The 134,355-nt window shown below is 36.0% G+C and overlaps 14 protein-coding genes across 24 annotated transcripts; 7 read left to right on the top strand and 7 right to left on the bottom strand.

The window, feature by feature from the left end:
• Nucleotides 1–3,748: 3,748 nt before the first annotated feature.
• On the bottom strand, nt 3,749–4,926 carry LOC306866414 (cocaine- and amphetamine-regulated transcript protein-like). Its single transcript, XM_079411615.1, has 3 exons — nt 4,655–4,926; nt 4,396–4,479; nt 3,749–4,089 (listed from the first exon to the last, which is right to left on the bottom strand). Exons 1-3 carry the CDS (start codon nt 4,823–4,825, stop codon nt 3,982–3,984), a joined length of 363 nt encoding a protein of 120 aa, XP_079267741.1. The 5' UTR covers nt 4,826–4,926; the 3' UTR covers nt 3,749–3,981.
• An 8,442-nt stretch (nt 4,927–13,368) lies between these two features.
• On the bottom strand, nt 13,369–15,605 carry LOC306866955 (UPF0235 protein C15orf40 homolog). Its single transcript, XM_079412413.1, has 4 exons — nt 15,337–15,605; nt 14,995–15,112; nt 14,786–14,913; nt 13,369–14,692 (listed from the first exon to the last, which is right to left on the bottom strand). The coding sequence occupies exons 1-4, from the start codon at nt 15,490–15,492 to the stop codon at nt 14,600–14,602; spliced, it is 495 nt and encodes a 164-aa protein (XP_079268539.1). The 5' UTR covers nt 15,493–15,605; the 3' UTR covers nt 13,369–14,599.
• Nucleotides 15,606–16,972: 1,367 nt separating this feature from the next.
• On the top strand, nt 16,973–30,473 carry LOC306866392 (glutaminase liver isoform, mitochondrial-like). Its single transcript, XM_079411579.1, has 21 exons — nt 16,973–17,159; nt 17,600–17,700; nt 20,027–20,154; nt 21,914–22,007; nt 23,291–23,420; nt 23,518–23,584; nt 24,457–24,569; nt 24,672–24,801; nt 24,966–25,033; nt 25,660–25,823; nt 25,944–26,002; nt 26,071–26,115; nt 26,200–26,258; nt 26,341–26,407; nt 26,503–26,553; nt 26,628–26,804; nt 27,234–27,365; nt 27,707–27,799; nt 28,111–28,172; nt 29,026–29,166; nt 29,263–30,473. The coding sequence occupies exons 1-21, from the start codon at nt 17,113–17,115 to the stop codon at nt 29,357–29,359; spliced, it is 2,025 nt and encodes a 674-aa protein (XP_079267705.1). The 5' UTR covers nt 16,973–17,112; the 3' UTR covers nt 29,360–30,473.
• Nucleotides 30,474–30,697: 224 nt separating this feature from the next.
• On the top strand, nt 30,698–36,268 carry LOC306867097 (endophilin-A3-like). Of its 3 annotated transcripts, none has more exons than XM_079412613.1 (11): nt 30,794–30,960; nt 32,577–32,645; nt 32,757–32,829; nt 32,955–33,098; nt 33,180–33,313; nt 33,988–34,146; nt 34,242–34,345; nt 34,432–34,532; nt 34,630–34,662; nt 34,767–34,841; nt 34,932–36,268. In XM_079412613.1, exons 1-11 carry the CDS (start codon nt 30,916–30,918, stop codon nt 35,138–35,140), a joined length of 1,146 nt encoding a protein of 381 aa, XP_079268739.1. In that variant the 5' UTR covers nt 30,794–30,915; the 3' UTR covers nt 35,141–36,268. The 3 variants fall into 3 exon arrangements, with proteins under 3 accessions (XP_079268740.1, XP_079268739.1, XP_079268741.1); XM_079412615.1 differs by having other exon boundaries at nt 30,830–30,960; nt 32,809–32,829; XM_079412614.1 differs by lacking the exon at nt 34,630–34,662 and having other exon boundaries at nt 30,698–30,960.
• On the top strand, nt 35,149–44,070 carry LOC306867096 (protein NEDD1-like). 4 transcript variants are annotated; one of them, XM_079412612.1, is made up of 17 exons: nt 35,149–35,219; nt 36,825–36,968; nt 37,932–38,026; nt 38,109–38,225; nt 38,390–38,530; nt 38,818–39,047; nt 39,140–39,341; nt 40,125–40,278; nt 40,414–40,545; nt 40,665–40,709; nt 40,830–40,934; nt 41,592–41,636; nt 41,736–41,890; nt 41,979–42,162; nt 42,241–42,349; nt 43,171–43,237; nt 43,331–44,070. In XM_079412612.1, the coding sequence occupies exons 2-17, from the start codon at nt 36,833–36,835 to the stop codon at nt 43,433–43,435; spliced, it is 2,022 nt and encodes a 673-aa protein (XP_079268738.1). In that variant the 5' UTR covers nt 35,149–35,219; nt 36,825–36,832; the 3' UTR covers nt 43,436–44,070. The 4 variants fall into 4 exon arrangements, with proteins under 4 accessions (XP_079268738.1, XP_079268735.1, XP_079268736.1 ...); XM_079412609.1 differs by lacking the exon at nt 35,149–35,219 and adding an exon at nt 36,143–36,344; XM_079412610.1 differs by lacking the exon at nt 35,149–35,219 and adding an exon at nt 36,153–36,344 and having other exon boundaries at nt 36,771–36,968.
• A 176-nt stretch (nt 44,071–44,246) lies between these two features.
• LOC306866455 (LYR motif-containing protein 5B) lies at nt 44,247–45,239 on the top strand (the record flags this gene model as incomplete). The annotated part of the gene is made up of 3 exons (XM_079411678.1): nt 44,247–44,304; nt 44,373–44,515; nt 45,030–45,239. The coding sequence occupies exons 2-3, from the start codon at nt 44,471–44,473 to the stop codon at nt 45,237–45,239; spliced, it is 255 nt and encodes an 84-aa protein (XP_079267804.1). The 5' UTR covers nt 44,247–44,304; nt 44,373–44,470.
• A 154-nt stretch (nt 45,240–45,393) lies between these two features.
• LOC306866453 (uncharacterized protein) lies at nt 45,394–52,373 on the bottom strand. The gene is made up of 11 exons (XM_079411677.1): nt 52,260–52,373; nt 51,656–51,896; nt 51,502–51,556; nt 50,082–50,589; nt 49,430–49,581; nt 49,272–49,352; nt 49,046–49,169; nt 46,185–46,294; nt 45,973–46,094; nt 45,801–45,900; nt 45,394–45,727 (listed from the first exon to the last, which is right to left on the bottom strand). Exons 2-11 carry the CDS (start codon nt 51,829–51,831, stop codon nt 45,668–45,670), a joined length of 1,488 nt encoding a protein of 495 aa, XP_079267803.1. The 5' UTR covers nt 51,832–51,896; nt 52,260–52,373; the 3' UTR covers nt 45,394–45,667.
• Nucleotides 52,374–52,962: 589 nt separating this feature from the next.
• LOC306866742 (synaptonemal complex protein 3-like) lies at nt 52,963–55,401 on the bottom strand. Of its 5 annotated transcripts, none has more exons than XM_079412062.1 (10): nt 55,323–55,401; nt 55,179–55,220; nt 54,791–54,955; nt 54,485–54,563; nt 54,366–54,400; nt 54,128–54,245; nt 53,949–54,048; nt 53,646–53,744; nt 53,454–53,558; nt 52,963–53,227 (listed from the first exon to the last, which is right to left on the bottom strand). In XM_079412062.1, exons 3-10 carry the CDS (start codon nt 54,918–54,920, stop codon nt 53,174–53,176), a joined length of 720 nt encoding a protein of 239 aa, XP_079268188.1. In that variant the 5' UTR covers nt 54,921–54,955; nt 55,179–55,220; nt 55,323–55,401; the 3' UTR covers nt 52,963–53,173. The 5 variants fall into 5 exon arrangements, with proteins under 5 accessions (XP_079268188.1, XP_079268190.1, XP_079268189.1 ...); XM_079412064.1 differs by having other exon boundaries at nt 54,791–54,924; nt 55,323–55,392; XM_079412063.1 differs by having other exon boundaries at nt 54,791–54,947; nt 55,323–55,376.
• Nucleotides 55,402–55,570: 169 nt separating this feature from the next.
• Nucleotides 55,571–58,436, bottom strand: LOC306866741 (actin-related protein 6). Its single transcript, XM_079412061.1, has 11 exons — nt 58,217–58,436; nt 57,990–58,107; nt 57,838–57,906; nt 57,627–57,750; nt 57,415–57,550; nt 57,292–57,348; nt 57,107–57,205; nt 56,529–56,607; nt 56,213–56,384; nt 55,988–56,126; nt 55,571–55,906 (listed from the first exon to the last, which is right to left on the bottom strand). Exons 1-11 carry the CDS (start codon nt 58,282–58,284, stop codon nt 55,777–55,779), a joined length of 1,191 nt encoding a protein of 396 aa, XP_079268187.1. The 5' UTR covers nt 58,285–58,436; the 3' UTR covers nt 55,571–55,776.
• Nucleotides 58,437–58,526: 90 nt separating this feature from the next.
• Nucleotides 58,527–64,925, bottom strand: LOC306866740 (G2 and S phase-expressed protein 1-like). 2 transcript variants are annotated; one of them, XM_079412059.1, is made up of 12 exons: nt 64,787–64,912; nt 64,481–64,538; nt 64,151–64,208; nt 63,148–63,784; nt 62,905–63,066; nt 62,228–62,360; nt 61,459–61,857; nt 60,675–60,744; nt 60,388–60,600; nt 59,993–60,278; nt 59,802–59,918; nt 58,527–58,870 (listed from the first exon to the last, which is right to left on the bottom strand). In XM_079412059.1, the coding sequence occupies exons 2-12, from the start codon at nt 64,500–64,502 to the stop codon at nt 58,775–58,777; spliced, it is 2,193 nt and encodes a 730-aa protein (XP_079268185.1). In that variant the 5' UTR covers nt 64,503–64,538; nt 64,787–64,912; the 3' UTR covers nt 58,527–58,774. The 2 variants fall into 2 exon arrangements, with proteins under 2 accessions (XP_079268185.1, XP_079268186.1); XM_079412060.1 differs by having other exon boundaries at nt 58,528–58,870; nt 64,481–64,535; nt 64,787–64,925.
• A 193-nt stretch (nt 64,926–65,118) lies between these two features.
• Nucleotides 65,119–86,114, bottom strand: LOC306866533 (plasma membrane calcium-transporting ATPase 1-like). The gene is made up of 21 exons (XM_079411790.1): nt 85,858–86,114; nt 84,420–84,837; nt 81,443–81,640; nt 80,364–80,621; nt 78,921–79,046; nt 78,556–78,795; nt 78,273–78,308; nt 76,773–76,919; nt 76,431–76,645; nt 76,096–76,338; nt 74,697–74,938; nt 73,978–74,215; nt 73,636–73,815; nt 73,470–73,557; nt 73,276–73,382; nt 71,682–71,873; nt 71,380–71,593; nt 70,831–71,042; nt 70,643–70,750; nt 70,367–70,555; nt 65,119–66,711 (listed from the first exon to the last, which is right to left on the bottom strand). Exons 2-21 carry the CDS (start codon nt 84,607–84,609, stop codon nt 66,376–66,378), a joined length of 3,759 nt encoding a protein of 1,252 aa, XP_079267916.1. The 5' UTR covers nt 84,610–84,837; nt 85,858–86,114; the 3' UTR covers nt 65,119–66,375.
• An 11,729-nt stretch (nt 86,115–97,843) lies between these two features.
• On the top strand, nt 97,844–99,598 carry LOC306866621 (uncharacterized protein). The gene is made up of 4 exons (XM_079411886.1): nt 97,844–98,141; nt 98,221–98,314; nt 98,397–98,484; nt 98,573–99,598. The coding sequence occupies exons 1-4, from the start codon at nt 98,102–98,104 to the stop codon at nt 99,263–99,265; spliced, it is 915 nt and encodes a 304-aa protein (XP_079268012.1). The 5' UTR covers nt 97,844–98,101; the 3' UTR covers nt 99,266–99,598.
• Nucleotides 99,599–100,484: 886 nt separating this feature from the next.
• LOC306866536 (uncharacterized protein) lies at nt 100,485–104,475 on the top strand. The gene is made up of 4 exons (XM_079411793.1): nt 100,485–100,654; nt 100,956–101,049; nt 103,259–103,352; nt 103,519–104,475. Exons 1-4 carry the CDS (start codon nt 100,633–100,635, stop codon nt 104,224–104,226), a joined length of 918 nt encoding a protein of 305 aa, XP_079267919.1. The 5' UTR covers nt 100,485–100,632; the 3' UTR covers nt 104,227–104,475.
• An 8,007-nt stretch (nt 104,476–112,482) lies between these two features.
• Nucleotides 112,483–128,308, top strand: LOC306867003 (interferon-induced GTP-binding protein Mx-like; the record flags this gene model as incomplete). The annotated part of the gene is made up of 9 exons (XM_079412473.1): nt 112,483–112,672; nt 114,483–114,620; nt 118,313–118,467; nt 118,548–118,686; nt 118,777–118,975; nt 119,227–119,305; nt 119,455–119,577; nt 127,788–127,997; nt 128,087–128,308. The coding sequence occupies 9 exons, from the start codon at nt 112,483–112,485 to the stop codon at nt 128,306–128,308; spliced, it is 1,455 nt and encodes a 484-aa protein (XP_079268599.1).
• Nucleotides 128,309–134,355: the final 6,047 nt, after the last annotated feature.

Raw genomic sequence — 134,355 nt, 5'->3', positions numbered from 1 at the left:
ATAGTCATGAGAAAGGCTCACCCAGAATGCAAGAAAAAAGAATTAGCAAGGTCAGTCATGTGAAGGTTGTGCTTGAGGTTAAAACTTGAATCTCGACATCAGTAAAATATAAAGAATAATTGTATTTCTGTCATATTTATTTTCATATAATGATTAAGTTTAAATAGCTGCAAGCTGCCATATTGGATCGTCAATAGAAAGCCTCAACCGATGCAAGCAGAAGGAATTTAGAAAGGTACATCAGAACTCGAATCTCAACATCAGTGAATTATTAAATATATATATATATATATATTTACATAATACATTTTAATACATTATTTATATCTTTTAAACAGTCATTTTACATATTTAATTTATGTTGTTTTACTTTTTATCATATTTATTGATATATTGTACTTATCTATTATATCAAGTTATCAAGCTATATTATATTATCAGTCACTAGAAAGGCTCACACAGAATACAAGCAGAAAGAAATGAGCAAAGTCTGAAGGTTGTGTTTTAGGGCCAAAGCAAAAAAAAGTTGCTAAGAATTCATAAAAATATGGGTAATAATGTGTCACCCAAAACACAGTAGCTGTTGCTGAATTTTTATTTTATTTTATTTTTAATAAACAGTGTTTTAAATGTATTTTATATTGTATTTTCTACTTTATTTTTTAAAATTAAACATTTCAATAATTGTAATTATTTTTATATTATATTTATTATATTCTAAATTAAATATAAAATGTATAATTTCATATGTGTGTGTGTGTGTGTATATATGTTTAATTGCTTGGTAACACAAATTGCTAATCAGTCAATCACATGTCAGCAACTCACTGTATTTAGGCATCTAGACGTGGTGAAGATGACTTGCTGAAGTTCAAACCGAGCATCAGAATGGAGAAGAAAGGAGAATTAAGTGACTTTGAACGTGGAATGGTTGTTGGTGCCAGACGGGCTGGTCTGAGTATTTCAAAAACTGCTGATCTACTGGGATTTTCATGCACAACCATCTCTAGGGTTTACAGAGAATGGTCCGAAAAAGAGAAAATATCCAGTGAGCGGCAGTTGTGTGGACGAAAATGCCTTGTTGATGTCAGAGGTCAGAGGAGAATGGGCAGACTGGTTAGAGATGATAGAAAGGCAACAGTAACTCAAATAACCACTCGTTATAACCAAGGTATGCAGAATACCATCTCTGAACGCGCAACACGTCGAACCCTGAAGCAGATGGGCTATAGCAGCAGAAGACCACACCGGGTGCCGCTCCTGTCAGCTACGAACAGGAAACGGAGGCTACAATTCACACAGGTTCACCAAAATTGGACAATAGAAGATTGGAAAAATGTTGCCTGGTCTGATGAGTCTCGATTTCTGCTGCAACATTCAGATGGTAGGGTCAGAATTTGGTGTAAAGAACATGAAAGCATGGATCCATCCTGCCTTGTCTCAACGGTTCAGGCTGGTGGTGGTGGTGTAATGGTGTGGGAGATATTTTCTTGGCACACTTTGGGCCCCTTAGTACCAGTTGAGCATTGTTTAAACACCACAGCCTACCTGAGTATTGTTGCTGACCATGTCCATCCCTTTTTGACTACAGTGTACCCATCTTCTGATGGCTACTTCCAGCAGGATAATGCACCGTGTCACAAAGCTCAAATCATCTCAGACTGGTTTCTTGAACATGACAATGAGTTCACTTTACTCAAATGGCCTCCACAGTCACCAGATCCCAATCCAATAGAGCATCTTTGGGATGTGGTGGAACGGGAGATTCGCATCATGGATGTGCAGTCGACAAATCTGCAGCAACTGCGTGATGCTATCGTGTCAATATGGACCAAAATCTCTGAGGAATGTTTCCAACACCTTGTTGAATCTATGCCATTAAGAATTAAGGCAGTTCTGAAGGCAAAAGGGGGTCCAACCCGGAACTAACAAGGTGTACCTAATAAAGTGGCCAGTGAGTGTACATACTTATCCAAATTTATTTTTAAATATAAACATCTAAACAATTTTAAATATATTTTTGAATATATTTTACATATATTTATGTTAATTTCTTACTGTATGTTAGGTATTACTGAACTTTCTCAGAGCTATCAAACCATATTTGATCTCATTCTTTCTGAAGCAGAACCTTATTAGTACTTAGCAAATAATTGAGCTCTGCCAATGTCAGTTTAACTCAAGAGGCATCATCTCCTACCAGTTACTGACCTGATTAAGTGGCCATTCAATCAACCTCACAATCACCAAGTGATTACAGCTATGAGCATTTTCAATCCTCCACAATGACAGCAGCAGAAATCCATTCATGGTCCAAGTAATTCAGCACTGCCGGCCTTCAGCTTTTCACAGCCATATAAAGCCTGGCTCTACTTTACTTTTAAGTCTCTAGGGGGCAACATCACACTCCTTTTTCGTTCAAAAAATGATGAAATATTGATCTGCAAAAGAGGTTTTGGGGGCAGCATACATATGTGGCATCAGTGACAAAGCCGACCAATAAGTCTAAAGGCACACATAAGCACCTTAAGGAAGGTAAGGACAGATGTAGCCAGTGTCAACACCAAATTGTCTGTCTGAAACAGTTCCTGTTGGCTGAGCCAAAGAAAGACGCTTCAAAGATAGATTTACAGCTTTTTTTTCCTGAAAAGCCATCAATTCATCTTATGTTAATTGTCATCACTGGCGTATTATCTGTACGAGAGGCAATTTTGGCATCATTTGACCAGTCAGAGGGAATATCAAATTCAGAAGTTGAGCTTTTTTGCTCTTTTTAACAAACTTATGTTCCCCTTTTTGCTTCATATTTTGGATTCACTTTGAAGGCTCTGATCAGAACAATCTGATTCTGACTCTTATGGCTAAGAGCTCGCTACGCAAAAGCAAAGTAACAGAGTGACGTCTCAACATATGCCACATTTGTCAGAACCTTGTTTAGCTTTGGTTTGGTACAAGTGGCAAGTAATTGATTCCAAAAAGAGAAAGAGGAGATCAATAAAGCACTTACAGGCAAAGGATAGATAAGTATTTTCAGGGCTCTACAGATTGAATTGAATGTTATTCACTTTTTTCTTTTTACCACAAAGTTTTGTGTTTCTACAGTGGACCTGCAGCATTTTGTGTTGTTTAATTATGGTAAATATGATGAATAAGTAAATAGTAATATAATATATAAATACTAATATAATGTAATATAATATAATATAATACAATTATAAATACTGTAGAAAAGGTGAGGAAATAATTGTTTTCACAATGCAATTCACAGTTATTGGCCAGTTTATTTAGGGGACTGACAGTGACTAATGAGGGATGGGCTGTTATTTTTTTAGTTTATTAGTTTATTTATTTATTTTACAGAATATGAACATGCAACGTCATTAAAACGTCATTAATGTTCTGCAGGCAAATCCAGCTATGAAGGGGCGATGAACTGTCTTATTCTGGACATTTTTATCCAGCTGTTCAGAAGTTTAACAATGCAAAATTTCATGATTTAACTAATTATACAGAGCGCATGGATCACATTCAATGACAGGCTGTGAGTTTATTTATTTATTAGCTTTACTTTCATGGAAACTTTCCAACTAATTTGAATCATCCTTAATCAGTATTTTTATATTTTAAAATTTTATAGCAAAGAAAAAAGGTCTTTAAAATAATTGTTATTGTACTTTTGATCAAAAACACAATTCTATTATTCGTATTATGCTAAAAATATAAAAATAACTGATACACAGACAACTTTACAAAACAAGTTATATTGCACTTTAATGCACAAAACAGCAGATTAACATGAAATATGACAGTGTCACATGTTTACATCACGCAAATATTTGAAGAACAATTTCTTTACAACTTTGCTTCAGTGTCTTCAGTCTCTTCACTTAAAAAAATATTAATATAAATAAAACTGTAGTTATTTATGATATATAATGCATATGGACTCAATCCCATTACAGTCAGGATTGTGTGTTTCCATCACAAACACTTTAACAAGAAAAAGTTGCAGAAAGCCCCGCGCGGACAGTCGCACATCTTTCCGATTCGAGAGCCTTTTCTGATCGCGCACTGCTCCCCCAAATCACACTGGCAAGAGAAAACAGTATAGATCGTGTTACTTTTGCCATTGCAGCATTTGCGTAAAAGCGCACTTGTTTAAGGCTAATGGTTGGAGACACGTAATGAATCATTACACAAATAAGAATTTACATCTAATAAATACTATTTGTTGATAAATAAATAAATTAGGAGATATTTCACTATTACATGTAAATGATAAGCAGACATAAAAGAGCCAAGACACATATCCATGCAATTGCTCAATGTCATTATCGCCAGCACAAGCAACGCGAACATATACGCAAAGTTAAAATGTATAATATAAATATATACCATGGGAACTTGACCAAATTTCTTCTCCCACGGTGGAATTCGTTTCGTCTGCAGCTTTTCCAGAACTTCTTGCAGAGCTCCGAGCTGGTTTGACAAGACATTTGGAAAGATGTTTCCTTTCAAACTCTTTTTCAAACCAAATCATTCCAAAATAAGGCAATAGAACGATTCACACAAAAATCAAGCAAAAACTTTTAAAGTTCTGGGACTTTTGTGTATAGCCTAATGTCTACTGCGCAGCAAAAGATGCATTACTCACAAGCTGTTTTTCACTTGTCAGGTTTGGGTCTTTGGGGTAGAAGTCTCTGATGGCTCTTGTGTCCAGATCCACCTCTATCTCCGGCTCTGACTCGTTCGCTTTGGCTCCGGTCAACAAGCAGAGCAGCAGCGCGCACACAGCCATGCGCGTCTTCAGACTGGAGCTTTCCATGGTCCTGAATTTAGGGAGCTTTGGCACTTGAGCGCGCAACGCCGTTATACGTCTCTATGCAAAGTTTTGACGCAAATAATCATCTCGACAGGCTTGCACCCTTTTATGTGCTCCAAACTGCATGCATTTATGTGATCTGGTGTCGCCCCGCCTTTAACATTGATTTCGTTCGCACGTAAGCGCGATCATTCGTTGCGTAAATGCGCTGGAGACAAGTCATCAAATGCGTTAATGTTGCCCCCGGAATGTTATGTTTTTTAACTTCACTAAGGACACATAGTGTCCGTCTATGTGTTTTGATTCAGTTGTGAGGAGCAAATACTGCAGGCTCTGTTGATTGTATAAGAGAAGCGTTTGAACATTTTGGAGCACTTTGGAAAACATGCATGGCTGCTTAAATCTGATTGCATAAGACTTAAATAAATATATGTCTACTAAAATATATGTAATCTATCTATCTATCTATCTATCTATCTATCTATCTATCTATCTATCTATCTATCTATCTATCTATCTATCTATCTATCTATCTATCTATCTATCTTATCTATCTGTCTGTCTGTCTGTCTGTCTGTCTATCTGTATTGTGTATGCTATATACAGTGTTCAGCAATAATTTTAGTACACCAGAACATAAACACAGATCCTTGACTCTAAATATGCTTCACATACACAGCAGGGACATAATAGAAAGGGGCTCCTTTCCAGACTTATCGGACTATATTTGAACCACATGCATAAAATGTGGGGGAAATTATATGGTTGCATAAATTAAATGTCTATTATTTGATTTATTTTGCATTTCAAACTTTAAAGTTCCTAGAAACATCAAACGAGCACTTGAACTTTCTAATATTTTAAGAGTGGTAATGTGAAGAGGAAGTTTTCTTATTAGAGATTTTGGGAAATGCTTAATAATTTTCTCATTTATGTGTTTAATTGCAAGGGGCCAAGAGCCACCTGCACTCTGAAAATGTAGACACCTCACCACTTAAGGACGTCTAGACTCATCTAAGCCTCACTGGAATGTGAAAAGGGATTTTTTTTATTTAAAATAAAAAACGTTTTCCAATAGAAGACTTATTTTTTTCTTGGGTAGATGTAATAGGCTAATATTTTTGCCCGTCTGTGATGTCATATGTAGAGGAAATAATTTTGAGGTTGAATTAGATAAGCTATTTGTGTATCAGCAGATGAATTTGGAGAATATGTCTCACAGTTAGGGTGTTGTGGAAATAAAATAAGTTCCCTGTCTGCTATATGCCAGAGATTAACTTGCACAAGAGTTCTATCCAAAGGTGATGTTTTTTAATTTCCCAACAGGACCCTTTAACAATGGGCATGAGGCATATGACTCACTCTCTTTAGTCCATATCTGTATCAAAACCTAACCGATCAATGGCAAACACACCAATTGTTTTTAGAAAAATTCAGGCCAATCTCCTGTGCCCATACAACTCTGACAAAGCTTAAAAAACACAGACTGGGGTGTGTTAACAGGGAAAAAATGTTCACTTCCATATTTTATTTGTTGCACAATTCCCATTCACAGAATGACAGTAGATGGCACCAAATAATACGCTGTGGGAATAAACTAACTGGAAAGATGTGGCCCATAACCCCTGTCAATGAGTTCATAAATCAAACAGTGTGGTGAGCAAACTCGTTCTTCTTTCCAAACAGGACTGGATCGGAAATAGAGGTTATGGGTGAGTGGAAACCATTTTCGTGTGTAAATCTTCCTGAACCCCCATTAAAAAATATATCCACCAGACAATCTTAGATTGAAGAATCAGAGATTTGAATGTACAAAATGATTCTCTGCGGCTGATATAAAACATTTTTGGATGCTTTACTAAATACACTCATTCTCTTGGCTAGGCCGGCAAGCATTTAACTGGGTTTAAGTAGCAACTGTCCAGTTCACTGGTACAAGACAAAATTTTGTCTTTCACAAATCACAGCTGAAAACCACTGCTAAATGCGCCAGTTTATTATCATAATGATGGTCGTCATCCATCAACCAGCTATTCAGATTAAAATCACACAAATCAAAATCTGCCAGTGACATTTGCCTGAGGCCTTGGAAACAGAGTGTTTTCACAGCAAGTGCAATGCACAATCCTTCAGCTATTTTTAGCGCTGCAGTGAGTGTTGAGTTAAGGGGTTTAAAATCTTACCCTTGTTCCACTGCCATATTCGGTCTTCGCTATGGGGCATGATATGATTCCCATTTGTCTCCTTGGGATCCGCTTATGTCTGCCCACGTCTGCATATCTTCCAAAAACCTCATGTGCCTCCTCAACCTCCCAAACTTCATCCCCAGTCCCATAACCCCTGCAGTGTTTTACATACCATGCTTTTCCCCATAATTAACCTATCAGTCTCTCTGTAGCCTACACTTCATGCACTGAGAAAAGTAGCCTACAAGACAGCTAAATTCATGGTTACAGCCTATTATGTTCAACAGGTGACACACAAAATGATTTAAACGATTGGTTGTTTAGAATATTGTTCAAGCATCAACACTTAAAGGATAAAATTAGTTTTTTTTTCTCACCTAAATGGTTAAGCCGTAGACCTTTGTCAGGTTAGACGCCATATTGATTTCAACCGAATGATATTAACGCGGATAAAAACGACAGTAGTACTCACTGTATAAAGATAGACGTAACTCACAACTTCCAAAACTGTTATGGAGAAAAAAATGTTATGGAGTTTTGACTGCTTATTATTTGATTTAATTTTGTGTTTTTTTTTGGGGGGGGGGGGGGGGGGGGGCGTTTGGTTAGCTTAACTTTCGATATGTTGTTACACAATACGATCCATTGAACGCCGTCCAATTCTCTATCACATGCTCGTTTTCATACCTGTCAAAAAAATACAAAAATGGAGCTACCCTGACCAGGTCTATATCTGTATCACACTGTCCATTTGTAAGTATTCCATTTTGCATATTCTCGGTGTATCACTGAGGATATTACGCATTCCGTTTAAATAACAACTTGTCTTACTCTTACGCATCAGTTGTGCATATTGCATAGGCTATTCCTGTAGCTGTCACGAATCCGGTTCATGGTCTTCCGTACACTCACCATCAGAGGTCGTCCTTCCATCATATTATTGACTCTTGCTCCACACTACTGTTGCTCTTCACCCACAGACTACAATTCCCATCATCCATTGCACTGACGACACACAGCTGTCACCAATCTCACATTGCTCTGATCACACAGCTGATTGCACTGATTACACAGGCTTAAGCCTTGAACTTCCTCTCTGTCTTTGCCAAGTATTGTTTTGCATATAACACTTTCCTAGTGTTAGCTGCCTTACCGAGCCTTCTGTGTGTATGTCTAGCTCTGAGTCTGGTTCTGCGTATACCACTCTCCTAGTGCTAGCTGCCTTACCGAGCCTTCTGTGTGTATGTCTAGCTCTGAGTCTGGTTCTGCGTATACCACTCTCCTAGTGCTAGCTGCCTTACCGAGCCTTCTGTGTGTATGTCTAGCTCTGAGTCTGGTTCTGCGTATACCACTCTCCTAGTGCTAGCTGCCTTACCGACCCATTCTGCAGGAAAGTGGCCTGGGTTTGCCCATCAGTTTGTTCATACAGAAGTTCAACGAAGCAAGTTAAATATTTCACAGCTATTAATTCGTTAGTGCATCATATCCACTGTTGCAGAAAGGGAGATCAGAACTATTTCTTAATCCAGGCACTGAATATGCACAGATTGGTCTTTGTGTCCATTTTAAACACGAACTTCAGGCATTCCACTTCCACTGTTTCGTTTATCAAAGTGACAGTCAAAATTAAGCCTTGTGGAAAAAATCTGTCCATTGATCTGCTCATTGATCAGAAGGAAACACCACAAAACAACTTGCCTCTGAAATGAGTCAGACAAGGTATTTATCAGATGGAGCACACTCTGATAGTGTTAAACATAATTACATCCTGCTTGAAAGAATCAAATTAACTTCTCAGAGGTCACTAACCTCAAATTGGTCTTTTCCAAACTTTCAGCTTCCTGTATCAACATGCTTGGACTCCAATTTCTAACAGTCAGTGATAGCAAACATTAGGTGACTATCTGCAAGTTTGATATTGCTTGCATTAAACATTTTTTTTTTAAATGTTAACATGAGTAAATTACATTTTAGATACAATTGCCAGTTATTTTGTCTATTTTTGTTCTTCAATTGAAAATAGTTCCAAACAAAGACAGAAGAACATTGTGTGAATGAATCAGTGTTTTGAATAAATCGTTGAGTGAATGATTTAATGACACCCTCATTAAAAACAGTCCCTGCCATGGGTCCAAATGCCAGTGAAGCAATTGAAGTCCTGTGACATGACAACATGTTTCATTCACACATTCATATATAATGTAAATGTGAACATTTGCAAATCTTTTATTCAAATGTAGTACCTACTCAGTATGCGAGCAGCCTTTGCGCAGGTGTCTGTTGTCTGTTGCAAACTTACAGTCTTCAGTAATTTGTTGATTTTGTTGCTCCGTCTCTTTAGTTTCGTTTTTTACCATGAAACTATAGCCCGTGCCAGTGGTGCCACCTTGTGGAACAACTGATTAGTACAAAAGAAATTCAATGCACATGTGTGACCTGAGCTTAGGAAGTATATGCACAGTTGCAAAAATCTGGTGGTGCGCATACAGTAAAGGTCGACTCTTCTGACGGTTTTTACACACACGTGAGGGTCCGCGTACAGTGCAAGTGAGGCACATTTCGTCACCAGAATACTATGTGCGTACTGAAAGTGCACCATCTGATTTTTGTATGGGTCGCACATGCGCATTGACTTGGTTTTGCATCAGTTGTTCCACAAGGTGGTAACATTATCCTGGGCCAAAAATCTAAAGAGAGTAGCAAACAAAATAGCAAAGACTGCAACAACAACAGTCGGCCGCATTGACAAGTGCTTGTGTCAGAAGGTTATGAGAGAGCAACTTTAGTTTAAAAGAGTACATAGACATCTTTAGCGGTCATAATGTCTGGATATAAATACAGCAGATGCTGAACAAAGATAAAGCTTTCTAGAGCACATGTCAAACGATGCTATCAAACTAAGTATACATTGAAAGGCTGCGCATTCAACTGCATGCATACACTAGCTTACACGTAAAAAAACTGAAGCATACTTTGGGATTAAGGTAATGTGTAGCTGTAATGCTAGCCTAAGGGCCCATTCACATGTTGCATCTGAAAACAACCACGTCGCTCTCTATTTGTGTGCGCTTGCCGTGTGTCTATATTTGAAATAAACTTGAGTGCACAAAAGACGCAATATGTGAAAGGACTCTTCCATAAAGATGGTCACTTGTCTCCAACTACTGGCGCAACAATGTAACTTGCAGAAAATATCAAATCAAAATACTTGTGTATTATATTATATTATAAACTAAACTATTATAATTTTTTTGTAGCTGTATATCTGAAGTGTTACACAGCCAAACTCATTAACACAAATGTCAATGGAATTGCTAGATTGCAGATGTAATCAGTCAGGACAAATGACGCAAGGCAACACTCATAAGGTTCCCGGATTCCCTTGCTAGCCAGCAGCAGTTGTGTGTATTTACTGGCCACCACAGAGCTGTTTTTCATGTCTCAGGCCTGAGGAGACAGGACGGCAGAACAGCCTTTGCTGCTTACAGGCCCCTGAATTTAAAGGCCATGTCACTTTCAGCTGTCTCCTACATCTGCCCAATTCCTCATTCTGACAGGCAGATCAGCCCCAATGCAAGCGGCCAGTAGCAAATTAGATTTTATATGTGCCCCAGGAGTTAACCTGTCATCTTGTTTGCGTTACTTTTCATGTCAGTAGAATGTTTGCACGCATCACTTTAGCTGAAGTTTTTCTCATAAGCTGCTTTGTCATACATTAATAAATGGCGCTCATTTAGTTTGGCAGGAATTTGTGTTTGGAGGATTGCCATGATTAAAGAAGCGAATAACGAGAAATAACACGAGATCATAGAGAAGCTCTTCAAAGGCCATGTTTTAATGATTTCTGAGCTTCCTGTGCTGGTCTTGGACGCCATGTGACATCATCAGCCTCTGCAAAGCTGGCAAAATACTGCAGATATTATGAGTAATAAACTAGTGCACTTTTTCTTTATTTAAACCATCGGCTTTTGACTTGTGAAGGGGTTTGAGTGGGAATGTGTGCTCAAAATCTGTTTGTTATTTCCGTTTAAGCTTAATTTAATACTTATGGGTGTGCATCCAGGCAAGAAAGTGTTTAATTACAAGGGCCCAAATAACTATGCAAGGATATGAGTTTGTGTGTTTGAAAATGAGAGCACATACCCATTCTTTGAAGATGAATCCCTGTAGAGGTCTATCTTTTCCTGTGTGGGAGAGACCAGGCCTCATTATCTCCTCTTGATTCATTCCCTACTCCCATATCACCAGTGAATAATGTCACGTGATCTGGATGTACATGTTCAGATGGGCCGTATACAGCTGCTGGTTGGTATCTTCTGTGTGGGTGTGTGAAGAAAATACCCAATACTCAATTAAATGGCATCTGTAGGGAGGGGAATCTGCTCTAATACAGGACAACAGAGCAACCATGGAAAACCGCTTGATTGGGGTTGAAATTTGAGAATATTTCCTGTACTTCTCTGTTTACAAAATAAGGTATCCCCAAATTGTTCATGTTCAAATTTTAAGTATATTTATGTTTAAGTGCATTAACCTTGTGTGTTTTTAACCACCATTCATGTTAACATCACAAATTATGCATTTTCATTCATTAAGTTTGAAATATTAAGTATTTTTATTTTTTATTTTATTTTGAAATTTGTGACATATTTGCATATTTGTGTTTATGTATACTTAATTTCTAGAAATTAAGTATTCAAAGTATTAAGTATTAATTATTAAGTTAAATGTTATCCTATTTTGTTTCTAAATACTAAATGTCACATAATATTATGATTATATTTAAATATTTGGTGTTACAAGGAGTATTACAAACAATATGGCGTTATAAATACTGCATTTTGTCTTAAAAATGGTATAAAATAGATAAATAAACCCACAATCCTATACATAGGACATGTGGTTTGGAAAATAAAATAAAATAAAATAAACCTGCGACACTATAGGACAAACGGTTTGGAAAATGGATTGATAAAAAAAATAATAAAAAAAATTGCCCTACTGTCTGTAGGGTTTATTTATGTATTTAAATAGAACAAGTGGTTTGAAAAACGAAAATAAATAACCAAACAATAGAACAACTTGGGATGGATGAAAAATAAAATTGTAAAAAAATAAAAATGAAAGAATGATCCTGAATCAAAATATTCATTCTGTAAACTTTTTCTTTAAAATGCAACTTAGCAGATCATACCTTTTACTGCATGCAGAGACCTCTTGGATTCACTTCATATCCAAGTAGTGTCATTATTAGTAATAAAAGCATGTAGCCTCGACCCTGAAGGGAGATGTGATGTCACTGCGGGGACTATTGGGGTAATTAAAAATGCATCATTATTAAACTGATCTTCTAGATATACAATGGTCTCGGTTCAATACATCAGTGAGTTGGTCTTAAGTGCTTGAGGGGTTTCATGTGCTAGACTGATCTGAAATACATTATAGGCTACTGTAAACATAATGCTAGCGGGAGAGATGGATCTGGCGGAGCATAAGTAATAAGTCACCAGTTTTGATATCTGCAAAGAAAGATTAAAGTAATATTCATGGTAAACACTGAGACTTTGATTTATATGTAAATCTTATTCATAGATTTATGCAGTACAGTGTAGCTGCTAGCGATAGATTGTGTTGTTTAGCTAAGGTGTTTATTTAAGACCAGCATATTTGAATATATTTCCTGCACTTCCAGCAGAGGGCCGCATTTGAAGTCAAGGATGAGAGCTTGTCTGATCAATAGCATTTAAAAATGTGATATCAATTCGTAATTTCCATGACTCACACAGATTTACATGAAAAAGCCACAGCTAATAGCTGAGGGAAGCTGTTAAATGAAGTAATCCTGCAATTAACATATGTCACAATGACTTTAATAGATACTCATCCCATTAACAGAACAGTGTTTAAATCATGACACATTGTGTGGCTCTATGGCTTTCAGAAAGGCAGCTTTGTGAAATATGACTTCAGTAGAGGAAGGGCCAGCATGTCTTCTCCTCCCACTCATCTTCATTTAGCTCTAAAAGAGACGTTTCTCCTCAATTACTGGTAGGATTTTACCATCCACAGGGCATAAATCATCTGCACAGTCCCGTAATAACAAGATATGTCTTCATGATTGCGCTAATGACAACATAAATTGGTTTAATCAAGCTTATAGTTGTACAAGAAAAAATCCTTGAGTCACTTGTAGGAGTAAATCTAAAAATCTAAATCGAAACAACCTGTGGAGTTCAACCAGTTAATAAGATTATATAATATATATTAATATGTATATGGATAGTAGCTGATGAGGAGAATTTGATCATTCAGGTCTCAGTAACCCTCTCTGGTAATTCACAAAAGTTCCAAATTCATTTTAAAATAAGACCTTTTTCATGTTGTTTTATTGTTTAAGGTATTGTAAAATTGGAATTTCTCTGACAACTAATTTTTAATTCAACAAGTCGATACATTTTTAGATGAAAATAATTTGTTTTCATTTCATAAGGCCTATGCAATATCAGTTTATTACAGAATGAGCTCTGGAAACAGGCAAATAACCAGAGGTTTCCATTTATGGAAAGGTTATATTGCAAGAATAATGAATGTAGGAGGATGCAGAGCTACGGCTGCGTGATTAAATGCAAACACGTGTCAGTCCTCGTGGCTTTTCCTCTCCTAATGGCAGGGGTGCCTCAAAATGTCACTTAAGGAAAAGAAAAAAAATAGTATTTGCATCTTTACTTTGTAATGTACTTAAGTAAATAATCAAAAACAAAAGAAGTTTCATTTCTAACCCTTTCTAATTTTACAATTACCTTTAAATACTTTCTTTGCTTGCTTTTCATGCATGGAGTGAAAATCACAGCTAATATAAATGCACAAAGAGTCTGATTTGCACTAATATGCATGTGTGATTGTAAAATGCTTTTGTGTGATATAAATAATTCATGGTTCAAAAATGACTAGGGATACATTCTTGATGTCCCAGTGATACCAAGATTTTAAACTGAATACAAATGCTGATATTGAGACTAAAAATCTTTAATATTCATTGATAGGTTCTTAGCTAAATAGAGAATGTCTGATAACCATACTTAGGTTCTCCTAATGAACACATTTGTCACTGAATCTTAGGCACTTCTTTAAAAAAATGATTATCTTGAACTTCAGTGCCTTCACAAATAAATAAATATATGATAACTTTAAACAATAAACATTTAAAATATGTATGTATTGACAATTCTTGTATGTAGTCAAAAATAAAATGTGAATAAAATGGTGCATGGGCAATGTTGGCAAGGCATGTAAAATCTGAACTAATGGAAAAAAATCCTTGAGCCATATTGTTATACATTTAAAAGATCAGAATTTCCTCATCCTTACAAAAATGTTTGAACTGCATTCAACATCCCCCTCACAAAATAATTAAAAACTGGTAATACATAAAAATAAAAATGGCTTTTTATTTGACAAAATCTAAATATAATATTGCATGGTAAGATGCAAACTGTGACATGTAGATTGATTAATTTGAATTGAATGGTTGATTTTTTTCCGCCTTTTTAACCTGGAACATGTGACTTAAAACAAACAATCCACTTCAGTATCAACCACTAGCTTCTGTCCTCAGTTTCTTCAAGATTTCTTCCTGGCTGACAGCTGCAGTCACCCTGATAACCTTTTCTCTGGATTTGGAGCCCTATGAAGCAATTGAAACCATATTATTTATTATATCATTATAGTGGGCAGAAAACATTTAAATACATCATAGCTGGCGTTTATGGCTGCTGACCTTATCTAACGATACTTCACTCTTCCTCAGCTCCAGGACTTTGGATAAGTATCGCAGCAGCTCGGCGTTGGCCTCTCCGTCTGTCGGCGGTGCAGCAATGGCGACCCCCACCGCCTCCTCAGACACATCTGTCACAAAACAGCGCTTATGGTGCACGGACTCATAGATAAAAGCCAAGTTTGTTTCTTCATATATTTATAATACTCAACCAGTGATTGCGTTTTGTTTGGCCCCAGGTTTAGCATGGATTGCTATTGCAATTGTCCCGTCCTTAACTTTAGTAACCGGACCGGGCGGTGTCTCGGGTGGTTTTGGGTTGCCTTTGCTCTAAGAGAATGGAGTTTTACCTTGTTACAGGTTAATGCCATTAAATGACCCTCAGAACATCAGTGTAACGTTACCAGAATTAAAGCTAACACTTGACCCATATTTAGGTGCTATGGCTTACTGCTATCATTATTGAACAGATTAGGATTCATATAGGCTACATACATGAATAAATATCAATATTAATAAAACATTCATTCATTGTAATATGTAATGAGCCCTACCGTCTTGTCCTTTTTAGGCATATTGTTGTATTGTGAGTGAACACTATTAGAGACGGAGCTGTAAAGTGGGATTTTCCGCGACCGACTGCACAATGCTGAGGGACGCACGAGTGGAAATAAAGATAATCGTACAAAACTGTGAATTTGGGAATGCATTAGCTAGAAGACATATGCATTATTCAAGTATCTTTTGTGAGCAGCATGAGTTACTTGTGACAACAGTTTACACCGGACACGCGCATGACAACAAATGTAAATACGTTAAGAGCGTCAAATATGCGTGCTGAATGCGCAGAACAGAAACCGCGTGGGGAAAATACGTTTGAATAAGGCTAATGTAGATTTTTTTTTCAATGCTTGGCTAAAGAGATGTGTCTTTAATCTAGATTTAAACAGAGAGAGTGTGTCTGAACAAGTTGTGGCTTTATAGATCCCATCTGGTAAAAAATTGTAAAAGAAATTGTAAAAAATTTAATTTTGAAACCTTGCCAACAGAATGAAAGCCTATTAACAAAAATTGCATCATTTTACAGTTAAACGGCACTGCGATTAAAAATAGTAGTTTTAATGGGTTTCAATGGGGACATTTTTGTCCAAAAGGTGTTGAGTGGTTCACTTTTTTGTACCTAGTGTAAAATAGATTTATTAAGGGATATGAGGGTGGAATATTAAAATTCCAATAAAAATACACACCTGAGCCAAAATTTATGCAGTTAGCATTAACACAGGCAAAATTATATATATATTAAAAAAAAGCTAAAATGGACAAAAATGTCCATAAGGTTGCACAAGGGTTAAATACTAACTTAAGTGACCTAATAATAAAAATAAACCATTGTTATTAGTCGTATTATAAGAATTATTATAACAATATAATTAAATAAATAAAAATTATTATTAGTAGGATTTTAGTTAGGATTTTAAGTAAATTATTAGTTTAATGTGTATATATAAATATATGCATTTAAATTATTAATATTATAAAAAATAAATAAAGAACTAGTAATGCTGGTGGTGATTTTAGTTGTACTTTTAGTTGTTGTAATAATAATTAGTTATAATAATTATTATATACTACAATGCATAATATTATAAATAATATGCTGTACTACATGTAATATATACAATTATTATTAAAAAAACACATGAATGAATGAATGAATGAATAAATAAATAAATAACTTAGTAGTAGTGATTTTAGTTGTATTATACCATTTAATAATAATAATAATAATACCACATTAATAATAATTAATGTGGGTGAATTTAATTGTATTGATATTTTTGTAACTGTAGTAGTAGTAGCCTAATAAGAAAAAGAAGAAAAGTATTAGTAATTTTAGTTGCATTGCAAATTAAATTGTTATTATTTACTAAAATAATTGTTTTAAAGATATTTTTAAATATGATTATTATTAGCTATAGTGATTGTATTATTATTATCGTCATTATTATTAATATTATTATTATTAACACCAGTAGTAGCAGTAGTTCTCTAGTAGTACTAGTATTTTCTTGCCTATATGGTTTTCCTTTTATTTACAAGGTATTCCTTTCCAGAATAGAGATCCCTCCTCCAAGATGCAGTTAAGTTCCTCCTATTTTCAACTAGCTAAAAACTGGTTGTTCACACTGAGACCGGCTCAAACACTTTGTCTCACTGTGTGCACAGCTGCCAAAAAAAGATTTTTTTTTTATCTCCAGATGCTAGACAAGCACACCATTTGGATTTGTTAAAACGCCTTTGACTACCAAAGTATAAAGGGAAGTTTCATCATGGAGAACAGCTTAAGCCAAGAAGCAGAGGAAAATCCCTATCTGTGGTAAGAACCGTATTAACTCTCCAGTTTTAAATACATAAAGTCTGAACCTTGAATCAGTCTTGTCTGATAGTTTAGCCCTGCACAGTGCTCTCTTTAACTAATTAAACTAAAACAAAATGCAGAATCATCAAGCACTTGGGCACAGCTTTGAGTTGAGCTAACAATTGATAGCCGTGTCAGAACTCACACAGATGTTTCTCACAGTTGAACTGCTTTTCATGATTAGACTTGTCTTTACACAGACACACTTGCTTTGATCCCAAGGTCTCATTTCAGTGGATACACAAAATCCTCTGAGAATTATATTTTAATATAGTTTACTGGTGTCTATTATGGCAAAAGGCAAGCTGTCAAAAAACCTTGCACTTCTTTCTCTTGTTAATGCATATTTGAAATGAAACGTATACATGCTTTCTCAAAAAAAAAAAAAGTTTTTCTAGTTTTCAGAGAACACCGTCTCTCAGACGTAAATGGAGAAAGCGCTATGGAGGTCTAGACGGTAATAAACTGCTGGAGCCAAATAAGGAGGATGACACAAGAGGTACAAAAACAAAACACTGCAAGAGTGTCGTAGATGTGTGGCTGTGAACTCGGTGTTTCCACTGACAGTGACCCCATCTGTGAGTGTCACATTAGCTGTGGGAAAGTGTATTCTGATCATTGATCATGCACTGTAAAAAAAAAAAAAGAAAAGTTTAGCCAACTTCACATTTTTAAGCAACCAGCTTTTTGCAGATTTTTGAGTTCTCTCAATTTATTTTTGTAGGAGATTCTCAACTTTTTGTTTTATAAACTTAAAACAACAAGTTGAGAACTCAAAAATCTGCTGAAGTTTGTTGCCTTAAAATTTTAAGTTGGCTCAACTTTTTTTTTTTTTTTTTACAGTGTGGGTCACCGCTCAAATCACAAATTCCCATCAGATTTATAGGAAAACTCCCAAGATCAGTATGAGAGTGCTGTGTAAACTAAGCCCAATGAATGGGACAGTTCTGTAGACGCTCTCATTTAAGCATGCCTGTGGTCAACATCTGGGCCATAAAAATGTGCAAAGGCAGTGGGTGTGTTCTGGGGAGGAGTGATGTGGCATATATTGGTTTTAGTGTGGCTGAAAAACACATGTAATGCTATATAAAGCTTTAGAATTTTTGTTATAGCTTCCTCTTTCACTGACATAAATGTAAATTTGATACAACCATTTTGCAAACATTTGAATTTTTTTTTTTTACAAATGTACAAATATAGAGATTTATTTTGAAATTAGTTAGATATGTATTTTAGTTTACAAATGACGATTGCAGCAGCAGTTTAAAAGCATAGTTTACTCAAATAAGAAAATTTGCTGAAAATGTACTCACCCTCAGCCCATCCAAGATGTAAATGAGTTTGTTTCTTTATGGGAACAGATTTGGAGAAATGTAGCATTCACTTGCTCACCAATGGATCATCTACAGTGAATGGGTGCCATCAGACAGTTTATAAACATCTTATAAAAACCACAATAATCCACACAACTCCAGTACATCAATTAAAGTGAAAAGTTGTGTTTGTAATAAACAAATTCATAAAGGCGCTTTAACTTTTAATCATCTCTTCTGGCCAAAATGAGTCCATAATCCATAATAATGTATTTATATATGACTCTGGACCACAGAACCAGTCATAAGTCGCACAGGTATATTTATAGCAATAGCCACCAATACATTATATGAGTCAAAATTTTCGATTTTTCTTTAATGCCAAAAAACATTAGGGTATTAAGTGAAGATATTTTGTAAATTTCCTACCGTAAATATATCAAAACTTAATTTTTGATTAGTAATATGCATGCATTTGGACAACTTAAAAAGTGATTCAATATTTAGATTTTTTGCACCCTCAGATTCCAGATTTTCACACACACACACACACACACATATTCATTGATGGGATGTTAATTGATGTACTGGAGATGTGTGGATTAATTGTGGATTATTGTGATGTTTTTATCATCTGTTTGGACTCTCATTCTGACGGCACCCATCCACTGCAGAGGATCCATTGGTGAGCAAGTGATGTAATTCTAAATTTCTCCAAATCTGTTCACATGAAGAAAAACTCAAATATATCTTGGATGTCTTGTGGATGAGTACATTTTCAGCAAATTGTCTTTTTTGGGAGAACTATTCCCCAAGTGAGCAACCCAAAGACTTGTGGCATAGAGTAAAACTGCTTAGACTGTTATAAACCACATTCACATTGTATTGTAAACCATATTTATGTTATGTGGGTTTTCTTTAAAAGAAACATAATTAACTTTCTTTCAAGTTTCACCCCAAGGGATAGAAATGCAGGCTGCATAACTTCGTCTGGCATGTACCACCATATCTGGGCACAAAATCAACTTCCTGAGATGAGGATGTTCAACTAAAAATGAAAATAATTCACCCTTGTGTAGTTCCAAACATGTATGAATTTTTCTTCTATGGAACACAAAATAAGCTGTTTTTGTCCATACGATGAAACTGAATTGGGTCCAAAACAACACTGGACGCCATGGACTTTCACTGTATTAAAGAGACATTTTCTAAATATCTTTTTTGTGTTTGTCCTGTGGAATAAAAGTCATACAGGTTTGGGATTACATGATTTTCATTTTGGTTAACTACTGTATGCCTTTAAGATTTATTGTTCTTTTGGATGGAAGATGAAGAGTAAAAATAGAGAGATTACATTCCGTCCCCCTGTCCACAGCAGCATGGTTTCATATGTTTTAGCTTTCAGAAAATGTTATTGTGTGGGATTTGCTGAGGTTTTGGACCTTCGAAAATCCTTTTTAAATCTTGCACTCACAAATAAGCACTAATCTTAATCTTTAAACCTCTCCCAAGATTCAGCAAAGGAGGATTTTTCTCATCCTGGGTTTTATTCTATACCCCCCACTCATTCAGAGAATGGAGAGATGACAGATGCCCTCACTAACAGGAACGCAGACCCTGTGAAGTTTACTGCGTCTAAGGTACATGCTGAGTCCTGCATAACCACACCCACGCATAAAATATAAAACAAACCTGGAGGCGTAAAACTATTACCAGTATTATTAAAAAGACTGAGGTGAGGGTCATTTCAATACCCCTGTGCTAATGTGTCTAAAATGAGACTCGACCATTCAGCTGACATTTGCAAAAGAGATGTTGTGATTTAAAAGATTATTCCAGGTTCAATACAAGTTCAATGGTAAACTGTTTATTACCACAAAAAATAATGTGACTCATCTCTTTTTTCTAATTTTCTTTAAAAAAGACAGTGAGACACTTACGGTGTAATTTTTGGCCAAGGTTTTTAAAGCATTTTTTATAAACACACTATACTTTTAATTCATTTGAACTTTTAGTTAGTTAGCTGAATTAGGTGCTTTTTTACCCACTGAAGTAGGATATAAATACATCTTTATAAGTAATTTCACTATGTGTTTGAAATATGGTTAATTGAGAAGCATTTATGGTAAACTAATGTTATTTCTATAGAAAAATGTATGTAAAGTAAAGTAAAAAAAAGTAAAGTCGTGACGTATTGTCAAGTATGGTGACCCATACTCGAAATTGGTGCTCTGCGTTTAACCCATCCAAGTGCACACACACAGCAGTGAGTAGTGAACAAATGCACACACACACACACACACACACACCCGGAGCAGTGGGCAGCCATGCTGCAGCGCCCGGGGAGCAGTTGGGGGTTCGGTGCCTTGCTCAAGGGCACCTCAGTCGTGGTATTGAGGGTGAAGAGAGCGCTGTACATTCACTCCCCCCACCTACAATCCCTGCCGGCCGGGGACTCGAACCCGCAACCTTGCGATTACGAGTCCGACTCTCTAACCATTAGGCCACGACTCCCCCCCATGTCGTGTATTAAAATAAATTTGTAATTACACATTTGTAATGATGGAGTTGCAGTTTAGAATCAAATAACACTCTACAGTTAAAATTATAATTGAGTACTTTACATATGCATTATTATGTTAGTCAATCAAAATAAGTGTGCTTCAAAGCATAACCAAAATTATTGAAATATGATTTAAAATGTACTTTAATAAAAACGTTTAATTTGATATTATTACAAAGTGCACTATTCATGAAGGCGCAAGTGGCCTTTTATTTCATTAATATCATATTATATGCAAGAAAATATTTAAAAAATATATACACTCTTAAGGTTTGAAGTACACCCAAATACAAAAGGGTTACAAATCGGCCCCATTCAGTTCCATTACCCTGCTGTTCTGCTTTAAAATAAATAAAACCCTGAATACATTAAAGACATTGGACATTAAAGACATTGTCTCTGCTGCTTAGTGTAGCATGTCTGTACAAAGTCAATAAGTTAGCATGTGCTTCACCTGTAATAAAATTCCAGCCTTGCAGACGTTGTTACTGCTGGAGGCTAACATTTGTTAGCTCACATGCTGACATGAGAGAGTAATATGTCTCAATATGTTTCCCCGCAGCCCTAAACACCTGCAATTAGCTTCAAAGACGTGTCTGGCACCAGCATTATGTTGTATGTTGTATTTCATCAGGCTTCAAAAGGTGTAAAACACTTAGATAAGCTAATTCAGGCATAGAATGCATCATTATGTCTAAGTCTGCATAAAAGCTAGTTCTCTCGAAAAATAATGCGCAGACTGTTTGCTCGATGATATATATAATTAAAATGTAATAGTCTATATATAGTTCATTTTGCACAGCCAAGCTCTCAATACATGTTTTTAATGTTACTAGGAAACAAAAGCAGCAGGGAACATTCCACAACCTGTGCCAAGAAATACCTTTCCATCCCAGAGGCCAGTCAATTACATCTCTCCAGGCTCTACAGGTAAAAGAGCAAAATAAAACTATATGTGCACTTATATGTGCACATGTTTGTACCTCCTGTTAATTCTTTTTATGTAGCTTTGTATTCTTGCTTCCTTTTGTTCGCATTATTACGGCTCTCGCAAGGCAGCAGGCCTATATTAATATTCCTCAAACATTCTGGTTGATGTTTGTTCTACACCTCTAACCTTAAGTACTAACTGTCTGCAAATAATTGGGCTTGGTGTATGAACTCTATTCAAATGTTATTTGCAGATAATTTCAGCTTCGTTTTTCTCTCTGAAAATCTCTCATTCACTTTTTAATTGACTTTGGAATACTATGTGGGATTCTACAGCAAAGTATTGTGATCGATCTACTTTTATACATCTGCATAATAAATTGTGATTGATCTTGTCTGCCTTACATATATTTAAGCATTTAATTGCTACCTTAACACTGTACAGTGTGTATGTGTTGATTTTGTGTGTGTAGCTCTTAATCATGAAAATATGTCAATGTACCTTAAATTATATATCACATATGCCATTATATTACATGAGCATATCTACTTAAATATTATAAAGACATATATAAAATATACATTTATAAAATATTAAATGATATTTATTATATAATCATATATTATATAATTTAATCCCTACTTTTTTAATAGAATCTTTTATGTACACTACTGTTCAAATTTTGGGGTCAGTGCATTTTTTACAGAAATTAAAACAATTTTGCTCAGCAAGAAAGCATTCACTTGGTCAAAAGTGACAGTAAAGATGTTTACTTTATTACAAACTATTTCTATTTCAAACAGATGCTGTTCTGTGGACTCTCTTTTTATCAAAGGATATTAAAAAGAAATCTATCATGGCTTCCACAAAAATATTAAGCAGTTCTCAACACTGATAATAATAATGTTTCTTGAGCACAAAGTTAACATATTAAAATGATTTCTGAAGGATCATGTGACACTGAAGACTGGAGTAATGATGTTGAAAATTCAGCTTTGCATCACAGGAATAAATTACATTTTAAAAATATAAAAAAATAAAACAGTTATTTTAAATTGTAATAACATTTCACAATATTACTGTTTTACTGATCACATAATCGCATAAACACATGTGAGAATAAGAGACTTCTTTCAAAAACAGACTCCAGACATTTGAATGGTAGTGTATAAAATTTAGTTGTCTAGTAAAAACTTTCTAAGAACTTTTTTTTTTTCACTTCAGGAAATGCTAGTCTAGTTTTCATTTTCTGCTCTAATGAAATTCCTATTCTTTCCCCTAGGCATGCCATCTTTTATAAGCAATGGAGGCACAAAACAGACAGTACCAGAGCAAGACAAACTTCATGCCAGCCAAGCATGGCAACACTTGGGCCGACCAGAGACGAATCAAGGTCATTTTAAGAAAAAAGTGTGAGTCTCAAATGCACAAGGCAGCATTCGCTTAACTTGCTTCAAGAGCTACCAGCTATGCATACTGACATACACTACACATTGTTTTTTTTAAAAGGGCTGCTGATGTGCTCTTTGATAGTTTTGCCTCTGGGGGAAGAGTCAACTGCAATCAGTTTTTTGAGGTACTAGAAAGCATCCTTAAAGAAATAATTCACCTGAAAATTCAAATTTGCCAAACATTTACTCACCCTCAGGCCATCTGAGATGTAGATGAGTTTGTTTCTTCATCGGAACAGATTTGGAGAAATGTAGCATTACATCACTTGCTCACCAATGGATTGCAGTGGATGGGTGCCGTCAGAATGAGATTCCAAACAGCTGATAAAAACATCACAATAATCCACATGACTCCAGTACATCAGTTAACGTCTTGTGAAGTGACAAGCTGTGTGTCCATCTGAGAGGTGTTTTAACTTTAAACTGCTCTCGGCCAAAATATGAGTCCATAATCCATAACAACACTTCCTCCAGCTTTAAAAGTGCCTCTGTTGACCTCTCACATCAAAAATGACATTTGTTTAGAACTGTTTTGGACTATTTTTCCTTGTAAATGGTGATTGATCTGTGCATATTTCTCTCCTGATCCAAACGAGATTACTTTTTCACTGGAGAAAGCAATATTATGGATAGATAGTATTTTAGCCGGAAGCAAAATGTCTTGATTGTCTTGATGTTTATTATAAACATTCAGCTTTTCGCTTCACAAGACGTTAATTGATGGACTGTGGAGTCATGTGGAATACTTGTGGATTATTATGAAGTCTTTATCAGATGTTTGGACTTTCATTCTGACGGCACCCATTCACTACAGAAGTGATGTAATACTAAATTTCTCTAAATATGTTTTGGTGAAGAAACAAAATCATCTACATCTTGATGATTGGCCTGAGGGTGAGTACATTTTCAGCAATTTTTCATTTTTGGGTGAACTACTGCTTTAATATTGGCTAATATTCAATAGTGCAGGATGTCATATCTGTCTGTATTTTGGCAGGCCCTGTGGAGCTCAGGAATCATCCGAACAGACCCACGGATTAAAGACTGCTACAGCCTGATGCGGAAATTACAGGAAGCAGATGGAACTGTTGACAGGAGCACTTTTCACAGGCCAGACAGAATCTTGATACCAAAAGTCGAATTTAAAAATAAATTCTAAGCACCCCTAATCTATTATGCTTCTAATATGCTTAATTTGTGAACATCTTGCAGGTGCGTGACTGGCTTTGTGTCTTTCATCCTAAAGGCATTGCAGGGAAGATTTGTCATTCCAGATTTCTCTACATTCACAGAGGAAACACAAAAGCTGTTTCTTAAATGCAAACAACTCTCCTCTGTGAAGGCACGTCAAATCCGTTTCCGCTGCTGTTGTTGTTGTTCTTTTTATATAACAGTCTAGTGAAAAAGACGTGCAAAGAAGCCTTAAAGTAGAACAGGTTATTTTCTAATTGATTGTTTCATGAAAAATATCACAATGTGACTCATATCCTGTGCATTTCTGAACAGAAGAAAGAAGATGTAAGAGAGAGCGCCACAAAATGGGGCATTTCAGTGTGTACCGTGGATGGACAGAGGTACCACACAACAGTCCAATTCAATTGATTTGATAAGAGGTCTTCAACAGGGGGTCTTTGCATCCCTTAGGGGGTCCACAGTGGCACTGCAGGGTGTCTGGCAATTATTGTTTAATCTCAAATCTCTTTTTTAGTAAAAACATGACGATATATGTTAAGCAAAAATATATATAAGGAAAATATAACAATAAAAATAGAAGAAAAATGTATATATATTTGTCTTATTTCCTCTTAATTTTAAGAAATGTTTTTTGAGCACTAAAGCAGCATATTAGAATGATAATTCAGTTTTGCCATCACAGGAATAAATGACATTTTTAAATGCTAAATAGTTCTTTTAAAATTGTAATAATATTTCACAATATTTCTGTTTTTACTGTAATTGAGATCTTAATTTGGTTGAATTTGTCTTAAAGCTATAATTAAAAGTGAATGTTAAGCTACAATTGATTGTTATTATATTAATAACATTATATTATATTATATACACAATTTTAAAAAGGTGCTACAATTACAACTGTAATTCTTTCTTTTTTTTTAATACTCAAATTTAATATTATTTCCAAATTATCAATTCAGTTTGCCTGTTGAATTTTAATGAGATGCTGTTGTTTTTTGGACTTTAGACTTTCCTTAGGAGACTGGGCTGAACCTTGCATTCTGGGAGAGATTTCTTGGCCTCTCATATACGGTCTAGCGGTGGACCAGCAAGGATCCGACTATGTGCACAGATTTGTAGGGATGGAGGAATATTCCAAATACGAGTCTCCATTTACCCTGACCAAGCAAGGTAAGTTCAGTCAGTTCATTCCACATGTTCCATTTCTTTGATTTATGTTCAGTTTTGCACTCAAGAACAGCCAGAGATTTTTGGCTTAGCAATGCTTAAAAACAGCAAACTTGTTTGCAGGTGTGCCTCATAGTCCGCTGGTTGAGACAGGGGCCATTATATGCACTTCTTTATTACAGGTAACAATGTTGCTTGTTTAAAAATGAACAAAAATGCACTTTTATTGACTGTTTTTGTCCTAAAACAGCTGGCAACTAGACCAGTCACTGATGAGGAAGAAAAGTATGAGTCTGTAAGCTTAAATTTTACATAACCAGCTACATTTAAAGAAAAATAAGGCATAGAAATAATCTTAAAGCAAACCATTCTCACACAGGTTTTGAATATCATCAGAAGACTGTGCAACAAGGAGCATGCAAACCTAAACTGCACCAGGTATTTTCATGAGAAATTAATTCTGTGCTATTCAGTGTTTATTTGTTAGTGTTAATTGTAACTGTCGTCACTGCCGTTGCAGTTATCAAAACCTGCGAAAAGACATCATCCATCTCCATGCGCTTTCATTTTACTTACAAGAGAAGAAAGTAAGTCCAGGATAATTCCCTAAAAGATCAATTTTGTTTCCACATCACAAAGGGTCTTTTAAACTTATCTGTTTTTGATAACTAAATCATTCCAGTGCTTTCCAGAAGGTGTGGGAATCAATTCTACACTGGATTTACTGTTACAGGTATTCAGCTTTATGTGTTATATTGTTGATAAGAAAGAATGCATGATTGAATTTTCATTTTGCATACGTCTCAGTGTTTATCGACAGAAGTCACCTGCGAGTCTGGCGCTGCACTGGCTGCGACCCTAGCTAACGGGGGACTGTGCCCCCTGTCTGGTGACCAAGTGATGTCACCCCACGCCGTCCGCAGCACGCTTTCCGTGATGCAGGTGGCTGGAATGAATGATTATTCCAGAATGTTTCATTTCAAGGTGAGTTTGTGACTAAGCTGGTAAATAATGAATAATATTTGTGTGATATATTGCAGGTTTGACATCAGTTGTGTTTAAGTTCCGCAGATCTTCAGTTTAAATTCCCTCCCACATCTCTAACAGGATTTTTGAAGCAATTAAATTTGCTCCTGCTTTCATGTAACTAATTAAAATAGCAAAGTTAATTCGCAATAATGGTAACAATCGTCAGTAATGAATAGCAGTGGATGTGTCCATGAATTAACAATGTCTGAAAGAATTATGTATTCCCCTACTGCCCTCTAATGGACACAGTCCAGAATCCTTTATTGTCTCTTTAATTCCTGGATAATAATGCAGATGTACCCATTTTAAATGTGCACGAGGATTTAAAGCAGAATAATTTAGGCTGGATAATATAATTGTTTTCAATATCATTCTACAATGCAGACATCTGTTCCTGCTAAGTCCAGTCAGTCTGGTGTCGTGCTGATCGTGGTTCCTGGAGTTCTGGGACTCATGTGCTGGTCTCCTGGACTGGACTGCAATGGAAATTCATGGAGGGGTGTCCATTTCTGTGAGGTATGGAAATGGATCAGTATACTTAAGTACGAAATCAAAATTGGAGTTTTGTGGCTTTTAGTCCATGTCCCTTAGGTTAGATTATCTAAATGCTAGTGCACTCTTTAATTTAGATAAAAATGAACTTTTAGAATACATACACATTTAAAATTTGCATTGTCAGACCAAAAAGATTAATGACTTATCCAGTATTATAAGTTTATGTCCAATCATGTACTCTCTAGTATAAGAATGCCTCTCCCCCTGGTACCACCTGCTTCTGGCTAGCAATCTAACAAACCTAAAGCCTATTGCCTATAAAAAAAAGTTATATTATGTAATAATTGTCTGTTTTGTCAAAGGAGCTGATTTCAACATTCCATCTGCACGGTTTTGACATTAGGACTCCATTCAGACAGGTGCTGTGTTACAGACAGTGGAAAGTGGAGTCAGAGGTCTGGTTAATATTTTTAAATATATATATATGAAGAGTTCAGATGCAAAAGCCTCTAAATGGCATCTGAAATTTTCTTCTAATATTCATATTTTTAAAAGGCTCCTGTGTTTGTTCAGTTATTTCACTTTAATGGCAATGAAAAGAACCTATTAATTGCCATTAAAGTGAATTTACTGAACCTACACACAGGAGCCTGATATAAATTGTATATATATATATATATATTAATATGTATATATTAAATGCGTATACAATTCTTGATGCTTTCGAGATATGGAGGTAAATAAATATTTCTTTCTTGAATTACAGGGATACCAAATTATGAATGTACTTTTGGTTGCTTACAGAGGGGACATAGTATCTCTGCGCAGGTAGGATGCCCATAATAACATATAGACCTCAGACACAATAATTTTATTTGAAAAAATATTATATTCCAAAATAAAAAAATATATATAAATTAACATAATACAATTTGAAATATTATATGCAAATATTATATTAAAAATGATGTATTAACATAATTAAAAATAAATCGTATTAATTTAAGTAATATAAGAATATATATTCTTATATATTATAAGAATATACTTCTCTGGGAAGTCGTGGCCTAATGGTTAGAGAGTCGGACTCGCAATCCAAAGGTTGCGGGTTCGAGTCTCGGGCCGGCAGGGATTGTAGGTGTGGGGAGTGAATGTCCAGCGCTCTCTCCACCCTCAATACCACGACTGAGGTGCCCTTGAGCAAGGCACCGAACCCCCAACTGCTCCCCGGGCGCCGCGGCGTAAATGGCTGCCCACTGCTCCGGGTGTGTGTTCACGGTGTGTGTGTGTTCACTGCTGTGTGTGTGCACGTGTTCACTGCACGTTGGATGGGTTAAATGCAGAGCACGAATTCCGAGTATGGGTCACCATACTTGGCAGTATGTCACTTCATATATATATATAGAGAGAGAGAATTATAATTGGTATTAAATAATATATTGAATTATATTGAAATTGTAAAGTATTTAGATATTATGGTAATATTTCTTGCTCTGCCTTTGTTTAATTTTTAAATTTACAAAAGAAAACAATTATGCAATATATAATTGATTTTGATTGCCAAAATGTCACCATAGCATTTGAATTAAGTTTGTTTTCCATCTGTCTATAAATGACCTCTAAACCTGCATGGTGAATTATACTGAAAACAGTGAAACCAGAGATAATTCCTCTTTTATAGGTACCTTCTGTCAGGAGCAGATGTGAATGCTGTGGATTATGATGGACGGTCAGCGCTGCACGTCGCAGCCTCTGAGGGCCATCTGGATGTCATCAAGTTCCTGGTGGAGAACGCAGGTGCAAACTGCACACTCAAGGACAGGTGACTTTATCAAAGTCATGTATGACATGACTATTACTACACAGGTTACAGTATATACCAGCCAACAGGACTAATGTGCCATGTTGATGTTCGCAGGTGGGGAAGCACACCCTTACAGGAGGCCATAAGATGCAATCAAGACGCTGTCATCCAGTTTCTGAAGAAATACACTGATTATGAAGAGAGTTTATGATCAAATACTAATAACTCATTGGTGTATTAATTTAGATTTGATATTTACATTCAAGATACAAGTAGATATGGATTATATTTAGAATGAAGAGGAGGTTATAAACAGCAGCAATGACTTCTCTTGGAAAACATTGGTTGTATTCTGCTGGCAACAGTCCCAGACAACCACTCACTGCTTACTGAGAATTACTGAAAGAGACTGAAACCTTGTTTTCTCAATAAATACTTCAACAGCATGTGTTTACTGATTCAACACTCAAACATTATGAATGAATCTGCTCAAATCCAATGCTATCTTATTTTTTTATTATTATTGTTGGGTAAACAACTGAATGGAATTGAATTGTGTTTTCAGGACAAGGATATTTTCATAAATGTCAGAGTGGTCATGCAAGTAGTCACATGTTTTATCGATGTTGAAAAGAACAGCATTGAAATAGAAATCTTTTGTAACATTATAAAGGCCTTTACTGTCACGTTTGCACAATTGAATGCATCCTTGCTGATGGCTGCTTAAAATTCAGCTTTGCCATTACAGGAATAAATTACATTTTAAAATATATTTGAAGAGAAAATATTTATTTTAAACTGTAAATTTCACAATATTGCTGTTTCAGCTGTTGGTTTTTTATTATTATTAAATAAATGCAACCTTGGTGAGCGTAAGAGACTTCTTTGAAAAATATGTAAAAATGTTTAATGACTTGCACTGTAAAAAAAAAAAGATTTTTTAAGGCAACCAGCTTCAGCAGTTTTGTGAGTTCTCTCAACTTATTTTTGTAGGAGATTCTCAACTTTTTGTTGTATAAAATTAAAACAAGTTCAGAAAACTCAAAAATCTGCTGAAGCTGGTTGCCTTAAAATTTTAAGTTGGCTCAACTTTTTTTTTTTTACAGTGTATGATATACATTTAATAATTACAATATTTTTAGATGAAAACCGTTTTCATTTATTTGTGCTGTTTAAATATCGTTTTGTTTCACAATTTTTACAGCTTAAATTTAGCTGAAAATGCCATTATGTGATGTTTAATGCCAATTGTGACAACTTACCCCATACTTTGTGACAACATGCCCCACTCATTTTGTATTCAATAAACTTTATCTTTCATGTACAGAAGCTAATTTGTATTCAAGACTTTAACATATGTGCCTATACAGGAACTGACTTTCAAAAAACATCCAGAGAAAAAAAAATCCTGGAGTAGAAAACGTGATAACTTCCTATAGGCTAGTTATTTATGGAAACTTTCAGAATATAAGTCTGTATGTAGGCTAAAGCTGCCCTACATCTTCTAACCCTGTCCTCTGTATCACCCTCTGGTGAAACTGTTGCAGTAGACACACGCCTGCACCGATGAGTGACCTCTAGGACCGTCATAGCAGCAGGATCTCAGCACAGCCCCACCAATCAAATCTGGGCAATGTCCCAAGGTGCAAAATAACAGTATTTGCGACGGACGGAAGAGGGTGGAGAGCAATGAGGAGATAGTACACAGACTCAACCATCCCGACACGATTGTTCATGTGAAAGCTTTGAGGAGTAACGCGGATAAGGATGTCAGTGGCCGGACTGAAGAAACAGTTTCACAAAGCAAGTCAGGTAATAAGACGCTTGATTTTGTGCGACAATGCAAACAAGATTTATTTCAAGTGATCGAGTAATTTCTCTAAAATGATAGCCTACTAACAGCACATAAACATAACTGCGCTTTAAATCGCCCCTTTAAAGAGTTGTGTTACTTTTGTGACATACTACGTTTGTTGGCTGCTTGGATGTTGTAATGGCAATGTGCGTATTCGGGAATGAACTGTTCTTTTGAGTCGAATCTTTTCAGTGAATCAGTTGAACCAAATGGTGAATCAGTCTGGGTGGTTCTCAAGAGAACAACTCATCGATTCATTGAACCAAGAACTGTATCGAGAAGATACATGTACAACATATTTTTGTTTACTACTTGACACACACGAAACAGCTGGTTTTAAGGAGGTGCATTTTATTAAAAAATACAAAACTTTTCAGAGATGTAAAGTTTAGTATTGTATAAACTATAACGTAAATTATAGTTCCGTTGTAAATTAACTAAACTGAATTGCAGAAACAAACTGGGGCATATTTTAAATTGCAACACCCTTAAAATTAAATCGTTCAAATGTGATGAACCACGCGATGACGCAATTACCTCACGACGTAAAGAATTGCCGAATCTGTTTATTTGATCCGATTCTTTGAAACGATATGTTCAAAAGAACCGATTCTCGGGCATCAATCAGACTTTTCCTCACTTCATTGCAATCTTTCTCTGTTTGCCAGATCTAGAGCAACAGCAGCCAACCGTGTGTGACCTGATATGGTGCCAAGCTAAACGTTATAGGGCATTAGATTGTGTAAATTGTTTTGTTCCTGTTTAAAAAGTAAAGGTTTAAGTGCTGTAGATCCACACTAGAACCGTGCTTCTCCGCACCCAAATGATGTAATCAGACATGACAAGTGTTGAGTTACTGCAGAGGTATGAAGGTTGGTTGTGCTAAAATGAAAACTATGTGAGACACATGAACATGGGAAACATGGGAGTTGCCTGTTTCTTGGATCCAAAGTCCACTTACTATCTGCTATTGTTTTTCTTCATATCTAGTTTATTGTGGATAATAAAATCTCTTGGAATTTATAATAAAGCTTGGTCATTGACTCCTGGAGGTTTTGTATTAGTGAAAGTTTTTAGGTCCCCAAGCCACCAAATTATGTTTATTAAAAAGTTTCCAAGGTCACATTCTTTCGATTCATTCATGGCGGTCTGAATCCTCCTAGTGTTTTGGACACATTGGCCAAACGACTGACCTTCATAAACAGTTTGGCTTATGAACCACAGGAAACAGATGCTCAGTCATCACAATGTGTTAAAAATAGCAAGGCTTGTGGATTTCCGGGTTTTGTTTGGAAATGTTGTAGACATTGGATTGTGTTGTGATCAGATCAGCCACTCATTATCATATCATTGTGTAAGATTTCAATTAAACAGTTAAAGTAGTTATGATCAGTTTGTGTATTGCCCTTAATATTGTATATCTTATGAAGAATAGAATTTGTGAAAATAGTCAAATGATCATCTGAACTGTTTATTGAATCAGATCAACTTATTGCATAAACTTTTTTTTTTTTCGTCAAGCCCACTCAACAATAAGTGATATTATTTTTTTCCTCTTTGATTATCCTTGCAGTTGCTAAAGGAAAAGATCAGTGGAGTTGAGGGAACAAAACTGGATGATGAATTCCTCAACATGGAGAGGGTATAAATATCAATCTCAGCCAAATAAAGAAAAAAGATTAGACATTTTAAAGATCTCAATGCATCAAAAAGTCTTTTTTGTTTTTCTTTTTTATTGAACGTTTTATTGTAGAAAACTGATATTACCCGCAAACTGATTCTCGACCTTGTTCCAAAAACTATAGGATATCTTCAGCCAAACCCAGGTATTATATTGAATAATATTTACTTATTATAAGATTTACAATATATGCTATTTATTATAATTGTGTATTATAATATTTGTTACAATATTTAATTTGTTGTTGTTATATTTCATTTCTTCTTCAAGCATACAGAGCAAAGCTCAGCATGCTCAGTACAGTGTCTAAAATCCGTGGGCAGGTGAAGTCTGTGGGATATCCTCAGACAGAGGGCATTCTGGGAGATTGCATGCTGCGCTATGGCAATGAGCTTGGAGCTGAGTCAGGTTTTGGTATGTTTAAGACAAATTAGTATTTTTTTTACTGCTTTAAAAATGCCAAAATACCAGTTTTGAGTTTTGCGACAATTGTAGGTTTTGCTCTGCTTGAAATGGGAGAGGCGTTGAAACAAGTAGCCCAGGCAAAAGACTGCATGGATGTCAGAGTGAAACGAACCTTCATTGATCCTCTGCAGTCCCTGCAGCACAAAGAGCTGAAGGAAATTGCGGTCAGTCTATATGGAGTAAACGGGCTTGATATACACTGCCGTTCAAAAGTCTGGGATCAGTAAGATTTTTAATGGAGTCTCTTATGTTCATCAATGCTGTATTCATTTGATCGAAAATACAGTAAAAAAAACTGTAATATTGTGAAATATTATTGCAATTCCTAATATTGGTTTTCTATTTTAATATACTTAAAAATATAATTTATTTCTGTGATGCAGTGCTGAATTTTCATCAGCCATTACTCCAGTCTTCAGTGTCACATGATCCTTCAGAAATCATTATAATATGCTAAATATCAGTGTTGAAACTGTTGTGCTGCTTAATATTGTTTTTGGAACCTGTGATAATTTTTCTTTGATGAATAAAAAGTCAAAAAGACAGAAATTGAATACAGCAATTTCAGAAATTGATACAGCCTTGATGAGCATAAGAAACTTTTTTTTTTTTTTTAAACATGAAAAATCTTACTGATCCCAAACTTGTGAATCGCAGTGTAATTTTGATGATAAAATCAGATTTTACTAATGTTCAGATTATCTGTCATTTTGTAGATGCATTTAATGTTGTGATTGAAGGATTTTGTATGTATTCCGAGCATTTAAAGTGAAAATAGCATGCATTTTGTTGTGAATGAAGACATAAACATAGCTTTTCTTCTTTTTCTGGTTATCAGTATCATCTGAGAAAACTTGAAGGTCGTCGTCTAGATTTTCATTACAAGAAAAGACGTAAAGGAAAGATTGCAGACTCCGAAATTAAGAAAGCATTCGAAAAGTTTGAAGAATCCAAAGACCTGGCTGAGAGAAGCATGTTTAATCTTTTAGAGAGAGATGTAAGTTAGTGTGCATTTTCATATATTAGTTTACAGTTTTTAACATTTTTCCAGACATAAATAAATTGTTTGATTGTTTGACGTTTTTGTTTTAGGTACAACGGATGCAACAGCTCTCAGGGCTTTTAGAAGCAGTAATGGACTACCACCACCAGTCACACCAGATTCTAGAAAATCTCAGGAGTAGTTTGCAGAGCAGGTTAGAATCATGATTCCAGCTGTACTTATTTTCTATACTTACCTTGGTTTCATTTAATGTGCCTGCTTATTTTTCATTCTATTCAGGATAACAGACGCAAGCAATCAACACAAAAGGGAATTTGCATCTAAATCAGTTGCGAGCACAGTGTACACGGATATTTATGGATTTCCCACATGCTCATCAGGTGTGATATTAAGTCATTTGATTACATTAAACAGAAACTGAGAGACAAAGAGTTTCTGAATTCTCTGCTAGCTGAAATGCTGTATTATGCACTACAGATACTGAGGTTACTGAAGCTTTGAGTGAAAAATGTAAGTCATTTTAAATGTGATGCACAAACTCAGCTATTTTATAAGGTAGCTGGAAGTACCCCAGCTTGCTTTACTACTGAAGTCTTTCAATCTTTCTTTACTAGATGCACCGGTTGTGGTTCACCCTCCTGACAAAGTCACCATTAAAGCTCAAACAACAGACAAGCCAACCAGCAACAGTACGTTTTTATTTAATTTTTTTGTAAAAGTGGCCTTAACCTTGGAAAAAAGCTGTATAAATAAAATGTATTTTTCTTCTTGTGTGCTAGATGACAGCAGCCCCCCCTTGGACCAGCCTTGCTGTCAGGCACTTTACAGTTTCCAGACAGAAAACCAGGGAGAGCTGGGATTTAAGGAGGGCGACATCATCATTCTGACCAGCCAGATCGATGAGAACTGGTGTGAGGGTATGATCAGAGGGGAGGCTGGCTTATTTCCCATGAACTACGTCAAAGTCCTTGTACCTCTGCCACAGTGACGGCGGGAAGGCCCTGCAGCTGGACCGCATGAACTGTGCCAGTTTTTGCAGATTCAGAAACTTTGATAATTTCATAAAGGTTAATATGTGAAGCACTTCTGAGCCCTTGCTATATATTTATCCATATTATCACTATGCAAAATCATGTATCCTGCCTAGTATTCCTTATCTGATTATTTTTTTATTAATCTTATAATGTTGAATAAATATGCTGCTATATTAAAGTCTTAAGCATCCTTTATGTTATATGTGCACTGTGAATGTACATGTGACCCTGGACCACAAAACCAGTCGTAAGTAGCACAGGAATATTTGTAGCAATAGCCAACAATACATTGTGTGGGTCAAAATGATCGATTTTTCTTTTCTGCCAAAAATCATTAGGATATTAAGTAAAGATCATGTTCCATGAAGATATTTTGTACATTTCTTACCGTAAATATATCAAAACTTCATTTTTGATTAGTGATATGCATTGAGAACTTAATTTGGACAACTTTAAAGGCGTTTTTCTCAATATTTAGATTTTTTTGCACCCTCAGATTTTCAAATAGTTGTATCTCAGCCAAATATCGTCATATCCTAACAAACCATACATCAATGAAAAGCTGATTTATTCAGCTTTCAGATTATGTATAAATATAAATTTTTAAAAATTGCCCCTTATGACTGGCTTTGTGGGCCAGGGTCACATGATAATTTTAATATAATATGGTCATACACTGATTAGTTATTTTTCTTTTTTTAATGGCATTCAAATACATTAAATAACTTCTCAGGAGTGATTTTGTTTTTTCTTTGTCTTTCCTTAAATCCGAGCGTGCACTACATTAACATCTTCTAGCCAGTGTTCTGTTGGTCTTATTGCAAAATACCTTTTATTTACTTATATTTAACAGCACTAAAAACGCATCTGAACGCATATTCCTTATCAGGCGTGTTTATTAATGCAAACTTTGACACACAAACGCAATGACTTGTATTTGCCCTGCCCTCACTGGCGTTGCTTCCTGTTTTTGAGCCCAGCGGCGCGCCGTAGTGGCTGTTCCTTACTGGAGCCACGGATGCTCAAACTTTATTGACATGACAAAGTTTTACTTTCAAATAAAAGGACTCATTTATTCAACCAGCGTGGATATATTGTGAACTTTTTATTACCAGCATATCCTTCCGTTTTCCCGCACTTTTATAGTCAAAACCAAGGGTAAGTAGCTAGCTGTTGCTAATCAGCTGATGAATGCAGAAACTTAGCACAACATCACGAACAGCAACAAATAAGTGCGAATTGGATTGTAAAAGTCTTTAAAAGAGGGTTACAAATTTATTCCAAATGCTATTGTAACAGCTTTTATGTAACAGAATTTGATTATGCTCTAAAGATTACATGAATTAGCTGCATTGCTTGTTGGCTAACTTGCATGTAACTTAGTCCAAGTGACTAACGTAAGGATATTTTAAGAGTTGTAAAGGGATAATTCAGACTACGAATAACACCGTGTAAATATAAATTGGTGGCTATACAAAATGATTCATTAATTGTTAATCATGAAAGTGACATTATAATGCTTTAAAGTGCAATATTATACGATTATTTGTAACTGTTAACCCTATTCGCTATTCTTGTCATTAGTGGAAAACAGTGGGTCGCGCGCCTGACAGCTGTCCATCTTTTGTGTCCTGGCAGCCGTTGCTATGGAGGACGTCACGCGGCTGGTGTCGTCAGGTGACTGTCTGAAGATCTGGGACTCGACCTCCATGACGGTGCTGGAGCAGTTCAACCCTCACAGTACCACGCATCCAGTGGCTCAAGTGTGCTGGAGCAGCAGCAGTATCCTCTAGCACTGTCAAATCACTCTAACCCATTTCCATTAGGATTCTGAGCAGCTTTCACAGGGATGCCACTATGCATATATATGATATACATATACTTATGACTTTATAATGTGTGTGTATCAATGTGATCAGAAGAGATATTCACCATGTTTACCGAAGCGAAGTGTGCAGTTTCTCTGACTCTGGAGAAAAGTGTCGAAAAACTGTGTTAAAATAAATAAATAATAATAAAATATACATAAATAAGAATGATATTACTTATTATATTAAAATCATAAAATCGTATTAATGTAATTGTTAAAAAAGTAAATTAATAAAAATTATATTGAAATGAATAGATAATTAGGCTTAAACATAAAATACATTTATATTAAATTAATTCAATAACATAAATTAGAAGAAAAGAAATACTAAATAAATAAGACATAGTACAGTATTATAGTGAAAAGAACAGAAAACTTAATGTTACTAAATAGAAACTGAATCTTTTCCAAATAATATTTTAAATTTGCATATATTCCATGAAAATGAAAATATATATAGCTGCCTTTTAAATTGTAGGATGGGGTCCCTTGCATGAGGAAGATTATATTTAGGGGTCCGTGGCATCTAAAAGATGGATACCCCCTGAGTTGGACAATCATGGTGCATATTTATTTACATTAATTATAGCAGGTTTGGTCCCACTTTATATTCGGTGTCCTTAACTACTATGTACTTACATTTAAAAATAAGTACAATGTACTTATTGTGTTCATATTGTATTGCAAAACACTTTTGCAGATATTGATGTGGGATACGGGTAGTGGTCGACCAATATTGTTTTTTGACAGCCGATGCCAATATCTCAGAGAGCAGGGAGGCCGATAGTACGTAGTGGTTAAGGCCACCTAATATAAAGTGGGACTGTGGATTTGGTTGATTTATTATTGTAGTTGTTTTCCTTGACAGTGTTCAGATCAGTATCTGGTCAGTGCCAGCAGTATAGGAGACAAGCTGGTGGTGTCCAGTCTCAAGTCATCTCCAGCTCCAGTGATGGAGCTGGGTGAAGGGGTGAGCTGAGGACATTGATATCTTCTATCTTATCTAAATATATCTAGGTTATGTATGTCTTATAATGGTCTTTTGTTTGAAGAAAAAGCAAACCCGTGTCAGTCTGAACTCCACGTCACAGTTCCTGGTCAGCGGAGGACTGGATAACACGGTTAATATCTGGGACCTAAAGACAAAAAGGTTGCACCGAAGCCTTAAGGTAGCACACGGTTAAAAATATTTTTTTATGTATGTAGATGTAGACAGTTTCAAAGGACATTCTGTGGGAAGTTTGTTGGAAGGATGTTCTTCTTTGAAGCTAAAATGCAACCACAAAAATGTCCCAAAACAGCCGCAACCTAATCAATGTCTCTTTCCGTGTAGGACCACAAGGAGGAAGTGACATGTGTGTCTTTTAACGGAGGCGATAGCTACATAGCATCTGGCTCCACTAGTGGAGAAATCATCCTCCACAGTATCACAACCAACCTGTCCAGCAAACCCTTCGGTCATGGGCCAAATGTGGTGAGTTTGACATTTTTAGCCTTACAAAATATAGTGAGTGAACGAATTGTCCACAGTTCAGTTTTGTATAAATTAGAAATATTACTATTGTAATATTTTACTGTAAAATAAAGAAACTGAGTATTTGAGGGAAAAAAAAATATTTTATTGAATTTTTTATTTAATCTTAATTTTTAAACGTTCAGCCATCTAGATTTTATTTTGGTGGAAAACTGCACAGAGACTTTGTTTAATTTTGATGAATCAGGTAGCCCTAACATAAAATACAACATGTGATGTCTCTTCAGCCCATCCATGATCTGAGGTACTCGCTGGTGAAGAGGTCTCTGCTGGGAACGGTGTCTGACAGTGGCTCTGTGGCTCTCTGGGATGCTAACACTCAAAAGGAGCTGCATTTGTTCGAGGGGACGCACAAGGCCCCGTGTTCAGGGCTGGCCTTCTCTCCAGCCAATGATTTGCTCTTCATCACTGTGGGCCTTGATAAGAAGATCGTCTGTTATGACACCTCCAGCAAAATGTAAGACAAAACATCACATTTAATATGCAGTTTGGAGTTTGATTTCGAAGCGGTTTTATTAAGCAGTTTAATGTGTGTGCTTGTCCCCACAGGGTGTTTCGTAATAAGCAGGTGGAATCTCCACTCACAGCCATTGATTTTACTCCAGATGGAGCTGGACTGGTTGTGGGCTCAACGCAGGGCAGAATTTATATGTACGATTTGAGAAACCTCAGCGCACCGGTCAAAATCACCACAGCTCACAAGACATCAGTGACCTGCATTCGCTTCCAGAACTCCACCTCCAAGTTAAAGGTACAGCTGTCTGTGTTGTTTAACACATTTCTAGAGAACCACTGGATGCGATTAATTGTTTGACAGCACTAGTTTATTTTTTTGCTAACTTCTGACATAGTTTAGAAATTCTGCAAATTGTTCAGATTGAGAATATATTTTAATTGATTAAAGCATGTAACATGCAGTGCTTTTAGATTAAATTAGAAATGTCATTTAATTAATTATATTTTAATTGTTTTCTTTTTATTTTAAATAGCATTATTTTCTTAAATTGTAATTTTAAAAAAATGTTAAAAGTGTATTTATTTACTTATTGTAAATGTTTTTGTAACATCTGATGTCGTTCTATTCTAGGATTTGTTAATTACTCAAAATGTTCAGATTGAGAACATGCCGTGCGTTTTATATATATATATTATTTAATTACTGTTAATTAATTTAATGTAGTACTTTAGTGTAAAATGATTTAATATTTTAATATTTAATTATTCAAATTTTTATCAATTTTTTAAATGATTAATAATTTTATTTAACTTATTTATAATTGTTGTAATGTCTGACATAGTTTTAAAAATAGGTTCTAGGAATACTTAATTATGATTAAAGATGCAGTAACATGCATTTTATATTAAATAATTATTTTATATGATTATTATTATTTAATTTTTTATTATTATTATTTATTTTACAATTTCTGTAACATCTGATGATTTTAAAAATGTTGCCCCTACATTCAACCGTTCAAGATTATTGAAACAGAACATTTATAGTTGATTTTAAAAACCAGCTCTGTTTTCACAGTCCACTAAAACATCCAGCAAGTCTTCTCATTCAAATAAGAGGATCTCAGTAAAACTGGGCGGTCAGCAGACGGGACTCTCCACTCCAACATCTACAGTCCCACCCAGTGTGCCTGGCTCTGAATTTCCTGGTGATGGACAAGCCCAAGTCAAAGGTCCTCCTTCCTTTTTATAGCTATTAAAGCTTTTACTCCTTATTCAGTCGTATTTGGTTAGCTCGGTTAGCATTTAAAGCTATGTTTATAGCTTTTGTAATGGTTTTATAGGTAGTGAATGTTTTGTTTTTGTAGGTACTGCTGGCGAAGTGTTCACCCGTGAGGCGGAGGGTCAGCACAGCCAAGACCAGCAGCCGAGTGTGGAGAAATTTAGCAACATCGGTCGGAACAGCCTAAACTTGGATATTTTCTCCCCTCTTAATGATGGTAAAATCCCTAATGTTGCTTCTTTTGCGTTTTTAACACTGTATTGCCCCTTTTTTCTTTATCATCATCTGTCTTCTCATTTTTATGGTCCCTTTCTGGGCTTTTCATTTTCTCTTCAGGTTTCAAAACACATGGTTTTGGTGATACTCCAACTTCAAGAAATGGTGAGTGTTTTATTATGCTCCATTATGTTCAACAAATGGCAGAGTTCAAGAGATTATGATTGTTGTTGCATATTAATTACATGGCTAAATCTTTGCTTGGCATTCCTCTCTTGTTTTTAGGAGGCAGTATAGATGTGTTCTCGAGGGAAGGGGAAGGCCAGCACACCACAGACCGCTTCAGAGTCGGCCGAAACAGCTTGGACATCTTTTCACCTGTACGAGATGGTGAGGAATCGTTTCTAACCACTTTTTCACAGCTTTGCCCTCTACATGCACTATATGTACACTACTCACTACTCATAAGTTTGGATTTTTTAATGTTTCTGAAGTCTCTTATGCTCACCAAGGCTACATTTATTTGATTAAAAATACAGTAAAAACAATAATATTGTGAAATTATTACAATTTAAAATAACTGTTTTCTGTTTGAATATATAAAAAAAATTATATTAAAATTCCTCTGATCAAAGTTGAATTTTCAGCATCATTACTCCAGTCTTCAGTGTCACATGATCCTTCAGAAATCATTCTGATTTGCTGCTCAAGAAACATGATAATTTTATAATCAATGTTGAAATCACTTGTGCCGAGTAATATTTTTGTGAAAATCCTGATACCTATTTTCCACAATCCTTCAAAAGAACAGCATTTATTTGAAACAGAAGTATTTTATAACGATTAATCGCTTCCAAAATAAAAAGTTTTTGTCATAATATATGTATGTGTACTGTGTATGTATTTATATATATATATATATATATAAATACACACAAATGCCTGTATATTTTTCAGAATAATGTGTTATTTTTATATATTAAATATATTTATAATATCAATTATATATCTATCGACACACTAATTGTTTGCTAATTATCTCTTTAGATTACAAAGGGCACAAACTGAGTGATGTATCAAGTGGAAAAAAAGGCAAGTTTGTACAAATTGCAAATTTAATCAACAGTAATAAGAGCAACAAAACAAGGTTTCATTTACTTTTACCAACATTAGCATTTCCTGTGTTACTAGACTTTGAATACCTACCTCATTTCCCTGGTGGGTCATCCCAGAGGAAGACCCCATTGGGCACTCCAGGCAGTCGCTGCTACAGTCCGTCTGTGGTCCAGACTCCTCCACCAATCAAAGAGGAGGACTCCGTCACTACCCCACCGCAACAGACTGATGTACAGAATGGCAACAAGGTCGCTTTATTTATCATCCGATATGTTTTTGCATTTATAATTAAATTTTTTTAATCTGGATTATCGACAGGTGGAGAAGAATAACGGCCTCCGGCAGGAGTATGATGTCACAAGCACACCCCCTGCAGCTCAGAGCACTCGTGTTCAGTCTGTGAACACACACAACACCCCTGAGCCCAGTCAGAGGAGAGATCTGCCCACCCAGCTCACCTATGATTCGCCGGTCAGTGGAGCTCCTCCTGCAGCTGCACCAGGTTTGTTTGAATGGGCCACAATTAGATTATAAATCGTTTTAATTGGACACAGTGAGTGACGGATGTTTTGATCTAAAGCTCCAGCGGCGGCAGTCGAATCTGGAGCCGAGGGCCGTGGAGCTCCACTCACCTCCATTCAGATGAGCTTTGTCCGTAATATGATCCATGAGGCACTGGAGGACTTCAGGTGAGTTAACACAGATTAAGAGTACTCTAGAGATCACTTATTTAAATTTAAAATGACTGTTTTCAATTTTATATATTTTAAAATGTAATTTATTTCTGTGATGCAAAGCTGAATTTTCAGCATCATTACTCCAGTCTGAAGTATCACATGATCCTTCTTGAATCATTCTTATATAGTGATTTGATGTTCAAGAAACATTTTGTATTATCAACGTTCAAACCGTTATGCTGCTTAAATTTTTTGTAGAAACAGTGCCACATTTTTTCTTCATTATTTAATAAATAGAAATTTCAAAAGAACAGCAATTATTTGAAATCGAAATCTTTTGTAAGGTAAATATCTTTGTCACTTTTGATCAATTTAATGCTTCCTTGCTGAATACAAGTAGTAATTTATAAAAAAAAGAAAAAAATTACTGACCCAAAACTATTAAACAGTAGTGTATATATCAGGGTTATTATAGTTAACAACAAAATAAACCATTAAAAAAGTATTTCAGTTAGATGTCAAGGAACCATTTCTGGTTTTCATTTAGTTTAACTTAAACTAAAACAGAAATAAAAATTAGTAAACACTAAAAGACAAAAAAAGATGAACACACAACAAAAAAACTAAAAAAAAAAAAACTAATTTAAATTACTAATTAAATGTACAGTATTATCTCGATGCTAAAAATAACACTGTGTGTGTGTGTGTGTGTGTGTGTATACACATACACACACCCACACACATAATATTTTTACTAATTAAACCATATATTCATATTTAGATACCCTTTGGAGTCATTTAGTCATTAATGACTGTTTTTGTTGTTTCTTCAGGGACACTTGTCATAGAGACATAATCAATCTACAGGTGGAGATGGTTCGGCAGTTCTATATTCAGCTGGTATGTTTGTCTCTTTTACAGATCAAATCCATAATTAAGTTAAAAAAATAAAGATTATTACGCCTCCTTAATCATGCCACTCATCTTTTCCAGAATGAAATCCACGGTCTGATTGAGAAATACTCTGTGAACGACTCCCTCGTCGAGGAGATAGAAAGACTGAGAGAGGAAAACAAACGACTACGAGCCAATTACTAAAGACATCTATAGACACGCGTCTCCCATTGTGTCAGTCCGGGAATACTGCCCGGAATCAGAGAGGACAGAGAGAAGCTCACGGTTCTACTAGTGCCTTCACTCTGCAGACCACCGCTCACTGTCTGCTGCTCCATTTGTTATATTGGCACACACTTTTGTATCCGATTCAGGTTATAGTGTTTTTTTTTTAGATTTCTATGCCTTAAAATCAAATAGCAAAGAAGAGAACACACTTTGTATTTTTTATCTAAGGCGTGTTTTGTATATCCTAACTAGTTTACAGAAAAGTTGCATGTATTGACACTTAGGATGTGTAATGCGTGAATGTTGTAGAGTGAAGAAACATCTCAGTGTGAATTTTGCCTCTATGGATTGTGCTCCTCTGTTGTCCAGATTATTTTTGCAAACCACATGCCAAAAATGAAAGGACACTGGTGATGATGTGTAAGAGTAGGTAGATTTATGTATTTTGCAGCTTCAAAAGGTGTGTATTGGAGATTATTTGAATGCAAGTGCTTTAATACATGACATTTTGTATCACTTTCATATGTTTTTGGCAGCAAAAAGCAAATGACTAACTCAAAAACATTATCTGTGGACTGGCCTCAATAAATTATTTCTGCATTCATGTGTAGCTGTGGTTTGTTTTCTGTTTTACTACAACCATGGCATAAGATGTTTGTGTTTAGTTTGTTTTTACCTGGAAGACTTATTTTATTATATGTTTACGTCTATGTAATAGCAATAACACAGCATTTGTAACCAGCTAGACTTTTTCAGTTAAACAGTTGAGGACTTTTATTTTGACTTTGTGTATTCGACGACAACAGAAGTCCTTGTGTCCAAAGGGAAATATGAGACAGTAGCAAGTAAGTAGAAAAACAAAGCTTGTATTTTTGTTTTTCAGCAATACATCTTAAAGCTTGTCATTATGTAGTCTAGAAACTGAAGGTGTTTTTAATCGCCGTCCGCTTTGGAAAAACCTTGGCTGAGTCAGAGGAAGTGTTTGGCTGAGATCAGAGGAATCGCTGGGAAATGGCCAACCCACTCCGAGCAGAGGTAGTGCAGCTGTACAAAACTGTGAGTGCACTGCCCCCTTCTGCTTTTCAATGCCATGAAAACAAAATGTACAATTATACAGATCCACTAATCTACTTCTTTCTTCTTCTTGACTGTAGCAAATCCTTCTTGTAATTTTCAATGTTTTAAGTCAAATTACACAAAGCGTTTCTCCCAGTGTTTTTGTGTATAATATATATATATATATATATATATATATATATATATATATATATGTGTAAAAAAAAAAATCCGAATTTTCAGACTATAGCAGTGCCAGTTGACAAAAACATGGCATGTTACTATTTTTTTTTGTAAAAAAATAAATAAACCAAGACTGAAAAGTATTCATTGGATTTAAAATTGACAATAGTATTGACAATACAGTCTGCCTAATATCAACTAACTATAATAAGTCAGTCTTTATATTAAGAGGATAAACATATTAAAGAAAAAAACAACATTCTGTACACATCTGACTCCAGGCATTAGAAATTCATAATCCTGTCTACTCTTCTGATCCTTCTGCTTGAAGTTGCTGTTTCTTGGACGGGAGTATCCGAAAGGAGCCGACTATTTCAGAGACAGACTGAGGGCTGCGTTTGCCAAGAATAAAGATGTTAGCGACCCTGAGAAGATCAAAGAGCTCATCAGCCGAGGAGAATTCGTGGTGAAAGAGCTCGAGGCGCTCTATTACCTCCGGAAATACAGAGCCTTAAAGAAACGATATTATGAAACAGAGTGAATAAAATCACATGCTACACGCTGCTTGATATTTACATAAACAGAACAACAGCGATAGAATGACTGTAACAGCCTATATTATTCTTACATTTTACCTCTATTATAATAAAAACGAAAAAAAAAAAAAAAAAAAAAAAATTAGAAATATATTATATATATATATATGCGATTTTATTTGAAAATCCAAAATTCAAGTTCAGCTATTGCTACCAGGTTTGTTGCCACTGGTGTGATACAGTCGTGTCTGACGTATTTTAGAAGGATCTTTCTAAATAAAACAGTGCTTGGCAGTGCTTTATGCTGGTTCAAACATCGGACAATATTTTGCATTTAAAAAGCATTTAATAACACTCAAAGTAAGACAGTTTAAAAGTCAAATGGGCAACATAACCAGCTGTGAGGTAGATACTGAGTCCTGAAGTTGTGCGCTCAAGAAAAACCACCACAATCTGATATATCCGCTCTGCAGATGGGACATGTGACGTTCTCCTGTAACAAATGCAGAAAATGATTAGTAAAAAGCAACTGAATTATAGGATTATGTTGTTTAAACGATCTAGACCTTTAGCCAGCGGTCGATGCATTTGACGTGGTAATCGTGGAGACATGGAAGGATCCTGAGTCGTTCACCCGCTTTGTATTCACTGAAACAGATCTGGCAACTGTAAAGAGAGTATGATTAAACTATTGCATTATGGGAAATCTCTTTTGCTGCATCCAGTTCTGTGACTTACTCTGTCTTTCCTGCGCTGTGTGCGGGATCGTACGTTTTTATGGGCAGCCGTTCGATTTCAGCCTTTGTCAGAGTGTTCTTGGCTACTACAGCACCTTGTTGCTCCTCAAACGCTAAAAGAGCCTGACATAGCAATGAATAAAATCAGAGATAAGACAACATTTTATAATTGCAGACAAGAATTTGATTTCTGTGAATTAGCATAATTCAAACCTCATAATTATTTGCCTGGCTGTCATCAAACAAGTCCATCTGCAAGTGAGAAGCTTGTCTGCAACGGGAATTGCGAGTTCTGCCGGTTTGACGGCGGCCCTGTTGTCTGCCTGTCCAATCAAAAGATAAAAACATAAAAAAAAGCACTGTAATGTGTGTGTGTGTGTACACACACACAATCCTTTTTTATAGGTTTGTATTAGATAAGATGTTTTTTTTTTTATGGTTTTCATTTCTGTCCACACTTGTTTTTTTTGGAGTCTCCAGAGACCCCAGACAATAACATTTAATTTTGGAACAAGATAATAGGTTTTTTTTTTTTTTACAAATGTAATTTTACTCTGTTAATGTTTTTACTCAACATCTGTGCAGTTTTTGGAGGAATTATGATATCTTTTAAATTTCTATAAATAAACATTTATTTAAATAGGCTTTTTACAAAAAAACAGCATTTGATGTAAAATTCACTTTATAAAAGGCCCAGATTTCTAACTTTCATTCATGGGGATAACATGGATCATTTTAAACGATTTAATGTAACATTTATTCCCATTTTTTGGAAAATGCAGTTAAAAAAAAAAAAAAAAAAAAATCACTTTAACCACTAGATGGCTATAGAGATCCACTATATGCTATTTGACTACCTGAAAGATATCTTTTCACAAGTTGGATTCAGATCTAAATATTATAAAATCACAATTATAACAAAAATAAAATATTTTTTGTCAAAGTTTAGTATTTTTTGTACTGAAAAACCCCCAGTTTTTCAATAATGTTACATTATGATTAGAATCAAACCTGAACAAAACGTTACAAAGAGAAATGTTGGAGACTGGAGTCTTAAGATTTTATCTATTTTTAATATAATTCTACAATTTTAATCAACATTTCAGTTACTAACTGTAACAGAACAAAAATGAACAGTTATATTACATATGAACACATGAACTGAACAGCAATAACAAGTGAGCAAATAAAGCAGTAAAAAGATCAAATTTAGTAAAAGAAATCAAACAACGAGGAACAATAAGTGTGTGTGTGTGTGTGTGAGAGAGAGTGTGTGAGTACACATTGTCGGTGTCAGTGTCACCACTTTATATTTGTGTTGGTTCTGCATTTTGGATGATTTTATTTTACAAATGATAAGAGAACAGTTCTTATAGTCTCAAAAATGTGTTCCTCTATATGTGTGTGTGTGTGTGTGTGTGTGTGTTGTGAGCAATATAATTTAGCATTGTGGATGTTTTTTGCATTGGTGGAAGTGTGCCACTTTATTTGTGCCATTTCTGTCGATGTGTTCTGCGTTGTTTCTGATTTTGATGATGAATTTTGTCTATTTTGATTGCGGGGTCTCCAGAGACCCCGAAAACCACGAGTGTCACAAATTTTGTCACGCTAACATAAAAACAGATATCATTCCAATTTATTTATTTTTTTGTAGATCTAGAAAGTGTTGAGAGCCGTAGAAGGTTTCATACCATTTGGACAAAGGGAACATTTTTTTTAAATTGAGCAAAAGTCATTTGCGGGTCAAAAAGACCCAAAATGCAAAAGTGACAAAAGACATTTATATAGTTAGAAAGGCTTTTTATAAAACAAAAATTAAATAATAAAAAAAAAAGCTTCCAGAAAAAATATTTCAGTTTTCACAAAAATAATGAGTAGCAGAACTGTTTTCAATATTAATAAGACATCTTTCTTGAACGATCATCTGACACTGAAGACTGGAGTAATGGCTGCTGAAAATTCAATTATATGAATTCAAAATTGTAATGTGTGAGATTTAAAATTATATTTTAATATTTCATAATATTATAGATTGATTAAATATATACAGTCCGGGTGAGCATAAGACTTTTTTTTTGTATTATTATATAACAATATCCTCCTGACTACCAGCTATAGCGTTTGGTCCTCTGTAGAGGACATTATGTTTTAGCGATTTCTCTGAGACGTTACATGTTACAGTTGTACAGAGCACATTCAGGGCTTTTCAGAGATACCAAATGACCACTCCCTCTCCTTGGTCTTTAAAAAATGGCTAACATTAATATAGTGATCAAGTGTAACACCCTTATGGAAATATGATCATATTTTGTAATTATCCTGTAAATCTGACATTTTCTAATTGTTTGTCATAAATCAACATCTCAGGAAAATGTTATTGGGTTTCAAATCAATATGAAAATATTCTGTTATGAAACAGGACATCGATTTCATTCATGTCCACTGTAGAGGACACCAGGACTTAAAGTATGTTTATTACACATTTTGGGAGACACAACAAATGAATAGAGAAAAAAAATATATAACAATATTCCAATTAAATATTAGATATTATGAAAATCTTGCTAATTATTAATCCAATTATTGCACTTGTTTGTTCATTCTATGTTGCCCCAAAAACACATGAATATGCAAATTAGATCAGTTTATAGATACATTGTATATAATGGAAAAACTCGTTTATGGTCATTATATACATTTTGCATTAAGAAAAATGGTTTTAAAAAATATCTTTCATAACAGTTGAGAATCATCTTCATATAAAGTTTGGTATAAAAAATGAAAATTGTTTTGTGATTAAAACAAAAATCCCATTGTTTTTGCCCTTTCATTTATTAAAAAAAAAAAAAACACAGGACTTTTTAAAGTCCCGATGTCCTCTGCATGGCAGTATATATATAAGACTTTTTCCATGTACATATAAAATATTATAATAATAAACAATGATAGACTATGAAACAATTAATATTTATTTTAATATTTCACACACAATTATAATTATTTAAAAAAAATATATTTATTAAACCTGCTTTAATTCAAATGAAATCATGAAGACTTCATGTATGGTGACTTACGGGGTTGCTCTCCAAAGATGACCTGCTGCAGCTCTGAAAGCTCAGAGGGTCCGTGTGAGAAAGATGCAGAGTTGATCATTGAGGTCCAAGGAGAAATCCAGCCCAAGCCAACATACGGATCGACCTGCAAGAAACCATCCATTTTTGTTTGAGTATGATCACAGCACCATAATTCAGTGCTCCAAAGAAAAACAGCAATGCGAATAAAGAAAAACCCCAAACTGACCATGTGGTTGTGGTTGTTCCTGCTAGGCGATCTGCTCTGTAGCCTCTGTCGCTCCATTCGCTCCTCCATATCAAACTGTTCCTGCAAACACCAGAATATCAGAGTTAGTCACTTCTCTATTGTTTCTCGATTAGGATCAGGAGAGCGAAGCTTCATACCTGAAGGCTTCTGGCATACGCTTCATCCTCAGCCATCTGGACGGAACGAACCATGCTCTCCACCGCAACATCATCAGCATCATCCTCTATGATGACAATATCTTCTGGTATCGGACATACAAGTGAACTTGCTGGTTCTTGCATTCTCTTTGCTATAAAAATAATAAAGCAAAAAAAAAAAAAAAAAATTATAGAATAGACATTGAGCAATAAAAGACAGTTCATCCAAAAATGTACTCACTCTCAGGCCATCCAAGATGCAGATGAGCTTGTTTCTTCATCAGAACAGATTTGGAGAAATTTGATCAATAGCGGAGTCGTAAGTTAGTTGTAAATGACGGTTTAAAGTTAAAACCTAAAGTGAAAAATGACGGTTTAAAATTAAAACCTTAATGATGGATTTATTTATTAAAAATACGCAGATTTTCACTTTACAAGATGGATTACTGTGATGTTTTAATTAGCTGTTTGGACTCATTCTGACGGCACCCATTCACTGCAGAGGATCCATTGGTTAGCAAGTGATGGAATGCTACATTTCTCCAAATCTGTTCAGATGAACAAGCAAACTCATCTAGATCTTGGCTGGTCTGAGGGTGAGTACATTTTCATTAACTATTTCTATAAACGCGTGGATCCTGGTTATCCATACCTGCATCCAGCAGTGAAGCTTCATGCTCTCTTGCGTGTAAAGAAGAGAGTGCTGATGTACTTTTAGAGGCTTTAGATTTGGTCTTGCTGTAGATGGTCTTTTTGGACCTCTGTTCCCTTCCATTGCTGGTGTTTAGTGTCTTTTGCTTAGAGGGGTGACCCATTACTAGCAGCTCATTTAAATATGCTGGATCACTAGTTTGATCCAGTGCAGACATGGAAGACCCAGCTGAGGATGAGGGCTTGGAACATGCAGAAACATGAGAAGCAGAGGAGGTTGTTGGACGTGGAGACTCCAACAATGTAAAATCAGAGGGTAGAAGAGACGAGGCCATTACAAAACCGTTTGCTCCCGGTGTAACGGTAGTGTGTTCACACAGCATGCTTGCACTTGAGTCCTCCAGCCTGCGCCGCTTCATCGTTCTCTGGGAGCTTGGAGTGGTGCTAAGGTAACCTGGAATGTGTTCACATCTTTCCCATTTTCCTCCATCTGTACAGGATGACGTTGCCTAAACCAAGCATAAAATCATTTATGAATACAATTCCAAAAAGACTGAATATCTTCTAAAATTGGCATACTATGGAGTGTAGTTAGCAATACTGTTTACAATTTTTTTTTTAAATAGTATATTGCAGTATTATGTACTACTAATTACATAATTTCAGATTGCAGTCATTACATTGTTTACATATTACATGTGTAATTACAAATAAAATAACAAAATGCAACAAAATGATAATACAAATTGCATTTATAATAAAATTATTTTGCATTTTTAATTGTAAAATATTATTTCATTGATAAACAGTTAATTATGTTTTAAAAAAACAAAATTATTATTTAGCATTTTTAATTGTAATGTTGCTAAATGTTCATTTTGTATTTTACATAAATTTATTCTTTTGCATTTTTAATCGTAATTAGTATTTTTATATAATACATGAAATTATCATTTTGCTTTTATAACTGTAAAATAATTGTGCTAAATGGCAAGTGGTTTATTTATTTATATATATATATATATATATATATATATATATACACACACACATATATATTATTTTATATTTAAAAATTGTTGTTTATCTATTTTTATTGCAAAATACATATTTTTGATTGTTAAATTAAAAAAAATATTTTCTTACATTTTAGAAATAATCGTTTTTTGGCATATTATATAATATATAAAAGTGGTTGTTTTTCCATTTCATAATACTTGAGCTTTCTTGTAAGCACTGGACATAAAAGGTCAAGCCCACTGCATTATGGGTAACAGTATTCCACAGTATGCTTTGTTGCATACTGCACATTTTAGGAAATGTGGCAGGACAACCAGGTATTCTGTGCACACAGAAAGTGCTTATACTGTGCATACTGAATACATAACACAGAAATAGAGTTATTTCCCTCTCTCTCTTACCACATTTCTGTCGCCATCTTTCTGGGATTGATGTTTTCTTCTGTGAGTCAGGGGGCTGTAAAATGAGGACAGATTATAGCCATTGCTCATTATTATTGTCTACTACATAGCAAAAACAAATAATTCATATCAATATTTACAAAAGAAATGGTACCTAGGGGTCTCGGGAACAAAAGTGGAGGAGAATTCATGAAAGTGTCCACGGTCTTCAAAAAGGGGGTCACTGTCATTCAACAGACAGGCATTATTCAGGGAATCCGGTGTGTCTGGCGCCAAACAGCGACTGTACAGAGGACTGCCGGGATCTGAGCTCTCCTGGAAGTCATCCATCTCTTCGATTATGGCTTAATGAAAATATACTTTGGCTATAGCTGACAGACTGTGTGCAGATGAGTCTGGGAAGAGGAAAAACAATGCAGGAAGATGCATAACAGCCTCTTTAAACGTATTAAGACTGTGAGGCTGCATAATTACGCTCCCTTTAAATGTAAATACTTTATACTTCATGTCTTATTGATATGTTAAAAACGCAGTTTTTGCTAGTGAAACAATGTTAATGTTATTAGCTGACAGGCGATCCTCCGCGTATGTTTGTGATAATAACAGTAAAGTTACTGATCTCGGTTGGATTCGACGTTTAAACGAAGACGCTGGTGAACGGTTAGCAAGCCACATTATATTAAGATCACCTAAATAGACATAGTTTACAGAAACTCAGTGTTTTAATTGTGAGATTGAAATAGGCTAACTATACTCACCATCTTTACGAAACATGCCACTACGAAAAGCAAAAATCTTCGTTTAGATGCCGCATCAGTGAACAACGAGGTCACAATGGAAAACACCGCCATAGAACTTTCGGGTTGTCTTCCGGTTACGCCACTTCCGGCACAAGGATTGTTAGGTTCGCATTTAAAGGACCCTGACATTTCATATTTTTTACTTACTCTCATGTGAAGAAATTGCCTTGTTTACTTCGATCAAAGGTTTTTTTATTTATGTTTTTTTTTAGTCAATATATATATATATATATATATATAGAGAGAGAGATGACTTCAGGTGCAAAAACCTCTAAATCCATTTCTGCAAAAATATTTTTATCAGGCTCCTATAAAAATATCATTGGATATTTTTGAAAATAAGGCATTCAAAAACTGACTGAAACATAACATAGGAGCCTTATAAAAATACTAATTTAAAAGAAGAATCTCAGGCGTAAAAAGGCTTATTTCTTTCTTTTAAATATACAGTCTGTCTTTTCTGGGAAAAGTAATCAAAAATATTGATGACCCATCTTGCACTACACAGGGTTTTGTTCCAATAAAATGCTCTCTATATTGAGAATATCCCACCCTCTAAAGCCATCTGCTATTAACTAGGTAAAGAAAAACTAAATTAATACATAACAACAAAAGTCCTTTGGTATGCCCCAGCCAAACTGTCAACATACTTTAACACAAAAAAAGAAAAAGGAATTTATGGGATCTTTAATCTTGACACAGGAATAAAACTATTTACATATTATTATACATTTATGGATTAAAATGGACAAACAAAAAATAAATACAAAAAAATAAAAACAGAGACAACTTCTATTCTTTTTTAATAAAAGAAACATAAGAACATAAGGTTAAGTCTTCTTCGGTGTTGATGTGAGAACAGAAAGATGTTTTCAGAACAGCATGGATTGGAGGGACTTCCGAACAGTGGCCATCTCCTGTTGTTGCTGTAAAAATAAAACGCGCAATTATCATAAATCCATTCTTACATCAATTCATACATTGATCTGAATATGCAATTTGTGTAAAATGGTTTAAAAACTGAAGTTTTTCATAAATGGGACTAACCCAAACCTGTCTTGAAAATGTAGCATACACCACATTTCACACTGAAAGGCTATTTGTAACATCCAGAGTCTAAACTGTGTGAAATCTTTTTGTTGAAGCACTCACCGTGTCCATCATTATCTTCTTCTGCAGCAGGGCCATCTCCTTTCTCAGCTCCATCTGGGTGCCCTGCAGGAAGGCTTCATGGCTTTTCTCCATCTCCTCCATGTTCTGCACACAAATTAAAGTCGGTCAGCCAAATGAAAAAAAGGTCTCGCTTCAATTTCAAATCATTAAAGTGATGATGGCATCTGTGACCTTGACAAACTGCTCATACAGGTCTTTGATGGTTTTCATTTTCTGGTTTTGCACAACCCTCGCCTGCTGGAAGAGCTTCTGCTGCTGGCGAAACAAATTCTGTGAAAACAGAAATTAGTGAGTTCAAAGGCAAATGTGAGACGTTTACATCAAATATCTTTAAATGGCTGCTAGATATCCTGAAAAGCTGCATTGTATTTATCACGAGACCCTTAATCCTTATATTTCCTCTCCCTTAGTGTGATGCCGTGTCCCAAAATGACGTTTCATCTTTTGACTACATTTTCTACATCCGCTACTTACATTCAGCTTCTCCTCCTGCTCCTCAGATTTCTGAACATCGGTCTCCCACTGCTGAAGCACAGAGAGAACTTGCTGAGAATAATCTTGTGTCAGCTTCTGCCTGCAAAGAATACAAAACATTTATGTGTTTGAACATCAAAGAAAAAATGCGTCACTTTCCATACGGTGCATTCATTCACCTCTGATTCTGCTGAGTTTTCCACATTTGCTCCAGTTTTTGAGTGCTGCCCTTTAAGGAGTTTTTGGTGAGAACCTCCAAGCGCTTCCTTTTGGTCTGCATGGCCTTGCTGATGTCCGCTAAATGGCCATTCAGTCATTTCAAAGCCGGTTATATTCAATTAGCAAACATTTAGGGCCCTTTATTCAGAAATATAGGCTAGTATTATCATTGAAGCCTCAGTGGTGAACTTCACTTACCACCAAATCTTTCCAACATAGTTTGAACCTCATTCCTGAGATAAAGGACAACAAATGATTTTTCTTTTCAGAGAAAGGGCTTCATAAAATCGGCCAGGAGTATATATTTCATTACTTACCCCACACCTGCATTAAGATCATTATCTACAAACGTATCAGCAGATCTTTTCTTGGTCAGCTTGTCAATGATTGGTGTTTCTAATATAATGTAAGAAAATGAGAACAATATACAAACAAGACAAATTATTAATTTGCAAATTATATATAAGTATATAATTCCTCAGTATTATCTTTTATTACCTTGTTAACATTTCTAATAAAACTTGGAATACCATGTAAATATGATATAACCTCTAAAGCCATCACTTTACTATGGGTACCACCAAATGTGTTTTTGTAATGGGCACGATAAAATACAGACACACCATCTCTGGTGTCATCGTCGGACAAACTTCCTTTCTTTTCCCCCAGAGTGTCGAAGTCAAACGCCTTCAGGTCTGTGGAGCTGTCGGTGTGTTTGGTCTTCTTGTTCTGTTTTCTCCCGGAAGATGCCATCTCGCTGTATGAAGAGTATCTTCTGGTCTATTTAACTTAAATATGAGCAACAAAATACAAACTCCAGCGTGTAAAACAAATTACAGAATTCATCAGTCACAACATCGTTCGGCTTATTTTTAAATAATTAACCACTATATGAAAATGATTGAAACCAGATACCATAGGTTATATAAAACATTTTTTATTCACAATAAAAAGTTAAAAAATTAAAGATATAGTAAGGTGTGTTTTCGACGGAATCATCTTTTATCTTACCTGAGGAGAGTGTGTGGGTGTGATCTCTCCAATCACGCCAGTCTAGAAAAATATCCGAAATGTAATGACTTCCACTACTGTGTTATTACCTTGCAAGTATTTAGAGGAATTATAAAATATTGTAATTTATGAACAAAAACCAACAAGAATTTTTGACGACGGTTTGAACTCGCGCGTCTCTGAAGCCGTTTCCCGCCGTTTTTATTTTGAGCGCGAGAGGACTGATGACTCATCTCGCGTTGATCACGTGCTGTATATTAATGACCAAAGAGGCACTTTATAATATTAAATATTGGGTTAGTCAAGGCTTTAACTTAAATTATTCATCATATAATTCGATTCAAAACAAGTAAAAAAAAAAAAAAAAAAAAAGTAAAAACTGTAGCTTATTTCTCCATTTCACATTATTTTAATATAATATATACAAAAAGTTCTATAAAAAAGGGGGGAAAACAAAATTATAATATTTAAAGTCAAAAGATATGTTGAGTAATATTGAGTGTAATGTACAGAATGCCAATGTAGATAACTTAGTTTTCATTCAACACATACAGAGTTCAAATCTTCTGCACAAAATGAGTGACAATTCATGTGCAAGTCAAATATCAAACTTCTCCTCGCATATATAGTGTCCATTTTCCTCATAATCCTCTCGCGTGACCACCATCTCTTCAAAGTCAGGGTTTTTGGCCAATAACTTTCCTCCTTCCCATGGGTAACAAATAGGACTGAAAACAAAAGACAAATATTCAGTCTAGATTGTTAAAAACCTAAATGTCAATCATTCTTCCAAAACTCTGAAAACATACTTCTGTGGCAGAACGACAGAAACGTCATATTCTACAGGAGCGAGTGCACGGACTTCTTTATAAACCCGATCTCTGTATCCTGGGAACAAGGTGTTGCCGCCAGTAAGAACAATGTTCTTGTAGAAGTGGGGCTGCATCTCTGGACATAAAAAGAGCCTTATATTAGAGTACTTTTAATGCATTAACATTTTAAACTTAACATACATCAAATAAGATGTAACCTACCCTCCGGCATGTTGTTAATGGAGTTGACCAAAGCCTCAGGTATGCCCATCTCCTGAATGCCAATGTCAGAGGGGTGAAAGAGCATCTCTGGCACTGCAAACCTCTCATTGGTGAGCCGCAAAATCTGCTCCCCAGTTTTATATTTGCCAGTAAAATTCATCTCTTCTCTAGGCTACATCACATTAAGAATAAAAATGGCTGGATAAGTACAAAAGTATTGCGTTTTCATTTTTCATATTACGCCATTTTCAAACCATGACAATTCTGAGAGTCACAATAGGGTGCAGCATTTACAAACTGTTATACACTTTATTACCTTGCAAAATCCCTTTTTGATAGAACTGAAATCCGGCAGCACATAGTCTCTCATAACTGCATTATCTTCTCCTTTCAATCTGTGAAATCACCAGAATTAATTATACTATACTCAATTATACTTACTCAAAAATACACTAAAACAGTAATATTGTGAAATATTACAATTTAAAATAAGTGTTTTTATTTTAATGCTATAAAATGTCATATATTCCTGTGATGGCAAAGGTGATTTTTTTAGCAGTCATTACACCAATCTTCAGTGTCATGTGATCCTTCAGATATCATTCTAATATGCAGTTCAAGAAACATTTCTTAACATCAATGTTGAAAACAGTTCTGCTGCTTAATATTTTACTGGAAACTGTGATGCATGTTTTTTCAGAACTCTTTGATGAATACAAAGTTCAAAAGAACAGCATTTATTTGAAATACAAATGTTTTGTAAAATGATCAATATTTTACTGTCAATTTTGATCAGTTTAATGCATCTTGGCTGAATAAAAGTATTACTTTTGTGTTTAGATGCATGTATATTTACAGTATATATGCACAGCAATCCAGTTTATCCAAACTTACTGTGCAATCTCCATGTCCTTGAAGAAATCTTGTGACACATAACACACATCTTCCTTGACCTGATTGATCACATACGTCTCATCCATCACATGCAACTGCCTTTAATACAAAATTGTCACAAGTTCAAGGAGCAATCTACTATAACTGACAAAGAATTTACTTATTAAAATAGGTGCAAAGCGTACCTGTATGAAATGATCTCCTTCAAATGGTTGGTGAGCAGCTTTCCTCCTACATTTATCCTAGGAAGCGCAAAGAGATTCATAAAAAGATCTTCAGTGCGTATAGAATTATATTAGGCTAATCACCTGCAAATGCCCTCTTTCATCTTTCTTCCTCTGCAATAAGGAACAATGTGTGTGAAGGAGAAGCCGCTGTCCACCACAATGCAACACAGCTCGGGGTTATTCTCATGGAAGTATCGATGAGCACTCAAGGATCCAGCTGAAAAATGACATTTCATCAGATTTATAGAATCATCTGGTAGTGTTCGAAACTAATTTTCAAACAATAAACTTACAGTTAATTCTGAGTGCTGACTGGAACTGATATTCTTCAAATAAAATCTCATTCATGGATTCTTGAATTGAGCTGAAGTTGAAGTACGGTTCTGTTATCACAATGTTGGTATCTGCAAAGTCCACCTGCAAACACATTGTGCACAGGCTCAATATCTCATATTGCACATTTATGAAACAGAAAACGTATAATGTTTGTAAGCATTCAAGTACCTTAAACATCTCTTTTCCAAACAGATGATCCCAGACTTTGCGTTGCACATCCCAGTTTACAAGATACCCCTGATATAGATGCAGAAGAGATGAGCTAAGACACAATTCGCTTTACATAGCTTGCATTTATTTAATTCATATCAAGGCCATACCTTTTGAAAGGGAAGGATGTAGAAGAGTCCAGACGGGTCTTTGATTTCATCCAGCTGATTAGCAGTGAATGTTTTCAGTCTGGAGGTCTTCGAACGGAATTGGCAATTTGGGATAACACTGATGAAAAAATAAAATCGGTATCTAGCTCTATATAACGAACTTAAATCACATAATAGAATATGTTTTAAACAATAAGGGAAGGAATAATAAAACAATGTAACGTTACCTGACTTTCTCATGACTGTACCCGATTTTAGCGAAGTACGCACCATTGTCCAAGACGAGCGTTGACATTTTTACATCACAAGTTGTACAAATGTATTAACGTAAATTATCAAGCAAACTGCATTTTTAATTTAGAGTTCTAAGTAAACATTGAGTTTAGTAAATGAACATGCCGCTCTATGGGCGTCTTCTGTTCTTCAGATGCTAAAAGTCTGAAACCCGTACATGTATACCGCCCCTACCGTATGGGAGGATGTTTGTGAGAGATAGAAACGCTTCCCAAATGTTACCAAAAAACAAAAGCAACGGCAGACGATTTGAATTTAACATTTATTTGTACCTTCTGGGGGAAATACAACAACTTTGATTACTAAAATACTGCAGATCACCATAATTACATACAATTATGACATACAACAAATAAAAACACAAAGGCTATTAAAGCACAGCAGCATCCATGCTCCCTCTTTAAATTCATTTCAACAGTAATAAACAGTATGAAATGCTTCCGGTTATTTTTTTTTCTTGGCACAGTTCACAGTAACATTTTGCAGGTCCTCTAAAAAGACAAGTCGATCAGTGGAGCCGCATTCTCATCATTTTCTTTCTTGTCCTCTGGACTCCACTTTATAAGAGGTGAGCTCAGATCAATTAACTAGAGGAAAAGAAGTCAGCAATTACAAATTAATTTATATAAACATTATAAGTAACTGAAGAATGAAAGCAATATAAAAATGTACATTACGGTTTAAAAGTTTGAGGTCAAATGTAAAAAAAAAAAAAAAAAAAAAGATTTGATCTATATTCACTTAGGACACATTAGATTGAATAAATGTGACATTTATAATGTTCTAACATATTTGCATTTTTCAAATAAGTGCTGTTTTTAACTTCCTATTCATCTATAGATCTTGAAAAAACACATATCGTGGTTTCCAAAAAATATAAATCAGCACAACTGTTCAATACTGATAATAACTAATGTTTCGTGAGCTTTAAATAAGCATTTTAGAATGATTTAGATAAGTAAAGGCAGAAGTATATCATCTAGAGTAAATCATCATTAGAGGGTAAAGGCAGAAACTCCCCAAAACAAGCAACAATTGGGATCGGCTGCATTAAAGGCTGGGAAAAGTATTTCAAAGGATGAGAGCAAGAGTCTGGTGATGTCTATGGGTCACAGATTCACTGCTGTGATTGTGCGCAAGGGATCTGCAACTAAATAATAGCTTTTAATCTTTTATATCTGCCTTATGTTCAGCTGTCCCAATACTTATGCTCACATCAATGAGTGGGTTGAACTCTAAAAGTGCTGTTCTTTTTATTTGGTAAAACATGTATGAGTTGAAACGGCTAATAATAAAATGTGACATTCTGTAGTTTTGTCTCATATTCATCTTTTAATCATATTTGCAGATGTCTTGACTCCACAGCCAACAGAGCAATTTCGTCTTTACTGTTACAATACTTATAGAGGGCACTGTGTACATACATACATCTATTATACATACATCTATTATATATATATATATATATATATATATATATATATATATATATATATATATATATATCTTTCCTCTCACCTGTCCTCCCCAAGGCTTTCCAGAGGAAGTCTTGATCAGGTCTGGGGTATTGGAGAGATCAATTAGCAGCTTTTCTGATGGCTGAGGTGCTGGTACAGGTGCGTCCACAAGTAAAACCTACAATTATAAACATTTTCAGTTTTCTTGTAACACATGCAAATTAAAATCACTTAAAATAGAGTTTATTTCACCTCTTTAGTTTCCTTTTTCTCTGAGTTCTGCAGGTATTTTTGGGTGTCCACTGAGCTTGGAAGTGCTGGGCATTTGATGTCGACTTGAGGAGGCTCTGGATCACATGAAGGTGGCTCAGATGGATTCTCCACAACTGCTGGCTCACAGGCAGGAGGTTCCTCAGGCTCATCCTCCATATTAAAGACCAGGGAGCAGGGCTGGAGGTCAATTGGAGGGCAGGTCTCCTCATTGGGCACTGAAGTTTGCTTTTCTTCCTGACTCTCACTTTCCTTCATGTTTTCAGGGCTGTAAAAGAAAAGCTTGACTTTATACATATAGAGAGATTGTGACAAGCTATGGAATAACAGAGATTTAGGTTTAGATTTAGATGCAGTTTAAGGGCTAAAAGTACCACCTTGAATGAGTGGCCGATTCGCTGGAGCTCAAGGTGCGCTCTGTGACCTGGGAAGGTTTACTCAGGCGTGACACACTCTTGGGTGTGAGTGCAGGGATGCCAGAGATACGGCGGTTGACTGGGGTGGGAAGAGCTGATGGTCTCCGCAGTTTGCTGCCCATAGCTGAGGGCGTCAGGAGGCCCAATGGAGGACCAACTAGATGATCAGGAATACTGCAAAGACGTGTCAAAATTAAGAGAATCCTTCAAAAGAAATGAAAAGTTATGAGAATATATTACAATATTACCTCTCCACACTGCATGCAGTCAATAATTTCTTTGGCTTCATGATACGAGGGACGTCAGGCGAGGAGGAAACTATAAAATCGATAAAAGTTAATATGACTTAATGCAGTAATGTCCTGGTTAAATCTCCGTCATATTTCACCCCAAAATCAAAATAAAAGAAGTGCATTAAATTCAGCTTTAAAAAGTTATTCCTCTTTATGGAACCATTTAGATAATGGTTTTAAATCATGAGATTATTTTCATAAAATTATTGTTTATTTTATTTATTTATTTTTTGGCAAATTGTTCTTATTGTAATAGTCATTCAAATCAGAATAAATATAAAATGTTGCAACAAATACTACCATGACACGATATTTAAATTAATGTTACATAAATTATGCTAAATATAGAAATAAAAACAGAAATATTATGCTATGTCATGTAATTGTAATTTAAGTAAGTATATTAAACATTAATTTTAAATACTGTATTACATAAGTAAAATAATTAAGAATTCATCATAAAGGCATTAAGAATGAAAGTTTCAACAGCTTTCATTTTTCTAAATTTTTTCTTTTAAAAATATTTTCCCTTAGTTGATATGTTGTTGTTTTTTTATCATGATAAATTTAATTTGTTGACAAAAAATGTCTTTATCATGAAAAACAAAAATCGATCTCAAAGCAAAAAGTCTTAAGAGGCTTCATTTTCCATATGCCAAATATGTATATTTTTCTTGACCGGTCTAGAGACATTCATTCTAGTGGGTCCTATTTCATTAACATGACTGTTTTTTCTCACCCTCTGATTTGTGAACTCTCTTCAGGGAGTTTGTGGGTGTTGGGACCACTGGGACCTTGAGTTTGGGGTTTCCTCTGAGAGCATTTCCCATCTTGGCAGCAGATGCAGGGATGCTGGATGTAGAGGTGGTCTTTTCAATTGTATTTTTCGCTGGGGTCTGAAGCTGTGGAGTTGGTAATGGATCTGTTTTCTTAAGGGGTGTTGCTTTAACAGGTCTGGGAAGGAGTTCAGACGCCCTCCTCCCCTGTGTAGAGATGGAGGTCCGTCTGCTGACAGGGGGCTCTGGGTTTCTGGTAACAACAGAGGATTTGCGACTAGAACTTGGCATCCTGCTCACGCTGCTGTGTGAACGAGCGCCGATGCTGTTAGTGCTGGAGTTCAGGGAGGAATTGAGTTTGGCTGGTGAGAGGAGTTGAGATATGTTAACATAACCAGCAGATGGCAGAAGATACCCACGCTATCAGATACATCACACGCATTTTAAAGTCAAAAAATGTAAATCAACACCATTTACTTTTTAAATACATATTTATGATCTCGTAAACAACTAATAATAAATAATATATATATATAAAAATTAAAAAAATACATAAAACAAATACTTTTAAATGTGGATTCAGGCATCACAACATTATAAGGTACAAAATGAAAAACGGATATTCATTTTGAAATTTGTTAAAGATTAAAATTTCAAGGCTATTAAAATATTTCTGTTATTAAATATTATCTATAAGTAGCATTTTATGATGACAAATGTATGAAAGGTCACCTTTACTTCCTGGAGAGATAGAGTTGATGCTGGACACAGATGAGGAAGAGGATGAAGTGTTTCTCCTCCTGTCTACAACTCTTGAGTTCTGAAGTGAAGGAGCTTTAAGAGCAGATGGACCTCGCAATTCTGTCTGAATGATATAGAAAAATGTTTAAATATATAAATAAGTTTTTAAGATAATATCAATCAATAAACACCATTGTACATCCTCTTATTTTGGTAGAAAATTACACTAAATGACAAAACAATCCTACTGTACATTTTAATAACCTACACTACAGTTTGGGTTCAGTAATTTAAAAAAATACTAATTTTATTCAACAAGAATGTATTAAGTTGATCAAAAGATTTCAATTTTTCAAATAAATTATTTTCATTAATAATAATAATAAATGTTTCTTTAGTGCCAAATCAGCAAATTGAAATGACTTCTGAAGGATCGTGTGAAACTGAAAACTAGAATGAAAATTCAGCTTTGCATCACAGGAATAAAATACATTTTATATCTATCAGAAAATGTTTTTTTTTTTATTTGTATTATTGTTATATTACACAATATTACTTTTTACTGCATTTTTGTATTATCAATGGTTATAACCGTTATATATCAAGTTATTTTTGTCAATCAAAAGTTCTTGAAGAAAATAAGATACAACAGTGGCAGCTCCTTTTACCTTCCTCCGGGCCGGAATACTGCTTCTTCCTGGTAAACTAGTGTTAAAGGAGGAATCACTGACATCAGAAGCAACACTGGTGTTATCGGACAGAAGGTCTTCAGAAGAACCAGCTCTACTTGTGTTTCTACTGCTGGGACTGCGCTTTAGCCCAAAATTACCCTGAAAAACATTGTACATTCAAAGTAAACCTTAATGTTAAACACTAACAATTTATAAATGAATAGAGGAAAGTGCTCATACTTTGCTGGGAGGAGGAAGCCTAGTTTTAGCAGCCGGTGGTAGTTTTGTGCAGGAGGAAAGTAGTGAGATCCCTTGTGCTGTGGGTTTGCTGGGTAATACCCCACTACTAGCCACAAGGGCTTTGCCTCTAGTAGCCATCTTAGACTGTGTCACAGCGGGTCTGACTGGACTTGATGTACTGAGACGTGGCTTGCCAAACCCGGCTGTCCCGTTAGCCTTCAGCATACGCTTCTTAATGGCAGGTGGAAGCTGCTTCATCGGGCTGTCCTGCACAAGAAATGTCTCTCTTTTGATGGGACTCAGAACACCAGCTGGCTTGCTAAACATGTTCAGTTTGGCTGTCGAGTCCTCCTCAAACGTCTCTGTCTCCTCAGCTTGGCTCGAGGAGACGATGCTGCTCCCAGCTACAGAATCTGTGACGGTTTGCTCGAGGTGGCTGGCAAGTAGTTGTGCTTCTTTGCAGATTTCATCAAACTTCTCTCCTGTCAGTGGACTCCAGCTGGGCTCTTCTCCCAGAGATGGGCCACTGCTTATACTGTCCGTCACGTGAACCTCCACTCCATGAGAAATGCATTTCTCTTTATGACCGATCGGACCCATGAAAACCTCATCCTCAACATCGTAATCTCCTTTAGAGCTATTAGAAAACATTTCCACATGATGTACATCACCATAAAATATTAAACACATTATAGCACACATTAAAGAAATATTCAGCCTAAAATTAAAATTATTTCATAATGTACTCATTCTCATGTCATTCCAAACCAAACCATTTAACCAAATTAAATGTTCATCATATCAAAGTCAAGTCTTAGTCATTTTTATTAGTTGTATTTTTTTTGTTCTATTTAGCTTGATTTTTATAATAATTTTAGTAATTGTAGTACTCAGTCATTTCAGTTTTTAATAGTTTATTTTTTGTGTTTCAACAAAAAATGTTTTTAGTAGTTTTAATTTAGTATGTTCACTGCCTTGAACATATTGAACATTGAAAACAAACCTTGCAGGTGACAATGAAACATCAAAGTCAAATTTCTCCTCAGCCAGTGAAACATAATCTAGAAGTAAAAACACTCTAATTAATACAAAGGAAAACACTGATAAAATTCATATGTTTAAATATGCCAAATCAGTGTTTCTTTTCTGTGACTTGTAACAGTACACTTACAAAAAAAATTAAATACTGTTGTTGGTCTTTTGGACACGACCCATGTTAATGTTTTTACCATGGTTAACCACTGCTTTACAATCTGCTAGTATCACTGTACCACTGAAGTACTTTTTGTAAGGGTAGTTTAGAGATAATGTAATTAAATAAAAAGATGATTACCACGGTGAGTGAGAGACGCCATCTTCAGCCTGGAAAACAATCGGAGGCCAAAGTCCTGCTAACATCAGTTTACAGTTAATGTGCTTCCGTTTTTATTTTACACGTTTGAGATATCAGCAAGTACTTTTCACCCAACTCAAAATAAAGCTAACTATACTCAATAAAAATAGTATTTTAGTCTAATACCCAACAAATAAAAGTAATACAAGTCATGGAGCTCATGTATTCATACGGTTGTTATGTTAAAATATTCTAATTTGATCTTACAACACATTATAAACATTTAATACCACCAAAAACACTTACTGTTTGTTTGATAGCGCTCTCGGGTTATATTTATTAATCGTAGTGTTGACTGTTCACGATAAATAACTGGCACTTGCGATCTGTTTCTACATTTCAAATTTCGTGGCCAGTCTCATTTCGAAGATCACGTGACATGAATGCTGCGATGGGATTGGTGGAGCAAGTTTCCGGAACGCAGCAGTCGTTGTGTTGACGGTGCGCAGAAAAAAATAAAAAATAAAATAAGCTTTTCTGATTATTTTAATGCACGTGAATTCTTAAGTACGCTATTTTGTAATCCAATAATACTGTCCAATATATACACTATAAGATTCAAATTAAAACCAATGATTAGGTTATGCTAAATATGAATATTTTATTGTCAAAAACCATACACATAACATAAAGACTTCCAAATATAAATTAAACCACAATAACCATTTATATGTACAAAATTATTTTCCATTAACATTTATCCCGTCCCCCTCTCTCTCCCACTTTACTTCCTGTCTACTCACTGTCCTATCATAATAAAGGCAAAAACGCCACAAATAAATCTTTTAAAAAATATATATATTCATTCCCAAAATGGGAATAAAACTACAGTGAAATCAAATTTACCCACAAATTCTCTCTGTGGCTTTCCTACTTGGTTTTTCTAACCTGGTATTGTTTATTTCGTATAAATTTCTGTAACAAATCCTATAGCATTCTGTTAAAACCATTAACATGTCTCCACAATGAATAATATCTGTAAATAATAAAAATACTTCATATTACCATCACAATAATTCATAAAACAGCATCTTGACATACTCAGGGGACTTGCGTGATGTGTTTGAGTCCTTGCCTGTGGTTTAAGGAGGTGGGGTGGATCAAAACTGATAAAACACTCTAACAGAAAATACAGTTACCTTTTAGCATAGCCTTCATCGTTGGTTGATTTAAAATGAAAAACAAAAAGACAAAAATGAGCACAATGTACCACTGTAAACCAGTTAATATTTCATTCCCTTAATAACCTTGAATGTGTCATTTTTGCAAGTGCAGTTAAGCTACTTTTCTTAAAATATGAGGCCCATAATCAATTACTTTTACCGTCCATCCATACCCCTTTAAAAATCTTGATGCATTATATCTTTTCCCATTTAATTTACATCATCTAAGGATTCCTAGCTTTCTAAAAAATCTAAATCAAAACTGATTTAGAGGCAAATAGTGCACCTTCAAAAAGTGTTTTCTCACAATTAAACAGAGCAGCAACGACGTGAACCTTTTTCATCCAAAACAATAATTTGTCCAAAAACTCCCCATTATTTTTTATCTATATGAACAGCCAAAACACCTTATATCAAACTATTTGAATGAACAAAATATAAGAGGAAAGAATTTGAGCAACACCGCTCATTCGCAATCCATACACTTTCAAGGTGTGCAGGCCAAATGTGAAAAGAATTAAACAAACCCCCATGAAATTAAAAAAACACAAAAAAAACAAGTAAAACAAGTTTTGCTCCTTTTCAAGTTCACTATCAGAGGCCCAGAAGCCCTGACTTTGAATTTAACGTGTCCTTGGTTGTTGATGTGATCTGATGTAGGGTGGTAGTGGATTATAGAGAGGTTTCCAGACTGTGCAGTGGGCTTCCAGGAGTAGGAGAAAGGATAGTTTTGGCTATATCTTTGTGCTGATGGAAGCCCCTGTTGTCAGATGCATTGTTGTTCTGATTAGGGGATAAAACTGGAGGCAGTGGGGAAGGAGTCTTGTTTCGTTTAGTAGGTGCATCATCCTCAGGGTCTGTGTCATCGATGAGAGGGATGGCTGGTTCTGAATCCTCAATACGGAACTCTGGGTGGCTCATGAAATTGTGAATGGAGCTGCGAGACTCTGGCGTCTCCAGGCCTTCGTAAGGAGACGTGGATTCCCGGAAAGCATTAACCACACGGATCTGAAGAAAAAGCACCAAAACCAATCAGAGGTTAGTATAGCATTCTACCATTTAGAATTTTTGTTGAAATTATAGTTTAGCATGCACTCATTCATATTTTTATAATGGATTTTATATTTTAAGATTGACAAACTGGGTCTGGGACAAAATCTATACATTTAAAACATAAAAAAAGCAAAAGGTAAGACAAAAAGACACTTTTAATGTCACCTTAGCTTGTCATGTGCTAGTCCTAAAATGGTCCTAAGCAACTAGCTCCCGCGGACCAGCTTAGGACCAGCACATGACCAGCTTAAACCAGCTCATGACCAGCACATGACCAGCTTAAACCAGCTCATGACCAGCACATGACCAGCTTAAACCAGCTCATGACCAGCACATGACCAGCTTAAACCAGCTCATGACCAGCACATGACCAGCTTAAACCAGCAGCCATGCTTCAAAACATACCTAACCAGCATATGCTGGATTTTTCAACGGGGTTGTTTTCTTTGCACACAAAAAGTATTCTCGTAGCTTTGTAAAATTACGGTTGAACACCTGATGTCACATGGACTATTTCAGGGGTTCCCTTTGGCAATATACACTATATTGCCAAAAGTATTGGGTCACCCCCTTCTAATGAACAGGTTTGACTACTTTAGTAAATTCCATGAGTACAAATCTTAATGTTTAAGCATATAACAATATTCTAGGGAACTCATCACCAAACACCAATGATTTGTTTGATTTGAAACTGTGGCAACAAAGATGGAAGCATAATTCACATATTTAAAAACTGTATTTCCATCTCTGTTGCAACAGTTTTGAAAGTGTCTAAAATGACTGTACCATATACAAATCATTGGTGTTTGGTGATGAGTTTTTGGCTCAAGGTCTGCATTTAAAATCACACCAGAGGTGTTCAGCTGAGATTAGGACTTTGCTTTATGCAGACCAGTCAAGTTCTTCCACACTGACTGAACCAATCAGTTCTTTTTGAACCTTGTCTTATACACAGAAGCACTGTCATGTTAGACTAGAAAAGGGTCCTGTCCAAACTGTTGCAATAAAATTAGAAGCACACAATTCCCTAGAATATTGTTATATGCTTAAACATTAAGATTTGTACTCATGGAAATTACTAAAGTACTCAAACCTGTTCATTAGAAGGGGGTGACCCAATACTTTTGGCAATATAGTGTATATATATATATGCATGTTATACTAATAATATTACAAGTTTTAGAAATGCACATTGGACTGTAGCTTGAGTTGAGAATAGCAGGAGCTTTGGGTGTGCGGATCTGGCCGATTTGCACTGAGATGCAGCACATTTAGCCAACAATCGGCCCGATTACGGACCATAAGGGTTGGTGTGATTTTGGCTGAGATATGGGCATGCATCCCCGGACTAGTTTAGGTTGAGTGCTGGGGGTCTCCGTTTACAATGTGGTAAATAATATGTAGCAGTGACACTTAAACATAATATCTTTTACCTGCCCATGTTATGTTATTTGTAGTGTATTTTTTATTTTAATTCCTATTAATATATTTTCCTTTTATCCAACATTCTCTTTTTTTTTTTACTACATTTGGAAATTAATGATTTAATTCATATAATGAAACAAGCTTAAAGTGGTTAAGGGAACTTCAACATTATTTTTGCTATACGAGTTTCAAGAGAAGTGCACTAGCTGAATAGCTTTGACATCTAATGACAAAACCTGACAGGCCTTTTGTGCTGCTAATTTCTAGAAGACCAGAAGAACTTGCTACCCTGGTGAGTAAACATTTGATAATCTAACATATAATATAATTTTAATAAACCGTTCTGCACATATAATATCAAAGTAATGTTTATTTGTAATGAAGCTATAATTGTGAGTATGCTGACATAGTGCTAGAGTTTAGCTCCAAACATAATAAAACACACCTGATCCAGCCAATCAAGATCTTCAGGATTACTAGAAACTTCCAAGCAGGTGTGAGTTGGAGCTGGTTGGAGCTAAACTCTGCAGAGCTGCAGCCCTCCAGGAATTGAGTTTGACACCACTGGTCTATAGTATTGCGACTGATCTTTCTTTTTTTTTTTTTTTTTTTTTTAGTCAGTGCAAAGAAATGCAAGTACTGGAAGTGCATCAGATGGAGAGATTGAAAAGTTAATCAAAAGATGGCTGCTTACTTTTGACAGAGATGGTGGAAGAAAAGCAATGCAAACAAATTCTTCCAAAGGTATGTTCCAAATGTTAACATTTACCAGAGTTACCATTCATGTTATCAATATAAGATTGTCTGAGTAACCATACGTGTCGTTGTCTCTTCCCCTTTTTGTCTCTCCGTCTGTCAATCAGTCCCTCTTTTAGGGTATGCTTACTTGAGGAAGCTCCTGGAGTTTTTTTTCCAAAATAAATTCTAATATCACTCATATTTTCATTGTGTAATTTTTTATACTTGGGGAAAAGGAGCACATATGGATGTTATGGGGTAGTTGGTGGGGATGCCATGAAAAGAAATGGTGTAAGGGCCAAACCCTTAATCTTTGTAAAGGTGACATATTTAGTTGACATGCATAAGTACATGTAGGCTTAACAAGGACACTGTAAAATATATATTTTATTTTAGTTAGAAGTAGATGCCATCTTAAGGATTTTAAGGTAACAATGTAATTTTGTGGAAAAACGAATTATTCAAAGCTCTGGTTTTATGTAAAAACTGGAAGGAGTCTTTAATACACATATTTTAGAAGTTGTAATTCTGTATGAATAAGTGTAAGTATACTCGTGGTCAGTACCCAGACTTGGGCCAGTACTGGCTAAGTGTTTAATTTCTCATCAGCGTGATTGTAGCCCAATGCCGGTGGTGTCGACTCAGTTTTAGTACCCAGACTCGGGTCAGTACCGGCTAAGTGTTTAAATTCTTGTCGGCGTGATTGTGGCCCAATGCCACCAGTTTTGGCAGCCGGACTCAGGCCAGTGTATTTGGGCCGATTCTGGGGCATCATTCTTCCCATATCTATGTCGAATCTGGCAACCGCAGCCGGGCCGAGTTATTTCTTCTGGCGTGCCAGATCTGGGCCATTATCGGGCCAAACCGTTTTGGCTACCTGGTTATTTATCATGCACAACAGAATGCTAATGCTTATAAGTTCGGCAGATTGGTAGTGGCACCAGCGCAACCTCTAACTAAATTTTATGTCACCGGCAGAAAAAAAAGGTTGCAAAATATCAATTTAGTCGCAGTCTGGAGCCCTGGTAGACTACTGTCAATTACATTTTTATTTAATTTATTTAATTGCCTTATCTTGGCATTGTAAGCATATGATTTAAATACATTTTTATATAAAATTATTAGTGGAACATTTTATATATCTTTATTTGAACTCAAAGCATATCAGCTCCCACGCCCCCCTCCTGTGAACCCCAGGTTGGGAACCACTGGACTATTTTACCGATGTCCTTGCTAACTTTCTGTGCGTTGATCGTGGTAATATCCTTGCTGTCTATAGAGGGTCAGAGAGCTCTCAGATTCCATCAAAAATATCTTATTTTGTGTTCTGAAAATGAAGGTCTTACGGGTTTGGAATGACATGAGGGTGAGTAATTAATGACAGAATTTTCATTTTTGTGTGAACTAACCCTTTAAGGCATGAAATAAAAGAAACCTCATTTAGTACCTGTGTCTGAATTCTGTTGAGACCCCTGCACCACAGAACCTGCCCCCTTCTCAGCTCCATTTCAGCATGGTCGATTTCATCCAGGTCTTCCATATCCTCCAGCTCATCTTCAGGGATCTCCTCCTTCTGAGTGCCATGACCTGCTGTCATCAAGAACTTCAGGCGACTTGTGGGAACGGTGGAAATCAACTGTGGGTTGGAGGTGAGGAAAACAATACATCACCCAGTGCATAATTTTAAAAATCATCAGCATTTAAAATGCTTTTCAAGGCCTACCTGCCCCCAGAGAAGAGAGCCAAAGCCAAGGAAGACACACCACAGCCACTGCTCAACAGAGAGACCTACACAGCTAAAAGGCTTCCCTCCAAACTGCACGATTAGGATCTAAAAAACAAAACCATGTTGGCATTCAGAACAATTATTGATAATTGACACAGGCTTATAGAGATTACAATGTGACGTACCTGGATTACAAAGGTCGCGAATACGATGGAGCAGAAGATCATGTTATTGAAGATGCCCTCAAAAACATTTCTCTCACCGTGGATCTTTCGAGCATTAATTTCGTTAAAGAGCTGCAGCATCACAAATGTGTTAAAGACGATGGTGTAGTGCTCTGAAGGAGGGGCGTGAAGAGGAGCGTTCCTGCCGCTGTCAATGTCAAAGATCTGCTCACCTGTAAAAAAATTAGATCAGAGATATAATAGTCGGTGTACTCAGATTGGATGCTCTAAATCCGGGTTACACAACAAGTTACAATACTAATTTCTATATCAAATTCTTCACTTTCAAACATTCAAAACTTAATGCTTTAAATAGTTTAAATGCTTGAGTTTTAATTTTGGCAGAATACTGCTAAAACCCACAAAAATGTTGGAAATTAGGCGAATGTGTAAATAAAGTGAACCTAGCGCACGTTGCGTTTATCAACTTGCAATTCCCTCACAAACCCCCAGGGGTTCGAAAACCACCATTTGGTAAAACCTGCTCTAGATATTTTGGGTGGTACTTACCGGCAAACAAAAGTGTGAAGATGATGGTTAGCTGATAAATACCATGTCCGAGGATGTTCTTCATCATGGTGCGGGAAATAAGAGGCTTGTTACGGCCGTACGGTTTGCGCATCAGTAAAGCCTCAGTGGGAGGCTCTGTCGCCAGTGCTAGTGATGCAAATGTGTCCATAATTAAATTCACCCACAGCATCTGTACAGCTTTGAGAGGGGAATCCTGTGTGAAGAGTTGGACAAAGCAAAAAGTTTAATAGAAAGAACGTGGTGGCAAGGAGGACAGGAGAAAGTGGAAGCAGAAGTCTGACCTGTGTGATACAGGCTCCAGTAAACGCCACAATGACAGCCACTATATTGACTGTCAGCTGAAACTGGAGGAACTTTGAGATACTGTCATAGACGTTCCTCCCCCACATCACTGCCTTCACAATGCTGCTGAAGTTATCGTCTGTCAGGATAATGTCTGATGCCTCTTTGGCCACATCTGTACCAGCAATGCCCTAAAAAGACAGGTCAAGACATGTCACTGTCAAATTTCATTAACTTTCATTTTCCAAGCATGGTCATGCTTATTACTACAGGTAATATGTGATAGAAAACAAGGCATTGAGAGATTCTGCAAGTACTAGACTAAATTTCAAAACTCACAACTTTTAAAACTGTTTTATTCTAGTGAAATTTTCTTCTTAAAGACGATATGCTATCAGTATGTTGTTAAAGGGTAAATTCATCCAAAAATGAAAATTCTGTCACTAATTACTCACCCTTATGTCATTCCAAACCAGTAAGACCTTCATTCATCTTTGGAACTCAAAGTAAGATCCATGAGCTTTCTGACCGTGCATAGACAGCAATGCAACTGACACGTTCAAGGCCCAGAAAGGTAGTAAGGACATTGTTAAAATAGTCCATTAGACAGCAGTGGTTCAACTGTAATTCTGTCAGGACCAATATCGTCAAAATGATTAACACTTAGCATACAGTTTGGTTTGGCGGTATGGTTCCGTTCTGGGCAAAAACTCCCTGCCCATCCATGCAGCCTGTCATGAATGAGCAGGGAGAGCAGCAATAATAACCCCCAAGGGTAAAAAGAACAAATCAGATATCATTAATGTACTTAATGATATTTAAGTTTGACACATTTTTGTCTGATTCAACAAGGAATATCAGAAAGCCAAGTCCTGACTGTGGCAAAAGGAGGAGTTGGGGATGGAGGAGGGTAATTTGCTCCTGAGCAAGCAAAAAAGCTGCTCAATAATACTGAATAGAGCTTATATAGGAATGCCGTGATAGGTGTCGTATTCCTATAGGTAACTGTGATCAGCTGAGAGTCAGCCATCTGCTATACACGCTATACACTTAATTTTTATGAAGCTATCAGAATATTTACAAAAATATTCAAAAATAACGATCTTACTTAACAATTTCTTCTCTTCCGTGTCAGTCTTCGATGAGCGTTCAGGAGAGTACCGTGATGCATTGCGTCATGATGGTATTCTCGTGAATGCGCGACAAAGACTTTTTAACTCTTTGCGCACAAGAAGTATTCTCGTAAAAAATCTTAATTTATGTTTTCGAAGATGAACAAAGATCTTACGGGTTTGGAACGATATGAGGGTGAGTAATTAATGACATTTTTGGGTGAATTATTACTTTAAACTGCAGTACATTACAAACCCACTGAAATCACTGTGCTTTTAACCATCACATCCTCATTTTCATTCCTGTCAAAAATTAAATATGCCACTACCCTGACCAAGATCTATTCAGATTAAATTTGCTACTTGGATTAAAACATAGCTAGATTCTTTCATCTTTAATTTGTTCAGTATTCAGTATTAATTTGCATATGTTAGGTCTGTTATAGCGATGTGCTAGTAAATTCTGAAAAAAAAGTCCTACCATTGCAAATCCAACGTCAGCTTTTTTTAGCGCAGGGCCATCATTGGTTCCGTCTCCAGTGACAGCAACTACTTGTCTCTGTTCTACGATGGTGCTATCAATTATACCTTAAAGAGACAGCAAAACAATTTATTTGCAGCCAGACTGCAACATTCACCACAATTTTAACAACTGTCCTGTTTAAATCTCATTACCTTTGACTAACGTATGCTTATCAGTTGGAGATGATCTCGCAAGTACACGCAGTTTGGGCCAGATCTTGTCCAGGCGCTCTTGCTCAATCTGAAAATATGATGAGGCCTTAACATCAACCTCTCCTTCGAATAAAAACTGATACATTTTTTATTTTGACCCCCTCACCTCTCCGAGTTCATTGCGTATCCGTCTGTTGAACTCTTTGCCTTCAAGGCACAGGAAGTCATCACCCATATGTAGAATGCCGCACTTGGTTGCAATAGCTCGAGCGGTGTTAATGTTATCCCCTGTGACCATGCGCACAGTGATGCCTGCTCGCTGGCACATCTTAATAGCATCGGGGACCTGTGGCGATTATACCACCCGGGGTTAGGTGTCAACAACACATGCTGACTTACAGTAATGAGCACCTCAGCAAGTCTTTGCTTTGTTTTCACTGTCAAATGCATATTTTCCATGTTAAGTGGAGGGAATAGTAGGGTTATTAATGGTCAAGTGAGCAGTTACCTCTGGCCGAACAGGATCCTCAATGCCCACCACACAAATGCAGGTAAGTCCAGTCAATATATCTGCCTCATTATCCCAATCAGGCTCCCCGTCTGAAACCGGGAAGTCCCTGTAGGCAAGGCAGATGGTCCTCAAACCCTCAGAGGCCATGGGCTCAATCACCTGTTTCACCATGTCATCCCGATCAATGGGCCTGAAGACTTTGGCTTCACCATTGGCTGACAGGACTTTACAGCACCTGGGGAAATGTTAAATATTATGAAAGTATTATAACTTTTTGAAAAGTTAATGATACAAGTATGTAGTCTCACTTCATATTTAAACGTTGAACCATGCAGATTTCACATTGGGTTCAAGTTTTCATGTCAATTTGTCGCGATGACCAACACAAAGGCGCTTGGTTTGAAAATGACATCTGTGTGAATTGTTCTTCATGCATCACTATTATTATTGAGAGAGGACAAAGGACTTCTTTGTCAGCAAAATTTTGCTAATGTAACAGCATCTTTAGTGTTTTCAAACATTTAAATGGTCTATTTTTCCGGGAAAACTGGACTAAAATGACTCAACCTGAACTAAAAAGATGTTTTTGACCAATGAAATGATCTACTGAATGAGAACATCTCTCGCCATCATAAAACCACCTGTATTATTATTATCTAGGAAATAACAAATCACCTGAAAATCGTTATCATCTGAAATATTAAATGTGCACTTACTTCTTCAGGAGGATTTCTGACGCTCCTTTGCTGAACATACGGTAACTTCCATCTGGATTTTTAAGGACTGTGCTCATGGATTTCCTCACTGAGTTGAAGGTGTATACTTTGTACAGTTTTTCCTCAGGATATTCATTGCGAATGGCTTGGTAATCTTTTCGTAAATCAATGGTAAACCCTAGCAAGGCACATTCAGTTTTGTTCCCAACTTGACGGGGCAAACCGCCCTCTTTCTCAGCAGGCTAGACAGAAAAAAGGCATTTATAAAAATCATGGAACCAAGTCTAATCTTACAAAAAAGAGAGCAAAAATCACAAAATAACTAAAGTTTTAATGCAGTGTGCCCCAAAAATCTGAAACCACATTGATTTATCTTTAAATAAATAATATCTTATATACATTTTTTTTAAATAAATAAATATCTTTAAACAAACATGAATTGAACTTTGAAATAAAGACAAGTTATAACATAAATTAAATAACTTAAAAACAGCATGATATATTAAAAATAATTTTTTTAAATGAAATATATGACCATATTATATTAAATCTGTTGTACTAATTTGTGATGTGACATATTTTACAGAAACTTGTGGGGTTCATGCAACTTGTGTTGATGCTATTAAATTGAAATGAAGACAACACTGTAAAAAATAAAAAAGTAAAAAACTGTGAAAATGCTACAGTAAAAACCTGTTAAATGGTTAACGGTAAATTCCTGTAAAATTTACAGGGAAAACTGTAAACTGACGCTTCCAGAATTCCCTGCGTTGCATTTAAAATTTTGTTTGAATTTGATGTTTTTTTTTTTAAATAACTGTTTCTTCTTAGTTTTTTCTTATCAGTTATGTTTATTAGGGTTGTATGTTACTTCTAATGTTGTTAAATTAATGTCTATAGCATATTTCAGTTTAATGAGTCTCACCATGATGGTGTTTAGTGTTTGCGTAAATCACACTGTGCAACTTCTATGTTATTATCTAAAAACTGCTTGTGATGGGCTTTGGTTCATCATGTGACTCTCACATCACCACCTGCATTTGGTGGTTATCAATGTATTTCAAAGGTACAAAACAGATTTCAGTACTTTAATAGGTTGTAATGTTAACATTATATCAGTTAAAGAAATTACGGTATTTAACTGTAAATTGAAGTTAAAACCTAAAATGTTGTCACCGTATTTTTTATGGTAGAATTCCGGCAACCACAGCTGCCAGTTTTTTACTGTAAATTTTATGGAATTTCTTTTACAGTGAAGTTAATTCATATTAATTCTTTACTCAAATTTTTATTCTGATAATATCATTTGTCATTTAACAAATATGCAAATTAGAAGCATTTTCTCTTGTTTTTGGACCCTGTGTATATTTTAAAGTACATTCAAAATATAGTTTCTTACCATTATTCTTGAAGTATATGCACTGTTAACACTAATGCCTGTGATGAGAAGATTCATGATGTTGCCAGGAATCAGATCAGGTTCCGGAACCTTCTTGTAGTGTCTATCTCCAATGTTCACCTGAACCACTGTCATTCTGTTCATGGTTAGGGTGCCTGTTTTATCAGAGCAAATTGCAGTGGCATTTCCCATCGTCTCGCAAGCGTCCAGATGTCTCACCAGGTTGTTGTCCTTCATCATTTTCTATAGAGAATGACATTGATGATTTTACTACAGTTGTAACTTTTGTATGCACAAATATGTCATGAGACTTCTGCAAAGGACAGACCACATACTTTCACAGAATACGCCAATGAGATGGTGACAGCAAGGGGTAAACCCTCAGGCACGGCAACAACCAGCACAGTGACGCCGATGATGAAGAACTTGACAAAGAACTGGATGTAGATAGGGGTGCAGTCTTTAATCCAGGGAAGCCCCTGGATCCAGAAAGTGTCCACCAAAAAGAGCACTACAAGAATGATAACTGTGATGGCTGACATGAAGAGCCCTGGGGAAAAAATACACATGAACATCACATAATCACTTAAAAGCCTCTCTTTGAGTTTTGATACAAGGACAAACACATGAATCAGTTCTGAACACTGTAAAAAGCTTTTTTTCTTTCTTTTTTTTACCTGCTTTTCCAATTTGTACAGCTAGTTTGGTGAGCTTCCCTTGAAGTACTGATTTCTCTTTCTTTGGAATCTTTTTTTTTTTTGGCTCTTCTTCTGTTCCATCATCACTGTTAAGGGGCTCCATCTCCACTGTGCCTCCATCCTTCTCTGAATGAGAGTGACGTTAAAATAAATCTAATTTAAATGTACTTATAATCTGTTTTATAAATGTTGTACTGGCTGTGCATGTATCAAACTTCCAAAAATGGTTTGCCATGTAACATAAAATGCTTTTAAATTAGCTGGTTTTATTTACATCACAATATGATTTAATACTACCGAATCAACCCAGTTTCATTATGATATATAAAAATTACAATATAGCTTCTTAATGTAACTACTGCATGTTCATTTTTTAAAGTGCAATATTAAGTTTTTCAACATTGATGATAATGCTTTTTGGGTCATGGACTTTGAAGACTAGAGTAATGGCTGCTAAAAATTCAACTTTCCATCACAGAAATAAATAATAAAAAAATATATTAAAATAGAAAATGTATTTAAATTGTAATAATATTTCACAATATTACTGTTCTTACTGTATTTATAAAATAAATGCAGGCTTTGTGAGCATAAGAGACTTTCAAAAACATTTCAAAAACCTCTTACTGACCCCAAACTTAATTTGAACGATAGTGTATTGCATTCTGATGTTCATTTGGGCAATATGAATTTGAATTTTGCTTGCAACATTTCTGACAGCCCAATATTTGCCAGTATGTGTCTGCCTGTATGTGTTTGTATGTGGACAAGAGGAAAAAGCAGAGCTGTAAAGCCAAAGGCCCTAATCTTCTTACTGCTAATCAGCATGAAAAGAGTGAAGAGCACAGTTAGCATATGTTCACAGGACATTCTCACAACGTGTACACTCAATACATAAGGAAAGAAAGGCACACAATCCGTGCCAAAAGAGCAACTACTGAATAAACTATGTCACTGACTGCTATTTCCTGTGATGTTCCTGCAGTGGTTCTCAACTAGTTTTGTCGTACAAAAGTAACAAAAATGACCTTAATATCAATCATTGAAATTTGTTAATAATAAACTCCATAGACCCATCAATGTACAAAATTACATAGGCTGAACAGGGAAAATGTTCAATTTGGTTGAATTTAGATGGTTTTGTTGAAACCAATGATTAAAAAACAAAAACAAGAACATGAACACAAACTCATATTTAAAGCAGTCTGATTCATATTTTGTGATAAATTGCATAGTTTTATTCATGTTTTCTGATAATGAGAGCATGTCATCTGCCTGATTTGATTATATTTATCCAAGTGACATGAATTAGAACCAAAACACTGTATTGGTCCAAGTTTGATTATTTGCAATTAGCATGGCTTTTGCCCATCAGAATAGACCTGTGACCCATTTTTACATCACAACCCACCAGTTGAGAACCACCGATCTAAAGGAAATGCTATGACATACAGTTACAGCATATGTGTGAATACAAACCTTTCTTTTTATCTGTTGCATCTGGCTTTTTGGCTGCTGAAAATTGAGATGGATTAATCAGATATTTGTGATCTCTATAGATACAAGTAATTTGGAAATTACTGGCATCCTAGTCATGTAGGTTTAAAATGATGCATCTAGTCCCTGGCTCAAGCATTTCAAATAGCTTATTTAATAATAGTTAAATTTTTGGGGGAAACCTAAACTTGGTTAGAACAGAATAGATACTTAAGTTGTTATTTTGGAAATGCGTTTCAGACACCCATCTTATTAAGGAACATACTTTTCTTTTTTTCTTTTTTCTCCTTCTTCTTCCTCTCTTTTTCTTTCTTTTTCTCTTCTTTCTCCCGCATTTTCTCTTCTTTCTCCCTCTTTTTCCTCTCCCTCTCTTCTTTTTTCTCCTCATCGTCATCTTCATCATCATCATCTCCGCCTCCGAGGAGAGTGAAAATGATTCCTGTCTGAGAGTTCACCCCCACTGCTGTGACCAGCATTTTTCCAGAGCCCTCCATCACATGTGTGCCTGAGTAAACAGGAAAAATGGGCATGTAACCAGGTATTGTATGTAAGTGCTGCAATTGCAAAACTGCATCAGTCTTGAAATTTTGATTGTTACCATTATTGTTACTTAAAAAAGCAGAGCAAAACCTGAAAGAAGCATAGGGTCCTTGTCCACAGTTTTTTTGACATGGTCCGACTCTCCAGTGAGGGAGCTCTCGTCAATTTTTATATCGTTGCTTTGGATTAGTACACCGTCAGCAGGAAGGAGGTCACCTGCAAGCACAAAGCAAAGGACAGATGGTGTCGTCTGAGACACAACTGACAGATGTTTGCATCGCAAGCCAAGAGAGGTTTTTAATCGGGCACGGTAAATGCCAAGCAAAATAACAAGAAACAAACAGACTAATGAAAAAAGAAACTGTATTTTAACATTGTTTTTTAAAAGAGTAGCTAAGCCAAAAAAGATCATTTTGTCATTCACTCACTTTGAGGTCTTTCCAAACATGTACGTTGTATTTTCCCATTAATTTTTTTCTTATCTTCACACAGCTCTTTTCCATACAACAACAGTTTATTCCATGGCTGTCAAGCTCCAAAAAGAAAAAAAAAAGAAAAAACTAAAAGGAGTTTATTTCTTGACTTGCCATGAATCTTTAATCGCACACATTCATATGCAGAATTTAAAAAATGGTTGTAAATAAAAAGATTATTTGAGTAAGTCTTTCTACTTTAAAATTTCATGTTTAATTGACTGTGTTACTTGCTTTCTTTGTAATTCTTTTGAAAACTGAAAATTCAAAAAGTGAAAGTAAATCCTGCACCATTTGTTTGTCCATTTTTGAAGCTTGACAGATGAGGTCATCATAAACTGTCACTCAATGGCAAAAGCTGCATAACAATTCATTAAAAATTTCTATCGAGTTTAAAGCAATATGTAAGCATTTTTCTTAAGGCAGCGGCTATTTAGCAATTAGATGCTATTTACACTCAGTGCAAATAGCATATTTTCTTAGCAATAGATACTATTTACACCAAGTGAAAATAGCAGTATTTTTTAACAATATGCTATTTACAATAAGTGCAAATAGCTATAGATTCTATTTACACTATGTTAAAATAGCAAGATTTTCTGCTATTTATACTACTTATTGCAAATAGTGGCAATTATCTGCACCTCAGTATTGTAGTACATTATAAAACATTACGCAAAAATAACGTATTGAGTGTAAATTATAGTTTTAATTCAAATTATTAAATGGATGCCACCTTATTGGGACAATAAAGCCCTCCCTACACCTACCCTATCCCTACCAAATACTTTTATTTTCAACTTTTTGATAATTTCCTTAATTTTTATTGAAAATAAATGCCTTTCCGATGCGATATGAGATTTGAAAAGGGAGAAAAAAAGTTTGGTAAAAGGCGGGCTCGAACTCTAACCCAATCACACGTTGGTGGGCGGAGTTAGTGTAAATAGCCTTTGCCAACAAGGCGGGCTATTTGCACTTAGTGTAAATAGACACTCCGTTTTCTTAATTGTCCAATATATTAAAAACAGTAAATCTTAAGGGAGAAGGGAGATAATTTTACCATATTTTATTTGTGCAATGTCTCCAACCACAATCTCGGTCACAGGAATCTGAATGACTTGACCAGCTCGGAGCACGGTGAACTTCTGCTCTTGTTCAATGCGGCTCTGCAGCCCACGGAATTGCTTTTCTTTGCTCCAGTCATTAAAGGCTGTGACAAGAACCACACAGATGACAGACAAGAGGATGGCAGCACCCTCAATCCAGCCCGCCTCTGCCTCACCCTCGTCCTCAACTCCTCCAGCCGCCCTACCACAGTCTGCATGAGAAAGTCACTGTAAGAAATAGCTACTACGGCAACTTGTATGTACAAGATTATATATATATATATATATATATATATATATATATATATATACACACTACAGTTTAAAAGTTTGGGGTCAGATAGATTCTTTTAAACTTTTCATTCAACAAAGAATTCTGAAAAGGTTTCCACAAAAATATTAAGCAGCAGAACTGTTGTCAACATTGATAATAATAAGAAATGTTTTTGAGCAGCAAATCAGCATATAAGAATGATTTCTGAATGGTCATGTGACACTGAAGACTGGAGTAATGATGCTAAAAATTCAGCTTTAACATCACATGAATAAATTACATACAAAACAGTAATTTTAAATGGCAATAATATTTTACAATAGTTTTGCTTTTACTGTATTTTTCAAATCAAATGAATGCAGCCTTGGTGAGCATAAGAGACTTTCTTCAAAAACATTAAAAAATCTTTCCAACCCCAAACATTTGAACAATATGCTTGAGTCTAAAATGTTAATAGGTTATTTGAGGTACATTATAAGCAGGGTATAAATTTAGGAAGGAAGTGAAGGACTGTGCAATTTCAAACACAAAATAACATGATTTTACTGCTAAATGTACAGCAGGGCTCAGGTAAAAGTATTTCTGAACTTAATTTTTTTTTTTCTAAAAACAGAGGCCCTGGTGAGCTGAATACATAATAGCACTACGTCACCTTCAGGGCATGCTACAATTTCAAATTCATTGTTATTCAACAGCACCACTGAGCAAGAGAAACAGGCATATTATTCATAGTGAGCTTAAAAGCCCTATGATACTCACGTTCTCTCTCGACATCAGGAGGTTTATAGAAGGAAAGGCCTAAGGATATTATGGCTGCAACTTCCAAAATAATTAGAGTCACATCCTGCAATGCTTCCCACACTAGCTGAAGGAATGTTTTTGGCTTTTTAGGAGGTATAAAATTCTTTCCAAATTCTTCTTTTCTTCTTGCAATGTCATCAGAATGACCACTTAACCCTAAACAGAGAGAAAGAGTATAGAGAATAAACATTTAAATATTTGGTGTAGAAATCATTTTCACATTTTCATTTTTCAGTTTATCGAATTATGATTACATAAAAATTTTGAGTATAGATTATAAAAATATGAAGATTACTGTCATAAAACTTCCTTTTGCATTTTTCCAATTTCAAAATAGCTTGCTGTTCTGGTTGTAAAAATATTATACCATTTTTATTACACTAAAAATAAGATACAGTCAAGATAGCACAATTTAACACCTCTGGATTGTACAAAGATTTCTGATGGGTATCTCAAAATAATTATTTATGAATTACATTTGAATTATGAATTACATTTAGACGAGCTAAACATCCTTATGACATCTATATGTACTCAGTTTGCAATTTAAAAACACAGAGAAAACATACTGATGATTTAACATATCCAAAAAATGACGGATGAATCAAGTTGAGTGAAAAAGTCAATTCTCAAACTTGTTCTAGCTATATTTTAAATGCTTGAGAAATTAATTGGATTTGGAGATGGGTTTTACTTTGTTTTGTTTTTCATTTTAAATATAATGGATTCCAAACAATACCAAGATTTCCACTCCCTACGCAAGCAAGAGCACAGCCTGAACACTAACACAGTGTAATCCTCTCTTCCTTCCCTTGCTCAATTACAAAACGCTAGTCTTCTGCCCCCTCAAAGGTTTACCCACTGTTGGCAAGGGCAAAAATGAATGTAAACCCCATGCAGCAGAGCAGCGGCCAGTGAGATTAACGTGAAGCGGAGCAATGAAGAGCCTGCCTCGGTTTAAGGTGAGTGGGATTACATGAGGTAAATTGATCGGGTCCCACCTGTCACAACTACAACTGTCTGTTATGGCTCATGACAGAGCTAAATATGCCAGTGCAGAGCAGTAAGCCAATGCACATCGAACTGGAAAATATAGATGGATGACAAGGTAAATAGGACCTAAATAACAATAATCAAGGTAAGATTTTAACAAGAGATGGGACTCTTTCATAACAAATTGTGTATTTATAACACACATAAAAATCTTAAATGAAAGAATCACAAGAGGAGAGTGTAAACATACTTCGCTGGAATTATCAAGGGAAACATAAGCTGATCATGGTGTTAGACAAATGATTGGAGTTGAGCTTGCTGAAATAATATGAAGACAGATTGGTCTAAACTAGAAGCACAGTAGGAGATGAATAAATAGGTAAAATGAGCAAAAAGAGGGACTGTAAAATCCAAGACCTCACTTTAATAATCTGGACAAGAAAGGCAAAAATGTCCAGTGGTTAAACATCTTTTGTCAGCTGATTGACACATAACAAATGATGTACTGTAATAAACCTTTTAAAATACTGGTCATATTATTCATTGTAGCTTTCATTCTTAACCAGGGCACTTGGAATGATTCAGAAAAGCATATACAACAGAAATAATAACTAAAATTATTAGGGCTGTCAATAGTTTAAAATAACTTTAACATCTCATAATAAATTAACAAAATCATTAATGCTTTGATTTTAATAATGCATTAGTTAAAATAACCACTGACTATTTTATTTGAAGTATTTTTCATTGTTAACTATTGTAAACAAATGGAATTTATTTAAAAGTGACTTTAATGAAAATGCTAAATGATATACTGTAAGACATGAGTTAGACTTCAATACTGTCAAATAAAATAAATTGAATATATCCAGGTAAACTCTATTTGCTTGATGAAAATCCTTCATAATATGGTCAAAAATAGACATGCTATCAGATTAGCAACTGACTGCATAAAGTGGAACAACTTTCTCTTAAAAGATATGGTCTTTCAACTGGATCTCATTATATGCCTCATTATGTCATTATATGCTCCATTATTGCTCCACTGTCAAACGAGATTCTGAAGAGCTTTAATGCTAAAATATTGTCCTTGATGAAAGCTACAGTGTTTAAGGCTATAGGAAAAAGCACATGGAAAAAGATGTCTGAAACGTCTAATTGCTAATTAGTCATTTAGCTCACGCATTTATCTGAAGCGATTACGCTTCACTTGTTACAGAGACCGTCTTCCAGGAAGAGCCTGAGGTTAAGTGCTTGTTCAAGGCTGAAATGCTGAGAGGTCATGGATCAACCCCTGTGAAATTTGAACATACAACCTTTGCTCAGCTCAGATCTATATCCACCAGGCTAAACCAGCCTCAGCGTCATTAAACTGTTTGGTTAAATAAGACCAGAGACTCAGCAAAACTGAAAGTGATGATTATTTTCTAGGAACGCACAATATATCGGTACCATCTGGTAACTGGTCAATATTAGAGATTTTTGTAATTTATTGGTATCACTTAATATTGGATATTCAATTGTGCATGCTTATTTCCTCTATTTTTACATTTAGATTACCTTTATTGTCATCTAAGCTCACCTATGGGTAATGTTTAAAAGCACACAATTTTATACACTGTTAAATGTAATCTTAAGCAAATCTTAAAATGAATATACATTTTTAAACTGTATATTATAATGTTGTGGTGCCTAAATTCACTTTTAACATTTAAAATGTTAGTGTTTTATTTTTAATTTATTTAAATTTAAAATTGACCATTTATTGGTTAATACTAGTTCTAATCTTAAAAATTATCGACCTATCAGCCAAAATTTTATTTTTTAACTAAATACAGATTTTTTATCCATTTTTACCAAGTTTGGTGATAAAAGAACTGTGCATATTATAAATGTCTTTTAATGCATAAACATTAACATTGGTAGCAAATGAATGATTTACCATCTATTGGTGATGATTTTAACCTGGAACAGAGTCCCTGAGCATCTCCATAGCACTCCTGAATCCTTTGTAATCCATCTGTCCCTCTGAGTTCCATGAGTGATCGAAGTTCTTTGAGTGTGCAGCCAAAATCTCCATCATGATTGGCGTCTGCCTTGTACTTCGACCCACGGAATGAGTTTTTGGCCATAGTTCCGCTGAAGTGCACCAAAAAATGCAGGAGAAGTGGCTTCCCCTGAGGTAAGCAGTGACAATATCCAGACTTAATTTCTCAGGGATGCAAAAAGCAACTCTTTCTGATGACACACCGGATGTAATTCAAATGCCATTTCTATTTGATTTTCTGATGTATCTTCTCTCATCTTGGGTTGATTGGCGTCACAGAAGGTCAAATCTTCAGGTTTGCACAAAGTTACATCTAAAACAAAACAAAAGCAAGTTCATTGCATGCTCTATCATTCCCATGTCAGTTTATATGATCATTTAGCACATGAAGCCAAATAAAATGCGATTATTCGTGTACTGTCACAACTGCCAGATCAAGTGATACCACTGTCAATCAACAAAGGAAGTCGCATTCAAACCATATGCCACTGGTTAAAGATGATGTTGACAGGTATGCAAAGTGACAGTTGACTTTTGTAATGGCCTTTGAGCGGAAAGATCTGTTACGTCTGCGTCTGCTTAAAGAACGGAATGCTAAAATTAGTTCTGTTACATAAAACCGGCATTTCGTCAAGAAGAGAGACCTGCCAAAGTCAATAGACATGAATCAAAAGTTGTGCTCGAAAAACAGAGAGGGAAATAAGGTTTTAGAGGGTATTCAAAAGAAAGTGTAATTGAATGGGCAAATGTTATATTAGTATTATTTATATATTTCATAATAGTTATTAAATATATTATCAGTTATATTATCATCATTTTATTTTACTTTTGTCTTTTTAAATATTTGAATTATTTTTTTTTTAATTCCAGTGCTTCAAATGTATTCAGTAAATGCAGCATTTCTAATGGTCATTTAGTATAAGTTTTAGTTTTATAATTACCCTGGATTGAACAAATGAATAAACAATTTTCCCACACAATCAGCAATGAAATCTAGAATTTTTACAATTGTAAATTATGTTGAGATTCAAAGGCAGTGACATCTAAAGCCCTCTCAAAGTCATGGACAACAAAATATGTTTGTGTCATGTTGAATAAATTTGCATTTTTAAGACTTTAAATCACCTCTTATTTCTTTGGTCATTAAATGTTTGCTCACAGAACTATTGGAGTTTCACCTTTACCTTTTTATCTGCATACCAATTACAGAAGAAAACTTATAAGCTAAACAAAGGATTGAAATAATGATTTTACAGACGCACTAAACTAAAACACACCATGATAGTCGACCTACTTCAATTCATTACCATAAAACAGATAGAAAAGTACTTACAGATTTGTATTACATGTCCATTCCTGCAACAACGAGACAAATGCAACCCTTCGAACAGCAGAGTCAGGTGCTGCTTTCAGAGCCTGAGCAACTCGTCGTCACGTATAATTACTCCAAAAGACACAAAGTCTGTACTACAAAGTATCATGCCAAAAATTCTCCTTTACTACATAAAATTATTTGACCTTCAATGGACGGTCTTGAGGAGCAGTCTCCATTAGAGGAAATGGCTTGCTGAATGATTATCTCAGGAAAGCTTCTTGCTTAATCTAATTAGTCAATCTGTGGCAGTAGTGAGACACACAGCCACTGCTGCTGTAGGGAAGAGTATGCGCCGTTGAACACAGACAAACATATTTACTCATTCCTAGATAGTATACTCAGTTCATTCAGACTTCTGAGGGAACTAAGTGCAGCTGGATAAAGCCTGAGGCACAAGAGTTGATCTTCTGTAAAAGCTTTTATTTGGTACGTTTATTTGAATCACAAATACTTGTACCAGTAAAAGAGGAATTTTATAAATAATCGCAAGAATAAGGCTGAAAGAACAGCCGGAATGTCACTATTATAGAGGTTTTATGAACACGATCATTCATGTGAGGAACAAAGATTATCTTTTGATAAAGAATATCTACAAACAGCACCTTTTTCACTTATGTGCCATAGTAAATGCTCTGAAAAATAAACTGAATACAGAAAGAATTTGTGAACGTTGCTGAAAATCTATATTTACTCATGCTGTGAATGAGGAGTGCGAGTCACATTGTGATGCTGCATGATGCTCTGGAAGTCAAATGTGGAAACTTGCTGTCTAAATAAAGCGAATAAGTGAGAAATGTTAATGAATGAACATGCAGGAATAATTTGCCATTTTAAAGAACAAAATAAATATACACAGGACTTTCACTAATATGTCTAGTGTTTTATATTTTGCTATATGACAACAAACATTACGTAACACCTTACCAATATAGGCTGTTTTTTTTTCCAACAAATAACTTTAACTTCTTTTCACATAGGCCTAGCTCTATCATAATGCACTTTGTAGCTATAGAAGAATCCAGTAGTCACTGTCTCAGTTGGCTTGAAGTGTAGCACTGGCTCATGTAAAAATAAAGAATAATTAGTGCTTTAAAAGCTCACAAAATAAATTATTCAAAGTCTTTCAGTAGTTTTGAAGTATTTACCTTATTAAGTAGGCTAAGTTGATGTTTAAACAGTCTATGTTTGTCGCGCAACCCAAGTTTTTTTTTGCAGCCCTTGACAACGTGAGTTAGCTGCTAACCATCTTAAAAGTTTATCTCAAAATTTTAAACAAAAATACTAATGGTTATAAATATATATATGTGTGTGTAATGTGTAAACCTATAAGATAAATAGCTAATGATGTACATTTCATCGTTTAATCGTAAATAAAGCTTGAACAGCGAACTGTTGCTATGGTTACCACCTCCTGGCCGAACGCAACTTCTGCTCTTATTAGCATCTATGACTAGCTTGTAATGAAACTTCGTGGTTATCTAAATAAAAACTTGTATATACGTAGTAAGGTATATATAAAGCATGTTTTAAGACCCCATCAACCTCTTGTTTTGACTCCCCTTAATTAACTTAACTCCCTGACTACAATGTTGCTATATAATGCCATTCTACTGGTCTATTTCAGCAGCACAAATTATAAACATGACATAAATCGAAACGAATCAAACTCAAAGTTCACTGTCCACCAAAGCATGTTACAAGGCAGTTAAAGTCATTGTGTCATCAATGCAAAAATCCTCTTAAACAGCATTGCGCGCAGTAATGGGCTCATATGATCTCTGTCTTGCAAGAGCTTTATTCACATTACGTTACCAAGAAAAACTATAAACTCTCAATCACTAGACGAAATTCGACTGACGCACGCAGCTGAAACTATGTAAGGAAGAAAGAAAACAGACAATTAAGAAAAACGAGTCTTAATCACGCGATTCCCATGTCAAATTATTACAATAACTTTAAACAGCATGCTTCCGCTACTAAACCTAAAAATTTCGATCTGACTTGCCATTTGATAAACAAAAATAATAATGTGGTCCATACTGTAATATCTGATACAACACTTTTAGCCTATATAGTGTATAATAACACATTTCCTTTGCATACATGTGTACTCACTTTGAGCCGGTGCGCGTCAGTTCCACTTGGCATCAATAGTCTCGCACCGTGGATCTACAACTCGATCCGGAACGACCCGCCCACCGCGCGCTAGAGTGTGTACGTCAGAGGCACGGCTCGGGATTGAACTCAGACTCCCATTGGCCAGCGCTTTCCCAGGTACAGGTGTCATCCCCTGTTGAAACCGCTGTCATCACCAGCAACCAGCAAAGTTACGTCGGTGTGATGGACAAGCGGGCCATGCTAAACTTGATGTATTATTATTAGCAACAAGAGGAGGGCCATAGAGATTTAGTACAAATTATCATCTTATTGAAGGCTTTAGCTCCACAATACAGCCACATCTAATATAAGACTGAATGAAGATAGATGTTGTCAGAAAACAACAAAAAACTTGGATAGAAGCTATTGAAATGCATATAGCCTTTATTTATTTATTTATTTTGTAAAAAGTGTCTTATATAGCTGAAAATCATTGTGGCTGATTTCTTGTTGTCAGTGTCAATTCTGTTACTGTCAAACTGTGTTAAGAGTAACAGTGTTGACAGCACATGACAGAATTGACAGAGAAACACTTACACAAACACATACATAACTGTACATTCTGTTACGTACTGTCAATACTGGCAACAGGGTTCATTTTACACCAAAAACAAGCCTGTTTGGCCATATGTATCTGTAATTATGGGTTATTATAATAGCCTATTCTAATCGCCCCCTTCAGAGGCTGGTGGTTACTGTGTCCTATGGTGAAACTGCTGGCAAAATAAGCATAAAAAAATCCTGGATGTGATTTGTGTATGTGTTGTGTTTTTGATTGGTACGATGAACTAAAAGCGCCCACGGTGCTTCTCGTATGCTGGCACGCGAGCGTTTAACTCCACTGCTCTGTCTCAGGGACAGTAGAGAGCATGACCTCTCTTAAACAGGATTAGCTATAAATAGTGCTGGGTATCCGCTCGGCGACACGGGCTCCATCACTAAACCTGCTGCTCCATAGCCCAGAGTTGATTGAGCATCCGCCCCTACCTTCAATTTGCTATGTCAACCTTTGTGAAAAATAAGTGTGCTTATTTGTATTTAATGTGCACTTGTAGTTAATTTCAAATCTTAAAAGTATATTTGTAAAAACTGTACTTGCAGATAATATAATATTAGTAATGAAATAAAAGGCCACTTAAAGGGATAGTCAACCCAAAAATGAAAATTCTGTCATCATTTACTCATCCAAACTTTTTATTTTTTTGTGAAACCGAAAAGAAGACATTTTGAAGAATTTTTGACTTCTATTTTATTTTATGTCTGTAAAATGGAAGTAAATTCTTTAAAATATTTCTTTATGTTCCAAGAGACTACACTTTTATGACTAAAACACACTTAAGCAGCTTTAAAAAGTGCACTTTGTAATAATACTATATTATATTATATTTAGTCATTTAGCATACGCTTTTATCCAAAGCAACTTACAAATGAGGACAACAGAAGCTATCAATTGTAATATTAAAACAACTAAAACAGAACCAAAACTAAAAGCTAAAACTTTATAAATACTATACACTCTAAAAAAAAGATGCTATATAGCACTAAAAGTGGTTCTTTGGCTCGTAATCATATGGGGAACCACTTTTGGTACCAAATCTTGGTACTTCAGTGGTTCTTCAGAGGTTCTTCAGCGGTTCTTTTGCATGACTGAGGTGCTATATAGCACCACTACCATATACAGAACCTGTTAAGCTCCTGTATGATTCTTCAGCAGTTCTTTGGGGTTGATTAAGGTGCTATATAGCACCACTGCCGTACAAAGAACCTGTTAAGCCCCTTTAAAGGTTCTTTACGAGCCAAAGAACCACTGTTGGTGCTGTTTAGCCCCATTTTTGTTGAAGAAATACAATGCAATATGGCACCTCTTATGGTTCTACATACTGTAGCACCATTTGACAAAGATGCTGTGTAGCTCCTTTAAAGATATGGTCAAAAAGTGGTTCCCCTATGATTACGAGCCAAGAACCACTTTTAGTGCTATATAGCACAATTTGTATAGTGTATATACATTTTTAAACAATTAAGAAATTAAATAAAAATGGCAAATGCATACAACAAAATTTCAAAGCTTAATATTTAAATGAAAACCAAAAAATAAAGCTAAAAACAATTAAAAATATTAAAGAACAAAAGGTATAAGAGTATAATAATGATTCTAACATAACGCTAAGCTAAACACCAAAAAACAACTACATATATGTGTATGTTTAGGATCGATTGCTTCTGTCTGTCACTGTCTGTCGTGCTGCTGAGAGGTTTGCGATTGTAGCTCCGTGTAGCTTCGCTTTTCTGTTGAATCTCTATCTTACTTTCACTCTCTGTTGTTTAAAGTGATAATATATAACTTAATTCCCACCATATTTCTGGTATTAACTATCAAACTAATTTGATCGCTCGCTTTTTAAAACCACGAGTGCAGCATTTTCTTTTTTCTCGCTCTGTTTTTCACGAGTTCATCTAACAACAGTGGTAAGCGAATCATTCTTCAATTATGGTGAGTAATGGCTTCTTCTTCTGCTATTGGTGTTTGCACTGTTTGCCACATGTACAGTTTATCTCTCTCTGTCGGCGATAAATGCAGGGAAATAGTTAGGCTGACAGAGAAGATTTCAGAATTGGAGACACGCATCCAAACTTTAGTTGAGGACAGTAAGAATGTGAGGGCTGTAGATACTGCTTTGGATGTGACTAGCTCAGGGAGTCCTGTACATGGTTCGGTTCCGGTAGAGCCCGTGCAGCAGGGCAACTGGGTGACTGTGAGGCGGCCTAGTCGTGGGTCAAAACACCGCTCTTCCGTTCCGATCAAAACATCAAACAGGTTCTCCCCACTCAGTGACGCACCCACTGAGAAACCTGATGAAAGTGCTCTAGTTATTGGCGATTCTATTGTACGGAACGGAAATTAGAGACACCAGCCACCATAGTTCAATGTTTACCGGGAGCCAGAGCGCCTGACATCTTGGCAAATTTAAAAGTGCTGGCTAATGCTAAACGCAAATTCAGTAAGATTGTTATTCACGTCGGCGTTAATGATGTTCGACTTCGCCAGTCAGAGATCACTAAATATAATGTTAAAGAGGTGTGTGAACTTGCAAGTACGATGTCAGACACTGTAATATGCTATGACACTGTATGTCCGCTCCCTGCTCCCAGGATTATGAGATTCATAGCAGACTGTCGTCACTCAATGGCTGGATGTCTAAGTGGTGCCTGCAAAATAACATAGGTTTCATAGACAATTGGAAGAATTTTTGGGGCAGACCTGACCTGTTGAAAAGAGATGGTCTTCATCACTCCTGGGGTGGTGCCGCCCTTCTCTCTAGAAATATGGCACATAGTCTTAGAGTTTGTACTTTACTAACTGGGGCCCAGGTCAGGAAGCAGACAGACTGGCTAAACCGACCGTCTGCTAGCCGCCTCACGTCACAGAAGTCAGTTAATTCTCAGATAGAGACATAGAGACTCTTTCGCCTAGAAAACATCCAAACCAAAGTAAGAGTAACAATTTAATTGATGTTCAACAAATAAAAAACAGATATAATACAGATAAACAAATTATAAAGCTTGGCTTATTGAATATTAGATCCCTTTCTACAAAAGCACTTTTTGTAAATGATATGATCACTGACCATAAACTAGATGTGCTTTGTTTGACAGAAACCTGGCTGAAACCAGATGACTACATTACTTTAAACGAGTCTACCCCCCAAGATTACAGTTACAAACATGAACCGCGTCCAAAAGGTAAAGGGGGAGGTGTTGCCACAATTTATAGCAATATTTTCAGTATTTCTCAGATGTCGGGTTTCAAGTATAATTCGTTCGAAGTAATGATGCTTCATATAACGTTATCCAAAGAAACAAGTGTTAATGATAAATGCCCCAAAATAGCAGGGGGACAATTATAGACTGCTCCCCTGTTCACCACACGGGCTAGCAAATGACAGCAGGCTATAAGCAGATAATTGAAAAAGAAACAGCAAGGAGACAGGCATGCAACTGCACACTGTCTCCTGCTGCTGCACTTCTGCACTAGTCGTATCACATCATCCTGTGACAAGTCACTCACACACTCCAGGGTGATTATGAACATGAAATGATCTAGCCATGGCTTCCTGTTTCACAGAAATATAAATAGGAGGGAAAACAAAGCCCAAATTCCCTTAATCATCCATCAATATGAGAAAAACCAAAGAATATATTTCTGATGTGCAGCAAAAGATAATTGAGCTTCACAAATTAGTGAAGTGGCTTTGAGGATTCCCAAATTCTCATCAGGGCAATAATTAAGAATTTCCAATCAACGTAAAATGTTATGAAACTGCCTGGAAGAGGATGTGTGTCTATATCGTCCTAATGCACGGTGAGAAGGAGAGTTTGAGTGGCTAAAGACTCTCCAAGGATCACAGCTGGAGAATTGCAGAAAATAGTTGAGTCTCGGGGTCAGAAAACCTTTAAACAAAATGGCCAAAAAGCACTTACATCAGCACATGTTGTTTGGGAGGGTTTCAAGAAAAATTCTCCTAGCTTATCCAAAAACAAACTACAGCATATTCAGTTATCAGACACGACTGGAACTTCAAATGGGACTGGCTTCTATGGTCAGATGAAACTAAAAAATTTGCTTTTTAGCAGCAAACACTCAAGATGGGTTTGGTGAACACAGGGATAAAAAGTACCCCATGTGTACAATGAAATATACTGCTGTATTTTTGATGTTGTGGGCCTATATTTCTTGCTGGAGGTCCTGGACATCTTGTTTAGACACATAGCATCATGGATTCTATCAAATACCAACAGATAAAAAATCAATAAGTGATTGGCTATAAATCTTATAATGGGCCATGTTTGGATCTTCCAACCGTACAATAATCCAAACACAAACCTTAAAAACAACACAAAAATGGGTCACTGAGCATAAAACCAAGCTTCTGCTATGGCCATTCCAGTCCTCTGACCTGAACTATATAGAAAATGAGTGAAGTGAACTGAAGAGAAGAAGCACCAACATCGAGCTGTGAATCTGAAATATCTGGAGAGATTCTGGATGAAGGAATGGTCTCTGATCTCTTGTCAGGTGTTCTCTAACCTCATCAGGCATTATAGGAGAAAATTTAGAGCTGTTAAACTGACAAATGGAGGTTTCAAAAAGAATTGAATAAAAGGGTGCCGTTAATTGTGGCTAATGTGTATTAGAGAAAAACATTTATTTCATAATGATATTTCCCCCCATTTTAAATTCTTATTATCCAGTCAAAGGTTACATTTTTGTGATTTTTTTTAAATAAAAGATCAAAAGGATTAACAATGCAGATTAATTTTTCACAGCCTTCTTTGATCATATTTACCAAGGGTGCCGATATTTTTGGCCATGACTGCTTATACATTTATAAATTTAATATTCTTTAATTTCCATGTAGTTTGTTGAAGTACCAAAATAACTCAAATTAAATAAAAAATAAAATTAATAAAATGACAAACATTACTCCAACTTTAACTAAAATTAAAATTGATAACATAATCATATCAAATTGAACATTTTACAGTTTTTTGGAAAGTGCATTTTAACTCATTGTTTTAATAATCTAATGTGTTGACTAAATATACTAAAGCACATGTAAAGTACTTCATCATAATTTTAACTGTAGTGTGTTATTTGATATTACATTTAAAGTAAATAAACTTTCAGTGTCCTTAATTGCAACTTCATCACTACAAATGTGTATTTACATGACATAAAAGTTTCAATAGAAGTTACATTTAAGCATACCATCAATGCTTATATGTGCATGTGACAGTATACTTTAACCATATTTCAAAGACAATAAATGTTTGACATTACATAAAAAAGTGGGTCAAAATGCACTAATTGCATTAATATCAATTTAAACTAATACATTTTAATTTAATTGTAAATAGCATGCAATTAATCGTCTTAAAACATTGTTTACTTATATAGGCTAAGCATATTCTATTAAATTATTAATTATTCCATAATAAATAAAATTTTCACAACAGAGGACCCACTACTGACCACTTCTAAAACCTGGATTACAACACATTTCTATTTAGTATTAAACCCAAGATATCTATGAGACCAGATTTGTAGATTTTTCCATAATGGGTAAAATTTGGAACAGCTGATCTGAGACTACTTCCTATCTTTATCCTAATTCCAGTTTGTCATTCCGAACCAGTCGTTCCCTTCCCCCAGCCAAGCCTCTGGAAAGTTAGAGATCAAGCTAAATGTCTTTGCTGATCCTGCCCTCCCATATCACCTCAGCATGACGCCTGATGATGTCAAACCCTGCCCCCATGTGGAGTAGAGCGTGTGCCCGTGCGGTAGGCCATAAAACGTAAAATGATGCTTGACAACATTTGTGAAAATTGACGACCATTCATGTTCACAAATGCTCACTGTCATAGGATTACATTGGAGAAACACACTTGAGCGCACACACACACACACACACACACACACACAGCAGGATTACCAACACAGTTCCACACAGACATAGCAAGATTACAGAGACACATACAATCCCCTCTTCTTCCCCAACACAGGATACAGCCTGCTGGATTAGAGAGGCACAGATTCACACAGAGGAAAATTACAACACAGTGCATGTCAAAAACTCTGTTGAGGAAAAAAACACACGCATGCACAAATAAGATCTTAATTATATAGCTAAACATGTTAAATACACATCTGTATCTGATCCAGATGCTGATTTTAGGTACAAAATGGTTAATTTGGTTGCTTGAGTGACAGATGCAATGTGACGTGACAGCAAATGTGATTCTGAAAGACAAGGGAATGAGGTTTGATTGGCACCGATGGATCGATCAGCCTCTGTTGGACTGCTCTCATTTAGTTACCGAACAGCATCCTTGCATGAACAGAAAGGAGAGGACACACACACACACACACCATCAACATTACCCACTTCATGTGCACACACGCGCAGACACAAACACACCGTCACAGAATAACCTCACTAATCTTCCCTCAATGGTTTAAAGCCGCTGAAGAAGCTTAATAATTTAAGAGGAAAACAGCATCAGTGCTTTTAAGGACATATGCACAGAGATTAGCCCCCTTGCTCCACATTGGACAACAAAGGACACCTTTTCGCATGACTGAACTGATGATGGAAAATGCATTTGGTTATCAATATGATAAAGCAGAGCGGCTGATAGACCGATGGAACAGAGTTGTTCTGTGTGAGGGTCCATTTGTGGAAAAAAGGAGACGATTGCTTTGCACTTTACATATGTCCATACAGTCATTGCTCAAATTATATGAAATTCTGTCATAATATTCAACCTCATCTAGTTCCAAACCTGTATGACTTTCTTTTTTTCTGCGCAACACAAAAGAAGATATTTAGAATAATATCGATAACCAAACATTTGTTTTAATCAATACAAAGGGAGTCAAACGGACTCGAATCAGTTTTACTACCAACATTCTTCAAAATATCTTCTTTTGTGTTCAGCATAAGAAAGAAAGTCATGCAGGTTTGGTATGACATGAGGTTCAATAAATGTAATTTATTTTTATTTTTTGTTGAACTATCCTTTTAAGATACATTAATATATGCTGATAGTGATATGCGTCTTCATTGTTTGTCATTTTGTTCTGTCATTTTTGGAAGGTTGTTTGCAACAATGATGGCATTCTGTTTGTGCCAAATCCACAATGTTTGTTTCTAACACATAGATGAAACATGTACTATAGATTAAGTGAAGTTTATAGAACAGACTTTTTAGATATTTTAAAAGTTTTAGGGAAGTCATTATTGAAAAAGAAAAATCTTTTTTTTATTATTTGTTTGCCTGCAGTGCAATGCAATGCAATGCAAAAAAAAAAACATTGAATAAATGTAAAAGTTGGTTTTAGATATATTAGTAATTTATATATTAGTATAGAAAATAATACAGTCATGCCCTGGTTGATTTATTACAGTTTTTCAACATATACAGTACAGTAAGGAAAATATTAACAGGTGTTTACCAATTTACAGGTTTTTACAGTTGCATTTTACAGTCTTTTAAAATTACAAATATTTCTACAATGTGGATAACTGTAAAATGTGTTGCAGAAAGTTCACTGAGAGCAGCAATTTATGAAGAATAAAACCGAGCTGAATGGACGATGAGTGGATGACACAAACAGTCAATAATGTGGCAGTCATGGCCTAATAATGGTTAGAGAGTCGGCCTTGTAGCCCAAAGGATTGAAGGTGGGGGGAGTGAATGACCAGCGCTCTCTTCCACTTTCAATATCATGACTGAGGTGAGATCCTTGAGCAAGGCACCGAACCTCCAACTGCTCCCTGGGCACTGCAGCAAAAATGGCTGCCTGGGTGTGTGTTCATACTCACTGCTGTGTATGTGTGCACTTGGATGGGTTAAATGCAGAGCACAAATTCTGAGTTTGGGACACCATACTTGGCCACACGTTACGTCATTTTCACTTTCACTTAATAAAACAAAGATGATAACAATAGACACAGACAAATGTATTGTACAAAGTGGTCAACACTTTTCTTGACACTTTTTTTTGACACAGAGGGACTGCCATACTTCCTCCACACTTTCCAGCTTTTTAAATGCATCTGACAGTTTTATGCAATAACTGCTTGGCAGACTTGGTCTGCGTTTCCTAAAAGCACCAAAAAAATAAAAATTTAAGTAAATCTCACAAAATCAATGAAAAACGCAGCCCTGAACATTATCTGGGCCACCTCTTTGCCATCCAATTAGTTGATGAATTGTATATGGACACTTCATCCTGACAGGATGTTGACTGTTTCTTTATTAGGGAAGGAGCCCCCTCTATTATTAATAGTTTAGCAGAGGCTTGTAAAGGTCAAGAGCATTAGTTGAGATTTCAAACATGCTGCATGAAGATCTGGGTAGGATTAAAGCAGCAGTTTATTTTATCTAAGTATTTATATAATGAATATATTGTATTTATTGTATGAATATAAGCCTTAGTAAATCAAGTAGTCGACAACTGCCTCTGAGTTGTGACCATAGACTGTAAGGTTGTGACAAGTGTGTGTCATAATCTTTTCATACACCAAAATATTCTAATAACTAAATACAACCTATACCTCTCCTAATATATATATACTCTTTGTGTGTCGGCTTAGACTGCTAATTTCTCACCGTTACCGATGTGTGGAAAATGTTGGTTTGTTTCAATGTTTGCTTCAATGATTTCAATGAAACAAAAGTTGTCTTCCTCCAGGTGGCGCATTACTGCTTAGAAAAGCGTGAATGTATTCAAATTGCAGGACGTTTTACTTGGATACATTTGTACACTAAAAATTTAAAAGTTGAAATCTCTACATTTATTAACACTTAGATGGAAAACTTGGCCGCGATCTAGCTTTTAAACGATTATTAAAATCCTCATCTAGTAATCACAAACGACTCTGATTGTTCAGTTCTGATAAGCGCTGAGAAAAGTAACGCGTGTCACGTGATCGTATTGTCTCGCGGAGCCTGTTATTTTTCTCAGCGCTGTTCGGGATAGACCAACTACAGATGTTTTTGAATAATATGATTCTTTAATCTAGATCTGGACACTAATTCAAAAATAATAATGACACTCAGAGACTTTAATAATACACATAGAAGAGCTAAAAATTATTATTGTACTTATTAAAGACACCCTTTGGTATAATAAGCCACGCCCCCATTTAAAGCTAATTACCTTTCTTTGGTCTTTGGTTTGGTCTTTTAGCCCGATCAGTAGCCATTAAAAGATCTCGTTAATGCGTTTGAGTTTAATGTTCCAGTCAGGCGTAATAATTCTGTTTAAGTCAAAACCAAATTTTTATTTTAAGAAATATTTTATATGCATTTTAAGGACGCAAATTCACTCCTTCAAAATAAGGGCACTTGGTAGGCAGCCTATACAGGCTGTGCTCGTACGGCGCCATTTTCCCTGGGAGGGTATGATAACAGAATCACACTGCCAACGTGCACTATTAAGGGCCCTAGAAATCTGTTTTACGAAGTGATATAAAATATGGATTCGGCGTCGACCAGCTCTAAACTCATCTATAAAAGTAAGTCGTTCGTTTTTGCGCGAAACTAATTAGTAATGTGAGCGTTAAGCTAACTAACTGGCTGTTTTATGTCCACTAGTGTCTACTGAGGATATCACAAAACTGATACAGCTGCGGTCGAGCAACTCCGCGCTTTTTGACGGGAGGAAAAATTCGTCTAAAACAGCCTGGAGGTGAGATTTGACATTATAAAATTTGCCTTGATTTCTCACAACCTGTGTTCAGATTCAAAGTTATTATTCTGATTTTTTTTAGTGCAATACTCAGAGAAATGGGGCTTGAGGAAAAGATGACAACTGAGCAGATTGCCAAAAAGTGGGAAAACCTGAAGGCAAGATATAAGGTTGGTCTCACTACTAATTGTGTTTTTCAAATGCCAACTTTCACAGAACATATTCAACAGTTTAATGCATTTAACATTTCATTACAAGGATGCTAAATATCCTCCCACTGGTGTGGAGAAGAACCCCACCTGCTGGAAATGGTTTAATCTCATGGACGATGCTCTGAGCGAAGAGTTTGATGAAAAGATCAGCCAGCAAGTGATCACATCAGAAGCTAACAATGATAATGCACCTCATCCCAGTAAGAGGCTACGCCAGATTAAAGTCGGAGGAGAAATATTGGAATTCCTGGAAGAGGAAGGAACTTCGGTGAATGTGCCGCCGGCCTCCAGACCGCATCTGGCTAAGAGGGTAAGACAAAAAGGCAAGCAGACGACAGAAAGTCACTCGTTGGACATCATGAGAACCAAACTTCAAAGAGAAAGACAGCTTCTAGAAAAGGAGCTCGGAGGCTTGGACAGAGAAAAAGCCCTTCTAGAGCGGGAAAGGGCCCTTGCCGATCGGGAAAGAGCGGCGCTTCAGCGGGACAGAGCCCAGGTAGAGAAGGACAAAGCTGCAGTTAACAGAGACAAAGCGTCTTTGGAACAGGACAGAGCCCGACTGCAGAAAGACAGAGAAGCTTTGTCGAGGGACAGAGTGGCCCTTGAAAGAGACACAAGGTCGGCGCATATCACAAATCACGTGAAAAGCAGTTCAGGATGCAACGGGCTGGACTGTCCACACGAAAAGAACAGAGAAAGATTAATATTCTTACTAGAAAGGGTGATTGAAAAAATCTGAAGCAGGTCTGAGAAGAGGGCAAACCTCAGGGAAAAACAGATACTGCGATGAGTTAATGGGAATGTCTGAACAATCCTTGGGTTGTTGTATGAAGATATATTTAAATGGCAAAATTTTGGGGGTATTTTTCAATCCAAAATGCATTTGTCGAATGCACACAATCTATTATGGATTCCACATACATTAAGAGAGTGCACAAGGGCTCTTAAACTAAAATATTTTTGAGATTTGTTTACTGATTTGTAAATGTTGAGTGTGTTGCTTTATTACTGAAATTATGTACAATAACCGTGTCTAAGTAAAGTATACCATTTGTGCCACACAATAAATGTCAAAACAAGATTCATGGTCCACCTTTTTGTCATTCAGAAACTTTAACTTACAGGTTCTATTGTAGAGACCGCTGACCCCATATAGAGTCACAAAAGGTACAAACCGCATCGTTCTCGTAGTCATTAATCTTGCTTCTTTTTGTAGTCAAGACTTTATGGTTTATGTCTATACATGTTTTAGGGTTGTGGCTTTCACAAATAAACCCACTGAAAAAGATACACCAGAGAAACTAAACTTCACTTTTGTTTACAAACAAAATAAAGCAATGCATATTATTATTATATATTTGTATAATAAATAAGCAATAAATATTGCAGATACAAATTTGTAATGTAATCTATTTTTAAATGGGTGCAATACAAAAAATAATTTTTGATCGTTATGTTAGTATTATTCAAATGCTATATTTTTTATAATTTGTATTATTTTTTATTAAAATATATTTTTATAATATTTTTTTTTATTTTGAATGATCTTTTGATTTCAGTTTTCATGTTCATTTTAGTTAGATTTTTTATTGTGTTATGTGCTTTTAAGTGGTTTTTATTAGTTATGGATTAAAAAAAGAAAAAAAAATACTATTTAAGTTGAATTTATTTCCAGTAATTTTAGTTTTCATTTAGTTTACATTTTTAATCTAATGTTTGTATTGTATTTTAATTCAGCTTTATTTAAAAAATAATTTTGATTGTTTTAGTTGACAATAATAACCCTGCTGCGGATTATTTAATGACTCGATTTCTTATAAAAACGTGTAGATATATAATCTATAAGTAAAGATGAAAATGAATTGATGCTTATTTTAGTGAGATCATTTTCATGCAGTTTACCTGAGAGTTGTTTTTCTCCTGACCGCTAGAGGGAAGTGATCTAATATCATTGGTCCGTCTGTTAGAAACTGGAAAAGCTGTGAAGAAGTGCTGTCCGCAATAGAGACGCAAACGATTGTTGAAGAAGTGAAAGATAACAATAATATTCATGGTATTACTGTATATCTCATAAGAGGAGTTTGGCCGCCTCTCTCCCTTTAAGAAATGGCGCAACCATCTCAACAGTGTGAGTGTCATTGTGTAAAGCTGCACTGTGAGCACGCATGCAAAACTTTCGCACATTACCTTAACTCGCTTTTATGAGTTTATATATAATTCACGGTGAATTTAAAGCCGGGTTAATGCACTTGAGATGTGCAGCTGCTCTCGGTTATTAAATAAGGATTTGTCAGTATTATTTCAGACTGACAGTGGTCAGTGTTTATGGTGTGTTTTGTTTTGCATATATAAAATCACGTGTTACATCAGCACCAAAGCTACAGTGAATTCATGCCGGACTGTCCGTCTGCACCGCTGTTCTGTTTCAGGGTCTCACAAGGACACCGAGACACTGATCAGGTGGCGCATGGCCCATGGCTATTTATTCTCAGGCTGGAGGAACACATGCAGAAATGGCTGGGAGTATGTACTCATTGTGATTCATTTTACATCTGCACTACATGATGTTTGTATCCAAATATGCGTAATTGTTTGTTGTTGCTATTGTTTTACCGTAGAGAACTCACAATGAAAGGGTTTTTAAACTTTTAATACCAGGGACCCCCATTTATGCTGACCTTTTTCTAATATATAACGACAGATTATTCATATATGATAATCCATTTATTTTATGTAAAAAAAGTATTGGGACACTAAAGACAAAATTGCTCTGTTGCCTGTGAAGTCAAGACATCTGCAAATATGATTAAAAGATGAATATGAGACAAAACTACAGAATGTCACATTTTATTATTAGCCGTTTCAACACATACATGTTTTACCAAATAAAAAGAACAGCACTTTTAGAGTTCAACCCACTCATTGATGTGAGCATAAGTATTGGGACAGTTGAACATAAGGCAGATATAAAAGATTAAAAGCTATTATTTAGTTGCAGATCCCTTGCACACAATCACAGCAGTGAGTCTGTGACCCATAGACATCACCAGACTCTTGCTCTCATCCTTTTAAATACTTTTCCCAGCCTTTAATGCAGCCAATTCCAATTGTTGCTTGTTTTGGGGAGTTTCTGCCTTTACTCTCCTCTTCAGCTGGTGAAATTCATGTTCAATCGGATTTAAATCTGGAGATTGACGTGGGCAATCTAAGACTTTCCATTTCTTTGCCCTTATAAATTCCTAGACTGAACTGGCAGGGTGTTTTGGGTCATTGTCCTGATGCAATATGAAGCACTTTCTGGTGAGTCTGGTGGCATTTTCTTGAATATTGGTAGGCAAGATGGTTTTGTACCCTTCCAAATTCATTCTGCTACTGTCATCATACATTAAGTCATCAGTAAAGTTGAGAGGGCCTGTTCCAGAGACAGCCATGCATGCCCATGCCATGACACCACCTCCACCATGCTTTACAGATGAGGCTGTATGCTTGGAATCATTTGCAGTTCCCGCTTTTTCTCCACACTTTTGCTTTCCCATCACTTAGATAAAGGTTCATCTTTGTCTCATCGGTCCATAAACACAGTTCCAAAACTCTTCTGGCTCACCTTTGTGCTTTTTTGACAACTCTATTTTTGGTGCTGGCCAGAGGTTTGCATCTTGCTGTGTAGCATCTGTAATTCTGTGTCAAAGTCTCCTGAGGACAGTAGATTGTCAGAGCATCACCCCAGCTTTCTGGAAGTTGTTGGTGATTTTACAAACATGTCTTTTATGGTCCGTTTACACAGCTTTTATTATTTGTCTGTCATCAACTACTGTTGTTTTCTCAGCCGATCAGGTAGTTGTTGGTTGCTGGTGTCGCTGGTTGTTTCCAAACTCTTGATTTCTCCATGCCCTTTGTTTTTGCTATAGCTCTAATTGACTTCCTCTTTTCTTTTAGCATCCAAATCACTTGCTTTTCTCTCAAAGTCAGCTCCCTCGTCTTCATCCTGGTTTGTGTTTCATCATCGAATACAAGATTCAGAGTGCAGAAGTAATGGATATAACTGATACGACACGTTCCCTGCTTTTAATATCTGAAGAATTAATGCAACAGGACACAGCTGATCACTTAGAAAGACCTGTGAGGCAACTGTTCCAATACTTATGCTCACATCAGATAGAGGGATGAAACTCTAACTTTATGTGTTTGTGTGTGTGTGTGTGTGTGTGTGTATATATATATATATATATGTTTTTACACTAAATATAATTACAAAGCAGATGTAAAGAGAATATTTCACTACAGCATCCAACAAGTAAGATAAAGGTTGCAATGGCAAGGAGAAACTCGTTAGAAATAAACAGCCTAATAATGGTAGAATTAATTCATTATTTCAACATTAAAACATTAAAAACATATAAATAGTTTTTAGAAATTAATGTGTTAAAATATTAATTCCATAATAATATAAAAAATATACAAATAAAATTATAAACTTAATAATATAAAAATGGGAAACATTTAATAAAAAGCTTAAGGAAACACATTATGAGAGTTTTGTAAAACAAATAAATAGACAAAATAAAATAATAAATAAATAAATCTCAAATTTTCACTGACATGATGGGTGTCAGCCAAACTTTATGTAGCCCCCTAGGGGTCATCAATTTTAAAACCCAAGGATTTTCTTTTTTATGAGCAGTTTTCAAAGAGAAAGTCACAAAGTGCGTGTTTTTTTTTTTTTTTTTTGGAGGCTATTCACACAAGAAACAAAACCCAACCTGGATGGAAATATAACTTCTCAAAGAGCAAAACGAAAGTGGGAGAATTTAAAATGCAAATACAAGGTAAGATGGACACATAGAATCTGTCTTTATTTTCAGTTATAATTATTTACTTGTTTAGCTGCATACCATGCTTTATGTTCTTCAGAAAATATAAAAATCTACTTAAAAATTAAACATGGATACATGCAATTCTTCTGATTTAGTTTTCTCTACCTTTCACCCCTAGGTTTTAAAAGCTCTCGCGAAGGATGTTGAAACAGTTAAACCAGAATCCTGGCGATGGTTCAGACTCATGGAGAAGGCCGTAGATGGAGATCCCACTGACACTGACCCTCCTAAACCGACCCTACTGACCAACCTGGCCGATGACTCCGAATGTGCAGCCCAGCCCAGCAAGAAGATGTATCAAGTAGAAATGGGGAGTGATATTCTGGAATTACTGACACATTCAGTAATCGAGGTCAATACTCAAAAGACGGTAGCTGATGGAGGACCCTCATCGGACACATCAGAAAGCGTGAGAGGGAGACCCATGGAAAAAAGCCCTCCAGAGACTCAAGATGAGCTGCACTTCGAAAGAGCCAAACTCAAACGAGAGCGACAGCTGCTGGAGAAGGAGCACACAGACCTGGACCGAGAGCGAGTGCTGCTGGAGCGCGAGAAGGCTGTTGCAGAAAGGGAGAAGACCGCACTGGAGAGAGACAGAGCGCAGCTGGAAAAGGACCGAGCTGCGATTGACCGGGAAAGAGCCTCGCTGGAACAGGACCGCGCGAGACTGGAGCGGGACAGAGCGGCCCTTGAAAGAGATAGAGAGACTTTCACCACCATGGCTCTTGGGACAAATGGCACAGGATACACTGAACCAGAATCCCCATATGCCGAGGACAGAAAAAGATTAATATTTTTGTTTGAAAAACTAATCGAGAGATTTTGAATTCACTGAAAACTGTCAGTGTTGCTTGTTCTGAGGGTATTTAAAATAATAAGGTACTTAAATTAAAGCATTTCAAGGTTAAGTTTCCCCTCTCAAGACACATTTCTGAGGAGACGAAATGTGTTCAGAGCTGTAGTTCTAGAGTTCATTGTAGCTCAGTACAGTACATAATGGATAATTCATGTTAAGTTTATTCCCCCTTATTTTCAGGTCCATGGATACATTGAGATTAAAGTTATTGTTTCAGTCTTTTGTCTTTCATATTTATTTAGTGCCTTAAAATCTTTAGACTCACACTTGTTTCTTTTTATGGATGACCAAGAGTTAATAAAAAATGTTTTTTTCAAGTTCTTTTACTCACAGAAAATTGTTTTTGTTTTAAAACTGGAAACAAATTGTGACAAATTGCATACCCGATTTACAATAACTCCACTCTCTAGAGTAGGCTGCTTAACACAATATTATATTGACATACTTATTATTATTATATTAACATTACCATAATATATTTAATGATTTAAAATAATACATAGGAACTATGAAATGAGTTAACTGTAAATGTGGTAGGCTCATGGAGTGAGTCATTTTGGGCATAGAAATGAAAAGGTGCAGTCACATTTACTGCTTTTCTGCATATTTTAAATATTTTAAAGGGCGAAATATGGCCATTTCAATAGGAATCCATATGATAGGGAAATATTTCCCTCTGCAGATTTTGCCTATGGGTTCAAGTTTGTCATGCAGATTCGGAGAACTGACCAATAGAAAGCTGCTTGGTTTGAAAATGACGTCTGTGTGAGCTGTCTTTTATATATTTTTACACTATTAACAAAAAACAACAACAAAAAATAAATTAGTGTTGTGCAAGTTTTTTGCTGATACAGTGTTCTAAACATACATACATTCAATGGAGAAAAAAACTTTTTAAATAATATGTTGAGGTTGTAGATCTAAAGTATTTTTTATAATAAATTACACATATAATAACTTATAATAACTGCAACCCCTAAATCAAGGGAGAGCTTTTTTTCTCTTGATGCAAATGATTTACCGAAACTGCATTGCAGGTTTTTATTAAGGCAGCGGCTATTTACACTAAATGCAAATAGCGATGGATTCTATTTACACTAAGTGCAAATAGCAATAGATGCTATTTACACTCAGTGTAAATAGCAATTAGACGCTATTTACACCAAGTGCAAATCGCATATTTTTTTAGTGACAGATGCTATTTACACCAAGTGCAAATAGCGATGGGTTCTATTTACACTAAGTGCAAATAGCAATAGATGCTATTTACACTCAGTGTAAATAGCAGTATTTTTTAACGATATGCTATTTACACTAAGTGCAAATAGCTATAGATTCTATTTACACTATGTTAAAATAGCAAGATTTTGTGCTATTTATACTACTTATTGCAAATAGTGGCAATTATCTGCACCTCAGTATTGTAGTACATTATAAAACAGTACGCAATAATAACATACTGAGTGTAAATTATAATTTTAATTCAAATTTATTAAATGGATGCCACCTTATTGGGACAATAAAGCCCTCCCTACACCTACCCGATACTTTATTTTCAACTTTTTGATTATTTCCGGTAGAAAAAAATGTTTGGCAAAAGGTGGGCTCGAACTCGGGTCGCTCGCGTCAAAAAGTATGCGCCTTACCATCTACGTCACTGAAACTGATGTTGATCTAGCTTCTTTTCTTAATTCTGACTAACGCAATCACACGTTAGTGGGCGGAGTTAGTGTAAATAGCCTTTGCCAACAAGATGGGCTATTTGCACTTAGTGTAAATAGACACTCCGTTTTAGTAAACATCAAATGATAATATCTTTTTTTAGACTTTGCAAGTCAGCTTTGTGGTCACTGCTTCCTCATTCAGGTCTCTTAAATATTATCGTAGATTAAATATACAGCACAGCGATTATATTTAATTAATTTACTCACGGTGGAATCTTGTTCTGTCAAACTGTTAAAAATGGACTTTAAGAGAACAATTGTTTTCCAAGTGTGATATAAGTGTTATAAAATTAAAAATACAAAGAAAAATAATTGAAACACGCAATATGGGCATACAAATCAGCTACTTCCCATAAAAATGTGGCCAAAATCACAGTATATTTGCATTCTGTTCTTCCCTTGTTTTTTTCTGAACTCATGGTCAGTTCAAGTGCTGACTACCTTTTTGTAAAGCTAATTTCTGCTTATGGTTAAGTATTGTTGTCTGACCCCCTAACCCAACCTCCAAACCACAAGCAATATAAAACCTATATAAGGTTCATGGTATGCATTTGACACTTATTTGCCAGAAATTCTGTTGTCTGAGGATTTGAGAGCAAGCTTTAATTCATTCCAATATATTTTACGTAAATCTCATCTAAATATTCTAAAAGACAGCACTTTATATACATAAACGTTTTATATAATAAGAAATTTAGGATCATTCTGTGAGATTTATTTCATTTCAGTAATGGACAGCTCACCAGAAATACTGGATTTCGATTCTTCAGATGAAAATGGGTAAGGAAAACCTTGATTTATTTATTTATTTTTTTAAACATACATTCTGCACTTAAACTAACAACTCACAGATCAAATTTACCTACAAATCATCATCGCTTCTCATTTCATAGAAATGCAGTCTAACTGTTGAATGTGTGTTTTTTAAGTCCCGAGAATGCTGGAATATTTCTGCAGCAATCTGCAATTAATCAAAGGCAGTGATTACACATTATAAAATGTAGCATGCTACATTATTGTGCACTTGACATCACATTGCAGGTTTAATTCAAGTGCCATCCAGATATCAACTTGAAAGTATAAATGTATTATTATAAAATGGATAGCTGTTGTAAACACAGATAGATAGATAGATAGATAGATAGATAGATAGACAGATAGACAGATAGATAGATAGATAGATAGATAGATAGATAGATAGATAGATAGACAGATAGACAGATAGATAGATAGATAGATAGATAGATAGATAGATTGGATTGGATTGGATTCAATTTATTGTCATTGCACATGTAGGTACAAGGCAACGAAATGCAATAAAGAAGAAGAAATACAGCATAACATGAGGAAAGAGAGGAGAAAAAAATTGTCCTCACACTACGCTCCTGGACGAGAGTGCAGTGTGAGAACAGACAAAAACCTCAGCATAAAGCACAGTCAACACAGGAACATAACTTGCATAGTAATCCTAGTTCAGACGAAACAGCCATCCGGCCAGCAGCCATTACAGCGCAAACACACGGACCCGTTATCACTGACAGGATGAAGCGACGAAGGCGTGGGATGGGGGGTAGGGAGGTGTATGAGTGTGTGTATGTGTAAGTTCGTGTGAGTTCGTATGCCTTGAAATCCGTTTCGCCAGCACTCCAAACCAGTCGCCTCAGTTCGCAGGTTGTGATGCGACATAGCAATTGCCATGGAAACGACCTTGGACAGAGCACAAGCGCCCGACAATAACAAGGTGTTTGATGGGGGGAGGGAATGGAAGAAAGAGCGTCTCCCTGCAGTATTCACCGGAGAGTTGATACCAGAGCGGCCTTGCCAAGCCGTTCTGTTGTGGGAAGCCGGAAAGAGATAAGATTGTTTTGTCTTAGGGCGAACAGCTGTCTTCCAGTTTCACAGCTATTCTCATTGTCCATTCTGATCTGCTCGTCCATCAATTTTCCTTTCCAAAGCCGAGAGCTTAGCCGTGATCGAATCCATATTGCGGTTAATCGCCTCTGTCTCCGAGGCGACCGCTCTGCCTACAGCCTCCATCATGACGGGCAGCCGTGAGAGGTTTTGGATAGCCAGTCCCGTCTCCTTAATTTTCTGATAATTTAGGGCAACGCCTAATCCAAATAGCAGAAACCCAGTTATCATTGTTCTGAATAAGAAGATGTCTTCAATGTCCTCCACGGAGAGAGCCGCCAGACACACGACCCGCCATCTCTCCCATGCGTCCATCGTGTAGCCAGCAGCAAACGGTTCTCCAGATCCCGCTATGTCGCATCACAAACTGCGAACTGAGTCGACTGGTTTGGAGTGCTGGCGAAACGGATTTCAATGACAATAAATTGAATCCAATCCAATCTATGTATCTATCTATCTATCTATCTATCTATCTATCTATCTGTCTGTCTGTCTGTCTGTCTGTCTGTCTGTCTGTCTGTCTGTCTGTCTATCTATCTATCTATCTATCTATCTATCTATCTATCTATCTATCTGTCTATCTGTCTGTCTGTCTGTCTGTCTGTCTATCTATCTATCTATCTATCTATCTATCTGTCTATCTATCTGTGTTTACAACAGCTATCCATTTTATAATAATACATTTATACTTTCAAGTTGATATCTGGATGGCACTTGAATTAAACCTGCAATGTGATGTCAAGTGCACAATAATGTAGCATGCTACATTTTATAATGTGTAATCACTGCCTTTGATTAATTGCAGATTCGACACCTGATATTGAAATTCATTTCCAAAAAAGAAACCATTAATTTGGTTGTTGTTCCCTGCAATGTCGACATCGCAACCACGGAAGCACTTAGAATGGCTCAGGGTGTCGATCCTGGCTTAAGGACTTTAGGTATAACTTTTCATCTTAATTTTCACATTAGAGTGTGCAGAGTGCAATTTCATTCATATCTATTCAAAAACTTTTTTACTGCTTCAGCAATATTGACAAAGCCAGACCTGGTAGATAAAGGAGCAGAGGCCGACAAGTACAAGTACTGCAGGGTAAAGTGGTTCCTCTCAACAAGGGCTAGACTATTGTCCGATGCAGAGGCCAGAGTGACATTAATGAAAATGTTTCTCTGGATGAAGCCACAAGACAGGAAAAAGAGTTTTTCGCCAAACACATGCACTTCAGGTATTGAATTAGCAGAAATTATACATATTTAATTATTTGCTATTTTATGTAATGCTCAAAGATATTTAAGAGTGCTCCTGTCTCCACCAGTTATCAATTGTAGACTTCAAGTTTGTGGAAAAGCGACAGGAGTACGAATCCATTAGTTTGGATACGGGAGAGAACGCAACCTCACCCCACAGCTGTGCTGTTTTTGACACCAGGAGTTTGACGTCTGATAAACTGATCATCTACTACGAGGTTTAACGCTGTTCTAGATTTCAATGCGAAATGCTTTTGTCTTTTGGTATTGAATGCACTGAAAACGTCCCACATGTTCTCTCAATCCATCAGATAGTGTATCAGCGTCTGGCCGACTACATTCCCATGGTGATCCTGCCAATCATACTGAAGGAAGCTGCCGTGGTGCTGCGGGCTCATTCTATGGACCTGTGGGATGGAGCTGATGTTGTGAAGCTGCTCGTGGAGGACACAGATGCTGGACGGAAGAGAGCAGACTTACACCAGCACATGGAGAGACTGCGCCTGGCAAAAGAGCGCATCAGTATATTACCTCTGAGACACAATTTGCCTCTATTTTTGTCTTATGCTTGATCACTAAAAGCATTTTAAAGTCAGCAGCAAAAGAAATACCAAAATCAAAGAACAAAAGTGTAGTTTGAGGGGCTTGAGGAATCATATTGATTTTTTTAGGTTCAAGGTTAAGGTTCAGGTTAATCATGAATAATTATTTGAAATAATAAATCCTTAAACATAAGTGTGAACTAAGTGTATTTTATAAATGACAGAGCATCAGTGATAGTTTGCTTGTACCAAAAGTGCTTTTGAATCAAAAATTTAAAAGAAAAAAAGTTTCAGCTTGTTAAAGTGTCTTCTCCACCAATTATAATGTACATTTGAATAAAACAATATCATTCATAAATTATTATTATTATTTTTTTTTCTTTACATATGAAGTTAGGTTTTAGCTCTTTTAATTGATGTTATTGTTTTGCTGTAAATACTAATTGTCAAATACTTATTTGACTTACTAAAAGGTAAAATCTTTTTTTAACATTTATATGCTGCTTTTTTTCTGGATTTTTTGTTTGATATTCTGTCTCTAACAGTTAAAATAAACCTACCATAAAAATGATAAACCCTTCTTTTTTTTTTTAAGTGGGCAAACTTGCAAAAATCAGCAGGGGATCAAATAATTATTTTCCCCACTGTACGGTTCTTTCAGTGAATAGATAGATGGAAGGAAAAAAATAAACCAAACTATATTTTAAACGTTTTTTCATCAATAATCAAAGTTAGTGTGTCGATTTAATAAAATCCATAGGCTATATTATATATTTTAGAATATAACAATTAATCAATGCCCATTTTTCATGTATAGCCTAATACACCAACCACCATCATGATCTGGCACATTTCATTGGACAATAATGTGATCATTTTCCGTTCTTATTCATAAATCGGTTGAAAATTACATGGGACAGACAAGCTTATTTGTGGAGCGATCTGGATCTGCGCTTTGTCTCATTTTATAAATCAAATTACATCACTGAGAAAATGGATGCTAAATGACTACAAAAGCATGCAGCTCCAAGAGTCGCAATAGACCTAATCAGTATTCAATTCACTTACATTTATGTATGATGCACCGTTTACTTATTCCTGTAACTATCATAGTTAATTAAGCCCAAGTGCCACTTACAGGCCTATTATGTGAAGTGTAGGTTGGCGAAATGGGGACATGAAAGGATTTTATTGTGTTACCATTTTTGATAATTATGCAGCATTATGAAAGTGTCTTATGTTCATCAAACCTGCATTTATTTGATCAAAAATCCTGAAAAACTGTAATATTGTGAAATATTATTACAATTTTTATGTTTATCTATTTTAATATACTTTAAAATATAATTTATTTCTGTGATCAAAGCTTCTAATATGCTGATTTATTATCAATATTGGAATTGATGTATTTATTTTTTTATTTTTTTGGAACCCGTGATACTTTTTTGGGGTTCATTGATAAAAAAAACACCAAAAAAACCCAGCATTTATTCAAAATAGAGATGTTTTCTAACAATATCAATCTTTACGATCACTCGATCACATTTACGATCACAAAATGCTGGGTTAAATAGAACCCAGTGCTGGGTAAATATTGGACAGAACACATGTTGGGTTGTTTTCAACCAACAGCTGGGTTAAATGTTTAACCCAACCTTCTGGGCACTAACCAAACCTCTGGGTCTAAACAACCCAATAGCTGGGTTCATCCATATTTTACCCAGCTCTGGGTTGTATTTAACCCAGCATTTTTTAGATTGCTGTTTCTATCAATTTAGCAAATCTTTGCTGAATGAAAACTAATTTCCTTCAAAAAAAAAAAAAAAAACTGACCTCAAGCTTTTCAACGTATATTGTTACAAAAGTTATATTTTAAATAAATGCTGTGCTTTTTAAACTTTCTTATTAATCAAAGAATCCTGAAAAAAGTATCAGGTTTCCAATATTGATAATAGAATTGTATAAAATGTATTTTAAAGTATATATAAAAAATTTATCAAATAAATGACTTCTTGCAAAAATATAAAATAGTAATGTATATATATTTTACATTGCCCCTATTTTACATTTGAGCCCCTGCCCCTGAGGAACTCTCTCCATGGGGTAAAACTCCTGGTGCAGTTCTAGTGTTAAACCGGTGTACTTTCATTTTCATTTTACCATGGGTGTGACACTATAAATAGAAAGGATTCTATCCTCTTCTGATTTCTCTTCAGCATCACTACAGACTCGGGCTTTGGGTGGAGTGTATGGCTACATTCAGAAATTTTATAAAGGCATTCAGAAAGAAGGATATCTATTCTCCACTTTTAACTTTGCTTTCATTCCCCGGCCTTTTTGTTTTTCCAGAAAATGTCCAGGTCAAGGCAAGGAATATTTTCTATTCTCTTCTTCTTCTAATTTAGATATAAACAGAATGATGAAGTAGAAAACATATAGTTCTCAAAACAAAAGGTTAGTACTTTATTACTTAGGCCTTTAAGAAATTTGAATTAATCTGATTAATTAATATTGACAGATATTTTAAATGCTTTCATAGGCCTAGTTTATGGTATATGTGTTCTGGATTAAAAAAACATTAGAAATGTACATTAGTTTAATTCAAGTTAATTCATTTTGCACATTTCACATTCAAATTCAAAGTTCTTTATTTTTTATTGCATAATAAAGTGAAAAAAAATTTAATATACAAATTCATTTGAAACAAATAAAAGGTATAGAGAAGGACATAAACGGAATAAGTAATATTGTGAATCAGGGATGTTTTACAATAAAATGTACATTATTTTTATAGGCAGGAAATGAGGGGAGCGGTTCACAGTCATTTAGAGGAGAACATTCGTCCATATATTGATCTAATCGACACTCTGCGGTCAGCTGGGATTCACAAGGACTTGGCATTACCGACTATTATAGTAATTGGAGACCAGAGTTCTGGGAAAAGCTCTGTGTTGGAAGCGCTGTCTGGAGTTCCATTACTAAGAGGGAGTGGTGAGGACGGGTTTTAATCTCATTTGCTATTAGATACTGATATGAATGCTGACAATAGGAAAAATATTTCTTTAGTCAGCACCGGGGGGGGGGGGGGGGGGGGGGGGGGTGCAGTCTGGGGCACTGCCTTAAAAGAGGGTGGCCGGGGGGAGGGGTTGGATACACGATGTTAATAGGCCTATTTTATATAGGCTATTAATTGCACAGTGTGAGATTCATTGGTCCTCACAGAACTTTGTGAGATCGTGATGAACAAAGAGTGACAGCTTTATTGGTTATGAGCACTCTTTGCGAGCTTTCTAAGCAATCCATTTAAAATGTAGAACTTAGTTTTTTGCCCACACACACGTTGCAAAGTTTTGGGAATGACATCTGCATATTTATGCGGGATTTGCTCTCGAAGTAGAAGCAGCATATTGATAGCAATAGAATCAAACACAATCAAACCTCTACAAATGATTCAGAATGCAGCGACTGATCTTCAACGAGCCCAAAAGAGCGCATGTTACACCTCTCTTCATCTCCTTGCACTGGCTACCAGTGGCAGCTCGCATCCAGTTCAAGACACTGATGCTTGCGTATAGAACTACCACAGGCTCAGCACCCTACTTCCACTCACTATTACGAACCTACATCCCCTCCAGAAGTCTGAGATCTGCTAGTGAGCGACGCCTTGTGGTACCATCACAGAGAGGCTCAAAATCACTCTCCAGAACATTCTCGTTCACCATTCCTGGCTGGTGGAATAATCTTCCCACCCCTATCCGGAACGCTGGATCCCTGGCAATCTTCAAGCAACAACTGAAAACTCATCTCTTTCGGCAGTACTTGACTTCACCCTAAACTCAAAAAAAAAAAAAAATTCCCTCTATCTTTCTCTCCGCTTACTAGCTTGTACTTATTTGAACAATGACTGAGACTTGGTGTTACGAGCACTTCCTCTGTCTGATTGCCTCTTCAAGATTAATCGCATTTTGTATTCCCCAATTGTAAGTCGCTTTGGATAAAAGCGTCTGCCAAATGACTAAATGTAAATGTAAATAGAAGGGACAAAATATGTGAAAATATGCTGAAATGATTATTTCTGGAACCTGGTTGATATGCTTCTATACTAACTATACAAAAACAACAAAATACAAATGTACTACATAAAATAATTTAATAAATGCATATTTACAATTTAAGCACTTAACTAAAATAAGTATTAATAAAATTAATAACTAGAGAAGGCTAACTATATTCAGCTTGCTTCCATTTAGTGAGAAAAGCCTACTGTTCACTTGAATTAGAAAAAAAAAAAGCTTTTCTGGTCTTCAGTGATCATGCGAGGATAACGTTTGAGCATACACACAATATCTGAGTGAGACCCGAGCCAATACATAAAAGAACAATGTAGATTTAAAAGCACACGTCCAGTTTTGTGCGAGTGAAGGAAATCCGCTTGCGGGTGGAGAGATTTGTGCTCGCGCATTACATGATCGCGTGACATTATGCGCTCTCCACATTTGTCATTTAGATCACGCTAAAGTGCCTAAAATTAATAAAGAAGAGAAGAAAGCGGCCCTAGGCAGCTGCCTACACATGCCAAGATACGCCAGATGCAGTTAGAAATTAACTAAAAACAAGCCTATCGCAAGACATCTGGTAGGGGGGGCACCTGGGGTGGCCAGCCGAATTTCTGGGGGGGCCGGTGCCACCACGTAGACACGCCCCTGGTCAGCACATGCACTGGTGTTTTTGAATATGAAGCAATTGTCACATTTGACTATAAGTGTTCTACTAGTTGTTAACTGAACTGTATTTGCTATAGGAATTGTCACCAGATGTCCACTAGAGCTGAGGCTGAAGAAGGTGGAAAATGGAGTCAGCTGGAAGGCTGTTCTGTCTTACAGGGATAAAAAAAATGAGATTGGGGATTCATCATCACTTGAAAACGATTTACATACAGGTTAGTAAATATTCTTGCAATTTGTTTCTTTTCTTCCTACTTCCGAAGACTACCTAGTTATGTTTCGCATCTCCTGTCTGCTAAGGCGGTGCTTCGTAGTGGATGTTTCCCTGACAGCTATGTGTGACATCACCAATGATATAATATGTTGTGTAAAACAACTTGTGATTGAGGTTTTAATTTACACACTAATTTGGGTTGATTTGAATCTCAGTTTGTCAAAACTGTGTAAAGACATTGTTGACATCCAAGATTTCTTTCAGTGCGATTACTGAGCATAATTCTAATGCAAATAGAAGTGGTACTGCAACAAAAACTGCCCACTACTAACAGAACCATTGCAATGGGTTGAATTTGAATGTCCTAAGACTTTAATCACTTGAAATCTGCTATGGAGTTAATTTATTATTTAAATTTCTTCCCCTTAAGAATTTGTTTGATGCAGCATTCTATATGTATATACAGTATGTGTGCTAGGGCTGTTTTTAAATATATATATATATATATATATTTTAAACTAACTGAGTTGTTTGGGGTGGAGATAAAAAAAAAACATGATGTGCAGTGATCATGTTGCATTGTGGTCTATGGAGCAATCAAAAGTGTACATGTGAAGTAGACGCCCTCTGTCAAAATTTAAAGTTCAAGGGTCTGTCCATATAAATTTCCCTCGTTCCCTTAGTGGAGCGCACTTCAAAATAGCAGTGGGGATTCCACTGAGGGGAAGTGCTTAGAGAAGTTTACAAGTGTGTGTCTAAAACCGAAGTGGAGCGCAGCCCAGAGAGAGAAGCATTGCATTCTTCTGGTAGCTCCACAGTGGCCATCGTGGACATGGCTTCTCCTTCCTGCTGTCACTAACATGAGGGACCCCACTGGAGATTCCTCCACAGAAGGATCTTCTACATGGGCAGAAGAGCAGTTCTGTTTCTGTTTCTCCACCGTTTGGAGTTTCTTCAGTTGTGATTGTGACCCCTGAGGCCAAAAGGCTGACTTCATGCACCCCAGAAGTCAGACACACTCTGAAATGCAACAGCCCCTTGCACCCAATGTATGCAATGTGTAATAGGTGATGCAAAATATTTCAGGACTGGTGCAACATGCGTCACCCGTGGTGTCACCCGTTGAACCTGCTATCCATGTTCGTTTGAGTCAGTACTCACATTCCTGCAATTGCTGTTTGAAGCGGGGATGTCAGCATCCAGTATTAACATCTACAGTATATGGCTGCAATCTTAAGTTGTTGAGACTTCATTAATGGTTCCTCATGGGTACACATAATGTACTCCTTCTCAAAGGAGTGAGGAGACTAGGACAACATCATGGGCTGCTCTTAAAGAAATTATTTTATCAGAATGCAGACACGTGGTCATCTCCCTGCACATTTTCTCATTTTCATAGGCTGTATTCACCAACCTGACATCAGCTGACATCAGTTCTGTCCCAGGATAAAAAGTCATACTGGAACCATTCCTCCTGACATTGTGGGATGAAGGTCCCATTTCCGACCTTCCGACTAGTGCATTCTAGTCAATCACACCACAAGATTTCTGCCAATTGTGGCAAAATCATACATTGTCTGTCCCAAAATCAGTATATTGCCATTGGTTATTTAAAACTATCTACTTCTACTACTATCTCAACTTCTGTTCTGTCACTTATCTGATCTGATGCAACTTTGTTATTCTTTTATTTATTTGCAAGTTTTCAGCCTAAAAAAAGTAACATAGTGCCTCTTTTGCAGATTCTCTTCACCACATCAATAAGACTTCTTAAATATAATCAGTGTTTTTCTTTTTATAAAATAAGCCATTTTCACCTAATATCAGGCACTGGAGTTTATGTGTTAATAAAGTTATGTGATAATAAATTCTGTCAGGTTGCTTTGGTAAATAAATGGCTCATCATCTAATTTCTACAACACATACACATATCAGACTGTAGATGTTGAACAAATTACATGATATTTGGATTTATGCATATATATATATATATATGCATTTGCGTTTGCATTAGGGTAGTTGGCAGAAAAGAATGCTTTTTTTGTAAAAGTCCTTTTTTGAAAAAGAAATGCGTATATTTACGTAGTGTGAAGTCTGATCTTTGAGAAAATATAAAGGGTCACCAACTTTGTCAATTCTTTCACTGCTTTTTTAACATTTTTTTACATTTTAACTTTTTAGATAAAAACAAATCTGTGGTTCTTTTAAGTGTAAGTCACACTAAAGGACAGAAATGGTAGTTATTAAATTATTTCTATTTAATTTTGAAAGTGTCAAAGGAGAAAGTTTATTTTGATACAAACAATATCAACGTTTTTTAAACAAAACTAAAAATAATTTTCATCAACAAAATTCACTCTTAGTCAATCAGTATGTTACTGAAACTCTTCTAACCCTAGTCATTTTGATTCTATTTAATTTCTTTTTCTATTTACTTTCTCTTAGGATCTCCTCCTCTCTGCGTGGATCCCTTTTAATTTTCTCTATATATTTCCATGTCCTCTCTCTTCCACTAATTTCTCTCCCTCAATTCTGTCTCAAAAACAAAGTAGCACATTTTATACTTATTTTTGTGACACTTTATAACAGTACAAGTTTTCTGTAAAAACATCAGAAAATAATTTAATTTTTGTAATTATTGCATTTAAGAACACTAAAAATGATCAAAAAAGAATAAAAAGTAGTTGAATAAATCTTATTAAATTATTTAAAATGCTTTTTAAAGAGGTCTTGTCCTCTGGTGTGACATCTTTGTCCTGTAGTGTGACAGTACAGATGTCACACCGTAGGAAATTTTCTGTCACACCATAGGACGTTTCAACCTTTTTCTGTCAATTAAAGGCCTTGCTATTCAAAGCTAACCTGTCATTAGAGGTAAGCAAGACACATTTGCATAATTTCCCATGATTATGTAGTTTTTAATTAAAAAGTATATTTTAGGGGTGTCACAACAAAACATAACACTTTTGTAGTGGTTCCAAAAAAGTTAAACATTTGAACAATTCTGAGACAAAATTGACCATGTGCACGTCATGGGCTTCACAGGGGGCTTCAGCAACACGACCATGAATGGGATTTTTCAACTAATTAAAGTTTTCTCTGGAATTGGCTGATTTAAAATTAGGACCACACCAGAAACACACCAGAGGACATGGTTTTCAGAGACAAAAATTATCAAGTTCCTACGCTTTCATAAATATATGGATGACAAAAAGGATTGCCATTTACTAAAATAGACACTTGTCAAATTATGCCAGGGGTATTTATTAACATTTTTATGCTTTTCTTTTTCATTTATAAAAGTTGAAATTTATTGAACCATGCATGGGACCGTCACACCATAGGACAATTTTGAGATTTAGCTCAAATTTAAAAAAAATATAATAACATTGCAGCTTTTATAACAACAGGTCCATATAGGACAAAGAAATGTTTAACCATTTACTGCATTTTAAATAACAACAATATTGATTATATTCATTTTTATCTTGTGGGACAGTGAAAATGCCATGTCACATCAACAACCCATTATTGCTGCATCACTCACACTCCAAGATTCATAAATTAATTCTAAAAATGTTAGAATTTTTTATTGCTCAGCTAAGCTTCTCTGTATAAACTTGACCAATGCATTCGGGTTGAAAAACACAGTTAAGTATGGTGTGTGTGTGTGTGTGTGTGTGTGTTTTACAGCTCAGAATGTGCTGGCAGGAAAAGGGGTAGCAATATGTGATGACCTTATCACGTTAGAGGTCATGTCACCAGGTGTATGTGACCTCACACTAATCGATCTACCTGGAATTGCCAGAGTCCCAGTAAATGGACAACCACAAGATATTGCAAGCCAGGTAGGTAGAATAATCTGATTTTGTAATCCACATTCAGTACCATACTTATTCAGTTTTAAAAATGTCTTCATATTTTGTAGATCAAATGTATGATCATGAAATATATTGAGAAGCAAGAGACAATAATCATGGTAGTATGCCCATGTAACACTGATATTGCAACAACAGAAGCATTAAAAATGGCTCAAGAAGTAGATCCTGAGGGCAAAAGAACTGTCGGTAATGAAGCACATAATCCACAAAACATAAAATGAGCACCTGTGTCTGCAAATTCCCATTTTACTAAATAACTGTTTTTCATTCTCACAGCCATTTTGACCAAGCCAGACCTCATAGATAAAGGAACAGAAAAGAGAATTTTGAGAATTGTCAACAATGAAGTGATTCCTCTCCACAAAGGTTACATTATGGTGAAGTGTAGAGGACAACAGCAGATCGATGATGACATTTCTCTAAAGGATTCAGCACAAATGGAGAGAGAATTCTTTGGAAACCATGAACATTTCAGGTTATAACATCAAAAGAATATAATGTTACTTTGTGTTCCCTAAAATTTGTGTCATTAAGACTTGATTTGTTATGTTTCAATCATGTTACTTTGTTTTCACATTCCAACAGTTTTCTATCATGGTAGTATACTGAAGTTACAAAAATATGCACCTCACTTTGGCTATCAGAAGTGCAATTCTATATTTTTAGTAAGGCTCACTATGGCCAAAGCACAGTTTTTGTTTTTATAAAATATCTGGTTGTCTACAGTTGCCTCTTGCAAGAGGAAAAAGCAACTATTAAAAGTCTTGCTGTCAAACTGTCTCAGCATCTGGTTGATCATATCAAAGTAAGTTTCTAATTGTCCTACTCAAAAGACCTATTCATATTAATTTTTTACTACATCTATTGGGTGTATTCACATTCTTTATGCATTGTGTGAAAAAAAAAGTGTTGTGTACCAAATTTTGTGTGTGTGTGTTTTTTTTTCTTTGACAGAAATCACTGCCACAGCTCAATGAACAGATAAAAAAGGATTTGTGGGATCTGAGGAATGAGCTTAAGGAGTGTGAGGCTGGACCGCCACAGGACCTTAAGGGAGCCAAAATGTTCCTCATTCAAGTAAGAACTTTAAGAACTGAATTCTCTTAGGCTGAAGATCAACAGATTCAAAACATGAAGAATTTAAATGCATTTACACAGCAAGAAGAAAACATCTTGCTATATCAGTGCAAATGAAAGTTGTGAAATTAGTTTATATAGTCTAAATATACAGAAACTTGACCATGTAGTCCATGTCCCATGTAGTCATTTTAAAAGTTTTATCATTTGATTCTAAGGGCTTATGTAATTACATTACATTATATATATACATTATATATATATATATATATATATATATATATATATATCAAGATTTTTTTTTATTCGTCACATACACAATTATGCAGCAGCTGAAGCTGGGCATAAATATAAGTCTACTTTACAAGATACAGAAATCACAGAAACGCATATTACTCTATGTTCCTATGAAATGTGTGTGTTCTTCCTACTTACTCATTAACATTTAGCCTGTTCTTATGTCTTTATTTATTATCAGTTTTAAATTATTGATCTAAACATCTGCTTTAAAACAATGGACAATAAGTCATTTTTGTTTTAGAATGTATATTTATATTTTAAAACATTTTGCGCAATGTAAATCACTGAAGATATGCTCTGTTTTTACAGACTTCTAGCCTTCAGTGCTACATTTCATCAGTTTCCAATGCTAGGGGGCACTAAAACTAAAAACTTTTGAGCAGTGTTGATGTTCTTCAACAATACAGCTGTATCCACAGAATCTGCTCTTATATTCTTATATTGGTCATTTTTTCCACATTTCCAAACTGCTTGGACCCTGATGATTAGCCTACTGCTTATTATATTTACAGTTTTGTCTTGTTTGTATGTTTAGTTTTTTTATTTGCTTTAGCGCAATTTTCACAAGCAATTGGTAAATTTTCAAAACTCTTACTACTACTATCACAACAGATCATCAAAAGTGCACTTTTTTCCAAATATTTCAGCATATTTTCAATTCTGTTAGTACAATACACACAATCACAAAATATTCTTTTCACTACACTGTTTCACTACACTTCAGTTTCATCAATATAAATGTTTCATTTGCAGTAGCTGCCTTTCATGAAGCTATTACTATCAAACTTTTCATTTGCATGACTTCTCATTCAGTTTAATATATTTGTCTATTATCTAATCTTAATAGTTAATTTGGTGCATCTATAGAATATACAGTGCCCTCCAAAAGTATTGGAACAGTAAGGCCAATTCCTTTATTTTTGCTGTAGACTGAAAACATTTGGATTTGACATCAAAATATGAATATTAGATGAGAGATTAACATTTCAGCTTTTATTTACAGGTATTTTCATCTGGATCTGATACACAACTTAGAAGATAGCACCTTTTGTTTGAACCCACCCATTTTTCATGTTACCCAAAGTATTGGAACAGATAGAATTAACATAGATTAAAGTGAAAAAGACTTAATATTTAGTTGCAAATCCTTTGCTTTCAATAACAGCATCAATCCTGTGACCCATTGACATCACCAAACTTTTGCGTTCTTCTTTTGTGATGCTTTTCCAGGCTTTCACCGCAGCCTCCTTCAGTTTTGGGGGTTACTCCTCTCAGTCTCTTCTTTAGCAGGTAAAATGCATACTCTACAGGGTTTAAGTGTGGAGATTGACTTGGCCAGTCTAAAACCTTCCACTTCTTGCCCCTGATGAACTCCTTTGTTGTTTTGGAACTATGTTTTGGGTCATTATCTTGCTGCATGATGAAGGATCTCCCAATCAGTTTGGTTGCATCTTTCTGTAAATTGTCAGACAAAATATTTCTGTAGACTTCTGAGTTAATTTTGCTGCTGCCATCATGTGTTACATCATTAATGAAGATTAATGAGCCTGTCCCAGAAGAAGCGATGAAAGCCCAAGCCATTGCATTACTTGTGTAATGTGTACTATAATGTACACCTGTGTACACTGTGTTTCAGATGAGCTTGTATGTTTGGGATCATGTGCAGATTCTTTCTTTCTCCTAACTTTTAGCCTTTCCATCACTTTGGTCCATAAAATCAGTCCATAAAACCTTGTCCAAGAATTTGAGGCTCGTCTCCTATTCTTCTTGCTAATGAGAGGTTTGCATCTTCTGGTGTAGCCTCTGTACTTTTGTTCATGAAGTCTTCTGCGAACAGTAGATTGTGATACCTTCACTCCTGCCCTCTGGAGGTTGTTGCTGATGTCACTAACAGTTGTTTTAGGGTCTTTCTTTACAGCTGTCACAATGTTTCTGTCATCAACTGCAGATGTTTTCCTTGATCTTCCCGTTTGAGGTGTGTTACTTAGTACACCAGTGGTTTTTTTATTCCTCAGGAGATTCCAAATGGTTGTACTTGCTATTGCCAGTGTTTGTGCAATGGTTTGATTGATTTTTCATCTTCTCACAATTGCTTGTTTTTCACCCATAGACACCTTTCTGGTTTTCATGTTGGTTACACGTCTAACTAACTATAAATGCAGTCTGCACGGATCTGAAACTGAGTGCAGACATTCAGTGCTATTTATTGTTTGAATAATCAATTAATAGGACACACCAGGGCAACAAAACACACCTGTCAGTCACATGTTCCAATACTTTGGGTAACATGAAAAATGGGTGGGATCAAACAAAAGGTGTTATCTTCTAAGTTGTGTATCAAATCCAGGTGAAAATACCTGTAAATAAAAGCTGCAATGTTAATCTCTCATCTCATATTCATCTTTTGATGTCAAACCCAAATGTTTTCAGTCTACAGCAAAAATAAAGGAATTGGCCTTACTGTTCCAATACTTTTGGAGGGCACTGTATATTCTATAGATATATAGTTTCTACAGAATGTGATTGCAATTTAGGGATAACCAAATGCAATTAATTATTTTTATACTAAAAGTGATTTGTCTAAGATGATAACCACTATTTTGTAAGTGTGTGTGTGTGTGTGGTTCAGGTAAACCCTATTTTATGGGGAGAAAATGTCCCCACAAAGATGGCAATATCTGAAATCATTGTCTTTTTTTGGGTCCAATGAGAATTTTTTTTCCCGTAAGGGTAGGTTTAGGAGTAGGGTTAGTGTAGGGGGAGACAGTATAAAACCCATTACTCCTATGGAATGTCACCATAATGATAGGAAAACCTGTGTGGTTGTGTGTGTGTGTGTGTACGTGCATTTTTGTGACATATGAGGACACAAATTTGTCCCCACAAGGATAGTAAAACCTGAAATTTTGACATTGTCACGAGGGGAAAAAAATAGTAAAAATAGTAAATGATATTTATCTGAAAGTGTAATAATGCAAATAGGTTTTCTGTAAGGCGTAGGTTTAGGGTTAGGGGACAGAAAATATTGTTTGGTCAGTATAAAAATGACCAAAAATAAATAATGCACAAATATACAAAAATGGACAATGTGCCAAATAGCACAAACACAACATACAAAATAGACAATTCGGTATGTACAGGTATGTTAGGTGCAAATTTGAAATGTAATAAGTATGTATGTAAAATAAAAATAAAAAGTATGATAGTATTGTGTGTTTCATGTTTATTGTTAAGAGTTCAAGTGTTCATGAGATGGTTTGCCTGAGGGAAGAAACTGTTCCTGTGTCTGGTCGTTCTGGTGCACAGAGCTCTGTAGCGTCGACCAGACGGCAACAATTCAAAGAGGGAGTGTGCTGGGTGTTCTTGGAGAGTGGGGAAGGTTGTACCAATGATTCGCTCAGCAGTCCGGACTACCCTCTGTAGTCTTCTGAGGTCAGATTTGGTAGCTGAGCTGAACCAGACAGTTATTGAAGTGCAGAGGTTGGATTCAATGATGGCAGAGTAGAACTGTTTCAGCAGCTCCTGTGGCAGATTGAATTTCCTCAGCTGGCGAAGGAAGTACAACCTCTGCTGGGCCTTTTTCACAATAGAGTAAGTGTGAATGTCCCACTTCAGGTCCTGAGAAATTGTGGTGCCCAGGAATCTGAATGACTCCACTGCAGTCACAGTGCTGTTCATGATGGTGAGTGGGGGGAGAGCAGGGGGGTTTCTCCTGAAGTCCACAATCATCTTCACAATTTTGAGCTGTTGAGCTCCAGGTTGTTAAGACTGCACCAGACAGCCAGCTCCTTAACCTCCTGTCTGTAAGCAGACTGGTCACCGTCCTGAATGAAGCCAATCAGTGTGGTGTCGTCTGCAAACTTCAGGAGCTTGACAGAGGGGACTTCAGAGGTGCAGTCATTGGTGTACAGAGAGAAGAGCAGTGGGGAGAGAACGCAGCCCTGAGGAGCTCCAGTGCTGATTATACAGGTGCTGGATGTGTATTTTCCCAGCCTCACTAGCTGCTGCCTGTCTGTCAGGAAGCTGTTGATCCACTGACAGACGGAGGTGGGGACGGAGAGTTGAGTTAGTTTGGGCAGGAGGAGGTCTGGAATGATAGTGTTAAAGGCCGAGCTGAAGTCCACGAACAGGATCCTCACATAAGTCCCTGGTCTGTCCCATGTTGACTGCATCATCCACAGACCTGTTTGCTCTGTAGGCAAACTGCAGGGGATCCAGTAACGGTCCAGTGATGTCCTTCAGATAAGCCAAAACCAGTTTTTCAAATGATTTCATAACCATAGATGTTAGAGCCACAGGTCTGTAGTCGTTAAATCCTGTAATCTTGGGTTTCTTTGGGATGGGGATTATGGTGGAATGTTTGAAGCATGAGGGGACTTCACAAAGCTTCAGTGATCTGTTGAAGATCTGTGTGAAGATGGGGGCCAGCTGGTCAGCACAACATTTCAGACAGGCAGGTGTCACATCGTCTGGGCCTGGTGCCTTCCTTCTCTTGTTCTTTTTGAAGAACTGGCACACGTCATCTTCTCTTATCTGCAGTTCAGGTGTGGGGGAGAGGAGGGTTGCAAGAGGTGTGAATGGTGTTTTTTCAAACCTACAATAGAACTCATTACGATTGTCTGCCAGTTGTTGATTCTCCACAGTGCTGGAGTGGTGTCTTGTAATTGGTGATGTCTTTCAGACCTTTCCACACTGAAGCTGTGTCACTGGAAGAGAATTGGATCCTTAACTTATCGGAATAATTCCTCTTTGCCACTCTGATCTTCTTTTCCAGTGTGTATTTGGCCTGTTTATACAAGACTCTGTCTCCATTCCTGTAAGCATCTTCTTTGGCCTGACGGAGCTGTCTGAGTTTTGCAGTGAACCATGGTTTGTCGTTGTTATAAGTTAGATGAGTCCTGGTAGGAATGCACATATCCTCACAGAAACTGATATATGATGTTACAGTCTCTGTGAGCTCGTCCAGATCATCAGCAGCTTCAAAAACACTCCAATCAGTAAGGTCGAGACAGGCTTGTAAAACCCGCTCTGTCTCATTAGTCCATGGTGATTAAACCAAATATTCTCAATGCATATCACAATGATGTTGTGTTCTGAAACAATAATTATGTGGAATGAAAATATGTGCAACTACAATAAAATCATGAGACCAGGTTTTGAAAGAATGACTAGTGGTGTTACAAGTATGATCAGTTTAAAGTTTTGTACTAAGTGTTTTAAAAATATACACTGTAGAACCTTATTGAACGGACACACAAAATAATTGCAGGCCAGCACATTCCTTAGCAGAAGTTAAGAAGCCTCCTCTTCACCATCTGCAATTTGAAAAATTAATAAATGATAAGCACCACGCCGAATTGTCTGACCAGCTTCCTGCCATGCTCTCCTTATCATCTCATGAGACCCCTAAAAGCAATGATAAATTTGAGGAGAACATCTGGATGTATTTAAGAACGGAACTTCACTGTTTTTTCTTATCACTTAAATATAATTAACCCAACACAGGACAAAGAACGTTGTATCTGGAAATAGTCCAGGATGACTGTGTAACGCATAATTCAATGATGGTATCAACAAGGGAAGACTGTTTTACGAAGAGTCTGAGCTAAGAAAATCACCAGATCCACAGCTGACATTCTCATGACCTAAAAACACCCCTCCCTTCGTTCTCCACGCATTCCAAGAAACGCACACTTTTCTGCTTTCTTGCGCAGACAAAGAACACACAAACTGATGTTGAACGAAAGCTAATTTCATCAGCAATAATTTGGTGTGGATGAAAGTTGACCTTTAGCATCATAATGTATGATTACAACACGTATAGAAATCTGCTACGTTATTTTCTTCATGTGATAAAATAACTAAGCAGATAATGTATGCACGGAAAAGAAGCCGTGCGGGGCGGAGCTCCGCCCTACAGGGACAATTGGATTGGAAGGAGAATCTAGTGGGCGTACTGAAATCAGCCTGCTAAAACGGACACCCAACTCTGCTTGCTCGCTTGCTGCTTGAAATCTTTGGCTTCGTCCCTGATTGCGCTGCGAAACGCTCGCAGACTTAACATCAAGCTGATCACCCACACTCGAACCACTTGGTCAAAACTTCTTACTGAAGAAGGTATTAGAACCTGAAGCCGCAAGAACTGTAAAGAACTTCAAAGCGTAGCCACTCTTGCGTCACCAGGAAACCAACCACTCACAGGAGGGCTTGCCCAGTGACATCACGCAATGAAGAAACCAGCAGCCCTGGAGGTTTCCCTCGACCAATCGCAATTCCAATTCTTCAAATCGCAATAACTCATTTCCTGTGTGTGTGTGTGTATGTGTGTTTTGTTTAGTATTTTAGCGTAGATTAGCAAATAAAATTTTGTTTCATTGATAAAGAATGGTATGGAGCCCCTTAGAGCTCATGGTGGTGGAAAGATTTCGGGGTGGGTGAAAAAAATTTGGGGTGGGAGGAAAAAATATTTTTCAAATCTTTTGCGTTCTCTCGCAAAGATGTTTGCGTTCCCTCGCAAAGATGTTTGCGTTCCCTCGCAAAATGTTTGCGTTCCCTCGCAAAACTTTGCGTTCTCAGAGAGAACGCAAAAGTTTTCCGAGGGAATGCAAAAGTTTTTTGAGAGAAAATATTTTTTCCTCCCACCCCAAATTTTTTTCACCCACCCCGAAATCTTTCCACCACCATGAGCTCTTAGGGTCTCCGTAGAATGGTGTCTTGTGCTGTGTGATTTTCAAGCCTAAACTATTTGCCAAAGATCGCGTTACCTAAAATTTGATAAACTACTATTTTGTTTGTTTATCGTTGGCCACGAAGATAAATGAAATTGTTAAGATGTACTGATTTTAACGTTCGCTGGACGAGTCGTTAATAATGTATAAATTATACGTTTTGGATTAATATCAATTCAATCAAATCACCCGAGTCTTAACACTTGATTCCCTAAAAGCTGAAATAATAGCTTAAATGCATTACAACACCTTGCTTATGAAAATAGTACCAAACAAATAAAAAAAAAAAACTAAGTTTGTATATTAAATAAAATCTTTCACCATTTTACTTGTAAAGAATTTATATAATTATTATTATTATTTTTTTTTGTAGTATTAATTTTATTATGTAATGAAACTTTGAAACAATTACATGTAACAATACTTTTTTTTTTCTCCCCAGACCTTAACAGGATTCAATACAAAAATCCAGCACTTATCATTAGGGGAGCTGATTATTAAAGAAAATTTGTTTGCCCAGCTTCGGGAGCAATTCAAAAAGTGGAATGAGCATCTTGAGAGTTCAAAGGCATCTTGTGAGTATATTTTCAAATTTCTTAGAATTCTTAGAATAGCAAAATAGTGAATTCAAATGTTCTAAGTTCAAATGAAAAAGTCAATTAATTTCAAAACTTTTTTTTTTTTATCCCAAACAAGGTAATGTCAAGACTGCAGAAATAATACAGGTTAGTCACAAATACAGAGGGAGGGAACTGCTCGGCTTCAGCAACTACAGAATGTTTGAGGACGTTCTGCAGAAGCATGTGGCCACACTTAAAGCACCAGCCATTAAATTACTCGGCACCATCAAAGGTATCGTCACACACTTTCATGTTCATGTGAGAGTACTGAGTATAAAACCAAATGATTAGAGCACAAATGAAAGTTTTTGTAGTTTTAGCACATCTGAATTTAGCACATCGGTTTGTCTTTTGATTTATGTATTTTTTTCTCAAGACATCATCATAGATCAATTCACTCATGTGGTTAATCAGTGTTTCCAGAACTACACTAACCTTCAAAATATCACTTTGGTAAATATTCCTTTTAAAAGTTGGAATAGAAATGTACAACAAACTTGCATTGTTAATCACGTTTAATCAAGTTATCTTTTCTCTGTACTTCTTCACTTGACTCTAAAAGGATAAAATCAATAATATTCAGTCAAGCCAACATGCCAAGGCAGAGGAGAGGATTTCAGAGCAGTTTGAAATGGAAAACATGATCTACACTCAAGATCCCATCTACTTGAAATTGTTGAATAAGATTAGCGTTGAGAAATTTTCAGAAGATGAATTACCTGTCTTTAACGTAAAAAGCAATTACAGTGAACTGCTGGAGGCATATTATGAGGTAGTATACAATATGATGATCTAATGTTTTATTCAGGAATAACTTGCAGTGCTTGTGTAGGAAACTTTTGTTGGCATGTTTTCTTTCAGATTGTAGTGCAGCGGATGTCTGACCAACTGCCCATGATGATCTCCTTTTTCTTGCTGAAGGAAACTGCTCAGCTCCTGTCTGTTGATATGTTGAGTTTACTGGATGGAAATGTGATCGAGCTCCTGTCTGAGAACTCTGATGTTGGTAGAAGACGCAAAGACCTACATGCCCGCCTGGACCGTTTGACTGCTGCACAGGGACAACTTAGTGATTTTATTTGAGCAATCATCTTACTAGAAGATATTACCTGAAAATGCATGATGTATTTGAAAACTTAATCTATAAAACTCTCTTCAGCATATGAATAGAATGCATTATTTAAACTTTATCTAATGTATCTGATAATGATAATCTATAAAATGTTTCTGGCAGTTTAACTCATATAACATTCTTAGTATTGTATCTTAATACGTATCAGCCATTTTAATGAAATGACTCCATGTAACCAATTAAAAATAATTTTGGCAGACATCTTGTTTCCATGCCATTTAATCACATGATAAGTTGTAAAAGTATCTTACTAGGCTCTCTCTGTGGACCGTGACTTTCTAGGGCTGCCTGCTTGATCTTCTCTGGAGCGCTAAAGAAATTAAGAACAGCATTAGAAAAAGGAAATGTCATGAACAGTTTTGGGTGAAAAGTTCAGTTGCATGAAATGTTCTGCTTAACAGCATATATCGTGAAAAGCGCTATACAAATAAAATTTAATTGAATGAACTATGTTTTCACTTTTTTAAATCACTTTCACTATGCACTTGCTTGTATGAATTATCTTTTGCCACGCATATGATAACATTTCTGATGTATATAATTTTTCAGTTGAGAGCTCAACTCGCTGCAACTTCAGAAAACACATGCAAATAGAAAAAGCACCAGCAAATCAAGAAAACATCTTCATCAGTTTGACAACAGGGGGGTGTTCCAGAAAGCAGGGTTAATTTACCATCTGGGGGCTGTTCCATAAAAGACGCTAAGAAAAGCGGGGATTAAAGTCCAAAACCTGACTTGAAATAACCTAACAAATCAATCGGGACTAAAGCGGTTCTATAAAGGACAATTCAAGTTCCCGCAATCTGACTAATTCAATCCGGGTTCAGTGAGTCAGGATAATGTGACGTACACGCTTATTCTGAAGCAGCCCTTAATGTCGATCATGGATCAAATCGATCCACCATAGCAAACAGCGAATATTTGTGCTGTTTAACGCATTTGACACATTGTGTTTTTCTCAGTGCATAACTGATACGTCACAGGTATATTTTTTACATCTGTAAATGTCAGAAAGCCATGCAAATATATCCATTTAGCTGTCAGGAGTGGGCGAGGCTTATGCGAGAGAACGAGCGCTGCGGCGCGCATGCGCGCTACACAGACAGAGCAGAATAGAATACTAGCGCAAGAATTCTGAATAAAATATACATTCTGCTAAAATATTTGTTGTTGGACATTAAATGTGACACATATAATTTTAAATTCCTACATGTATTTTTATGATAGCTGTTAATCACTAGCTCAAATGAGTTAAATGTGTGTTCCTCTTATCAGTTAAAATGTACTCTGATTTCTATTATAAATTTACATTTTTAATTCAGTGATTTTAACTTTTGATTGTGTTTTTATGCTTTAATGCTTTAATGAGCCATTTTAGATTGTAATGTTTTAATGTTCTAATAACCATAAAAGGTACAGCTGTCATAAATTCAGAGAGAAAGGCTGCATGGCTAGAAACTGCTGATCAACTGCATGCACAAGTAGCAACTATGTTAAAATGTCATTCGCCTACATTTTGGGCACAATACATTAAATACAGTTGGTTGTAGCCTATTTTTTATTTATTTGATTATTTAAGGTGTATTTTCTGTATACTTTTATTTTTGGACCAATAATAAATTCAACTGACTGTATGTGAGAGAGTCAGTGGTAATATCGATGCGTTCCTATTGGTCAGAGTTAGAGGAGCTCAGCTTAGCCTGACAGTTAGCCTGCTCCGGACCAGGTTAGTTTGCCAGCATAAGTTGCCACAGTGACTGAGCTTGAGCTATGGTAATTTTGATTTCAGAAACCAAATCAAGTGAAAATAAGTCAGAATTACTGAAATAAGCCTGTCTTATTTGGTAAACTTGTTTTATGGAACAGGCCCCTGCTAAACCCTGAACTTTCAGTTTATCAACCCAAACCTTGCTTACTCGAGGTATGTTGGTTCCCAGAGTATATTCCAGGGGGCTGTTCCATAAACCAAGATTAGAGTATAAGCCAGGCTTATTTCGGTTAGTCAGGCTTATTTTTGATAGATTCGGTTTCATAAATCAAACTTAAAAAAGTTCAAACTCAGTTACCCCGGCAACTTATGCTGGTAAACTAACCTGGTCCGGAGTAGGCTAACTGTAGGCTAACTGTCAGGCTAAGCTGAGCTCGATATTACCACTGACTCTCTCACATACAGTCAGTTTAATTTATTATCGGTCCAAAAACAGAAAATACACCTTAAATAATCAAATAAATAAAAAAATAGGCTACAACCAACTGTATTTAATGTATTGTGCCCAAAATGTAGGCGAATGACATTTTAACATAGTTGCTACTTGTGCATGCAGTTGATCAGCAGTTTCTAGCCATGCCGCCTTTCTCTCTGAATTTATGACAGCTGTACCTTTTATGGTTATTAGAACATTAAAACATTACAATCTAAAATGGCTCTTTAAAGCATTAAAGCATAAAAACACAATCAAAAGTTAAAATCACTGAATTAAAAATGTAAATTTATAATAGAAATCAGAGTACATTTTAACTGATAAGAGGAACACACATTTAACTCATTTGAGCTAGTGATTAACAGCTATCATAAAAATACATGTAGGAATTTAAAATGATATGTGTCACATTTAATGTCCAACAACAAATATTTTAGCAGAATGTATATTTTATTCAGAATTCTTGCGCTAGTATTCTATTCTGCTCTGTCTGTGTAGCGCGCATGCGCGCCGCAGCGCTCGTTCTCTCGCATAAGCCCCGCCCACTCCTGACAGCTAAATGGATATATTTGCATGGCTTTCTGACATTTACAGATGTAAAAAATATACCTGTGACGTATCAGTTATGCACTGAGGAAAACACAATGTTTCAAATGCGTTAAACAGCACAAATATTCGCTGTTTGCTATGGTGGATCGATTTGATCCATGATCGACATTAAGGGCTGCTTCAGAATAAGCGTGTACGTCACATTATCCTGACTCACTGAACCTGATAGCATTAGTCAGATTGCGTGAACTTGAATTGTCGTTTATGGAACCGCTTTAGTCCCGATTGATTTGTTAGGTTATTTCAAGTCAGGTTTTGGACTTTAATCCCCGCTTTTCTTAGCGTCTTTTATGGAACAGCCCCCTGGTTAACACTCAAGACAGTCTCAATAGACCTTTATCACAGTCCGCGTGTCGTCACATCCGGCTCCGATTAGTAGCGTAAAGGAATTTCCGCCTGCTTTATTGTCAATGGACAGACGCCAAAAAACTAATAGAAAATTAAACTAATTTAGTTTAGTTGAACAGTGACGCAATAAACGTCAATGTTAAAACTGCGTATTTACACCGATTCCATCCCATGTATCATGTCAGCCTTCATTTTACTGTGTAACATGAGCCTATCTGAGCGACGCGACTCTCAGCGCTGCCAGTCAGATTAATGAAGAGCATGCAGTTACTGCCAGAGGAATAGGCCTACTCGGACTGATTTTATTTTTAATATTATTTTGTTTATTTTTGAAAAAATGAGTGTATTAGGCCTGTTTAATACAACAATTTTGCCATAAACCTTTCATTTAACCCTCCTATACAGCCTTTAGTCATAATTGATGTTTTAAGCTTTGGCTAATTCTAATGCTTATTAATGTGATATGTTGTTTGTTTAGTTTTCTCACTGTTCTGTAATGAAATAAGGTGATCAGATTGTGAAGAATTGCCTACACATACAGTATGGCTCGCGCGCTCCTGTTTAAGTCACGAAATACACATCGGGGTATCCTGACAACACATTCCTTCGTTTCATAATACTCAATTAATTGTTGTAAACTGAGATTGGTGTCTTTAGAAGACATATATGTGCTGAATTCTACATAAATAATCCACAACGATGCCGTGCTATGGGCCCAGCCGTTGATAGAGGCTGCAGTGGAAGTTCTTTTACGCTACTATTTGAATCTTCACTTTTCAAACGTGGAAGTGTGATAAAGAGCGATGAATAGACGAGTCACTATGGAAACAGACACTAACAAAAAGTGCCCCATACCATAGACATAAAGAGATAGACGCCCCATTGGCTGCTGGAAACACACTCAGCACACAGTGGCTTTGACAGGTGATGACTATAAGAAAGAATGTGGGCCATAAACTAGTGGTGTCAAAGTGATGTTTGTGAAGTGAAACATTACTCAAACTATGTTCATCCCTCTTTCTACTAGGATCATGGCTATGCCTTGCCTGGTAGCTGTTTATCATCTTCATTTTCTGTGAGTTTGCACCCCTGTAATAGGCAATGTAACACTCTAGAATGGGTGATTACACGTTACTGATGATCAGAGTAATAAAACTTTTTTTTTTTTTTTTTTGCAGGTACTTGTCGGTCATTGGATTTGTCATCAATATCGACACATTGATGCGGATGATTCCTGAACTGCTCCAAGTTCAGCGGTATGTGCTCACATACAGGTTCAGCCAGGATCACTTGGAGCTCCTATTTAATTCAATCAGAGCATCAGGTAGGGTTGGTGTTCTTTTAATTACAATACATTCTGAAAATATACTTAATGAATATCTTTGTTATATCTTGTGAGTAATGTATGTATTGTGTGCCTGTTTTCCATACAAGGCGGTTGGAATAACAATACATCGGCACGCCAGTTCCAGGCCATCTTCCGCCATCTGATGGTTCGGTGTGGTGTCTCACCTGGTGAGACGGGCAATGTGGCTGCCCAAGATAGCACTGTGTCCCTGTCTGCTGTGGAGATGTCCTCTGCTGAAACTGCTGAAGAGCACCCATCTCCATTCACCAACATTTCAGCCCTTGTGTGTGACCACAGTTATCTCCCCACTCGGATTGGTGGTCTGGTGGAAAATGCTCTGGTCTACATAGCAGGGTTTGTAGTCCGGCAGGTTCTACGAAAGCTGTCCTGTGACGTGTGTCGTGTAACTTGGTCAGTGATGCTGTACCATCTTCATTTGACAAGAGCTACCACCTTCTAACCCTGAAAAATAACGGCGGCCTAGTGATTCCATCACAAGGCACAGTGAAGGTTGGATTTTATTATCTTGTTTTTTTCATCTTTGTATATTAAGGTTGATTTGTTCTTATTTTGAGCACTGTGTAAAGCGCTATATAATTATAAATATAATGTATTTATTTGTATTATTATTATTATAAGTTGCTGAAAGCTGCAGAGAGGGTGATCCGCCAATCTTCAACAAATCAAGCTCCGAAGGTGTCGACAGTCCACACATCGTCCGGGAGGAGATTGGAACAGAGGATGTTTTTCTACTTGGGGAACACATTGAGGACACACAGTTTGGGATTGACAACCATCATTTCGACCTGTTGTCATTGGTTGTGTCTGTGTTTCTCAAGATAAGGCTGCACCACATTGCCAAGCTCACCTCTCTTGAACTCCACTGAGTGGAGCGGGTGACCGGTCCAAGATGGCGGCCCCACGTCTCGTCAGCCCCAGTAGGGAGTATCGGTCGATGCTGCGTCTACCTCTATTATGTCTATGCCCCATACTGCTTCTTTCTTCTTCTTCTTCTTCTGTTCAAAGGCCATTTGCACACTTAGTGCATATTGCCACCTAATGGGTGGTTGTGCAATCATTTTTCTTTTTTTATGTCTAATCTTTAATCCTTGAAAATAAGAATTGTATTGTTTGTTTGATGCTAGTTATATAATCAGTCATATCAGATATGTATTTTTATTATAGAAATACATTATAGAAAATGCAGATCCATGATGTGTGAGATGATAATAAAAATATAACAAACATATATAATAAAATAAACATTACCTTGTCATAAAAGTGTTTTACAATTTAGGTAGATAAATATTATGCCAATACAATAAATATAATAACCATATTATAATAGATTATCTTATATTTTACTTATATTAGTGCTTTATAATTTACATATTATACAACTATATATATACACAGTATATACAGTGCCCTCCATAAGTATTGGAACAGTAAAGACAAAATTGCTCTGTTGCCTGTGGAGTCAAGACATTTG

The sequence above is a fragment of the Barbus barbus genome (assembly GCF_936440315.1).
Source record: "Barbus barbus genome assembly, chromosome: 48".
Taxonomy (NCBI): Eukaryota; Metazoa; Chordata; class Actinopteri; order Cypriniformes; family Cyprinidae; genus Barbus; species Barbus barbus.
Note: the sequence above shows the minus strand (reverse complement) of the source record. Positions and strands in the feature narration are given on the sequence as shown.

Excerpts from the sequence above, each read along its gene's own strand:
- LOC306866414 (XM_079411615.1), bottom strand. The coding sequence starts at position 4,825 with ATGGAAAGCTCCAGTCTGAAGACGCGCATGGCTGTGTGCGCGCTGCTG. Across the intron at positions 4,480-4,654 it reads TGACAAGTGAAAAACAGCTT|CTCGGAGCTCTGCAAGAAGT; the intron begins GTGAGTAATGCA and ends TTGTCAAACCAG. Across the intron at positions 4,090-4,395 it reads AATTTGGTCAAGTTCCCATG|TGTGATTTGGGGGAGCAGTG; the intron begins GTATATATTTAT and ends TTCTCTTGCCAG.
- LOC306866955 (XM_079412413.1), bottom strand. The coding sequence starts at position 15,492 with ATGCATTCCCAAATTCACAGTTTTGTACGATTATCTTTATTTCCACTC. Across the intron at positions 15,113-15,336 it reads TGCCTAAAAAGGACAAGACG|AGCAAAGGCAACCCAAAACC; the intron begins GTAGGGCTCATT and ends CCATTCTCTTAG. Across the intron at positions 14,914-14,994 it reads CAAACAAAACGCAATCACTG|ATGTGTCTGAGGAGGCGGTG; the intron begins GTTGAGTATTAT and ends GTTTTGTGACAG.
- LOC306866392 (XM_079411579.1), top strand. The coding sequence starts at position 17,113 with ATGGAGAACAGCTTAAGCCAAGAAGCAGAGGAAAATCCCTATCTGTG. Across the intron at positions 27,366-27,706 it reads GGGGTGTCCATTTCTGTGAG|GAGCTGATTTCAACATTCCA; the intron begins GTATGGAAATGG and ends GTTTTGTCAAAG. Across the intron at positions 29,167-29,262 it reads AACTGCACACTCAAGGACAG|GTGGGGAAGCACACCCTTAC; the intron begins GTGACTTTATCA and ends TGATGTTCGCAG.
- LOC306867097 (XM_079412613.1), top strand. The coding sequence starts at position 30,916 with ATGTCAGTGGCCGGACTGAAGAAACAGTTTCACAAAGCAAGTCAG. Across the intron at positions 33,314-33,987 it reads AAGAGCTGAAGGAAATTGCG|TATCATCTGAGAAAACTTGA; the intron begins GTCAGTCTATAT and ends TCTGGTTATCAG. Across the intron at positions 34,147-34,241 it reads TTAATCTTTTAGAGAGAGAT|GTACAACGGATGCAACAGCT; the intron begins GTAAGTTAGTGT and ends TTTTTGTTTTAG.
- LOC306867096 (XM_079412612.1), top strand. The coding sequence starts at position 36,833 with ATGGAGGACGTCACGCGGCTGGTGTCGTCAGGTGACTGTCTGAAGATC. Across the intron at positions 38,531-38,817 it reads TCGGTCATGGGCCAAATGTG|CCCATCCATGATCTGAGGTA; the intron begins GTGAGTTTGACA and ends ATGTCTCTTCAG. Across the intron at positions 40,710-40,829 it reads TACTCCAACTTCAAGAAATG|GAGGCAGTATAGATGTGTTC; the intron begins GTGAGTGTTTTA and ends TCTTGTTTTTAG.
- LOC306866453 (XM_079411677.1), bottom strand. The coding sequence starts at position 51,831 with ATGGATGACTTCCAGGAGAGCTCAGATCCCGGCAGTCCTCTGTACAGT. Across the intron at positions 49,582-50,081 it reads AGCTTCACTGCTGGATGCAG|CAAAGAGAATGCAAGAACCA; the intron begins GTATGGATAACC and ends TTATTTTTATAG. Across the intron at positions 45,728-45,800 it reads GCATCGACCGCTGGCTAAAG|GAGAACGTCACATGTCCCAT; the intron begins GTCTAGATCGTT and ends CATTTGTTACAG.
- LOC306866742 (XM_079412062.1), bottom strand. The coding sequence starts at position 54,920 with ATGGCATCTTCCGGGAGAAAACAGAACAAGAAGACCAAACACACCGAC. Across the intron at positions 54,049-54,127 it reads AAAACTCAGCAGAATCAGAG|GCAGAAGCTGACACAAGATT; the intron begins GTGAATGAATGC and ends TATTCTTTGCAG. Across the intron at positions 53,559-53,645 it reads TGTATGAGCAGTTTGTCAAG|AACATGGAGGAGATGGAGAA; the intron begins GTCACAGATGCC and ends ATTTGTGTGCAG.
- LOC306866741 (XM_079412061.1), bottom strand. The coding sequence starts at position 58,284 with ATGTCAACGCTCGTCTTGGACAATGGTGCGTACTTCGCTAAAATCGGG. Across the intron at positions 58,108-58,216 it reads TACAGTCATGAGAAAGTCAG|TGTTATCCCAAATTGCCAAT; the intron begins GTAACGTTACAT and ends TTTTTTCATCAG. Across the intron at positions 56,127-56,212 it reads CATTAACAACATGCCGGAGG|AGATGCAGCCCCACTTCTAC; the intron begins GTAGGTTACATC and ends TTTTATGTCCAG.
- LOC306866740 (XM_079412060.1), bottom strand. The coding sequence starts at position 64,502 with ATGGCGTCTCTCACTCACCGTG. Across the intron at positions 64,209-64,480 it reads GGCGTCTCTCACTCACCGTG|ATTATGTTTCACTGGCTGAG; the intron begins GTAATCATCTTT and ends TTTTACTTCTAG. Across the intron at positions 58,871-59,801 it reads GAAAGCCTTGGGGAGGACAG|TTAATTGATCTGAGCTCACC; the intron begins GTGAGAGGAAAG and ends CTTTTCCTCTAG.
- LOC306866533 (XM_079411790.1), bottom strand. The coding sequence starts at position 84,609 with ATGGCCAAAAACTCATTCCGTGGGTCGAAGTACAAGGCAGACGCCAAT. Across the intron at positions 78,309-78,555 it reads GAAAAAAGAAAAAAAGAAAA|CAGCCAAAAAGCCAGATGCA; the intron begins GTATGTTCCTTA and ends CTCAATTTTCAG. Across the intron at positions 76,339-76,430 it reads CATTGGCGTATTCTGTGAAA|AAAATGATGAAGGACAACAA; the intron begins GTATGTGGTCTG and ends CATTCTCTATAG.
- LOC306866621 (XM_079411886.1), top strand. The coding sequence starts at position 98,102 with ATGGATTCGGCGTCGACCAGCTCTAAACTCATCTATAAAA. Across the intron at positions 98,142-98,220 it reads CTCTAAACTCATCTATAAAA|TGTCTACTGAGGATATCACA; the intron begins GTAAGTCGTTCG and ends TATGTCCACTAG. Across the intron at positions 98,315-98,396 it reads TCGTCTAAAACAGCCTGGAG|TGCAATACTCAGAGAAATGG; the intron begins GTGAGATTTGAC and ends GATTTTTTTTAG.
- LOC306866536 (XM_079411793.1), top strand. The coding sequence starts at position 100,633 with ATGGCGCAACCATCTCAACAGT. Across the intron at positions 100,655-100,955 it reads GGCGCAACCATCTCAACAGT|GGTCTCACAAGGACACCGAG; the intron begins GTGAGTGTCATT and ends GTTCTGTTTCAG. Across the intron at positions 101,050-103,258 it reads ACATGCAGAAATGGCTGGGA|GCTATTCACACAAGAAACAA; the intron begins GTATGTACTCAT and ends TTTTTTTTGGAG.